General features: G+C 44.6%; 4 protein-coding genes, 1 non-coding gene and 1 pseudogene across 12 annotated transcripts; 3 read left to right on the top strand and 3 right to left on the bottom strand.

Moving 5' to 3' along the window:
* The first annotated feature begins 5,927 nt into the window (after positions 1-5,927).
* Positions 5,928-15,160, top strand: Pias3 (protein inhibitor of activated STAT 3). 2 transcript variants are annotated; one of them, XM_021656143.2, is made up of 14 exons: positions 5,928-6,064; positions 8,450-8,867; positions 9,022-9,106; positions 9,192-9,242; positions 9,645-9,735; positions 10,476-10,610; positions 10,788-10,893; positions 11,392-11,465; positions 11,585-11,745; positions 12,516-12,649; positions 12,728-12,896; positions 13,073-13,206; positions 13,377-13,414; positions 13,953-15,160. In XM_021656143.2, the coding sequence occupies exons 2-14, from the start codon at positions 8,453-8,455 to the stop codon at positions 14,217-14,219; spliced, it is 1,860 nt and encodes a 619-aa protein (XP_021511818.1). In that variant the 5' UTR covers positions 5,928-6,064; positions 8,450-8,452; the 3' UTR covers positions 14,220-15,160. The 2 variants fall into 2 exon arrangements, with proteins under 2 accessions (XP_021511818.1, XP_021511817.1); XM_021656142.2 differs by lacking the exon at positions 5,928-6,064 and adding an exon at positions 6,538-6,699.
* On the bottom strand, positions 14,730-18,418 carry Nudt17 (nudix hydrolase 17). Of its 5 annotated transcripts, XM_060393046.1 has the most exons (8): positions 17,407-18,418; positions 17,077-17,260; positions 16,883-16,908; positions 16,661-16,753; positions 16,331-16,429; positions 16,049-16,188; positions 15,550-15,708; positions 14,730-15,420 (listed from the first exon to the last, which is right to left on the bottom strand). In XM_060393046.1, exons 1-8 carry the CDS (start codon positions 17,596-17,598, stop codon positions 15,417-15,419), a joined length of 897 nt encoding a protein of 298 aa, XP_060249029.1. In that variant the 5' UTR covers positions 17,599-18,418; the 3' UTR covers positions 14,730-15,416. The 5 variants fall into 5 exon arrangements, 3 of the variants coding, with proteins under 3 accessions (XP_060249029.1, XP_060249028.1, XP_060249030.1); XM_060393045.1 differs by having other exon boundaries at positions 17,077-17,857; XR_009594814.1 differs by lacking the exon at positions 14,730-15,420 and having other exon boundaries at positions 15,573-15,708; positions 16,331-16,412; positions 17,077-17,857.
* Positions 18,419-20,764: 2,346 nt separating this feature from the next.
* Positions 20,765-35,392, bottom strand: Polr3c (RNA polymerase III subunit C). 2 transcript variants are annotated; one of them, XM_021656146.2, is made up of 15 exons: positions 35,236-35,392; positions 33,757-33,922; positions 32,520-32,775; positions 32,236-32,421; positions 31,264-31,349; positions 27,754-27,858; positions 27,529-27,621; positions 25,759-25,839; positions 25,486-25,537; positions 24,813-24,873; positions 24,259-24,409; positions 23,399-23,500; positions 23,221-23,270; positions 22,536-22,685; positions 20,765-21,320 (listed from the first exon to the last, which is right to left on the bottom strand). In XM_021656146.2, exons 2-15 carry the CDS (start codon positions 33,901-33,903, stop codon positions 21,239-21,241), a joined length of 1,602 nt encoding a protein of 533 aa, XP_021511821.1. In that variant the 5' UTR covers positions 33,904-33,922; positions 35,236-35,392; the 3' UTR covers positions 20,765-21,238. The 2 variants fall into 2 exon arrangements, with proteins under 2 accessions (XP_021511821.1, XP_060249027.1); XM_060393044.1 differs by lacking the exon at positions 33,757-33,922 and having other exon boundaries at positions 35,236-35,387.
* On the bottom strand, positions 32,999-33,131 carry LOC132646157 (small nucleolar RNA SNORA5). Its single transcript, XR_009584282.1, has one exon. It is a non-coding gene; the product is annotated as a small nucleolar RNA SNORA5 (small nucleolar RNA).
* A 120-nt stretch (positions 35,393-35,512) lies between the features above and the next one.
* On the top strand, positions 35,513-98,150 carry Rnf115 (ring finger protein 115). Of its 2 annotated transcripts, XM_021656144.2 has the most exons (9): positions 35,515-35,806; positions 62,056-62,114; positions 65,957-66,014; positions 82,215-82,414; positions 90,853-90,924; positions 91,998-92,070; positions 92,946-93,039; positions 95,461-95,576; positions 96,904-98,150. In XM_021656144.2, exons 1-9 carry the CDS (start codon positions 35,705-35,707, stop codon positions 97,033-97,035), a joined length of 906 nt encoding a protein of 301 aa, XP_021511819.1. In that variant the 5' UTR covers positions 35,515-35,704; the 3' UTR covers positions 97,036-98,150. The 2 variants fall into 2 exon arrangements, with proteins under 2 accessions (XP_060249031.1, XP_021511819.1); XM_060393048.1 differs by lacking the exons at positions 62,056-62,114; positions 65,957-66,014 and having other exon boundaries at positions 35,513-35,806.
* Positions 98,151-99,248: 1,098 nt separating this feature from the next.
* Positions 99,249-104,859, top strand: LOC132656975 (small ribosomal subunit protein uS2-like; annotated as a pseudogene).
* The last annotated feature ends 19,171 nt before the right edge of the window (positions 104,860-124,030 follow it).

Below are 124,030 nucleotides of genomic sequence, written 5' to 3'. Positions count from 1 at the left end.
GATGACAAGAGGACAGACACATCAATGGCAGCTGGGGGTCAAAAGGGGTAGTATGGAGTCACTAGTACACACTTGAGACCTGTGTTACAAACTCACATACTAATTTTGTATGTATGTATGTATGTATGTATGTATGTATGTATTTGGGTTGGTTGTTTCAGTTTTTGGATACTGGGCTTTTCTGTGTGGCCCTGGCTGTTCTGGAACTCGTTATGTAGACCAGGCTGGCCTCAAACTCAGAGATCCGCCTGCCTCTGCCTTCCAAGTGCTGGGGTTAGAGGTGTGGGCCATCACTGCCTGGCTGCTTTTTATTTTTGTGACAGAGCTCACTCACTGTGTAGCCCAAGCTAGCCTTGAACTCACAGCCATACTACTTCAGGAGCTATAAATGAATATTGAAAAATTGGATTTGTCGTCCATTTTGGCCAAGATGAAATCATAGGGTTCAGTCAGGAATGAATAGAAAGCTGGACAGAAGATGAGGGCCAGTGGAATTCATGACACAGCACCCAAAGACAACGGTCCTTGAGAAAAGCACAAGCCCTGCGTGGCCTCTCAGGAGAGTTCGCAGATCTGGGGGTGAGGATGGAGAACCCCCGAGGGATGCGGCAGACCCCCTAAGTTGAGCAAGTGAATCTGGGGACTCGGAGAAGCCAGGCTTCAGGACAGTTAAGTGGAGACCAGAGGAGTTCAGAGAGAGAAACTTCTAGGTTTTGGAGCTGACCTGGAATTATCAGCTGAACGCTGATCTGCCTCGATCTAGGGACATAACCACATGATAGGAGAAGAGGGAATGATCCATGGAGAGAGCTCAAGGATGGAAGTCCGTGGAGTTTTGGTTTTCGAACAGTGTCTCATGTAGCTCAGGCTAGCCTCAGAACTTCTTTGTAGCTGAGGCTGTCCTTGATCCTCCTCCCTCTGCCTCTTATGAGCCATTATGCCCAGATTTTTGTCTTGTTTACTTTCTTCTGCTGTGGCATCACTCCTCCTTGGCTCTGCTTCAGTTCCTGCCTTGACTTCCCCAGTGCTGGATCATGACCCAGAACTGTAAGCTGAGTAAACCCTTTTGTCCTCAGGCTAGAGCACTCAGAGCACCCTCCTGTCTCTGCCTCCACTCCGCTGTGATTACAGACATATGTCTCTGTGGGCCAGGCATGAGAACTCAGTTTCTCATGCTTTCAGGACAATCTGCTTAAGGGCTGAGCCATCCCTCCAGCCTCTCCATGATCTTTTGAAATGAAGGTTGAGAGATGTGGGTTTGTTTTTTTTTTTTCTTTCAAGGATTTATTTTTATTTTAGGTGTATGAGTGTTGTGTCGGCATGTGTGTCTGTGCATCACGAGTGTGCAGCACTCAGGAGGCCAGAAAAGAGGATCTGATCCTCCGGAACCAGACTCACGTACAACTGTTAGCCACCAGGATGGTGCTGGGAACAGAATCGGGGTTCTCTGGAAGAGCAATAAGTTCTCTCCCCTGCCTCCCTCTCCTGCTCCCTTTCTCTGTGCTCCACTCCCCCCCCAGACATGATGTTACTGTGTAGCTCTGGCTGTCAAGGAACTAACAGAGAAATCCACCTTCCTCTGCCTCCATGTGCTGGCTGGGATCAGAGACCTGTCCCATCACGCCTATAGGCAACATGTCCTCTGAACCGCTGAGCCATCTTTCCAGTCTTTAGATTTTTCTTTAAGGCGGTCAATCTAAGGTATTTCATCGGGGGCTGGAGAGATGCCTCAGCAGTTAGGAATGAACACCGAGCCTGTGGTGATGGTGTACTCAGGAGGCAGAAGCAGGTGGAGATCTGTGCATCTGAGGCAAGCCTGGTCTACACTCACAGACCCTGACTTGCAGGGAACCCAATTTGACTTCCAGTACCCATGCTGGGCAGCTCATCACTGCTTGTAATTCCAACTCCAAGAGGCCCTGACACCTCTGACCTCGGGGGGTCATGTGCTTTCTCACACACAATTTTTAAAAGGGCCACCTGGAGCCTGCAACCATCTCGGGTAGTAAACCTGCCTGTTGCAGGGTTTAATGGCCTGAGTTTAGTCTGCTGAGCCCACGTGGTGGAGGAGAGAGCCAATGAAGTTTTCCTCTCACCGCCACACGTGTGTTGCAGGTGCATTGAGTTCACACACACAGAATAAATGTAAAAAGGAAAACTAAAACTCTGTCTGTTAAAGCCTTGCCTATATTTGACACACAGGGTCTTGTGTGATCACTAGTCTTTGTTTTGGGTGCATATAGAAATAAAGAAATCTGAAGTAAGACACACACACAGAGATGGGTGCGCTGGCACACTCCTGTAATCCCAGCACTCTGGGAGGCAGAGGCAGGTGGATCTCTGTGAGGCCGAGGCCAGTCTGGTCTACAGTGTGATTCCATGACAGCCAAGGCTACATAGAGAAACCCTGTCATGAAAAGAGCCAAAACAAACAAAACAACAACCAGAACAGAACCACAGATATCTTCTAAAGCAGTTTTTAATATATAGGTGACCCTTGGGTCCACAGTAAGAGAAGCCTGATTCTTGAAAGAAGGAAGGACACCCAGGTTCTGTTCTAGGAACCTGGCTACTACATGAGAATGAATTCTCCAAAATCTGGAGCCTAGGCTTGGTGGCCTACCAACAGATCCCTCCCCATCAGCCCGCCTTCTGCTGGGTTAAGCTGGGTCACACAGCAGGGGCTTGGCAGTAGACTCTGGCTCCAGAGAAAGAGTCAAGAGAGACTGCTGTGGAAAACTGGGACTACACACGGGCTGAGGGCTGTGGGAACTAGTCCAGAGTTTGGCTGAGCAGGGATGCAGCTGAGATACAGCAGGTCAGATCGTTGAGAGGGAACAGAGCAGCTCTGAGGTTCATGCGGTCTGGAAATTGCCAAAGGAGGGACCTGGAAGGGTTCAGGAATCTCTTATGAGGAACAGAATCTTTCTGCCCTTCCTCTCGGTTACTAGAGGTTGTCAAGGACTGGCACGCTCCTCGCTATGTGGAGGTATGGTGGGAAAACTAAGAAACCACAGAGAGGAAGGTTCAGAGGAGAGTTCATTTGGCTAAGTTCAAGAGTGTCAGGAAACAGCTTTGGTTATGAAAACCAGGCCTTTGGCTCCCTGGAGCTGATCCCAGGAGTGATGCTAACGACGGAGAGAATGTTCCCTCGCTCCGCTCCTGCCCTTCTGACGCAGTCCACACCTGCACAGTCCCTTAAACTGCCACCTCAAATCCAAATAATGAATTTTCTTCCATTTCATGATTGCTCCCTGCCCACCCTGCCCCTTCCCATCCTCCCCTCAAGTCCCGATGTTCCGCTCTTCCCCCGGACTGTGTAAGGAGACTTTGGTAGGGACCTGGCTCGTTTTCCAGGCTTCAGATTGTAGCAATGTGAATAGGCAAGAGAGGGTGCAGCTTGGTGGTCATGGTATCATTCACACTTTGTTATAAAGAACGTGTGTATCTGTTTTCCACATGTGTGCAGATGCCCAAGGAGGTCAGGAGAGGGTGCTGGGTCCCCTAGAGCTGGAGATACAGGTGGTTGTGAGTGCTGGGAACTGAGCACTGGTCATCCCCGGAGCTACCGTCTAGCCTCTAACACCATGTCTTTGAAAGGTCCTAATGGGCAATAATTAATCAAGTTAAGTTAGTTGTGTTTTTGAGACAGGGTTTCTCTGTGTAGCTCAGGCTGTTCTGAACTCACTCTGTAGACCAGGCTCGAACTCAGAACTCCACCTGCCTCTGCCTCCTGAGTGCTGGGATTAAAGGGTGTGTGCCCCACACCTGATTTTTATTTTTAATTTTGCTTTGACACTGGGTCTTGTCATATAGTCTTGCCTGGAGCAGAACTCATGAAGCAGACCAGGCTAACTTCAAACTTGAGTTGATTTGACTGCCTTCCGCATGCTGGGATTTCAAATGTGAGCCACGTCCAACTTTCTTTTTAAAAAACACTTTATTTTGCATCCCGGCCATAGTGTCTCTTCCATGTCCAACTTTCAAATTAACATTTTAAGGTGATTCTTTTTTATTAACTCACTAAGAAGTAAGATGTGGCTGATCTTCCGCAGCACACTTTTATAGCTTTGTTGAGGTGTGATTGGCACACATCGGTTTTGTATTGGAAGGACTTTGTGCGGTACACGCCATCATGACATTAATTCCAGTGAATACTTTCTGAAATAGCTCAGATTCAAGACTGTTTGTCTGTTTGTTTTTGAGACAGGGTTTCTCTGTGTAACCTTGGCTGTCCTGGACTCAGTTTGTAGACCAGGCTGGCCTTGAACTCACAGACATTGGCCTGCCTGTGACTCCCTAAGTGCTGGGATTACCACTGTGGGTGTCTGGTGGCAATTTTTTTTTTAATGTCCATATACAATTTTGTTCTTATAAAAACAGTGGCTTAATTATGGAAAATTTTAAATATTTTCCCATTGTCACTCCCTAGAATATGTCAAATTAGTATTTCTTTGGATTGTAATGTTAGGTTTTTTTAATTGCTGTTTGAGTTCTTGAGTTTCATTAAAAAAGAATGCAGCACTTTATTAAAGCTCTGTGCCACACACATGGCTGCTTTCATCTTTAATAAATCATGAAGTTGTGGGTTCAACAAAGAATTAGCAATTTTTTGATGGTTTACTGACAATAAATGCTTGATTTATATACTTTTATATACCTAGTTAACTGGGGTCTGGGGTTGCAAATATGCTTTGGACAAAAAAAGAAAGGAACATCAAGGTTAAGAAGAAACAAAAGAACACAGATCAGCAATGAGCTCTGATGGCTTTGCCGGCAGTTCAGTGGCACGGTTCTTGCCTGGCACATTCAAGGTCCAGGGTTCCATCCCCAGAACAGACATGAAGCGCCAGGCCTGATTACCATTCAGAGGAGGAGGCAGCAGATGGGGTTTAGGGCCAAATACTTAGCCTAAATTTAGCTTCAGGGGTCCATCATTCAGGCAGCATGGAACACCCGTGCCCAAGCATCCCCAGTGGTAGGAGAGGGTGATCATTTTCCTAGGAACAAACTCAGGAAGCAGTCAAGTATGGTTTAACAGGAATACTGTTAGCACCTTATGGTTTGGGGCTCATGGAAAGGATTACACTGAAGGCTTAAACTAAACGGGATTACGCCTAGTATTTATTAGAGCCATCTATCTATCATATCATCTATCTATCTATCTATCTATCTATCTATCTATCTATCTATCTATCTATCTATCTACCTACCATGTTTGAACACTTGCCTCTGATGCCAGACTGAGGTTTTGAAAGGTTTTAAGCCCTCAGCATCTAGCAATCCCTGATTAGCACCTTAATGCTTACCACCACCACCACCACCCCCCCTTTTCAGATATTCACTGGACAAATGACTTTATCCCTGAGGCCCCAAACAACTACACCACGTGGAGTAATCACAGTAAACCAGTAGAAGGCACAGCGCCCTAAAGCAGCTACCTTCATAGATACAGCGAGGGGACACCCTCTGGGGGGTCCAAAGCGTTTCAAAGAGGGGCAGGAGGGTCTCCTTTGTGCCTGTACCTCCCTTGTGTTCATTTTCAACGCCACCAAAACTGTGTGATCCCTCCTTGCCGTAAGCATACTTGGATGTAGTGGGGATAGAGGGCCATCTATAGGGTTTGGGTTGCTTATTTTCCATTTGTACCCCAGACGGATGGAGTTCTCACCGTAGAACCTCTGTAAACAACCAGATTCCCAACGCACACAGTCTTGCCTCCCTGTCCAGCCCACTCCGGCCCCTGACCCTCCTGCAAGGGTTCGGAGAGCCACTGAGGCTTGGAAGGTCAAGCGGTCCTCCTCCTCCGCTCTTAAGCGCTCCCAGGAGTTAATAGCTCCGCACCTCCGCCGGGCTCCGGGGCTCCGCCCTCTCCCCTCTCCGAGGTCCTGGCGGGCTTACCCCGGAGGGGGCGGCCCCAGCAGCCAGCCCGGGCCGGGCGGAGCTCTGTCCCGGGCGGAGCTGAGGCTGCAGCGTCCAGCTGCGGGACCCAACTCCAGCCGAGCCGACTTGGGGAGCGGCGCGAGCCCTCTCCGCCCGGGGGCCCGGCCCCGCAACTCCGCCGGTAAGTCTTGCTCCCCGCACCCATCTCGGTGGCTCGTCAACGCCCGGGGCGCGCGGCACTAGCGGGAGCTGCGCCCGAGGTTGCGGTGGGCTCCGGGGAGGAGGTGAACAGCTGTCTCCAACAGCCCGCAACTGCCCAGCGTCCCCCCAAACGGCCCGGAGCGCAGCGCTCCCAGAGCTGGCCGAAGCCCCGCGGGGTCCCCCGAAGGCGCGGGCTCCGACTTGGCCGCCCCTCCCCCATCTCCCGGGGCTCCGGCAGTTCCGGAGACTTTCCTTCCATCGCTCAAGTACCCGCGGCTCCCTAGAAGCCCATCCCTCCGGGCCCGCCTCCTCGTCGTCACCCGCAGGGCCCCGCGGCCCCCGAGCCCCGCACTCCCCGCGGGGCCGCCCCGTCCCCGGCCGGCCGGAGACTCGCCGGGGCGGCCGGGCTGCGGAGGAAGGGGCGAGGCCGGCGGCGGTCCGGGGCCCGGCGGGCGGGGCCGGGAAGGGGAGGTGTAGGGGGCCGGACGGGGCGGAGCAGGCGGCCTTTGCGGCCGGCGCCGGGGCGGAGAGTTTGCGCCGGTCCCTGGGCCTGGGCTCCGGCTCGGGCTGGGGCGCCTGCGATGTCTCAAGATGGCGGAGCTGGGCGAGTTAAAGGTACCGGCCCCCTCCCCCAGCCCCGGGGGACGCGCGGCGCGGCGGGGAGGCCACCGGGGTGGGCGCGGGCGGCGCGGCCGGGGCGGGCTCGCGGGGATGCGCGGCGGGCGGCGGCGAGCGGGGCCCGCGGCGGCGCCCCGGGGGCGGGGCCGCGGGGCAGAGGCAGGGGTGGGGTGGAGGGGGAGATGGTCGCCGCTGGGGGCCGAGGCACAGGGGGCGGGGACGCGGGCGGTCGCCGCTCTGCCGAGTCGCTGGAGTCGGGCGAGGGAGAGCTGCCCCGGAGGCGCAGGGGCGAGTCCGGCAGGCCGAGGGATGCGGCAGTCGGGGGCAGGCGTGGGGATGGGACCCGAGGGCCGAAGGTTGGCAGGCTCCGGGGCACTTGAAGCTTAGTTAGGGGGGAGGCTTTGGGGCTGCTGTTGGCATCTGAGCCTTGAGGAGTAGCAGGAGGCGGTGGAGACGTAGGGGCGGGGCTGCACAGGAGCGCACATTAGGAGATGGGGCCGGAGCCTCCTGGAGGCTTGAGGGGAAGGAACTGTCTTAATGAGGCGTTTTTTCGTTGGAGAGGTGGAGAAGAGTGAATCCTGGGGTAGAAAAATAAGTTACAGAGCCAATAGAGAAATAAAAAGAAGTAGGAGGAGCTAAGGATGGAAAGGTAGAGGGACAGAGTTTTCATCGCATTCCTGAAAAGGGGTCCAAGGGGAAAAGAACTTGGAGAACTAGTGACCTGCCCATGACATTGTAGACATTCACAGAAGGGAGCCCCACAAGGAGAGAGATCTGGCCTCTCCTCCCCCCCTGGCCTCTCCCAAGTCTTCAAGGAACCACCTCTGAGGACGTCCCAGGGAACCTCAGACCTCTTCGTTCCCCTATCTTCTGGCTTTGCTCCATCCTTGTTCTGGACAGCCTGGAGTCCTGGGTCATCTCCCTTTAAAGAGCCTCCTTCTGTGCTGTGGTTCATGGACCTCATTCTCCTGGGGTCTGTGCTGTGGTCCATGGACCCCACTCTCATTCTCCGGGGGTCTTTGTTGAGACGTTTGCCTTGGTTCCCACCCTGGTGGCCATGTGTGCCATGTATAAAGGAGAGAAGCAAGATGTTAGTTCCTGACAGATGGAGTAAGTCAGGCCTGTTGCCTAGACTTGTGGATTCACCCTTCTTCCCTAGAAGGTAGCTTCCTTCCAGTAAAACAAAACTAAAGGAGTGAGTATGTAAGCAATGTAAAAGAAGGTGGATATGATGATGATGATGATGATGATGATGATAATGATGGAGTGTTGAACCCTGACATAAAATCCCTGACCATAAAAAGTTTCAATTCAGAGATATGGGAGAAGAGTGATGGATTGAGGTGATGGAGGGGGTGGCTGTGGGGTACAATCCTTTTGCCACCTGGCCTCTTTCTTCCGTATGGGGCCATCTGCTCTGAGTCCTTCCTTTCCTCCCTCCTTGTATCCTGTCGGTTTCCCAGGAAGCCAGGATCGCCCTGAGAGTCTGAGCCCTGAGCTGGTAATCAGCTTAAGGGAATGTCTGGATTAGGGGTTGGGGTGGGGCCTGGTGGTCTGTGGGCTAGCTAGTTGGGGCTGTGGGCTCGGCTAGTCAGGTCAGCTCCCTGGAGGCAGTGCACTGCTTTTGGACCACCTTCCAACACTGTGGGGGGAGGGGAGAGGCGCTGTCCCCCAGTAGCTCAGCCTCCGTGTCATCAGCGGGCCAGGCCTTTGTGAAGTGGGATCGTTTCTGTGCTCTTCTCTCCAGCACATGGTGATGAGTTTCCGAGTGTCTGAGCTCCAGGTGCTGCTTGGCTTCGCTGGCCGGAATAAGAGTGGACGCAAACACGAGCTCCTGGCCAAAGCCCTGCACCTCCTCAAGTCTAGCTGTGCCCCCAGTGTCCAGATGAAGATCAAAGAGCTTTACCGCCGGCGCTTTCCCCGGAAGACCCTGGGGCCTTCTGATCTCTCCCTGCTGGCTCTGCCCCCTGGCACCTCTCCTGTAGGCTCTCCTGGCCCCCTAGCTCCCCTTCCTCCCGCCCTTCTAACCCCCGGTACCTTGCTGGGCCCTAAGCGCGAGGTGGACATGCACCCTCCTCTGCCCCAGCCTGTGCACCCCGATGTCACCATGAAACCACTGCCCTTCTATGAAGTCTACGGGGAACTCATCCGGCCCACCACCCTCGGTACGGCGGCCTGTGGTCCTTTAGGCTTTATGGATTCAGGTTCAGGGTGGAATCCTTCCCCCTAGATTTTACTCTTGTAGGATCAGCAGTTTGGGATGGGAGCGAGCGGCTTCTCGGTGCGGGCTTGGGAATGACGGTACCTTTGTGTCCTCAGCATCCACCTCCAGCCAGAGGTTTGAGGAAGCACACTTTACCTTTGCACTCACGCCCCAGCAGGTGCAGCAGGTCCTCACGTCCAGGTAGGCCTTCCCTCGCCTGCCTTGGCCCTGGGGACTTTCTTCCGCATGCCCCCTTCTGAACGGACGCTTCTTTTCCTTGTTGCAGGGAGGTTCTGCCAGGAGCCAAGTGCGATTATACCATCCAGGTGCAGCTGAGGTGAGCGGCTGCTTATCAAAGACGGGTGGTAAATAGCGGTATCAAGCGCTCCCCAGCGCCCCCTGGCCCTGTGACTCTTCTGGATGCTGGTGGCTACAAGTATCTTTAGTTTTAAAAATAATTTACTTAATTTTATTTTATGTGCATTGGTGTGAGGGTGTCAGATCCCTTAGAAGTGGAGTTAGAAACAGTTGTGAGTTGCCGTGTAGGTTCTGGGAATTGAACCCCGGGTCCTTTGGAAGAGCAACCAGTGCTCTTAACCACTGAGCCATCTCTCCAGCCCCATGCCACCTACAAACATCTATGACTGTTTTTTTTTTTTCCTGGAGTTCCCTCCAATTCAGTGCTAGACTCACCTAAGAAAACCACCCCTTGCCCACTCATCCTGACTTTTCTCACCAGGTTCTGTCTCTGTGAGACAAGCTGCCCCCAGGAGGACTATTTCCCCCCTAACCTGTTTGTCAAGGTTAATGGGAAACTCTGCCCCCTGCCGGTAGGTAAAGGTTCTTCCTCTTTGTCAATGAATAAACACTAAGTCAAAACTTCTTATGAGAAGGCATGCTTAGGACAGTGCCATTTACAGAGTCAACATCATCTAGAGAGTATTAAAACAGAGCTGACTAGTAGGTCGACAGTATTCTTCCAGAAGGCCACACGTCTAAGAGTATATGGGCCACATAGACTGTACTTGAGAGGTTGATAAAAGGGTTGGGGTTGGGGGGAGGGGCCTCAAAGCCGGGTGGGTAGAGAAATAGGGTGGTCCTGGGAAGAACTGGGAAAGGGGGTAAATGGGATCAAAACACATTGTATGAAATTCTCAAAGAATTAAAAAAAATAAGTAAGATAAAACAGGGCTGAATAATTTTTGTCAGAACCCAGGAGTGGGACACTACTTTAATACAGAAGTTTAGAAAAGATTTGTAAAAGGTTTTGCTATCAGATGAAAGTGTAAGACAGGAAGTGTCCATTGTTCCCTGGGACCCGGTGGCTGGGTTCCTAGTTCCTTGGTCAGTAACTAAGCTCCCCCTTTGACCCCAGAGGCGAACCCCTCACAGCGCTCTCCCTAGGTAGGGCCCTTGTTCTGCAGAGGATCCGTCCTCCTTTGCTCGTGGGTGAGCTGGCCTCGCTCCAGAGAGTAATCTGAGACCGGATTTCTGTTGTGAGAGTTGAGCCCCTTCCCGGCCAGGCCAGGCGGGCGCTCTGTCTCCACTAACAGATCCCTCCCTTCCTCAGGGTTACCTCCCCCCAACCAAAAATGGAGCTGAGCCCAAGAGGCCCAGCCGTCCCATCAACATCACACCCCTGGCTCGACTCTCAGCCACTGCTCCCAACACCATCGTGGTGAACTGGTCGTCTGAGTTTGGACGGGTGAGCCTGGCTGCAGCGGGAGGCATGCACAGACTGCAGGGGGCTGTCTCGTTCTGAGCCGGGCATCCATCTTGCCCTGCGAGGCTGCTCTGTTTAAGGCCACCGTGGGACAAAGTACCTGGGAAAAGGGGAGGTTTGGGAAGCAGAAGCTAATTCTCTCTCCCCTTCCCCAAGTAGAATTACTCCTTGTCTGTGTACCTGGTGAGGCAGCTGACTGCAGGGACCCTTCTACAAAAACTCAGAGCGAAGGGTATCCGGAACCCAGACCATTCCCGGGCACTGAGTGAGTAGCAGCCTTTTCCTCCTCCTGCTTTGGGCTCAGAGCTTCCTGCCACCCCACCCTCCTGGGCTTTATCTGGAGTAGCCCCACACCCCTGCTCCCCCTGAGTCTCTGCGGTTGAGTTAGGGCCTCAGGCAGTGGGAATAGCTTTGCGTTCCCAATCGTACAATGGTCTTGTACCTCAAAGACCCTAATTTCACCCTTACTAATAGAGTTCTCTGCACTGAAAAGCCTGAAGTTCATTCAGTCTAACCCTGGCACGACGCCCCCCTCCCACCGAGATAGGCCCTAATGTAGCCCGCATTTCACCCACCAGTGTTTAAGCATCTTCAGGGATGGAGACATCTCCTCTCCATACCCAGCCTCCTTGATCCAAACCCCCTCGTGTGACATGCCATGGGCCCCCAGAGACTCTACTCAGCTGCCTCAGCTGGGGCCTTGCACTGCCAGGCTGCTTCCAGCCTCGCTGACCCCATGGCCCTGGCCTCATTCTTGTTTCAGTCAAGGAGAAGTTGACCGCCGACCCTGACAGTGAGGTGGCCACCACAAGTCTCCGGGTGTCACTCATGTGCCCGGTGGGTACGAGGGGAGAGGGGGAGAGGGGGAGAGGGAGGGAGGAAGGTTGGGTGAAATTCGGAAGACGGTTCCTAAGGGTACTGGAGCCCGCTTTTCTAGAACGAACTCTTGTCGTCAGCTAGGGAAGATGCGGCTGACCGTCCCGTGCCGCGCCCTCACCTGTGCCCACCTGCAGAGCTTCGACGCTGCCCTTTATCTGCAGATGAATGAAAAGAAGCCAACGTGGACGTGTCCCGTGTGTGACAAGAAGGCGCCCTATGAGTCTCTCATTATTGATGGGTAGGTCTCTTCAGCTGCCCTCTTTTCTAGGACGGCTGCTAAGCCACCCCCCACCCCCATGGCTTACTTCTCTCTTCCAGCTCTCACCTGCATTCCCTTTATCCATCCATCTACTGTGTGTGACATTAAGGACCTCAGCGCTCTGCACGCATTGTTTCATTGAGTCCTCATAACAACCCCATGACATAGATGCCACCATTACAGCTGAGGAAAGAGACCCAGGGCTGAAGGTCACATTTGTAAGTGGCAGAGCAGTGCATTGAATAGTTGCAATATATTGCTGATAAAAAAAAAAAAAAAGTACCTGAACTTCTCACAGAGCACTGTCAGGTTCCTTTTCATTTTCACTATTATGAAGGGCATTTGTTAGATTGTCACAGTAAGTTGGTTTTTTGCTTTTATGTTGTCGTCGTTTTGTTTTTTTGAGGTTCTGGATGTACTTGTATAGGTGGTCTTTCATCACCAACCCCCCAAAAGCAAATGATTTTCTTGGTCCTAAGCAGTCTCCATTAGGGTTCTCGCATTGTCTTCTAAGGTTTAACCCTGCACCTAAAATTTGTGAAACCCTTTTCATACTTCCCCACTGAGCTGGGGATCAGACCTTGGGGTCTGCGTGCTAAGTGCCCTGTCATTGCCTCGGCAACACTCAGAGGTCCAGCCAGGTGCGTGATACAGATGAGGGGACCGAGGCAAGGACGTGAGTCTCGGAACACTGAGCGCTAGTCCAGCCATCTCCCAGCCTCCTGAATTCCCATGTCCTCCTCCCCTAGTCTATTCATGGAAATTCTTAATTCCTGTTCGGACTGTGATGAGATCCAGTTCATGGAAGACGGATCCTGGTGTCCAATGAAACCCAAGAAGGAGGCATCTGAGGTTTGCCCCCCGCCAGGGTATGGGCTGGATGGTGAGTGACCCTCTGCTCCCCAATTGAGCTAAATCATGGATGACCCTTTTTCTGAGACAGCCTGTTAACCGCCCACAGGCCTCCAGTATAGCCCAGTCCAGGAGGGAAATATGTCAGAGCATAAGAAGAAGGTCGAGGTCATTGACTTGACAATAGAAAGCTCCTCAGACGAAGAAGACGGACCTCCCCCCAAGAAGCACTGCCCTGCCGCCTCGGCTGCCATCCCAGCCCTCCCTGGGAGCAAAGGGTATGAGGAAAGGCCGTGTCTGCAGCACAGGGCATACATGTCAGAACCGCCTCTGACCAGAGGGCAAGCCTTGGGGTAGGGAAGAGTGGAAGGAACAGGACCTTGGGCCTGGGCGACGAGCTGCCGAGGGCGTCTCTCCTTGGCTGGTTTCTCCAGCTTCTCCTCTGCATTCACAGGGTCCTGACATCTGGTCACCAGCCATCTTCGGTGCTGCGGAGTCCTGCAATGGGCACGCTGGGCAGTGATTTCCTGTCTAGTCTCCCACTACATGAGTACCCACCGGCTTTCCCACTGGGGGCTGACATTCAAGGTATAACACTGACCCTAAAATAGGGGGGTTCCTGCCCTGTCCTACCCTCTCCAGACCCGTTTCTTTGCAGAGCTCCAGGGACAGGGACAGGGGGATTTTTTTTTTTTTTTTTTTTTTTTGTGGTGAAGGGGTCAGAAGGAGGTTGATTTTGATTTTTCTTTTCCTACCAGGTTTAGATTTATTTTCTTTCCTCCAGACTGAGAGTCAGGTAAGTGATCACTTCTAGGAAGATCCAAGACCTCAGAGGAGTCCTTTCTAGACATGGTGATACTCTCTTCCCCTGCCCAGTCTCCCTTGGGACTTAAAAGTGCTCTTCCGTGAGGGGAAAGGTGGCAGCTTATTTTCCTTATGTCCACCGGCTCTTCATATGCATTAAGTGTAATGGTTGAACACAGACCCTCTTCCCCACAAACAGGGGTTTAGAAAGTGAATGTGCCTTCCTAGCCCCTTCCTGGCTACCACCCCCTCATGTACTAGAACCTTCCCCCGTGGCTGTTCCACACATTTCAGACACCCACAAGGCCAAGCGCTGGATATCTGGAGGAACTGTCTCCAGGCAGTCCCTGGAGGGGCACAGGGGAAGGGCCCGGGGAAGGAGGGCCGAGTCAGAGAGGTCCCTGTTTTTCTTCTTAGGAATGCCTTCTGATCCATAAGGGTTGATACCCCACACAGTAGTTCAGAGATGAGTGCTGGGGGTGGGGGGTGAGTCGAGGTAAAACTGTAAGCCGTGTCCTTCCTTCCTCCAGCACTACGGTCCTTCCGTCATCACCTCGCTAGATGAACAGGACACCCTTGGCCACTTCTTCCAGTTCCGAGGAACCCCTTCCCACTTCCTGGGCCCACTGGCCCCCACCCTGGGGAGCTCTCACCGCAGCTCCACTCCAGCGCCCCCTCCTGGCCGTGTCAGCAGCATTGTGGCTCCCGGGAGTTCCTTGAGGGAAGGGCCTGGAGGACCGCTGCCATCAGCTCCCTCTCTGACTGGCTGTCGGTCAGATGTCATTTCCTTGGACTGAGTTATTTGGACTCTGAAACCTTCATTGGCCCCCCACACTGAGCAGATATGTTATGGGTTCCCAACCCCTGGCTGCTCTGATCACCCTCAGGGGTCTTTGGCCAAAGGCCAGGCTAGACCTCCGTGGAAACCTGCTTTTGGCCTTATCTCTGCTTACCAAGGCCAGTACTCAAAGGGTTAACATTTAACCTTTTTAGAAAGGATGTTGGGGTTCATCTTTGGAAGTATTCTTTGATGGTGGCCCATTCCTTTGGGTATGGTAACCTAGGCAGTGGGAGGCAGACAGAAGGATGGGACCTGCGGGAAGAGGGGGTCCTCAGCCTTTACCAGATCTGCAACCTCTTGGGGAAAGGGTACTTTCCTACCGTCCCCACCCCCAGACACTTTCTCTTCCCAAACCTAAATGTCTGTTCTTTTATGTCCATTCCATTCTCTTTGGCCACACACTCAGGTGGCAGATCTGAGACAAGAAGTTTCAGAGATGGACAGAGAACTCTATTTTGGGTTGCAGTTCTTTGTGTTTTTTTTTTTTTTTTTTTTTTTTTTTGTACATAAATAAGAAAACCCCAAATTATCCAAAGATGACTCCCTTGCCTTTGACTTCCCAGTGTGACTTGAGGAGGAAACAAGGCCTTAGTTGTGATTCCCAGGGGCTTGGGAGCAGGCCGCGGCCTTCTACTGCCTGGGTCTCTCTATTTATGTATTTAAGTTTTCACAATGTTCTTATGCTAACCAGCCAGGGCCTAAGCTTCTCACGTGCTGCGTTCAGGCCTGGATCACTCTGCACCTTTTGTGGGACTGGGGGGCTCCGTGTTCTCCTTCCCAATACTCAGGCCCCTTCAGGGCCAAGGCCCTGTGATGTGACTTTACTTTTTATTCCCAGAGTTGTAGCAGAGTTCTCACCTACAATAAAGGTTGTGAATGTTCTGTGAGCGTCAAGAACTGGACGAGAGTTTGAACCTCACTTTCTAAACCCCTGTTTGTGGGGAAGAGGGTCTGTGTTCGACCATTACACTTAAAAAACATTTTAAAATGTTTATTACTGTGTATGTGGGCATCTGCGCCATGCTTTTGCATGTGGAGACCGGAGGACAGCTTTGCGAGGGAGATCATGGGTATTGCGCTCATGTCTCTGCCACACTTTCTCACAGCCCGCCATCCTTCCTTTGCTGGTCCGGAGTCCACGTGAACTTCACTTTTACCTGGGAAGGAGTGCGGGCATTCACACAAGTGTCTCCAAGAACTGTTCCTCTTCCTTTGTCTCTTTGATGTCCATAGGAACACCAGACCATTCCAACCCAAGGCTGTGGTGCCCTCAAGCCATTTCTTACCTTCCTCTGCCCAGATGCTGCAGCCAGAGCCCGAGGGCAAACTTGGTTCCAGCACTGACCCTTTCTTTGTCCTCTTCTGCGTTGGGAGTTGCCCGCATGAGTGTGGACACGGGCAGGACCAGAGGCCTGGTTCCTCCACTGTCTTTCAGCTCGGTTGCGCTGGATTATGACAGTTTCTGTTCAGGGTGTGCCTTGTAGCTTACAATGAACTTTAGTATACTGGGCCATTTAATCCTCCCAGTTATTGCGGCAGGTGAGTGAGCGTTAACCTCACTTAACAGAGAGGGAACATTCAAGGTTTAAATGGCTTTCTTCTGTGGGAGAGTAGGGGCTTCAATGTTGGAGCATGAACCCTTCACACTGGGATCTTCCATCTCGGGTGTCTTTTGATTGTCAGTAGGACAACTCCCCTAATCCCTCCCACCACCTGCAACTCCAGACTGCACCGCCCGTGCACGCATGAACGCAGTTGTCTGCTGATAGATGAAGTAGAACTAACCTGAGAGAGGGTGGTAGGTCCTGGGAAAGGCGTCTGGGTGGCTCTGTCCCGCCGTCCTCTGTGGCAGCTACAGCCTCGGCTACGTCAGGTCCCAGCCACATAAAGGCACTCACCTCATTTGGGTTTACTTGGATCCGGGCCTGGGGTTAGACATGTGGATTCTCTTCACTTAGGGGAAGAGGAGGGGAGCAGACAGACAAGGGGTGGCTGGTAGCTTGGTTGTCTCCCCTTGTTCTCCCCAGCCAGGTCATTTCTCCCATCTTCCCCTGCTGCCAGGCCTACCTGGAGCTGCTGCTGTGACTCCTGGGACGTGACGAGTACATAGAGAACGAGGTGATGGTATTTGGGGAAACCCCAGCTCAGCCTAGGAGGGTAGGCAGACTATGAAAAACAAAAAACAAAAACTAACACAGCACATTAGGAAACTTTGCATCTTGGAGACCGTAAGTAGAGTTTAGGGAGTACAATGCTGGCCCGGAGCCGAAGGAGTGGGCGGTAGGTAACAGGTAATGAGGGCATGTGTGAGGCCTATGGTTTGGGGCCTCCGCGCCATCCGCTGGTGCCCACGGCAGGCAAGGATTGTTCAGTGGGCCCTGGGTCGTTCTTTCTCACCTCCCATAACCCCAGGAGGACACAAGAGAACTGGTTCTGGGGCAGCTGTAGTCCACACTCTTCCCTCAGCTCTCGGAGCCCGCACTCCAGGATCTGGGAGCCAAAGGGAGCAGGTCAGGGTACCCAGAGTTTAACCTAGCATGCCCCTCTCTGTCCTTCCCTTCGCCCACACCCAGGGGGACTCCACTCTTGGGGCTCTCGGTGGTGTCGGCAGACCGGTACCTCCTCATCAAGCTCCATGTGCCCACCTGCAAGGAGAGTGGGCCCAATAGTGAACGCTGGCTGCCTTCGACCAGGGACCCCGTCCTCCATGGGGCAGAGGAAGCTCGCGGACACAGCCCCTGGGCCCCGCCACAGCAGTGTGGAGGGAAAGGGCGACGGTCTCCTATTGACCCTATTCCTAGGTGCTCACCTACCTGGAGGAACCCAGACGTTGGGCGAAATGCGGAGAGTGCATGTCCTTCGGGTCAACAAGACTGTCTGGTCACTGGACTGGAGAATGACTGCCACACCCAGATCCACACCTCTATTTGTGAGCAGCTCGGTCCTGGAGACCCCAGGCTGCTGGTCCAGGGCCGCGAAAGGGCAGAAAGGAGGTCTCTGACAAGAGGGGGTTGACCCGGCTAAGACTTCCGAAGCAGAGTGGGGCTTCCAGAAGTCAGGGGAGCCCGCGGGGCAGCTGTCCTGCCGCCACTCTCCCAGATCCCAAGCCGCCCTCACTTTCCCTGCTGGTGCCCTGTCCCAACCTGGATCGGAAGCCTCTCGGAGGCGCCGGGGAAGGGATTGCTGGAGAGGACAAGCTGCCCCCGCTCCAAGCTGCAATGCGTGTACCACGGCCCGGGCCCCTGCCCGGCGCCCAGGAGGCCACACACACTCTGTGTGAAGCTCACCGACTGCAGACGCCCGGCCAGGCGCAGCAGCAACCTTGCGGCGGCCATCGCGCTGCTCTGGTCGCCGCTTGCCTGGCGCCCCCTGGTGGCCCAGCACGGTGAGGCGTGAGGCTTCCGGCCTGCCCACGCGAGCCAGGTTTCCCAGACCAGTTGGGAAATTTAGATACAACTTTTGGGGACAATCCCTGAGTGAAATGTTCATAAAATACAAAGAAACCCACCACACGGTCTCACTTCCTCTTGAGTTATTTCTGACTTCTCTGTATGGGACAGTAATCCCCAGGCAGAATGGTTTCTGGATTGGCATTATTCCCCACCAGCCCCCATCCACTTCTTAGCAGGGAGCGCCTCTAATTAATTATGTCTTCATATCAGACACCTAAAAATTTAAAAAAAAAAAAAAAAAAAAGTAAAGCAGGGTCTCATGTAGCCCAGGTTAGTCTCAAACCTGTGTAGCCAAAGCTGATGGCCTTCTGGCTAGCTGGCCTCCAGGTCCCCTGCATCAACCAAGCTCACTTGCAGTTCTGAAGATCAAAGCCGGGCCTTCTAGTAGCTGTGGTGAGTAGCTGGAGCGCCGAGACGATCTTCTATCTTTGAAAATAAATAATCACATTTATTTATGTCATTGTGGGGGTCTGTGGAGGTCAGAGAAGCTGGCTCCCTCCTTCCATGAAGCGAGTCCATGAAAAACCTCAGGTTGGCACTGTCTGATAGGGGTCAAGGCCTCCTCTTCCTGGGATGGTCAAGAACCTGAGACAAGATAAGCCACCGGCCTGGGGGAAAACCAAATACTGTTGTCTGCTAAAGGAACGTAGCAATTGGGTGACTCCTAATGACACTCTGCTGTATTCTTAGGTTCATGTCCTGCTCAGCTGTCATCAGGGAAGATTCCTCCTGAAGCAGATGGGACCAGAGGTCCACAACTGGACAGTGTGCAGAGAGCGAGACCCTTTGGAACACTTAACCCTCAGCGGAATGTCTTCATCAAACCTTAGGGTCAGAGAACTCTGTGGAAGAGGTGGAAAGACTGTAGAGCCAGAGGGGGTGGAGGACACCAGGGAAACGGCCTCCAGAGGCGGTAGGAATGGGACACAGGGACTCACAGGTTAGGCATGGCTCTATGCACAGGGCCTGCACAGGCCTAAGCCAGACGGGAGTCCCAGCACCGAGAGGGGATGTGGGCACATGCCCCATCCTTGACCCGGAAGCTATTACAACTGATAACTGCTTGCAAAGGGGAATCAGTTTTCTCCAGTGGACTCTCACTGGGCATACAAATGCCACTTCTGGGCAGGACACATGCCCAGCAACAGATGGGCAACACAGAACAAACTCAGTGGTTTTTCTTGGAGTGTTTTGATTTCATAGTGCTTTGTCTGCACTTTTTTTCTCCTTAGGGAGTTCTTGCTTGTATGTCACAGTTTCTGCTCTTGGTTTTACGGGCTCTCTCTCTGTGTGTCAGTCACCTGTATTTATTTTGTTCTTTGGCTTTTGTTGTCGTCTGTCTTGCTCTATTCTGGTTTCTGGTCTGTCTTGTTTTATCTTATTTTTAGATGTCTGGTTTCTAATGAGAGAGAAAGAATGTGGATATAGGTGGGTGGAGAGGATCTGGGAGGAGCTGGGGTAGAGAAACTGTAATCAGAATATATTGTATGAAAAAAACTATTTTCAATTAAAAATATTCAGGTTGTCAAACTTGGCAAGCAAGGACCTTTACTTCCAGACTAGGGCCTCCTGTTTATTGTGATACGTTGGGTTTAATGTAAAATTAGCAACATATTGACACCCAAGCGTTATTGGTAAGAGGAAAGGGTCTTATGAGCAACGCTTACCTGTGTTAAATGAACTGAAGCTACTGGGACAGACTATATTCAAGATACTGACACAGTTCAGAGCAGAACCACAGAGAGAAAAGTAATGAGGTAATGATTACGCGCGCGGACATCATAGTAAAGTCTTCCACATAGATAATTTCAGATATTCTAGAAGCCTAGAGTTGGCAAATTTACACACTCAGTATGACTGCTTGGGCCATTTTACCTGTCAGTCCTGAAAACAGGTCTTCTTGCTGGGTGTGCAGTACATGCTTTAACCCTAGTATCTGTGAAATGCAAGCTGGAAGATTGCTGAAAGTTTGAGGCCAGCCTGGTCTACACAGTGAGCTCTAGGTCAGCCTAGCTAGGCAGCAAAACCTTGTCTCAGAACCAAAACAAAAACCAAGACCTACAACAAAAAAACCCAGAAACAGGATACCTACCCCAGTGGCATCCTCCAAGGCCATACTTCTAAACCTCTCGATTAGTGCTATCAGTTGGGGGCCAAGTGTTCAAATCCCCAAGGGGAGCCGTGAGGGACATACTCAAACCATCACAGTCCCTCAAATTTCTTCCTAGGCGTCAATTCCATTTGCAAAGTCTGTGCCTATTTTGCTGAGTTGTAATGTTTAACACATAACACATGCACACAGTGTACAGTATCCTGTTTCTGCCACCATGCCTTCATTCTGCCATCTTGGACTCTGGCCCTCTGGAACTGCAAGGCCAGGTAAGGGTCTTCTGTAAGTTCCTTGGTCACGGTGTTTTATCAACATGAGTTTGGACTTAATTTTTGTTTTCTTAAGACAGGTTCTCACTCTATTGGCCACACCAGCCTGAAACTCATCAAAAGGCCCAGGCTGACCTTGAACTTGCAGTAATTCCCCCATCTTAGCCTCCTTATTGGTGGGATCACAGGCACGCACCTTCATGCCCAGGTTTGGTGGACTTCTTTTTGTATGTGTGGTGTATGTGTTGTGTGTCTATATCAGAAATCGATAGTTGGGGGGGGTCTTCCTTGATTGCTTCCTTAATTTTAAGTGTATGTGTATGTGTGCTATTGTGCCTAAGAAGAGGTTAGAGGATAATTTGTGTTTACTCTCTTCTTCTACCATATGGGTTCTGGGGCTGGGTCATCAGCCTTGGTGGCAAGCTCCCTTATCCACAGAGCCATCCATCAGCTTGCTGCTCTTCACGTTATTTGTTGAACCAGAGGCTCATCAATTTGTTTAGGCTGGCTAGCCAACGAGTTTCAGGGATATGCCCATCTCCCTGGGCTGGGCGGCATCACACCTAGATCTCATGCGGGCGCCGAGCATCTGAACCCAGGTTCTCAGGCTTGAGCTGTTAAGTCACCTTGCCGGCCTCAGATGATTCTTGATAAGAACTGATACAGGTAATTTCTGATTAATCTCATTTATTTAAGGTTCTTCCCACTGTGGGGATTTGATGAGAGGAGAATGTCCTCTTTCAGGTGTGTCATGAGCAGCGCAGAAGGACAGGAATACGGTTCATCAGTACAAGAATCTCCAATTTAGCCAGGCGTGGTGGTGCACGCCTTTAATCCAGCACTCAGAGGCAGAGGCAGAGGCAGGCCTTTGTGAGTTTGGGGCCAGCCTGGTCTACACATTGAGTTTCAGGACAGCCAAGGCTATGCAGAGAAACCCTGTCTTGAAAAATTAAAAAACAAACAAACAAACAAACTGCAAGAACCTGCAACTGATCCCACTGCAAGGAAAGCATCCAAGCACCTTCTTCCCTTCCCGTATCTCCCACATCTTTTGAGAAGGGCGCTGGTTCCTGGTGGGGCTGTAGTGTCCGCTGGCCAGCATGTGAAGGCCCCTGAGTCTGATCCCAGCCTTGGTTCTTCTGGGTCACTGTCTCTTCATGGTGCTCTCAATGTAGGACTCCAGCAAGAAGATGGTTTCATCTACCTGGATCTCACTGGCATCCAGCCTGAGTGGAAAAAATGAAAGCATTTGCCCAGGGTTAGTGCTCATTAACATATTCAAAACTGGAGGCTGGGCTGAATGTGGCCACACAGAAATGCCTGTTTATCCCCGAGCGATGGAAAATGAGTAGATCTCTCCCATGCCAGGCACCATGGTGCTCCTACGGCTACAAAGACAGTGTCTGTCCTGGGAGAAGTTAAGGTTTTACTTGCAAGCCTGAGAAAAACCCAGCACTTATTTGTAAAGCATAGGTGAAATGGTAGCGTGCTTTACAGCCATCAGAGCTGAAGAGTCAGGGCTAATTAGGAGCAGGAAGGGACTTCCCCACTCTGATACAATCCAATGAGGAAAACAAAACTACAGCTAACATTGAACTTAATAAAGGTTACACAGTCCCTGTTAACAAGTAAAAGGAATGAATATGGAAGTTACTGCTGTGGAGCTATGAAAGGCCCCGTGACAGCAATGAATTTGGACTTCATGCTGTAAAAACAAGTCAGCGAATCAGCTGGGTAGTGTGGTGTACATCTGTAATCCCAGCGCTCTGGACGTGGAGGTGGAGGTGGTAGAAGCAATAGGATCAGTCCAACGCCAGTGTGCGCTGTATGAGACCTTTAGTCAAAAACATAACCCCTTCCCAAGCCAAAGGAAGAATGCGCATGCACAAGCTGACAAATCCTTTCACCTAGGACAGTGATGCTATCAACCACTTAAAGACAGCACTTAACTTGGGGCTTGGAGATTTGGACTCCTGGGTAAATTGCCTGTCATCCAAGTGTAAGGGCCTGAGGTTGGAGCCTCAGAATATACAGACACAGCAGCATGCATCTTCCTCTGGCTTCCACATGCATGCCTGGCAGGTGTGGTCTCACACACAGCCCTCCAACACACCTACCTTGAGGGCACTGTGACACATGGGTTGTAAAATGAGGTAACTCAAGTTCTAGGGAAGAGGTAACCAAGTCTGTGCAAGGACGAAGATGGAATGCCAAGACTTGAGACTGAAGTAAAATTCTCAATACTTGGCGAATGACAGAGCACAGAAAAGAAGCGTGATGGCTTCAGAACTGCTGACTTAGAAAATAGGCAGGTTCAATACTTTTTTGGGACAGGGTCTCTCTACAACACCCTGGCTGTCCTGGAACTCCCCGTGTAGACTGGGCCGGGCCTGAACTGGATCCCGGCCTCCTCCGGAGAGCATGGACTGAAGGCTGCTTACTTGTTCACGTTGCGCTTCAGGGTCTCCAGCTGCTGCCGCTCAGGGGCCGTGATCATCTCCTCTATCTCCTGCAGCTGCGCGTCCTCCGCCCCCGTGGCCTGCATTGACGCAAGGATGGCTTCTACCCGCTGAGACTTTTCTAGGAGCCGCCTAGCAGACAGACACAGCCCTGAGGGAGGTTCCTTGACCTTGAGGTTCTCTTGCCCTTTAACCCAGAAGCCCTGCTCCTCCCTTTCAGCGTTTCATCCCTTTCATTTTCCATAAGCTTAATTACAAACACAGCTTTGTTCCTGAAACATTCATTGCCTCTCAGTCAACACCTAAATGCTGGTGTCAGGCACATGCCTCCTAAATCTGCAAAGCTATTTAACTGGCGGTGTAGTCAGTAAGGGTAAACTTAGGCATGGGTGTGCCAACACAAACCTATGACTCAGTGCAACTAGACTGGGGACTGGGTACTGTTTCCATTTCTACAGCAAGTTTCCCCCCAGGCTTTGGACCTTGAAAATGGAAACGAAAAAGTGTGAGGCCCACAGGTACCAGGTAAAGGAGAACTGTCACAACATAGTCTTTTGAAGTGTTTTAGGTACTGGATTAGTGGTAAAAAAAAAAAAAAAAAAATAGTATTAAAACAAGCTGTGTCTGACCAAAAAAAAGAAGACAATTCAGCAGAGAGTCCACTCACTTGTTCTCCTTTGTTTCAAACTGCCGCCTTTCTATCAAGTTGGCTATGCTCTGGGGAAAGAGAAGACAGACTAGAGACACGGACGCTTTGGTGTAAGTGGCGTGGGTGGGTGGGCAAGGGAGGCAGAAGGGCGAGGCTGTACATGTGAGGGAATGGGGAGGAAGCCCACATCCGTTACCTTGTAGCACCTGTGCAGCAACATCCTGGCAGCTGACAGCACATTCACAGTGTAGAGATAGAAGGTCCTGGACGGGGCATGGTCTGGTGTTTTAGGAATTTCCTGTTTATCCACAGAAATAAAGGAGAGAAATGGTACTGTTCACTGGAATTGGCAAAACAAACACCAATCCACTGGGTACTGACAACCAGTAGCTATGTTTATGACATAATCAGACACGTGAAACAGGCTCCGTGGTTTTCCATTTGTCTGTCTGCATCCTGAGTGAAAGAAAGGGAAGGCAACCAAGATTTACTGAGGAAATGCTACACATGCCAGGTGGATTATCCCTGACTTTCCAAATCGACCTTGTTTATTAATAAGCGAGACAGTGTGAGACATTGTGGCCAATGCTGGCCTTAGCTTTTCAACCCTCCGGCCTTGTACTGACTGACAGGCATGTTCTACCATGGTTGCTGTAAACCATGCTCTGGTGTCAACTGCCACCACCATTTTACAGGTACAAGATGATGCTAGCTGATTTGTCTGAATTGACTCCAAAATCCATTCAACCTGTTTCCTCAGAGGATCTCCACACAGCCCTCCATAGGCTCTCAGACATGCTGACTGAGTTATTCTAGTAGACTGAAGGCTTGAGGAAGGTCAGCAAGAACGGGCTGTGGCTGACTTCTTGGTGAGCTCTGTCTCTCTCTCCTACTAGGCCAGTTAAAGCCTACATGGCCCTTCAGGGACTTTCTATGCCCGTGTTCATCTTCTTCTGTTTCAGAAGCTACGGGGTCTGTCTGGGCACCCAGAGGACGTCCTCAGGAGTTTCTCCTGCCGAAGCCTTGCCGCCCTGCCTTCGCTGAAGCTGTGGTTACCTGGAGTGAGATGAAGTTTTCTGAGAGCATCTTATACAGCATATCCTTCGCCTCCTTTGCAGGGATCATTGCAAAATCCTCCACCTGCTTCTGTTCCAGGTGTTTCTTCTGCAATACCAGACGGAATATCCTGGCGCAGCGAGACCCGAATCTGGGGGGGAACAAAGAAGCACATGGTACGCTAGAGCTCCTGGCCTTAGAGTGTGAATCTGTGGACAGAGAGGAAAAGCTCATTTGGAGTTCTTTCACGGCTCCAGGGGCTGGTGATGGCTCTGTTAATCATAGCTTGTCACCAAATGCCTACTCCTTTGTAGTTCTTGTATTACAAAACTTTAGGGAGGCTGGTTAATTTGCCTAACTAGGAATTAACTTTATGGGGAAGAATAGTTCTACTGGAAAGGTGAGACCAAGTGTGGCAGGGTATGCCAGAAAAAAACTCCAAAACCAGCCAACCAACCAGCCAACCAACCAACCAACCAACCAACCCAATTGCCTGTTCATTGGGGTACAGATAGGAGGTGTCTGAGCCCGAGCCCAGCCAGTGAGCCTCTCACCTCTCCTGGATTACCGACTCCAGAGTTGCAGTGGCTAGGGATGCTAACGCCTTATGGAGGTCTTTTTGTAGAGGATTAAGGGTATTCCGTAATATTTTGGCCTGGTCATTGTGAACTTAGTTTCATGACTAAATTCCTAATTTATAACTAAAAATTAAATGATACTTTGCTTTTCCCATTTTCTGTATGATATATAAATATATTAACATCTGTAAGGGTTCTGCTTAAGCAAACCTTTTGCTCCCTTCCCTTTCTTATCTTTCTGCTCTGACTCCACCCTCTTCCTTCTCTCCCTGTGGCAGGGCTGGTGATCTGGCCCAGCACCTTGAACGATACCTGCGGAGCTACTGAGAGACAGTCCAAAGCCTGTTTAATTTTTATTACTGTAGCTCAGTAAAAATTCACAGAAAACTTACTACAATGTTATTTCTATTTTTGAACTTGTTTAGTATATTGAGCATTGACAAAATCCTTTCCTTATGCCTCTAATCCCAGCACTTGGGAGGTGACGGCAAGAAAATCAGAGGTTCAAGGCCAACCTCTTCTTCAGTGAGTTCAAGGCCAGCCTAGGCTACGTTAGACTGTCTCATCATAAAACAAAACAACCTTTCTTAGGTCACCCTTCTGCTTCCCACCCCAGGGCCCTGACAGAATGGACAACAGGGAAGGATACTGATGACATACATCCCTCCGCCGCTGTCGCCAGACTTTCCAATAAACTCCAGCTGTTAAAAGGAGAGAGAGTCAATGGTGTTAACTGAAGGCAAAGCCCAGGTATTCTGTTTCTCATGGAGCAATCTGGTCCAGAGTGGGAGCAGGCAGCTTTCCCGCTGGATGATGGGGCTCTGTTTGGGTCGGCTCAGTAGACAAGAAGGTGAGAGCAGACTCTATTAGGATTCAGAGGCCGAAATAAATTGTGAACAGACCGAGGGGGTGGGAGACTTACTGGGTCATCTGCCAGTAGTGTGAGGTACTGATCAAGAACCTGCTTAGAGATGTTGTAGCCGACGGGCAGGGATCTGAAGATCTGTGGGACAGAAGCAGAAGCTGGAAATGGGGTAGCATTGCTCATGTTAACTGAAATGAGATGTCCCAATTTTAGATTTCAAAACACAAAAACGACTAAAAAATACTCATGGTATCATTGTTTATGAGAGTAAAACAAGGGCCAAGAGGGCTACATGCCTTGAATCCCAGAATTTGGGAGGCAGAGGCAGGTAGATTTCTGAGTCTGGGGCCTGGTCTACCGAGTGAGCTCTAACCAGCCAACACTACATAGCCAGATCCTGACAGAAACAGAAAATAAGAAACCACCCAAATGTCCAGTGATAGGAAATTAATGAAGGCAAACCACAGCAGGCACATCGTGTATGCCTGTGGCTAACACCAGCTGGGGCTCAAGAGACTCCTGGAATTTACAAGGGCCATGGACTCGGAAAGTTAGGTCTTTAATCGCAGCACTAGGGAGGCAGAGGCCTGGTCTACAGTGCAAGTTCCAGGCCAGCAGAGACCCTGTCTCAAAACAAATCAACCAACTACAGAAAGCTTTGAAACTATGTTACATGTAGTAACAACATTTAAGTAAGTGTCATTATAAAAATGACAGAAACGCAGGTTCAAATGCCAAAGCTTTCATCAGAATCCAAACATATGTATACAGCCTTCCTGCTGCTGCCCACCCTGGCTTTGAACTCTTGAGCTCAAGAAATCCTCAGCAGCCTTCTGAATATGTAGGCTTCCACACACATGCCAGCACACCTGGCTACTAGATTCTTAAAACAACTAGAAATAAGTTTTACTTGACAGATAGATATTTGACTGTAATAATGGCTTAACCATTTTTGTTTTTTTGAGATTTATTTATTTATTTATTTATTGAGACAGGTTTCTCTGTGTAACCCTTACTGTCCTTTATAGACCAGACTGGCCTTAAACTCAGAGATCTGCCTGTCTCTGCCTCCTGAGTAGCTTTGATTTTTAATGCATAATATGTTAAAACACCTGGCTTTAATTTGCCTGCATGAATGTAAGCGTACCATTGTGTAGTGCCCATGGAAGCCAGGAGTAAGATCCCTTTGAACTGGAGTTATAGACTGTCGTGAACTGTCTTGTGGCTGCTGAGGATTGATTCTGGGTCCTCTGGAAGAGCAGACAGTGCTCTTAACTGCTAAATCTCTCTAGGGCTCATGGCTTAACCTTTGTAAAAGTCAATCCTAAAGTGGCCAAATATTTCAGTGCTCATCATTTCCAAAAAATCCTTGCCCTACGCCAAACAGAAACCTCCCTTTCCCCCAAGGCACAGACATCAACATAACCCTACAAGCGTTGTCTAATAACTATTATCATACTTATGTCTATCAGAAATCTAGCACAAAAATATGAAGCTAAACCTTCATGGTGGGAGGGAGAGGCAGGAGGATCTGTGATTTCAAGGATAGTGGGGCAGCACAGGACGTTCCAGGACAGCCAGGGCTGTATAGAAAGACTTAAACAAGCCGGGTGTGATGGCACACACCTTTAATCTCAGCATTTCGGAGGCAGAGGCAGTTGGGTGTCTGTGAATTCAAGGTCAGCCTGGTCTACAAATCAAGTTCCACGACAGGTAGGGCAGAAAAATCCTGTCTCCAAAAAACAAAACAACAAAGGAAGAAAGAAAGACCCCCCCAAAGAAAAAAAAAAAAAGAAAAAAAGAAAAAAAAAGAAACCCGAAGCATACCTCATTGGAGGACAGAGGCTGAGTGAACGGGGCATTGGAGGGAGTGGTAATTTCACTCACTCGGAGCATGGTCCTCACAATCTCGCTGCTTGTCTGAAAGATAAACTAGAACTCAGAATTCTGCTGCCTGTGGCTCTGGCTCTGAGCCAGCGGCCACACCTGACGACCATCCGCAAGACCGACATTACTCCTTGCTGGACCCTGGCTCGCCCACTCAGATATTACCTGGTCCATTCGGTTTGCGACCGCGCTCACAATCGCTTGGTCACGGGAGTGCTGGTGGAACCTGTCAAGGTTGACTTGCCAGTAAATTCCATCATCTGGGATGGGCTGAAGGGAGAAGATCAGAGAGAGACAATGAGATATGGTGCCATTTCCTAGTGAGTTTGACTTTAAGTTCCATTTGTTTTGTCATACTGTAGTAATTAAGTAGGGTGGACAGAAAGAATTCAAGAGTGTCGGTTAGTGTGTCCTGACAAACTAACATCAAGTCCCCTGAAGTCACCTTCCTCGTCTGTGTTAGCTCCTCTCCGTTGCCCTCCAATCCCTTACTCTCTGCAGATGACTTTCCTCTTGACTTCATGGGTAACATAGAAGCCAGAACTCCCTCCACTTTGTGCAGGCATCTTCACCATCTCCTTCCCTTCTGCCCTCTTCCAGGAAAATCTTCACCTAAGGGCATGTCCTGTCCCTGGGTCTCAGGATCCAGATCAAGCGTGCTTCCTGTCCACTAAGCCCAACCTCTCCTTTATTACTCTTTTCTCATCAGCTTTTACCCTGCTCAAGTCTTTCTAGAAGAATTCTCCAACGCTACAATCCCCCTTTCTCCTCCACTCCTTTCCCTCCTGCCACAGCTGGCCATTCTAGCTAGACCCTCTCTGGCTTTCCTCAGCCGATCTCCACCTCTGCAGGAAACTTCATTTGTTCCTGGCATTCCAGTTCCACCACTGTCCTCCAGGGTCCTCTGCTAAGCATGGAGGACACTTCTCAGTCCTGACCTTAGTTGACTTTCTTTAACATAATCACTTACTTGGACATTATTGGACATTATCATGATTTACCTCCTAAGTTCAGGGATTAGAGCTTTGTGACACCAGGCTTGGCTAGATATCTACAGTTTTTGTTTTGTTTTAAAGACACAGTCGCTCTACATAACCCTGCCTGTTCTGGAACTTACTCTGTAGACCAGGCTGGCCTCAAGCTCACAGAGATTCACCTGCCTCTGCCTCCTGAGTGCTGGGGTTAAAGGTATATGCCACTACACCTCGCCAAAATGTCTACTTAAAGAAAAAAAAAAAAAAAAGACTTAATTTTTGATCTTACATGTATGTGTGATTGTCTGCATATGTGCGTCTGCACCAGGTACGTTTGGTGCCTGTAGATTCCAGAAGAGGATGTCAAATCCCCTGGGAATGGAGTTACAGACAGTTGTAAGCTGTCATGTGGGTTTTGAAACTGAATTTTTAATAATTTACTTAATTTTTATTTTATGTGCATGAGTGTGAAGGTGTCAGATCCCTTGGAATTGGGGTTACAGACAGCTGTGAGCTGCCAAGTGAGTGCTGGGAATTGAACTGGGTCCTTTGGAAGAGCAGACAGCACTCTTAACCACTGAGCCATCTCTCCAGGCCAAGATTTCTTTTTTTTTAATTCAGGTTACCTATGGGGCCCACGGTGGCCAGGAAGTTACAGACATGGACGCTAGGAGCCAAGCCCTGGTTCTCTGAAGGACTAGGAGGCACCTTAACTGCTAAACCCTCTCTCAGGACCACAGACATCTACTTCTATTTATTTTTTGAGACAGGATCTCTCCCTGGGCTTGAACTTACCAAGTAGGCCAGGGTGGCTGGTGAGCCCCAGGGATCCTCCTGTGATTTTGGCCATAATCATAGCCTGAAGATTGAACACGCCTGACAGATCACGGGTTGTAGATTTTAATGGTCCCTAACTTGGCTTTTTTTTTTTTTTTTTTTTTTTTAGACAGGATCTCATGTAGCTCAGCTAGTATCAAATTTACTACATAATTGGCTTAAGATGTACATTAGTCAAATTAATAGGGTGCTGATAGGGCATCTGCATGCAACAGTTGAGGCCTAAATGCATCTTTCTAGACTTATGTCCCACCACTGGTCCTCATAGGTCTATGTGTTCCAGCCACACTGAACATCTCCAACTTTTTCTATGTTCTCTTTTTTCATTTGTTGTTTTTTGGGGAACAGGGTCTCATATAGCCCAGGAATGTAGAGGAATTTTAATTCAGTACATGACTACTCTGGCTGCAATATAGACACACCTTTAATCCCAGGAGACAGAACAAGTAGATCTTTGAGTTCAAGGCCAGTCTGATATAGAGTTTTAGGTAAAGAAAAGCTTAGGTCCAGGCGTGGTGGTACACGTTTTGAATCCCAGCACCCAGAAGAAAGAGGCATTTAGAACTCTGAGTTCTGTTCAGGCAGTTCTGTTGAGTCAGTGAGCTGAGAGACAGTGTGATGGAGTTGAGTTCATGATAGTTCAGTTCATGGAATTCAGAGGCAGTTTTTACCAGGAAAGTTTTACAGAGAGAGGTTGAAAAGAGAACAAATTAGACACAGGTGAAGACAGAATGAGCCAGAGAATGAGAAGGAGCCAGAAGATTAGAACACATTGCCAAAGTTAGTTTGAGGTCAAGAACAATTTAGTGAGAAACTGAGAGAAGCCAGACTGAATTAGTCAGCTTGAAGAGGAGTATTGAGCCAGACAGCTAAGTTGAACCAGCAAGAACTCAGAAAGAACTAGAAAGGGTGAGCTTATTCAGTAGTCAGAGGCTGAAATCATTCTAGGCCTAGATTAGACTGTACAGAGACTAGAAGCTTCCAGGACTAAGCCTAGCATAGAGATGGAGGCAGAAAGTCTTAGAGATAATAATTAAATCAGTCCAATAAAAGTTACTTTTATACAGGCTGCCACTTAGACTTACTTTGTAGCCAAAGACAACCCTGAATTTCTGATTCTCTTTCCTCTACCTTCTGAGTCCTGGAGTTACTAGCTGCACAGCATCACTTCTGGCTTGTTTAGTTCAAGATAGGGCCTCACTATGTAGCTCTGGCTATCTTGGAACTCACTCTGTAGACCAGGCTAGTCTCCGACTCACAGAGACCGGCTAGACTCTGCCTTCCAAGTGCTTAAGTTAAAAGCATGGATCATCACACTGGCCACCACTTCTGCTTTTATTTGGTCCTGGGGAATCAAACCAAGGGATTCTTGCATGGCGGGTAAGCAATTTACCAACGGGGTTACATCCCCAGCCAAAGGTGCTCTCTCTCTCTCTCTCTTTTTTTTTGGGGGGGGGCAGGGTCTTACTATATAGCCTTGGAACTCATGGAAATCCCCCTGCCTCTGCATCCCTGCTGGAGTTAAAGGGATGAGCCACCACACCCTGCTCTGTTCTCTCTGTTTTAAAGTTAGTACCACTGTTCCGTGAAGTCAGCCCTCAGAAGGGAGCCGGAGCAGCATTCCTTCCACAGTGCTCCTCTCACCATCAGAGCTCTCACTGTTCCTTAGTAAAAAGGGGGCAAGGAGAAGTGGGCAGACAGCAGGAGGATTCTGCTTACATTACTCTATTCCTGACCAACATTTACTGACATTCATAATCCCAGTACTTCTTAACCAGGAACATGCAGGTTCTGTCGACTTGTTGTCTGAGGGCTATTTCTGGACTGCTCTAGGGTGAAGATTGCTAATCACGAAGCCCATTACCTCCTTCTTATCTGTGAATTTTGGTTTCTTGGCCTTGGGCTCTCCAGTAGCATCTTCATCAGATGATCTCCTCCTCTTACCTTTTCCTGATAAATAGAATAATTCAACAATTAGACTATATAGCCCTTGATGACAGGAAAAGAAGCCAGTGCCTCTTCATCCTGAAGATGTTTGTAGCTGTCTCAGGGTAGAACTGTTTAGGAGGCTGAGGAGGTGTAAGAAACTCAAGTCAGTGAGGGCAACATCTAAGAAAATCCATGTCTGCTCCAAACTGCTCCTTCTACGCTTCCTTCTAGTCACTGGCACCATGACACTCCCACCCATGCCAGTCAGACACACAGATGTCACTCTCGATGCTTGCCTTCTCACTGCTTCTACATCCACTTTTCCAACAGTCTGTCTCGAGTGCCTTTACCAGACAATCAACATTGTAAATCAGATCATGTCACTTCCCTGCTTAAGAGCCTAGGAGTACCCTTTGCTCTTAGGTTAGGGAACGGGTAATTCCCAGTGCCTCGTTTACCTGGTCCCTCCACTCTCCACTCTCCCCTCTCCCTGGTCTCTGAACTGCACACCCTGCCGTAACGCTGACCGCTCACTTCCTCTAGTGTCTATTTCTTTTTCTCATTACACACTGGTTTTAAAAGTACCCATCTTCTCTCACTTCCCTGGGTCGGTCCTACTTCTGTGTCAAGACCAGATCAAATTCCACTTTCTCCAAGAAAACATAAGCCTTCAGCCCCTGCACATACACTCCCCCATGATGTATTTTTGTAATAGCTAGCTCCTCCATAGTTCTTATCATAGTATATGAGGTTTCTGTGTGACTGAGTAACGTCTTTCCGGCAGGGATCACGGCTTTTCCATTATTACATACTACAAGGACCAACACACAGCAAGTCACTGCAAACGCTCAGTGAGGAAGAGCCCACAGTTAGGGCGAAGCATAGTTCCAGGACGGAAAGTCCTTACCTATCAAGCTCAGTTTGGGAACCAGGTACATGTCCTTTTCATTAACAACAAGGGTTGGGGCAGGCGGTGGCGGCCCAGGGTCAGAGCCGTCAGCGGCAGGGACCAGGGGACAGCGCTGTACAAAGTGAGTCTCTGCCAGCCGCACAAACACACTCGACACCTCGGCGTAGTCCATGGTCTTGCCGTCTACGGAACAGGAGGAGACAGGCAGGGGAGATGGCCTGAGACGGCGGAGCGGCCAGCCAGGCTACCCTTCCGCTGAGAGCTGCAGCTGCAGTACTGACCCTCCATGGTCTCTGTGAGCCGGTCTGCTACTTTCTTCACGACGGCGGACATTGTCATTTTGCCATTCAGCAGGAGCTCCTCGACAATCAGCTCTCCGGTGTCACTGTACAGCGTTTTGGTCGTGTATATGTACCGGGGGTACCGCAGCATCCGCAGTACCCGGCTGCACTGGGCCTCATACTCCACCACGCCGCGCTTATGAACGTGATAGGTCACCAGGTTATGGTGGATGAGGACACAAAGGGCTTTTTTCACCTAGATAGGACCCAAAGGAAAGAGAGGGAAGGCCTGAAGCCATGCAGCGCCAGCGTGCTGGCACGATGCCCCTCTGCCTACCCCCAGCTCAGTGAGCATCAGATCACTGGCAAAGAGTCTTCTGAACCTTTTTACTTTATTTATTTATTTTTAAGCAACTGGGCCCAAGCTGAAACAGCAGGACCTGCCTTTTGTCTGCTCTGAGAACTGCTATGTCTATGGACAATGTCTCAGTTAAACTTATCCCCAGGTCCCAGGACAGGGGACCCAGGGCCCATGAGAAGCAGAACTTGTTGTGGCAGCCATCTGGGCCAGTTCCCGCCACGACAACAGGGACTGAATCTAACTCGACTGCACACAGAATTTGCTTCCTCTGTGTGTTAGTGTAGCTAATGTCAATGGAAGAAATCAAAAGAATTCCTTGCCGTGAGGTTCATATTATGCCTGACTTTATCTTTCTTCTAGTTTTCTGTTTTGAATCAGGGTCTCACGGAGCCCAGGGTAGCCTTATACTTGTTATGTAGCTGAGGATGACCTTGAACTACTGAGGCCCTCCTCTCAAGTGCTGAGATCATAAACAAAAATCATACGAGGTTTTACGTAGTGTTGGAGATCAAAGCAGGGCATCCCACATGCTCTGTAGTCACCCTCCTAACCCAGCCTCAGCCAGACAGTGACAGAAACCTTTCACATCACAATTCACTTTTTCCTACTGCTTCTCCTTCCTTAAAGGCAGTGCCGGATTAGTAGACTCACTGTGAATGAATGAGCGTGGCAACAGCGAAGGTTCCTTACCCAGCAATGGTGAGCTAGGGATGCTACACTGGGGCCTAAGTGCAATGCCATGCCCCACTCCCACCCCATAGAGGTTCTGACCGTAGGCTTTCTCTATTTCTACTTTCTAGGGAAAGGAGCACCACTGTTCAAAGATGGGTGATGGGGTCGAATTAAAGAGAGCAAGCGGATAGCATCTAAGCATACCTGGTCCACTGATGCTCTTGTGTCGTGGGCAATCACTCTAAGTGGCTGGCTTCCAGTTCTGATTAGGTGGACTCCAATTTTTTCTACAATCTCACCAAAATGCTCTTGCAGCAGCAAAGAACACAGCTTAATTTCTGCTTGAGTCATTGCACCTGGAGCCTCAGAACTAGGAAAGAACAATATAAATTCACATTTTTTTTCCCTAGAGGGCAACTTGATAATACATACCCAAACCTTAAAACCTTGCATATATTTGCCTTAATACTTTAATTTGGAATTCTTTGTTCCAAGGACGTGATAAAAACCATGCCACTAGTTCTCCTCATGATGCTGGACATCCAGGACCTATCAATATAGCGTAACCTTTGAGTAGACACTTCACCAACATTTAAGATGACTTTGTACAATATAACTAGCACATCATTATTTGTAACGTGTTGTACCAGAGTAATTGCAGTGGCTTGGTATGACCGTATACATCCTAGCATTCAGGAAGCCAAAATCAAAGAATCAACGGCTCCAGGCCAACCTGGGACACAAAGTTCAAAGCCAGCCTGTGTTATACAAGACTCTGGTGGGTGATACAACCACCCATTAAACAAAAGACTGGAAAACGAGACATCACACTTGTTTTCTAAAGCCAGGTATGGTGGTACATGCCTGTAGTTCTAGCACTTGGGAGGTGGAGGCAGAGGGTCAGGGGTACAGGGTTATATACTAAGTTCAAAGCCAGTCTGGTTACACGAGAGCCTGTCTCAAAAAAAGAAGTCACCCCTATATGATATTTATTTTTATGGGATGATACATGGTTCCAATATCTTTAAAGAATGTATTCATCTGGATGTAGTGACTCAGATCTGTAATTTCAGCTCTAAAGCTTTTGACAGACATAAATTCAAGGCCAGCCTTGGCTACATAATAAATACCAAGCAAACCCGGTCCAAAGTGTGAGATCTCTAAAGAGAAAGGGGGAGGGGAAGTGCAAGGACTTTGTCACAGATACAAAGGACTAAGGTTCAGGACTCAGTGGGAGTACAAAGTATCATTCCCAAGCCATAAGCCTCAATATAGAAAAAGAAAGGAAAGAAAAGCTTCTCAAGCGGGTGTTTCAATTAGGAGATGAAGTTATGTTCCTTTGAAAACCATATTAAATTTTTACACCTTGACAAATGGAACAAGTAGAAATGGATGTAACTGATGTATAAATTACCTCCCTATAACAAACTGCTACCTGCCATTATTCATATATTTCTCTAACTCTCTAGAACCTAAGTCTTTGTCCCTCCTGCCACGATGTCGTAGGGAAGGCTATTTCACTTATCCAGACGTCTTTGGAGAAACATCCTTAGCCCAGCTGCCATCCCTGGAAAGGATTTCCAAGGCGCCTGACGCCTCTCCCTTCATGCAAGTTCCCGTTCCGGACTTAGTTTCTTGGCCCTGAGCCAGGGCCTCCTCATTCCGGCGGCGTTTTCCACTAACCTCGGGGTCAGTGCTAACTTAGAAGCTCCAAATGTTATCCAGAGACCAGTGGTTAGGCTCAGGAGCAGCGCAACGACCCTTGCCGCAAGCGGAACGCCACCCGGACGGACGCGGAAGCGGGGCCGCGCACTGGCCGCTCTAGCCGGCCGTGTCGCTGGTTTCCGGGGACGCTCTTGCCGTCCTCTCGTTGGCAGGCTGGAGGACCGGCCAGGGGCTGTCTGAGGTGCTGGCGGGCGGGCTCTCTCTCCTCCGCCCTCGGCGCCGGGAGGCGGGCCTCAGGGCGCGCGGCTGCTGGCGGGCCGGCCTCTCGGGGGGCCGGGCGGGCTCACGTGACCCCTGCGGGCCCCGGAGCGGGCGGGCGGGCGGCACCGAGGAGGCGGTGACGGCGGCGGCGGCTGCAGCCCCGGAGGTAGCGGCCTGGGGAGGGACCGCCGGCCGCCCTTTCGGACGTCCGCAGCGGAGGCGAAACATGGCGGAGGCGTCGGCGGCGGGCGCGGACGCGGCCTCTGCGGTCGCCGCGCACCGCTTCTTCTGCCACTTCTGTAAGGGCGAGGTCAGCCCCAAACTACCGGTAAGAGCCCCGCGCGTCCCGCGCCCCGGCGGAGGCTGGGAACTGGGCGTTGAGCTGCCCGCAGCCCGCGGCGGCCTCGGTGCCCGCCGCCCGCTGCCTCCCGGCACTTGCCGCAGACCCGAAGCATCAGGGCCGGGCTCAGGCGCTCCTGCCCAGCCCCGGTTTCCGCGGCGGCTCCGGTCTGGGCGCTTCCGCCCTAATACCGCCTCCCCCCACCCCCCATCCTTTTTGTCTTCCTCGGTGAATTCTCCGCTAAGTCTGCGCCCGGCTTACTTCGCAGTCCCCTTCCTCGTCTCCTTCCCGCGATGACCTGGCCCCCTGCACTCTCTCCGCGGTTGCGTCTCACCTTCTCATTTATTTATTTGTTTATTTATTTATTTCCCCCCTACTTCTCAGCCAGATCCTCCCCCTTCTGCGTCCTCCGTGAGACAAAATAGCGGGCGGCTGAAGGGCTCCTGAAGTAGGTTTTGTAGGTGAAGGAGGAGGTTTGGAAGGTAACAGGGAAGAGGGAGATTTCGCTCTTCAGCGCTTTCTTGGGTTCTTGTGAAAGTGAAAATAGCAGTGTACCGATGACTTGCAGACTGCCTGCGCTCCCTGTTGCTATTGAGGGAAATGGCTTTAGGAAGAAGGCAGGACGTGCTGTTTCAACTTAGTTTATTTTGGATGTCACGCCGTCCAGCTCCGCTTTCCTAGCCCACCCCCTCCATTCTCTCTGTTCAGAAAAAAAAAAAAAAATACAGGACAGAAGGTTGGGCACTGCTTTCTCTGATGTACAATTGTTTCTCGCTGGTTTCTGCCAGTCTGTCAGCCAGTAGAGGTAGGGCTTCTGCGGCATGCCAGCCAGTGCCAGCGCCCCCAAACCAGAAGGTCTTTTCGGTTGGATTGTAGTTAGTGTGGAGAGACTGACAAGGTGAATGTTCTTTGTACCTTTGACTAATTGTCTTTGTAGAATTACAGTTTTTATTTTTCTTTGTCGGGTGTTAAGGTTTCTTAAAATGAGTGTCTGTATCATAATTTTTATATTCATAGCATTTTGAATACACTCATTTCTGCTTGTTTACTGTTTGCGTCAGGGTCTCATCATGCAGTCCTGGATGTTCTAGAACTTGCTCTTCAGACCAGGCTGGCCTGGAACTCACAGAGATTTGTATGTTTCTGCCTCCCGAGTGTTGGGATTAAAAGTGTGCACCCCTATGCTCGGCTTTGAACGCACTCTGAAGAGCAGGCTTACTAAGTTTATGTGTTGGGGGTTGGTTCTGTGCACTGATTTCTCTGCCGGGTGAGATCAGGTTGCAGTCCAGACCTGGGCGTTACGGAAGAATCTCCTGTATCAATGTGTAAACAGTGCTAGTTTACAGCCTAGTTTGTGTAGTCCAGGTCAGCTAGCACTACACAGAGAAACCCTGCCTCGAACTCCACCCCCACACACATGGGGGGGGGGGGGAGGCGAGAGCTCATCAATTATCTCAGATTGATTAATAAAAAGCTGAACAACCTGTTACCTCCTTATGCCCCAGAGAAGAATCTCTAAGTGAATCACTTCAGAATTGCTTTTAGTAGAATAGGTTTTATATTTATGATAAAAATAATTTTAGCAAAAAGTGGTGAGTTGGGATTTGGGGGTTGGTATTTTTGTTTTGAGACAGAGTCCCTCTATGTAGCCCTTGCTGTCCAGGAGCTTAATTTGTAGATCACAGAGATCACAGAGATCCACCTGCCTCAGCCAGAGTGCTGGGATGGCAGGGCTCCTCCAGCATTTATTTATTGTCTTTTTTGTTTGTTTGCTTGTTTGTTTTGAATCAGGGTCTCTCTATGTAGGCTCTGGCTGTCCTGGGACTCATTATGTAGACCAGGCTGGCCTCAAACTCACGGAGACCCAACTGCCTCTGCCTCCCTGATGCTGGGATCAAAGCGGTGTGCCACTATGCTTAGCTCCAGAATTTTAAAATAAGAGCTACTGATCACATTGTCTGAAGAATTCATGTTTATATATAATAGGGTAGAATGGCATTATGTATTTTTGGGTCATCAGATTAGAAGGAATATTTGAGGGAAATTTCCAGAAGCTTTACTTCATCTGACTATTCTATTGAGAGACCATGTGGGGCCAAAACTAATCGAGTTGTTACACTACCCTGGAAGGACGCGTGGACAGAATACCACAGAGGGCTTTTTCAAGGAATGTAAAGGTGTTCTTTATTCCCACAAACTCACCATCCCCCAGTCCTTAGCCTGCTTTGGATATTGATGAGACCAGTGTGGTTCTTAAGTGTTTCGTGGAGATCAGGACATTTCACAGATCCAGATGACAGACAAGTCTAGTCACTGCTGGGATGTTGCTCACCTCTGGCTCCGCCAGAAGGGACTAGTAGTCTCACTTCCTACTTCTCTGTTGTGTCTTCTTTGATCTAGTAAATGTCCTTCTTTTTAGTAAGTAATGTTATCTCATTTGGCTCTCTACCAGCTACTCACACAGCTTTTAATCATTGTGTTGTAGTTCCAATATAGGAAATCATTTTGATCATCTCATAATAAGGGTAGCTAAATGATAGTTTAATTCAAGAATTTATACTGCTGAACTAGAGGAAAAATTATTGATTTGAGGTAAGCTTCAAAGATGCTAATCATGACACTACCTTCAACTCTTATCTGTATTATCTGTAATGTCTACATGATTAGCATCTATCAGTTGCTTATTAAATTTGATTGAATGAGGGATAATGTTGGTGCTTTTAGAGGTTCTTTATATTCATAAATTGTTTCACATTTATTTATTTAGTGTGTGTGTGTATGTTAGTGTGCTTATGTCATGGTGCATGTGTGGAGGTCACAGGACAACTTGTGGGAGTTGGTTTCCTCCTATTATTGTACAGGTCCTGGGGTTTGATCTCAGGTTTTCAGGCTTGGTGGCAAGTGTCTTTATACTTTGAGCAATCTTGCTGGCCCAGTTTTGAGAGAGGGTCTCATGTAGATAGGCTGCTTTTAAACTCGTATTGGAGGGTGGCCTAGAATTCCTACTCTTCTTATCTCAGCAGGAGATCGCTAAAGCTATAATGGGGATGGGGGTCTGGGCCCAATGGCAAAACTCCTTGTTGTTTTTTAAAAATGGAAATCCCAAATTGTTTGATTTTTTACCAGTGAAGACTCGGGAGCCAGATACTGAGGTGAACCTACTAACTCAAAGAGAAAGAGAAAGCACCTAGCCAACCTTCCAACTCAGCTGCCCCAGAGCAAAAAGCTAAAGGCCGCAGGCTTGCTTGCCTGACAGCCCAGGGGAAAGTGCCAATGAGCTAGAGTCTGAAGTACTCTTCTCTCAAAGGCCTTCCTTTTCTGTTAATCTCTGTCAGTTGGTTATTTGCTTTGCCTCCTGACCCAGGGTTAACTATTAAATCCTCTTTACGGAAAGCTCTAGGATTAAAGGTGAGTGTTAGGGCTGAACCACACCATAATCACCTGTTTACAATAAACAGAAGGTTCTTGCATTAAAGGTGTGTGTTAGGGATGAACACACTCCTTGTTAGGATAACGAAACAAAAGACAGATTTTTACAGTTCACAGTCTCGGGTTCACAGTGGGATCAAATAGCCTGCAGTAGTTCCTGCCTGGGATGTGCACTGGTACCTTTAGTTGGGTAGGTGTTGTATGCCTGTAATACCAGCACTTGTGAAGTAGGGGGAGGAGGCCCAAAAATTCAAGGTCATTTTCTACTATGTAGTAAGTTCAAGGCCAGCCTGGGACACATGTGATCCTGTCCAAAAAAAAAAAAAAAAAGGCTCTAGTGATAGAAAATGCATTGCTGAATTTGAACATAAAGTGTCAGCAAGTATGTAACACATAAGATCAAGAAATAACATTGTTTTATTTGTAAAGTTTTTGTCTTGTGTGTGTGTGTGTGCCCACACACATCATGGCACATGTGTAAAGGTCTGAGGACAACTTTTGGGAGCTAGTTCTTTCATTCTACTGTGGGTTTCAGGGCTTGCATTCTGGTCCTCAGGACGGTGTTTCAGTCTATAGTTGGTCTGGAACTCATTATCTCAATATGTAGCCTTGAACTCTTGGCAGTCTTCTTGCCTCAGTGTTAGGATTACAGGTATGAGCCGCCATGCCTATCACATCTGTGTTTTTAAGGGTGCGAGATTAGTTACATAGCCTCAAGATTCCGATTAGCACATATGTGAGTGCTGGGGAATTCTGAAGGATTCTTTCAGTATGAGGAAGAAAAAAACCTTAAGTTTATAGCAGATAAAGTTCCTTTGGGAGCACAAATGCTGTCAGGATGCTAACACTTTCTGTTTCTTTATGTTTAGTTGGCTTTTTAATGACCTTTACTTTTGTTCAGGTTCAGGTAGCCAGCTTGTATGGAGAGCTGGGTTGCTCCTTTTTCTGTATTGTCAAATTAGAAGGGATTTAATAATTAGTGTGTATTTCATTTTTCTACAGCTTAGTTCTAAGAAAGGAAGGAGCAATCTGTCACAGTGGAGTTTGATTGGGGCCGTTTTCTTCCTCAGGAAACATTTAGCCATCTCTGTGGACATTTTTATGTTACAGCTGGGGTCTGGAGGAGAGCTGCAGTTGCCGTCTGGTAAGTAGTGGACAGAGCTGCTGTTAAATGTGCTGTAGGCCCAAAGACTCAAGAGCGCTGAGGGTGTGAGAAGCTGTGATAATGAACCAAAGGATGAACGATGGGCATTGTCTTTGTGTGCTAGAGGCACTGAAGGATTTCTCCCAGGGTAGGTTTGATTTCCGACTTTGGGGTCCTGATGAGAAGTTTTCGTAAGATAACTGAGACAGGATAATTTTAACCCAAGCCCTCATGGGAAAGGACTGTTTAGAACAGAGACTAGAGTTGGGTAGCTGATCTGTTAGAGTCCCTTTCTCTCCTCTCACTGTGGTCAGTGAGACCAGACGGTTTAGATTACTCACCTACAGTTACACTGTAACCTGAAAGTATCCATTTTTGTTGTTGTTGTTGTTGGTAGGAAATTTAGTAACTGTGTAATTTAATAAAACAGTTGGGAATTCAGTTTGAAAACAAAAGGGAAAACATAATTGGTGGTAATTTTTTCTGTAACTCACCTTGGTATTTTCTTTTGTCTCTCACACAACTCTTGAGACATTTCATATGCACAGGAGAGATTGCATTCTTGAGCTTTTAGTTTCTTTAAACTCTTCATTGAAAGGATGAATTGACATTATAATTCTTCCTTCTAACACTATTTTTTCCTGTGATAGCGAATTTATGGATACCTGTTAGAGGCTGGAGTCAGCTGCTCAGGATGGTCTTCTTCCTGGATTAAAATCATGGGAGGCAATTAGTTTTAGCAGCTTTGTATTCCCAAATATCTTTGTCTGATAGATAGCAGCAAGTTGTGGCATTAGTTAGGCAGAAGTATTGGCAATATTACAGGTCCCGTGCTAGCTTGGGTATTGGAATCCTTGGCTCTTAGCAGAAGTCCATTGTTATAGAACTCAGATTGATATCTGAGATTGGCCCTGAAAACTTCACAGCTCTGGAACTTTTCTGATGACTGGCACCTGCAGGTTTTTCTCACAGGTTCCTTAATAGCCATTACTAACTTCCTGCTCTTCTGTGGTCTCTGCTTCCACTTCCCTTTCTTCCACTTTGACTGCTCTTAAACTGTTCAGTTAGTAGTCAGTGGCTATTGCCAGAAGGGCTTCAGGTACCAGCTTTTGTTGAGACAGCGTTAGGCAGCCGGGATGCATGAAGGACAGTCTCCTGAGTACTATGGAGGGCTGCTAGGAACAGGGTACTGTGTGCAGCAAGATTGCCTAGGTGCAGGTATGCCCTCCTACCAGGGCAGGATCCAGGTAGGTGAATGAGATCCCAGGAAGAATCCCAGGGGCAGCACCGTGTCTGTGCAGGTCTGCGGTTGCAGCCAGGCAAAGAAGTGCCTGGGCCGCTCTGCTGTTACTTCAGCTATCAAATGGTTGTGGGTATGTTTGCACTGGGAAGCCAGAATCAGTGTGCTCAGCAGCCAGGTGCTGGTCCTATTGCAAGCAGGTGGATAGGAACCCTGGAGCTGGGCTTTTTGGCTACTTGATTGGGTTCTTATATCTACCACCCTTCTCCACCCCAGTAACTTCCAACCCCCCAACACTAGGTAGTCAAGAAAGAATAGAAGGAAAAGGGCATAGATCTCTTTAGACTACTTCGTACTGATTAGGGGCACTGAGTTCCTTGGGGCAAATTTGATCTTTGCTGACAGGATATCCAATTTCTTCTACTCTTCTTTGCATATGACCACTTGACAAACTGCAACCAACTGCAGCAGCAGAGGAAGCAGGAGCTGCCTCTTCAGAGCGCCGCCAGCGCTGGCATTTATACCCTCTCCAGAGTCCCCAGAATTCCAAATGTAAACTTTTCTACAGCTGCCAAAAATCATGCCCCCTCATAGAGCATGGGACAAATCATAGTTAGCAGCTGTGGACAATCTGAAGCTGCCCCCATATCCCATATCTGGGACTAAAACAAAAACAGTCACATAATTTAACTTTTTTTTTTTTTTTTTTAAACAAAACAACCCAACAAGAACAACAAAACAAAATTCTTACCCCAGAACCTAGCATTGGGGATCAGAAGCTGCATGGAGCTCAGAGGTCAAGGTTAACCTGGGAGTACAGATAGGACCCAGGTGCCAGACTTCAGGCCTGGTGCCATTACTGTGTTGGTGCAGCTGCCATCTATCCTGGAATTAAAAAAGATTTATATATATATTTATTTATGTATTTAAAATGTTTAAATTGTGTGTGTGTTGACCTTCAAGACCAGAGGGGAGGGGCATCTGATGTGCTGGAGGCCGAGCTCTGGTCCTCTCCAGGAGCAGTGAGTGCTCTTCACTCCCGAGTCATCTCTCCAGCCTTGTCAGCTGATGCTCTTGAGAAGGGAAAGAATATAGTCTGTCTGAAGGGAACATGAGAGAAGACTCTACTTGCAAAGCAGAGTCTTTGACCTACAGTTGTCACTTGCCTTGAAATTAAGAACTGCTTAGGAACTGTGATATCTTTAAAACATTTATGATCCTGATTTCTTTTTTCTCTCCCTCCCTCCCCCTCACTTTCCTTTGTTTTTTAATTTCTTAATTTAATTTAATTTAATTTTATTTCTTTTGAGACAGAATTTCTCTTAGACCAGGCTGGCCTTGAACTCACAGATTCACTTGCCTCTGCCTCCCGAGTGCTGGGATTAAAGGCTAGTGCCACCACCACAAGGCTACGATTCTAATTTCTAATTAGGAGTTTCTTAACCGTTCTATCCTGTGATACTCAAAGAGAATGAGTGGCAAGTATTGTGATCTCAGAGCTTGACTCTGTCGGACTGGACAGAAAATGGGCCTTTTGTTTTAGATGTAAGAAAACCAGGTGGGTGTGGAGGCCGAGGCAGTTGGAGCTCTGTGAGTTCAAGGCCAGCCTGCTCTAAGAGTCCAGGACAGCCAAGGGTACAACAGAGAGAAACCCTGTCTCAAAAAACAAAAAATAACCATTTAGAATTGCTAATGTAGACATAACACCACACTGATATACCAAACACGTGATACAAACTTGTATAAAGTTCAAAATAAGTTTTTTACAGTACAGTTTCATAAATAGGTCCTGCCAAATGTTATATATTTTGATAACTGATCCTTGACATGTAGGAGGCAAGGAAGGCAAGGCATTCAAGTCACTCTGCTCCTTCCCTCCCTGGAGTGCAGTGCCTGGTGCCCTCCCATGATGCTCTTATAACTGGGTAGACATTAAGGCTAAGCTGAGTGTAGGGAGCTGTTCCTAATTCAGATCATTAATGGTAAGAAGTATTTCTGCTTCTCTATAGTTTTTAGATTAAATAGCTAATGAACATTTGAAGTAGGTCAGTGTGTGCACTATTATGTATCCGTGATTAACTCTATTTGATATGCAAAACAATAGATTTCATTACATTGTAATAGGTGTGTGTGTACCTATGTGCTGTGGCTTATGTGTGAAGTCAGGGGATAATTTGCCAGGTATGATTCTGTCTGTCTACCATTTTTGTTCCAGGGATCAGACAGGTTTTTAGGCTTAGCAATAAGTGCTCTACCACATGAGCCATCTTGCCTGCCCAAAATAATGGGTTTCAGTGCATTTTCTTTATTTTTTTTTTTTTGAGACAGGATCTCATTGTGTTGCCCTGGTTGGCCTGGAACTCTATGTAGAGCAAACTGGTCAAATTCACAGAGAGATCTGCCTCCTGAGTGTGGGGACTGAAGGCGTGTATCATAATGTATGGATTATTATTAGTGTGTGCATGTGCACACATATGCATACTTATGCCTTATGGTGTAGGTGTGGAGGTCAGAGGACAACCTATGGGGTGGATTCTCATTCCACCATGTGTTCTCAGGATCCAGCTTAGGTTGTCAGCGTGGCAGCAAGCACCTTTACCTACTCAGCCCAAAATTTTCATGTGTATCATTGTACCTCATTCTTACTCCCCTACACTGTCTTTCCTGTCCTGTGTTCTCCCTCCCGCTTTGATAATCCTTTTTGTCTCCCCAAATAATAGTCCCCCTTTTGCTTTTTTTTTTTTTTACATGTTGCCAACATGTAGTTAAATGTAGTTTTGCTTCTGAGAGAAAACAAGATGTTTTGTCTTTCCATTCATTATCTGTCTTGTGTTCCTTCCCTTCGGACCTCTACCGCCCCCATCATAGTCCTCCTTCTACTTTTATGTGTGCATGTGTGTGTCAGTATATACTTAAGTCTGGTATGCATATGAGAGGAAATGTGGTATTTGTCTTTCTGAGTAGTTTATTTTACTTCATCCATTTTCCTGAAGATTACATGATGTCATCTTTTTTATGGCTAAATAAAATTTCATTGAATGTATTCTATATTGTCTGTAGCCAGTCACCTGTTGGTAAACACTTAGTCTGGCTACAGCTCAGCTATTGTGTGTAACTCAGCAATGAACAGAGATGAACAAGTGTGTTGATTCAGGTTCCCTTGAGTATATCTGACAGATTGGTAGAGCTGAGTCACATTGGTTCTTCCAGTGTTTGGAGGAAAGTGCATGCTGATTTCACACCAACACTGTGAAAGGATATCTTTTTTTTTCCCTTTTTCTCCTCCCTCCCCTACAATCTCTTACTAGCATTTGTTCTCTTTCTAAATTAGAGTTGGTTCTCTGCTTTCACCATGTGGGACCTGGGGATCAACCAGGCTTTCGGGTTCAGGACAAGCACCTTACCTACTTTGCAGCCCCTTTTCTTGGTAATCATCTGTGAAGAGGGTGAGAGGGAACCACAGCCTAGTTTTGATATGGGTTTCCCTGAAGTCTAAGGATATTGAACATATTTTTCTAACATTTTTTTTTAAAGATTTCTTTATTATGCCTGCATGTACACCTGCACAGCAGAATAGGAAACCAGATCTCATTATGGATGGTTGTGAGCCACCATGTGGTTGCTGGGAATTGAACTCAGGACCTTTGGAAGAGCAGTCAGTGCTCATAACCTCTGAGCCATCTCTCCAGTACCCTAACATTATTTTTATTTCTTTTTTTGAGAACTGGTATTCAATTCAGTTATTGATTAGATAATTTGGAGAACTTTTTGGTGTTTAATTTTTTTAGGTTTTTATAGAATCTAGATGTTAATTCTGTCAGATATGTTGTTAGCAAAGATTTTTCCCTGTCCCACAGGCTGCCATTTTACTTTGGTGAATGTTTCCTCTGTTGTACAGAAACTTTTAAATTTCATGTATGCCCATCTAATTCTTGGGGTTACTTGCTTTACAGGTGGGGACTTTTCATCAAGTTCTTGCCTGTGGATCTGTGTCTTGGACTATTTTGCCTATGTTCTCCTTATCAGTTTTAGAATTTCAGATTTTGTTTGTTTGTTTGTTTTTAAAGATTTATTACTTATACAGTACTCTGCCTGCATTTATGCATACATACCAGAAGAAGGCACTAAATCTCATTATAGATGGTTGTGGGCCACCATGTAGTTGCTGGGACTTGAACTCAGGACCTTTGGAAGAGCAGACAGTACTCTTAACTGCTGAGCCATCTCTCCAGCCCCCGAATTTCAGGTCTTAAAATAAGATTTTTGCTTCATTTTGACTTGAATTTTATGTAGCTTGAAGAATGGGAATCTAGTTTCCTTCATCTACATGTTATTATGTAGTGTTACCAGCATCATCTGTGGAAAAGGCTGTCTTTTCTTTCTGTTGTTTTTGACACCTTTTCCAAATATTAGGTGGCAGTAACTATGGGGGTTTATTTGTGGACCCCTTATTTTATTCATTTGTCTGTGCATCTGTTTTTGTGCTAGTCCCATGCTGTTTTGTTGATATCATTGGCATTGTTCTTTTTGCCTAGGCTTGCTTGGACAATTTAGGGCCTTTTGTATTTCTATAAAATGGTAGGATTTTTTCCTAGTTTCTTTTTTTTAACTTTTTCTTGATTCTTTGATAGTTTCACATCATGTATCCCAGTTCCACTCATCTCCCTGTCCCCTCACATCTGCCCTTTGCCCTTGCAACCCCCCCACCAAATAAAACACAACAAAAAACCCAAAGAATAGAAATAAAATGGAAGCTTTAGTATGTCACAGTGTGTCCCACAGTATGTCCCGATGTCCACACATCTTCACTTGCAAATGTTCATTGCAGTGAGTCATTGGTCTGGTTTGTGATCTCTGGCTTCTGTAACACCAGCAATATTCTATCCTCATTGGGACTGCTCCCGGTTATTCTAGCGCAGCCCTGTGTCATGGAGATCCTGCAGCTTTAGAATAGCAGGACTGGCCTTTCACACATCCCAACCATTTGCAAATGATATAGATTTTGGGGTGGGATCCAGAGCTCTGGATCTGGGCTTGGGTGGTAGCTGAGCTGGTCAGCCTGCCCATTCTTCCTGTCAGTACTACCAGCACTGCTCCTGCTAGAGCCAGCTCCACAGTGCTGCCCAGTCAAGGACAGGGCCCACTCTCCCAAGCACTGCAGCCTATGAGGGGCTGGGATAGCTCTCCCACACTCTCACCCTTGGGGCTGCCTCACCCATGATCCCTTGACCAGGGCCAGCCCTACTGTGCTGCCCAGATGAGATACAGGGCCTGTTCTCCTGAGAGCTGCAGCTGTTGAGGCGCGGATCATCTCACTCGTGCTCATTACCCCAGGGGCATCTCTCCCTACTGCCCCAGGTATCGAGGCATGAGGGGCCAGAGAGATCCCCTTCTCTCCAGGCCGCCACACAGCAGAGGAGTGGTGGGGCCAGCTGTCCCTTGCTCTGTCCTTGCGGCTGAGTCACCCACAGCCCTTCAGCCAGGGCTGGCACTGCTGTGTTTCCCAGGTAAGGTGCGGGCCTGCTTTCTGGACTCCTGCAGGTGGTGGGAGGGCAAGTGGGGCAAGGCATCACTCCCATACCCATACCACCCCACAGCACGTGAATGGTGGGGGCAACTGTCTTAAGCTCTTGGGGCTGGCTCACCTGTCCCCACTCCCCCACCTCCACCACCAGGGTCAGTTCAGCAAGGTGCAGGGCCCACTCTCCTGAGTGCTGCAGCTGAGTGGTGAGGGACAGGGCTAGCTGAGCTCATGATCCTGTGGGCAGTTTTGCTGAAACTGCTGGAGGGGGCAAGGGGCAGGGCTGTGTGTGCATCACCTCTAAGCCTGTGCCACCCCATGGCAGACGAGTGGCAGGGTCAGCTTTCCTATACTATGCCCTCAGGGCTGGCTCTCCCATACCACTGCTGCCAGGACTAGCTTTGCTATGCTGCATGGGGAAGGCGCAGGGCCTGCTTTCCTGAGTGTTCTCACTGGTGAGAGATGGGGCCAGCTCTCTAGAATACTTCATCCAGTGAGGGCAGGGGCCAGTTATGCATGGTCCCTGAACACCCAACACTGCCCCAGTAGGGATATCCCCATGTTCTCTAGTGGTGATATGAGCCATGGACATCAACACTGACCTCTGCCTTTGCATAGCTACAGACAAAGACATGGCCCTCAGTGGCAGCTCAGGCTGGGACCCAGGTGATGGGGCTGGCCACTTATAACAGGCTACTCCTTTCCTCTCTCATCTCTAGTTCCATCTTCATAATGCTCAAGCTGCTCCACTTCTCTTTTTCTCCCATCTAACCACCACATACTTGTGTACATTGTGGTAGTTTCCACTGTAGGCTGGCCATGCAGCTGGTGGGCTCCTGGGTGACATCCTCCATTTGTGCTGTGTGGCGTGGTGGCAGGTTGTCTACATTCCACCTGTGCCATGCGCTAGAGGGCAGGCTGGGTGGCATTGGTAGTCTACGGGTCTCTGTCTGTCTTCCTCCTCCTGCATTGTGCTGCCTGGATTTGATTTTATTTGATTTGACTTTTATGAGTTCTAGCATAAGACACGTTGGCTATCAAGCTTGAATGAATAGAGAACTGCCAGCAGCTCTGCTCCTGACTGATACAAGAATGTCACCAACAAGGTGTCTCTGAATTCCTTCAGTGATTTAAGGTTTTCGTTTATAGAACGTTCACTTTATCCTTTGCGCTTATTCCCAGTGATTTTTTTTTAAAGTACTTATTTATGTATTGTTTTAAAAAATTATTTTTGACACAAGCTCTTACTATGTGGCCTTGGCTGCCATGGATCTCATTGTGTAGAGCAGGCTGGTCTCAAACTCAAAGAGATCAAAGAGATCTCTCCTCTCTCCTCTCTCCTCTCTCCTCTCTCCTCTCTTCTCTGCCTCTGCCTTGAGCACTGGAGTTAAAGGTGTATGTCACCACGTTGGCCTTGAAGACTATTATGTGTATATGAGTATTTTATCTGTGTGCATGTATGTGCATCATTTGCATGCGGTGCCAATAGAGGCAGGAAGGGGACATTGGTTTCCCTGGAACTGGAGTTAGACTGTGTTGATTGTGAGCTACCATATGGGTGTAGGAACCGAACCTCAGTCCTGCAATAGCAAGATCTTAACAGCTGAGCCGTCTCTTTGCCCTTCCCCCATTTGTTTTTTGAGAATGTTGTAGGTAGCATTTTTTTTTTTTTTTTAGAAAGCAACCTTATTCTTGGCAAATTCAATACTGAAAAATAGAAACATTGTTTTTGTAAGTTTTATATTTGCTATTTGCTAAAATATCAGGTCTATGAATTTTTTGGTGGAATCAGAGGGTCTGTTTGTCCTGCTAGATCATGGCCTCTTGCAAATAGGAATGACTTGAGTTTTTCTTTTTCTGATTTGATCCTTTTACTTCTTTCGCTTGCCTTATTGCTTTAGTTAAAACTTGGAACACTGTTTTGAATAAGAATGAAGAGTGGACAACCTTGTCTACTCCTGATTTCAGAGGAAATGCTTTCACTTTTTATCATCCCTGCTAGTGTAATGTTGGTTAGGGTTTGCCATGTATGGTCTTTGATATGTTCTTTCTGTTCCTAGTTTCATCAGAGGTTTTATTGTGAAGGAATGTTGAACTTTGTTAAAAGACTTATCTGCATCTAATTGAGATGATCATGTGATTTCTATCCGTAAGTCTATTTATGTGCTATCTTAATCTTATTGTATATGTTGAACCAAACTTGCATCTCTAAAAGGAAATCAACTAAGCCAAGGTGTATGGTCTTCATAATGAGGTCTTTAGTTCATTTTGCAAAAATTATTATTGAGAAAATTTGTATTTATGTCCATCAGGAAATTGGTCTGTAGTTTTCTTTTTCTGTTGTGTTTTTATCTGGTTTTAGTATCAAAGTAATATTAGCTTCATAGAATGAGTTTGCTAGTGCTTTTTATCACTCTGTTTTATGGAACAATATTGGAAGCATCGGCCTTAGCTCTTCTTTAAAAGTTTTGTAGAGGGACTAGAGGGATGACTCAGTGGTTCGGAGCACATGTTCTCTTGAACAGGATCAGATTTGGATTCCTAGCACCCATGTCACGTAGATCACAACCTTCTATAGTTGCACTTCCAAGGGATCTGACACCCCTTCTCTTACACTGGGTACTGCAGTCACATGTATATAGACATACAGACATACATGCACATAATAGGTAATATGATAAATCGAAAAAATAAAAGTTTGGTAGAATTTATGCTCATGTCAACAGCACCTATCTAAAATTTAATAATGGAGATACTAGCATGGCCTCTGCAAAGATGATACTCGTTCCATAGTTTCTCTTTGCTGATCATGGTGAAGTCTATCCTTCTGAAACCATAAGCCAAAATGAACTGTTAGTAAAATAAATTAGGCAGAAAGTGGGAGAATTTGTTAGGCCCTGGGCTTTTCTGTGCTGGGAGATGTTACTTCATTGATTTTATTGCTTAGTACAAATCTGTGTAATATTGATTTCATTGTGGCGGTCATGCGGGCCTAAGAACTCAGCCAGTTTATCTAGGCTTTCCAGGGTTGTTTGTTTGTTTATGTTTTAAAAAATATTCATTAATTATCCTTTGGATTTCATTGGGTTAGATTTGTTGTAATTCTCATTTTAATTGTGATAATTCCGATCTTCTCTTTCGGTTAGTTTGACTATTTTGATTTGTTTTTGTCTTCTCCAAACAGCCAATTCTTAGTCTGAGTGTGTTGTTTGTTTGCTCTCCGCCTTGTTAACTTCTGGCCTGGTCTTCATTATGTCATTTACTAGTTTATTCAGGTTCTTCTTTTCTCTTTCTAAGATCTTGAGGTGGATTGTTATTTATGTGGGATCTTTCTGAGTTTTTAAATGTAAGCACCCATAGCTGTACACTTTCTCCCTGAACTGGTTTTACTATATCATAAAGGTTTATGATAAGTTGTGCTTTCATTTTTGTTTTACTCTAGGAATTTTAAAATTAAGTGCTTTCTTCAGTGACTTACTGGTCTTTCAAAAGTATATTGTTCAATCTCCAGTATTTGTGTAGTTTCTATGGTTCTTGATTTCTAGCTTTATTTCACTATGAAATGATAAACTATTTCAAAACAGGCATGGTGTCTCACACTTGAATCTCATCACTTAGAGACAGAAGCAGAAAGATTGCTCTGAGTTCAAGACAAATCCAGGCAATATAGTGTGTTTGAAGCCAGAGTAGGCAACAGTCTAAGACCTGTTCAAATTATTTATTTTCTCTTGTACTCGTGTTAAAAATTGCTTTGTGTCTAAGAATGTGATAGACTTTAGGAAGGTTCATGGGCTACTAAGAAGAGTGTGTACTTTGTATTCATTGGATGGAATACTCTGTAGGTATCTTAGTTCATTTGACCAATGGTCCTACTAAATTTCTCTTCTAGGTTTATGGACTGTATACTTGCAGATCCAGGAGGGAATTACCTTTAGTTTGGTGGAAATAATTGAGTTCCTGTTTCCTCCTTTTCTCAGTTGGTAAATTACGTTTGATAGGCTTTTCTTTTATAGATGCAGTGATAGAAATAACTCATGGAATGTTTTTTTGATAAGATTTTTTAACGAGGGGTGAAGATATAGCTCAGTGATTTAGTGCTTTCCTAGCCTGTATAAAACTATAACCGTCAGTACTTGGAGCAGAAGAGAGAAAAGTACAAAAAGATGACCATGCTGGGCCATATATGGTGAAGCTATTGGGGGTGGCGTGGTGCAGTGGGAATGTTGAGTAGAAGATTTAGTGTATAACATCTGGATAAACACAGGGAAGATTTCTGCAATGCCAGGCAATTATCCTTGTTTTACTGTCTGCTCCTCACCCCACCATACACCTTTATCCCTACAGTTCATAATTCCATATGTGAAAATATCAGAATGGCCTGGGTCTCGGTATGAGGAGGAGTATGTAGGTAGAAGAAGACTGTGTTTGGTTCCTGTCTGACCCACAGTCTCCTCAAGTCATGGAAAGTCTGTAAATGTAATTAAAATTACCCCCAAAACTACCAGAAAAAGGTAGTTAGCCATTTTTAGAAGTGATAGGTAAACACTTAAAGTGCAGTGTAGTTGCAGTCAGTGGAGGGCATGTCTATATTGTGAGCATAGCTGAGAAAACAGCGAGGCAACGCTATACACATATTTATATACGCATATATACATGGAGGAAGTGTGTACAGTTAGACAGGGTGTGAGAATCGGAGCTTAGCAATAAAAGCACAGAAAAGGAAGTCAGACGCTGGCATTCTGTCATCTTCTTGGCATTGCCCAGAAAAGAGGGAGCCTGGGCGCCCAGACACCTGATTTTGAGGATGTAGTATATACTTATCCTTGATTATTATTAATTTCTTGAGACAGTGCTAAAAGAGACAGGCTCTTATTTTGTAGCCCAAAATGTGCAAACCTCCTGCCTTTACCTTTTGAATGCTAGGATTACAGATGTGTGCTTCTATACCTACTTAAAAAAATGTGTGTTTTTCGTGTATGTAATTCTTAGTATAGGTTTGTGCATATGTGTATGTACATGTGTGTGTATAAGCCCAAAGTTGACATTTGGTGTCTTGTGCTATTACTTTCCACTTTTATTTTTTGAGAGGGTTTTTCACTGTACCTGAAGCTTATTGATTTCACTAGGTTGGCCAGCCAATGAGATTCAGGGATCTACCTGCCTCTGTTCCCCCAGGGTCTTGGCTGTTTATGTGAGTTCTGGAGATAGATTCTCAGGCTCTGGTGCTTGCCTAGCAGCCATTTTACCAATGGAACCATCCTACCAGCCCTCCACCACCCCTGCTTATCTGCTTACTTTTGTATTCCAATGGTCTGCTTATTAGACAAATATTTAATATTTTCATGGCACTAGAAAATCAGTAGAAAAGCTTGATTAGTGCTTGAAAATGAAAGGATTATTTGTTACTTCCAAATAACATGAAAAGCTAGGTAGTACTTTTACAGTTTGGTTTTACATATTGAACATCTTGCTCATGTGCAGGAGCTGGTTTTTAGAACAAAACGTCTAAGATCATAAAGAGAAAGTAGATTACTTTTGTATCGCTCAGTTCTTGATAATTGCATCAGCTTTTTCCCTCATCCATGTTGTAAAATCTGAAGTGACTTGAAGTGATCTATTTACCACAACTCTGAGCAATATTTATTATTTTATATAAAAAATTTCAAATAGTTTATTTTGATCATGTTTTTACCCTCCTTCAACTCCTACCACCTTTCTACCCATCCAACTTTGTGTCCTGCCCTATTCAGTCTCCTTGTGTTGCCAAAACAACGACAAAAACCCACCACCACCAACAAAACAAAAACAAACCCAAAACTACAAAAACTAAAAACAATCAAAAGACCAAAAAGAAAAAAAAATGCTGAAGCGAAACAAAACAAAAAGTACACAAAAAAACAACCAAATCAAAACAAAAAGCCACTGAGTTTGTTTTGTATTGGCCATCTATTCCTGGGTATGGAACCTATCCTCAAGTATGATGTACCCACAATCCATTGGAGAAAACTGACTCCCCTGTACCAGCAGTTATCAACTGCAGAGCTAAGCCTTGGCTAGGGGTCAGGCTTTTTGTTTGCTTTCCCCTCTCAGTGCTAGGACTCCACCTGGCTTGAATCTGTGCTGTGCGTGCTGGCACAGTCTCTGTGAGTTCATAGTGCATCAGTTCTGGTATGATACAGTTCTTGGAAGATACTGACTCCTTAGGGTAATCGATCATTCCTGGCTCTTGAGATCTTACTACCTCCTCTTCCACATAGATCCCTGAGCCTTGAGCTGGAGGTTGAGGGTTGGAGGTAGAGTGTGATGAAGATATCATTTAGGATATCATTTTGAGTGCTACAAAGTCTCTTGTTCTCTGCACATTGTTCAGTAGTGGGTCCCTGTGTTAGTTCTATCTACTGCAAGAAGAAGCTTATCCGGTGAGGGTTGAGTGAGAAACATTGATCTGTGGGTATAGCAGTTGTCGTTAGAAGTCATTTTATTGGTGTTTCCTTAACAGAATAATAGTATTAGGTTTTCTCAGAGGCCTGTGACCTATTCAGTCTCAGGTTCTTGGCCACTTTAGTGGTGCCAGGTATGGGTTCCTTCATGTGGAATAGGCCTGAAATCCAATGTTTAAAATGTGGTTGGTTACTCCCATAACATTTGCACTATTGCACCAGTATATTTTTATATATTTATCTTGCAGGTAGGTTGCTATTATAGAGCTCAGGGGTTTCTTCTCCTCCTTCTCCTTTTGTTTTTGTTTTTCAAGACAGGGTTTTTCTGTGTAGCCTTGGCTGTCCTGGACTCTCTTGTAGACCAGGCTGGCCTTGAACTCACAGAGATCTGTCTGCCTCTATCTCCCCAAGTGCTGGGATTACAGGTGTGTGTCACCATACCTGGCAGTAGACCTCAGGATTTATATAGCTGGGTGATTTGATGATTACCTTTCTCTTCTGATATTGTACAGGGTATCTTCCAGTACCATGAATGCTAGTTAGTAGGGGTGAAGCTTCTAGTTAGGCAACCAGCTCTACTTCTCCATGTTTGATGACATAAATAAGTATAGTCTTCAGCAACAGGACCTTACCATCACATTGTAGATAGCAACCAATAGCGTTGGCAATAGTCTGTGTGATATATGGGGAGGTTCCAAGGGACCCCTTTGGCCAATGACTCTGAACATTAGTTTGGAAGTTTAATGTTAATGCAGACAGACGACCCTTTAAGGCCCTTCACCCCTTTCATGTTGGCTATTCCTATAGCCACATCCTAATAGTGTTAGCTTTGAAATGTCAAGCTTTGACTGTCATATGATTATCAGGCCATAACTTCAGTTTTTAGGTTTTTTAGTCCTTTACTTCCACTCTGCCTCTTCTCTAACCATACAAGATTCAGATATTTTGTCTTTTTGTAGTTATATGGTATGTGGTTTGTAATTTCATGTTCATTGCCTCAGCAAATATGTGTTGAACACTCATTTGCCTTGGACAAACAGAACACTGATAAGGACCCTGATATTAGGGAATGGCTTAAGTAAAAAAAGACATTAACAAACTACAAAACAAATACAACTATAAATTGTAATCCATGTCATAAAGGAATGATAAAGCTATCATAGAAGAAATTAGTAAGAAAAGAATCTTTTTAGATTGGGTTGATAAGTTGCATTGGGCTGTTTGCTTCCTGTTACCAAGGAGGGGACTCAAAGCAGTTTTCTGTCATTTTTACATGTGACCTCATGTGTTTCTTAGACCTTTGACATGGCAGTTAAGGCTGAAAGCCTTAGTCTTTATGTTGGTTATTGTTGTATTGCTGTGATGAAACATCACTATCAAGGCAACATATAAAAGGAAACATTTAATTGTGTACTTGCTTACAGTATCAGAGGGTGAGCCCATGGGCATCATGGTCGGTTGGAGTGGGTGGCAGCAGGCAGGGTGTGGGAGCAGTAGTTGAGAGCTTACATCTGATCTACAAGTTGTAGTAGACAGACAGACAGAGGGCAGGAGTTGGGGAGAGAGACTGGGTCTGTCATGTTCTTTTGAAACCTCGCAGTCCATGCCAGTGTCACACCTTTTCCAATAAGGCCACACCTCCTAATCCTAAACAGTCCAACTAGGGACCACACATTCAAAATATGAGCCTATGTGGGCCACTCTCCTTCAAACCACCACAAGCTTTTTTTTTTTTACACTCCAGCTCTTTGATTCTTTCCTCTATCCTGTCTCTAACATGAGGATGGGTCTGACATGTTTTCTGAAAGCCAGCCTTATTCCAAAGTATTATGGAGACTCTTCACCAATGCCTGTGATTGATGGACTGGAGAAAATACCTGTCCTTACAAATGTCATCTGCTGAGGTGTTTCACACAGAGGTGTTTTTTCCTCTCCCCATTTTCCTTCCTGGACTTCCTATTCAGGCTGACTCTGATCCCTCATCAGTCCCAAAGTATAGCTACCTAGTTCTATAAAGATGAGTACAATTGAGTTGGAGAGTTGGCTCAGCGGTTAAGAGCACTGGCTGCTCTTCCCGAGGACCTGGGTTTAATTCCCAGCATCCACATGGCAGCTCACAATATGTCTGTCCAGTTCCAGGGGTTCTAACACCCTCACACAGACAGATACGGATGCAGACAAAACACCAGTGCATGTAAAATAAAGATAAACAGATCATTAAAAGAAAAAAAAAAAGCACAATAAATAAGAAAGATAGTATAAGTCCAGGTAAAGAAACAGAAGATCAGCACTGTGTTTTCCCAAACCTGATTGTGTGTTCTGTGATAGGTGTCAGAGACAGACATACCTGAGCCCTTAGCAGAAGAAAGAACTTTGTATTATTTTGAAGCTTAGCCACAAACAGAAAATGAAATGTGAGGTAATAGAATATCAGTTGCCCAGAGAATGCCAGCAGCATGACACACAAGGGCTTCCTACTGCAGAATACGCAGGCCTCCACTCTAATGGTCACCAGGGATGCCTGGTGAGCATGTGCAGAAATCTTCCAATGTGGAGCAGCTAGATCTGGAAAAGCCAGTCTTGCAACACCATTCTTGCACCAGTTACATTATACCTAAGCCTGGAACAATCAGGCCTTGAAAATCCATCTCATAATTGGAGAGTGAGTCTCTGTAGGCATTGTGTTGAATTCTTTTTAAGGTTGATTCTGAAATCAACCTCATTTATATTCATATTTTTTAATTGGGAGAAAGGAGTGGAATCACTGTCCTTGTAGCTTAAAGGAGCAGAAGATATTCAGGATTTATTTGACTCCTGTTTATTTTGCTTTTACAGTAGTTCACAGAATGCCTGTTACAAAGGTGTCTCAATGTGAAAAATAGAGGAAAAAAGTTAAGAGCTCCTTATCTACAGGATGAAGTCTATCATAACCTAAAGTTTTCCGTGATCTAGTTCCTGTTAAACCCATCCTGAATATCCATCCACCTTCATTCTGCTCCTTCTCCACACCTGCTATTTTCTTTCTTTCTTTTTTCCCTTCCTTCCTTCCTTCCTTCCTTCCTTCCTTCCTTCCTTCCTTCCTTCCTTCTTCCTTTCTTTCTTTCATTCCTCCATGGCCCCGCTTTCTGTCTAGACAGGGTCTCACTATGTAGCGCCAGCACTCACCATCATCCCTGACTCTCAAGTGCTAAGTTTTGACACTACAGTCCTACATACATAATTCCCTTCTTCACTGAACAGATTAATTTCTTAGAACTCTGTTTTAGAAATACCTTTTCTGGGTCCTCTAGGAAAATTCTATAATTTATTCCTTTGTCCAATGTTTATTTGTTAAGGATTTATTTTACAAAATATTACTGTTCCTTGATTTGACTAGTTCCTCATAAAATTAATCTTGATGTGAGGAATTGCTCCATCACTTTTAAGAAAATGTTTGGATATTTGAGTTATTATTTCATTTTTACTTGAGAAAGTTACAACTATATCTATAGGAGATCAACCATGCTTAGTGTTTAGAAAGTAAATGGATATTTAAATTCCTTTATGAAATATTGTAGTTAGCTTGGTGTGGTGTAGCAGGCCTGTAATCCCAGAACTTGGTGAGGCAGAGGCAGTTGGATCTCCTAGGCCAGCCTTGGCTACAAACTAAATCCAGGATAGCCAAGGTTACACAGAGAAACCCTGCCTGGAAGAAGAAAACCAACCAACCAACCAAACAAAAGAAACACTGTACTTACTATCATTGAGCTGGGGCCCACGTGTGGAGGTCAGGGCTCCTTTGTGGAATTGGTTCCCTTCGCTTCCATGTGGGTTTCTGGGATGGAATTGAGAGCTGCCCACTTGGTGCGGTGTGCTGGCTTGAATGCAAATGCCCCCATAGACTCCTGTGGTGAGCGCTTGGTCTCCAGGGGTGGCTGCTTGGGAGGACTAGGCCATGTGGCTTCTCTGGAGGAAGTTAGTCACTGCTGGCAGGCCTTGAAGTTTCAGAATAGTTGGCTATTTTGAGTTAGTTTTTTTCTGCCTCCTGCTTGTGAATAAAGATACAAGCTCTCTGGGAAGTTCCCTGTGTTCAAATTTTCTTGTTCTGTTGCTCTCCTTGTGGAGACCCTGTCCTCTCCAGCTCTTACTATTTCCCAGTTCTTACCTAAAATTCCATTCACTCTGCCCAACAGTTGCCCATCAGGCTCAGCATCTGCTTTGATAGTCTGAAGGGCAGAGGCTTTCAGAGGCCCTCTGTGGTAGGTTCCTAGGTTGTTTCCTGTTTTCTTCTTCTGATGTCCATCCTCTTTGCCTTTCCGGATGGGGATTGGACCTTTTAGTTAGGGTCCTCTCTCTTGCTTAGGTTCTTTTTTTAGTGGGTTTGTCCTATGTTGTATGTCTATATGAGTGAGTATATACCATGTGTGTCTTTTTGCTTCTGGGACAACTCACTCAGGATGATCCTTTCCAGATCCCACCATTTACCTGCAAATTTCATGATTTCCTTATTTTTCATTGCTGAGTAATATTCCATTGTGTAGATGTACCACAATTTCTGCATCCATTCTTCAGTTGAGGGGCATCTGGGTTGTTTCCAGCTTCTGGCTATTACAAATAAAGCTGCTACAAACATGGTTGAGCAAATGTCCTTTTTGTGTACTTGAGCCTCTTTTGGATATATGCCCAGTAGTGGTATGGCTGGATCTTGAGGAAGCGCTACTCATACTCCAACCAAGGACTATTCATGGAGATAACCCAGAACCCCTGCACAGATGTAGTCCAGGGCAGTTCAGAGTCCAATTGGGTTACATAGTAATGTGAAGAGGGACTGCCTCTGACATAATCTGATTGGCCTGCTCTTGGATCACCTCCCTCTGGGGGGGGAGCAGCCTTACCAGGCCATAGTAGAGGACAATGCAGCCACTTTTGATGTGAACTGACAGACTAAGATCAGAAAGGAGAGGAGAACCTCCCCTATTAGTGGACTTGGGGAGTGGCATGCAAGCAGAGGGAGGAGGGAGGGTGGGATTGGGAGGGGAGGAGGGAGGGGTTTATGGGGGGATGCAGAATGAATAAAGTGTAATTGATGAAAAATTTTTTAAAAAAGGGGAAAAAAAGAAATGGGGAATTTGTGCATGTATAATTTCTACACAAAATAAAGAAGGGATCAATAACCATGAAAAAAAAAAGAAAGAAATTTAAAATATGATTAAAATAATTTTCACATAAAAAAAAAGATACAGGCTCTCAGCTTTTCCTGTTGCCATGCCTTTGCTCTGCCATCCTGGATTCTATCCCTCTAAACCACCAGCCCAATTAAACACTGTCTTTTATAAGTCATGGTGACTTATAAAGCCTTGGTCATGGTGTTTTTTCACAGCAATAGAAAACTAAGACATATGGCAAATGCCTTTATTTGCAGAGCTATCTTTCTGTGCTTCGTTATTTGAGTTTTCATTCCTTAAAGATCTGAGAATATTATGTTTTACTTGGAACCATTGCTAGCCAGAAAATAGATTAGAAAATCTGAGAGTTGTGTCTTTAATCTTAGCATCTGAAAGACTGAAGAATGAGGAGCTCTGTGAGTGAGGCCAGCCTTGTCTTCATGGGAAGTTCCAGGCCAGCCATGGCTGCATAGTGATACCCTGTATCAAAAACAAACACACAGACTAACAAAAAGCTTAGAAATGTCTGAAACCTGAGCCAGGAAGTGGTAGCACCCACCTTTAATTCTAGCATGAGATAGGCAGAGGCAGGTGGATCTCTTGAGTTTGAGGCCAGCCTGGTCTGTAGACCGAGTTCCAGGACAGCCAGAACTGCACAGAGAAAATCCTATCTGGGGATGGGGAGAGAAAATTTTAAAGCCTCATTTAATTTCCTAGGTTATAAATTGATTTATGCTGTGATTTAGTTTATCTCTTAGATATACATAGTACAAAATAGTAGTTTCTGTATCCATCAGTATTAGTATTTTTTTACTGCCTTGATATAAGCATTGGAGCTATTATTTTTTTTTTTTTAGCTTTGAAGAGAAAATTAGGTGATTAATTCACTCTAGTTAAAGAAGTAATCAGCTGTCTCAGTTGTCCAAGTTGCTCGGTCATGATGAAACATGAAATGTTAGGGAGGAAAGGGTTTATTGTGATTCTGTTTCCACAGTTCATCATCAAAGGAAGTTTGGATAGAAGCTCAGCAGTGCAGAGACCTGGAGGCAGGAGTTGATAGAGAGGCCATGGAGGGGTGCTGCTTATTGGCTTGCTCCTCTTGGCTTGCTCAGCCTGCCTTCTTTCTTTCATCATCATCATCTTCTTCTTCATTATTTAGATGTTATAATTGCCTTATTTACCTTGGGCCGAGCAGATATTTTTACCTATGTCTCAGTAACCTCACCATTCACCTCCCAGCCCCATCCAATGTCATCCTCCTTAACCATCCTCATCTGAACTATCTTCCATCCCATGGTACTTGCTCATATTCTTCATCTGGGCCTTTTTATGCTGTTATTGGAGTCCTTCCTCCAGGCCCATGTGATTTCTTTTTCACACTAACCCATCATGGTGTCCTCCTTCCTCCTCTCTTCCTGTTTGTCTGTCTTCAATGATTCTCCTGTCTTTTTCAAGCCCAGGAATCTTAGCTACGCCTACCCCATTCTGCCCTGCCCAGGTATAGGCTGTTTAATCAGCCAATCAGGTATGTCTTAGGCAGGTTTACAAAACAAGAATAGGTGTAACCAGATCTTGGGGGCCAGTAACATGCATCAGCCCAACCTCCAACAGTCATTTATCTCAGTCCAACTCATTAGGACAGAAGAAGCTGTTTTATAGATGAACTAAGAAAGACTTTTCCCATTTTGTTGATATGTGTGTGTGTGTTTCCTCCCCATGGCATCCGCTGGCCTGCTCTCCTTGTTTCTTTTCTTTATCAAACCTAAAATTCTTTGTTGGCTGTTGCTCTCTTCATGATCATTTCAGGGGAATTTTAGGGATATTTCAACCTGTGGTTGAATACAGAGACACAGGGCCCTGGGCTGCATTTTATTGACTTAATATAATCATTTGGTCAATGCTGTCCTATAGATTGTAAAATTCTGAAGCCATTTTCATTCTCATTAGTAAACTAGTTGTCTTTGGTTCATAATTAGTTCCACATCAGCACCACATCTCACTCCAATATTAATGTTCACTCTAGCAGCAGCCCTCAGATGCCCCTAAATGAGCCAGTGGGATACCACCTCTTCCTCACACCTACCCATGTCCTATAGCCAGCAACACGGTTTTCAGGGACTTTTGGCAGCCTGTCTCTGCATGTTCTCTAAGTTAAACATGCCTGGGCTTGAGCACAAGAGGTGCTGTTCTTCCTGGGGTGCTGCAACCCAGTGTTATCAGCGTGCTTTTATAGAACTGGGGACCAGCAGCCAGGGATAGCCTGATCCACAGCCCAATCCCATAGGGACATTTTCCTTTAATGAACTCTAGCTTGTGTCAGGCTGAAACTAACTAGGACATTAACCATCCCATTTTTGCCATCATCCCTCTTAAAAATAAAACCAAAGACATTAAAAAACCGTCCCAATTAAAAACAAAGCAAACAAATCTTCAACATTCACCCTTATTCTCTTAATGAGAAACACTTAGGTAGCTATAAAACCATGCTGTAAATATCTCGTGAAATTCATTCTTTCTCTCTCTCTCTCTCTCTCTCTCTCTCTCTCTCCCTCCCTCCCTCCCTCCCTCTCTCCTTCCCTCCTTCCATTCCTTCCTTCCCTCTCTCTCTCTCTTTCTTTCATTCTTTTTTTCAAGACGGTTTCTCTGTGTAGCCCTGGCTGTCCTAGAACTCACTCCAGAGACCAGGTTGTCCTCGAACTCAGAGATCCACCTGCCTTTGCTTCCTGAGTGCTGAGATTAAAGGCATATGCCACCATCGCCTGACAAGTACATGTATTTCAAAGCCAGATTTGGTTTTTTTATAATGGGGCTGGAGAAATGGCTCAATAGTTAATAGCACATGTTGTTCTTGCAGGGGCCTGGGTTCAGTTTCTAGCACCCACATTGTTCACAACCATCAGTAACTCCAGTTCCAGGGGACCCACTGTCTTCTTCTGACCTCCATGGGCATTAGACACACATGTGGTGCACAGACATACATGCAAGCGAAATAACCATAGACATACACAAATACATCTAAAATGTTTAAAGTTTTTATTACCTTTTTGTTTGTTTGTTTATTTATTGTGTGTAGGTATGTGCACGAAATGGCACAAGAATGGAAGTCAGAGGACAATTTGCAGGAAGCCTTTTTGTGTGTGTGCTGTGTTGGACTGTGATCAGACTCTGATCATCAGGTTTGGCAGCAAAGTTCCTCTGCCCTCTGAGTCATCCTGTCAGCCTGATCATCAGCTTTTGTACTTCATGATCTCCTAAAGCCACATGCTTAGGTTCCTAATGAAATGAAAAACTTTTATTTACTTATTCTTTTCTTTTATAGGAATATATATGTCCCAGATGTGAATCAGGCTTTATTGAGGAAGTGACAGATGATTCCAGGTATTGTATAAGCCTATGGATAAACCAAACTTTCTAGTGTTAAAACTGTTTTCTCTTAGTGTTGACTGAGTGGACTGGAAGGAATTTGTTTTGTAGCTTACTTTGTAGCTTCTACTGCTGGGAATAGAGGCTGTGTGAGTGTGCACATGCGTGCGTGCAACGCACGTGCATGCACACACACAAGGACAGGAGAACAGGAGATGGAAAGGAAATAAGATTTGGAAAGCAATGTGATGATAATGATTTTATCCACTGCTCCTGATTTTGTCACACCTAGAAAATCTCTAGAACCATATCAAAATTAACCACTACCTTTTCATTTGCTTCTTTGAGAGTCCTTTTGGATTATTACTAAGTTTTTAGCGGTTACTTTGTCGCCTGAAGTTAAATTACTGTTACCCATATTTGGTGGGCTATGCAGTAACTTCTGATAAGGACTCTAACTAGGCAAACTGTATATTCTAGCCAGGGAAACTGGGTTGTTTCTCTGCCTTGAGGAGCCATAGGTTCCTTGTTCAGATGAAGATTAGTGTTGCCAAATGGACAAACTGCTGCTGTCATATTAATATTTGGGTTTGTTTTCTTGGCTGTGGTAAAGTTATAATATTGACAAAAAGAGGGAATATTTTCTCTAAGTGAGAATATATTAGTTGGCTTTTGTGAATAAAACTGTAATAACTTAATGCTAGCATTTGACCAGTAGACAAAATACAAACTGCTTAAAATGAATTTGTAAAGTCTCTTAATCTTAGAGTGACTTTGGAGGTTATGTCAGTTCATAATTCCTTTACATTGCTGTTGGCAGAATCTAAAGTTGAAGGTCTCTTCCACAACCAGGAAGAATTACACATTTTAAAGTATGTCCTATTTTACTGTACTAATGGTTGATGGTTGTATGTATAAATGAGTTGGAGCTTCTGGGGTACTGTGCGGCATGGGATCTGGTTTGGTACAAACTCTTGAATGTTGGTGCAACAGTTTTGGTTTTAAATAACAACACCAGCGTCATGCCTATAAGATTAGCATGACAGCAAAATTAGCAGTGTGTGGATGGCATGCTAACTTGGGATTTCTTATTTGTGTTATTATAATTGCATCAAATATTTATGTAAGCACTTAATGCTCTGCATGAATAGAGCATTATTCATGTAGGGGAGTAACCAATGGATGTTCCCCTAAGTTTTAGAATAGGAAATCTGATTTCTTTAGACATGGAGAAATTTTCTCCAGGGCAGTTATACCTGAGTATAATGACTAACTACAAGCTGAATGCTTTTGTAGCAGGGAACTAGAAATTCTGTGGATTTTATTTTTACTCAGTTCTTTTATTTCTGCCTATATAGGGTCAAAGATTGTCCTGAATAGATGCTATTGGTGGAAGCTATTGGAATATAAATATTGTGGGTTTTGCATGAAATCAGTGTTTTGTTTGGTTGTTGTTGTTATTTGTTTGAGACAGGATTTCTCTGTGTAGCCCTGGCTGTCCTGAAACTCATTCTGTGTACCAGGCTGGCCTTGAATTCAGAGATCTGCTTGCCTCTGCCTCCCAAGTGCTGGGATAAAGGTGTGAACTTCCACTGCCTGGTGAAGTCAGTGTTTTCAAAGAGGGAAGAAATCCTGTTCTTAGACTCAGAGTCTTAAAAGCAATGAATTATTATTTTCTTTTGTAAAATTTCTAAGTATTTGTTGACCTTAGTACTTGATTAATAGTGGATGGTAAACATTTATTGAAGCTGAGCCTGATACTGCAAGCCAGTAATACCAGTTACTCAGAAGGCTGAGGCAGGGTGATCATAAGGCTTGCCAGGGCTACAGAGTTCCCAGGTCAGCGTGGACAACTTAGACCTGTTCTCGAAAGCAAAACTAGAAACTGAAAATGTAGCTTAGTGGTAGGCGTGTGAGCCTATCCTGTGTGAGGCCCTAAGTTCAACCCTCAGTACCAGAAAAACAAATCAGTATGAGGAAATCTTTGCATGGAAACATAAGATATTATACCCCATCTACGTCCACACATACTAGAGGAATATTGTAAATTTATTAGAATATTGTTGCTTTTATTATTCCTTCTCTATGGTTAGTTTGTTTACTCTTAAGATTGAGAAGAATTTTAAAGAAAGGGAATGTTGGAGGAGTTTCAAGGGAGCAGAATGTTAAAAAAAGGGTAGAGTTGATTATTTGAATTACTAACATTTGAATTTCTGAAATCATGTAGTAAAGGCAGGAAAGAAGCCAGACATGGTGGTACATGCTTGTAATCCTAACACTTGGGGAGCTGAGGCGAGCAGGATTTTAAGTTTGAGACTAGTTTGGGCTACATAGTGAGTTCAGGGTCAGTTTAAACTATGTAGTCAAACCATGTCTCAAAAACAAAAAAAAAGACACACATGTACACACATGCACACACGTACGCATCACCACCAACAATACCAACCACACAACCCAGGAAAGATGATCCTTGGGAGCCTGGTAGGTTTGGGTAATAAAAAATATATATAGCCATGTATTATGGAATCTGGTAGTTCAATTATTTATTTAGTATAGGTGTTACAAGTACCTTTTTGCACAGCTAAAATGATTTTTTAAAAGCATTTTTAATTCCTTCTACAAACACAAGTATCAAGTGGTTTCTCATCAGAGTAAGGCTTGAGAATGAGTACAAAAAGGGTAATATTTGCTTTTGGTTTTAGACTAGCTAGGGTGTGCTTGTTTCCTCAGAGAGCTCAGCGTAATTCCTGGACTAGTATCGTAATCCTGAAAATGAAAGTTTGTAGAAGTTCAAAGGTTTTATGATTAGCATGTTTGCTTGTGTTTGTTACTCAAAGAGATGTTTAACAGGTTTTTAGGATTCAGTCCATCCTCCTTTTTCAAAAGGGTTAGGCGGTTTCTTCTCTGCAAATTTCATATGGGCAGTGGGGTTCAATTTCTTCCTATTCTTCTGGATCCTTGAAAAAAGGTATTTTATCAGTTAGACACATGCTATTAATTCAGCAACATTTATTTTGGAGTTATAGGTATACAATATGCCATCACAAGGTTTTCAAAGGTGAGAAGTGCATTTATTATATAACATCTGACAAATAATAAATATGTGTGAGGTATTAATAATAAAATACAGTTTTTGACCTTTCAGTTTATGCTTATGGGAGGAAAAAAGGGTTGAAATGATTGAGGCAAATCCTCGCCATTTTTTATATAAGGTAGAGCTCAGAAGCAGAGTCAGAGTACAGAGGGATCTGGAGGACTCATGTTTGGTTGGTGAGTTCAGAAGCAGTTAATGGAGGAAGAAGCCCTGGGTGGGCAGGATAATCTAAGAATAGGATGACCTTTCAAAGAAGAAATGCTTATTGAACTCTTTTCTAATCTTCTAAACTATCCCAGGCCCTTTATATTACACATTTAATAATTCCAGAAGATGCTAACCTCCATTGTCATGATCATCTATCTGGTTGAATTGGTTCATCATGAAATATTTTGCTTTCTTAGACTCTTTGGGGATACAGATTTGCTCTTCTTCCTTTGCTAGGCTAACTTTGGACTGTGTTACTGGCTGTGAGTCCCTCTTTCTGTGCAGTGGCCTTTCTCCCTAAATTTGTGTTGATGTAGCTTTAACATTTGAAAACTTGATTTTGTTGTTTGGTGTGCCAGCTCTCCTTGGCCTGTCTGCTACTTACTGTTTTATTGTTAAGACATTCTCACAGGCATAATGTCTTTGGCAGGTGTCCTGTTGGGATGAGTTGCTTTTCCTTATTGAGCTTTGTTCTCATTTTGCCGTTCTATATTTAGCTTCTGGGAAGGGCGCTCATTCCTGGGAATAGAATCACTACCATTGCTTTTCTCTTTAGTTTTTTAGGTGGTGGTGGAAGCCGGATAGACAATAGCACATCAACACATTTTGCCGAGGTAAGTTTTCCTTTGACTTAGAGATTGTTTAGAAAGTGGGTGGGGATTAAAGTCATGACAGATAATTACCCCCTAGTGCAGCATCACATCGAAGATGATTGTGTAAGAAAACTGTGGTCAAGGGCACCCTGGGAAGATCCGTGTCCTCAGTAGCCAGGGGTTTGACATGTTTCTTCCGAGGAGAAGGTTGCAGGCTGTAAGCTGTCCTGCTTCAAACCTGATTGTGTTTTCTTTTTCTGCTGCTGCTTTGTGTATATGAATAAAAGGTTTTGTGGTGTTTGCAAAACAGCGGTGCTGTAGCCTCTGCTGCAGTGGCAGCCCTGATGAATTGTTACCCAAATTGCAATGAAGCAGTTTTCAGCATTGTGTAAAACTAGGTTTTAGAATTTACCTTTTGCTATCATGGTAGTTTGCTGTGAAGTAAGTATATTTATGGCCTTTCAGATCCTAAGATGGGACCTTTAATTAATTAATTTCTATTTCTTTGTATGGTGTGGCATCCATATGTTGGATATGCACTCTCCCTGTCTTTCTCTCCCTCTTACTGTCTCCCTTCTTCCCTCTCTCCCTCTTCCTGAAACAGGTTTCACTATATGGTCCAGAAAGGCCTCATACTCACTATGTAGCAGTGTCTGGTCTTGAACCCATAATCCTCCTGCTTCAGTATCCCAAGCACTAGGCATATGGCACAAGCCCAGTTAGAAAAAACAAAACTGAATTATTATTTGAAAGCAGTAGAGCATTAGTCTATGTCCTTTAACACCATTTATTTTAAATTCAGAGTACTTTGGGTTTTCGTTGATCTTTTTCTTTTCTTTAGGCTTCTGTAACTGTTGAACCTGTTGTTTCTTTGGAGAAAGGGTTTCATAAGGTTTCACTATATTGCCTAGGCTTATTTTGAGCTCCTCCTGCCTTAGCCACAGGAGAAGCTGAGACTATAGACATGTGCCTTTATTCCCAGCTCTTCAACTGTTTGCAAGTTCACAGTTCAGTGGTGTTCATATTCTGCTTACAGTCTTAGAGGCTGTTGGCCAGATGGGAAAACCCAGTTCACTGGAAAACACACACTTTGACTTTCCTCTTTTACTTGTAGACCCCTCTGTTGCCACACAGCATGGTGGGTGCCAAAAGGATCAAAACAGTTTGTTAATGTAAACCCCATAGTCAGGGTTCCTTTTTTGTTTCAGAACCATAGTTAGTAAGCTCACGAATCATTGAACTTTCTTTTTTTGAAAATTATCTTAAGACATGTTTGTGTCACCCTCCACTGTTGATGATACTAGTCAAGAATTGTGATAAGGATGGTCCCTTTGCTCATGGCTTCTGGGGCGTCCTAACATCTAGTTCTAAGATTTTTAAGACGAGTTGAGGTGGGTGTGCCTCAGGACACATCATTCATTTGAGCACTCCTTTCTATTTTCCTGTTAGAAGCATTTCAAGTCTTCTCTGTGCGGCCGGCAGCCCTCTTGATTCTAGCATTTCCCAGGGTTGCTATTCCTGGGAGCACAGTCAGTTTCTGATTGTGCACATGCAGAAGAAACTTCCCTTGATTTTCCTTAAGTGTTTCTTCTCTTCTAGAAATGGAAATAGATGGCTCTGTCAGTTTTGTATGTATGATTCATGAGGAGGAGATGCATTAAGTAAGAAGAAAAATAAATGTATGTGGTCAGCATTCTAACTTTAGTATTGGTATATCTCACACTGTTGCGTGGGCCTTCCTTCAGCTGTTGGTTTTGCAGAAGTCTTGGTTGTGAGTTCATGTTCCTTTGCAGAGACGGATATGCTTTAAAGGTATGATTATGCCCAGTTGTCCCTCTGTAGAATTCTCTCGTCACCATGCCTCAGTTTTTGATCTTCTCATTTTCCTTTCTCAAGACAGTGTTTCACTATGAAGCTCTGGCTGTCCTGGAACTTACTGTGTAGACCAGACTGGCCTCCAACTGCCCGAGATCTACCTACCTCTGTCTCCTGAGTGCTGTGGTTAATTTTTTTCTTTTAAAATGATATTTTGCATTTTATAATTAGAAAAATGTCTTTATAAAATTCCCAGAGAACTTGAGATGGTAACTGTTTTCCGACATGGGGCTTCTGTTAGAGTAGAGGCAGGAAGCCAATGTCTGGCTGCCTTGCTGCACGTCCTACAGGGAAGCTGCAGAGCAAGCGCAAGCGCCTCAAGTGAGTGGGAAGACATGGGCACCGAGAGTGTGCCGAACGTCCTGTGGGCCCGTGGAGAAGCACAGTGGAAGGACTGTGTCTGGTGACGCACAGTACAGATTCTAGAGCCAAGCTGCTTGAGTCCAGACCCTGTGTGTCATTTCAGCAACCTTTCTTAGAGCCCTTCTGTGCCTGTCTGTTTCCTTGGGAAAATATGGGTGGTGGTGGGGAACGGGGACATGTACTGCACAGGGAATGTTGTATATAAGATAACACATACTCGGAATGTAGACCCCAATACGTCTGTCATAACGGAGGGGTGATAGATTACAGCCATGAGTGCACATGGAGAAGGGATTTAGATTAAAAAAGATGTTAAAGAAAACTCCCCCAAAGTAGTATTTTTAAACTATATGTTTTTATACCCATGTTCCTGGAGACAAAAACGACTTAGAAATAAAGTTAAATAAAGTTAAATACTTTCCATGTTCTAATTGGTTTTTTCACCAAAGCCTTATGCTTGATCTCACTGTTTTTCTTAGCAAGTTGTTTAGATAATTAGGTGAATTTATAAATGGGTATGTTTTTTTTTTTTACATTTTTAAATTTTTATTTCATGTGCATTGGTGTTTTGCTTACGTGCATGTTTGTGTGAGGGTGTCAGAGCCCCTGGAACTGGAGTTACTGAGAGTTGTGAGCTGCCATATGGGTGCTGGGACTTGAATCCAGGTCCTGTGGAAAAGCAGCCAGAGCTCTTAACTGCTGAGCCATGTCTAGACATCCCCCTCCCCCATGGATTTATTAGGAAAAGCTTAATCTAAGAAAATTTCCAAAATATTTAATACTTATTTATTTATCCTTCAAGTGAGGCTGGAGTGGGGAGGGCAGTTGGATTGAAAGAAGGCTGTTACTCAGCAACAGTGCTTAAGCAACATGCATAGTGGGGGGTAAATCTAAGATGGTGGTAGGAGTTTGAAGAGAGAGAGAGAGGACATTGCTATTCTGATGTTGCTGATGATAGCTTGAAGAAGTGAGCTCACAGTTACCCGAGGATTCATTGATTACTTGAAAGCCTGACTACCATGTGAGACATCCGATCTGAAGAGTCAGCTTCCAGACAGCTCACTTGGGTACAAGAATGCCTTTGAGGCTAGAAGTGTAGGGCTTAGAGTAAGGCCCTGGGTTTGTTCTGCACACTGACCCCCACAAAGGGGAGGGGAGGGGAGGGAAAGGGGGAGAAAGAGGAAGAAGAAAGGAGGAAGAGAGAGAAGAGAGAAGAGAGAGACAAAGACAGAGTGAATTGATTATGGCTGCTGCCTCAGATTGGCTGAAAGATAAAAGCTTCCAGGTGTGCACAAGAAGACAGGGCGCCCTGAGCACTTTATTTAAATAAAATTTGTTCTGTTACATAAGATGCATGATAGTGTTATAAAATTATAGTGTATAAACAAAGGTGTTAGAGTACTAAGAATGTCTTTGCGTGCTGGCTGGTGGTGCCCCACACCTTTAATCCCAGCACTAGGGAGGCAGAGGCAGGCGAGTCTCTGACAGATCCCAGAAAACCCCAGAAAGAATATCTCCTCCATTTGCATTGTTTTCAGATTTTTTCTTGATATACTGAGATAGAAATACTGAAATAGTTTTCTTCTTCTTCTTCTTCTTCTTCTTCTTCTTCTTCTTCTTCTTCTTCTTCTTCTTCTTCTTCTTCTTCTTCTTCTTCTGCTTCTTCTGCTTCTTCTTCCTTCTTCTTCTTCCTTCTTCTTTCTTCTTTCTTCTTCTTTCTTCTTTCTTCTTTCTTCTCCTTTTTTAAAAACAGGTCTTACTATGTAGCTCTTGCTGGCCTGGAACTATGTAAATAGATCAGATTAGAACTCACAGATCTGGCTACTTCTGCCTCTGCCTCCTAAGTGCTGGGATTAAATCCACGTGCTATCATTCCCAGCCTAAGAAAACGTTCTAAAAATTAAAAATCTCCCATATTCTCATGTTATTCTTGCTTAAAATTTTTTGGCATAATACTTCCCATTTCTCTGATGTATGCTTCATAACTCTGTAGTTATGAAGCAATCATTGAGTTTACACTTTTGTAATTTTGCTTTTTAAAATTCACTTAGATTTTTGCTCTTTGTGTTCCTAGTCATGCTTATGAATTAATATATATTTTATGACTTCATCTTTTTGTGCTCACACTATGTTTATTAAACGATTGCCCTGTGTTAGCTATGTCTAGTTGGTTGGTCCTATGTCTATGATGGTTGGTCCTGGAATTAAGCTTTTCTTGCCCTGAGTCTAGAATACACTAAGAAATCAAACCCAGCAACCAGACAGATGGAAATAATTTTTGAGGGCTCGAGAGACAGCTAAATGGATAAAAGCACTAATTGATTCCCAGGAGACCAGAGTTTAATTCCCAGCGCCTACAGGGTGCATAACTCCAGTTCCAAGGGGATTTGACATCCTCTTCATCCTTGGCAATACAAACATGTAGCACACAGCCATGAATGCAGGCAAAACACCCACATGCTTAAAAGGGATTCTCAAATATTTTTTTAAAAATAATTATTTTTTAAACTGAATTGAACAACACAGTTGAACTGTGATCACACAGATATCCTTAGTTTATACATGATAATCCATCTGAGAATTAGGCTATAGAGTAGGCACGCATGCTCAGAACCTGTTTAGAATTTTTTCCTTTACTTATGCAGCTTCCTAATACAATAGCTCTGTCCACTAGAGAACTATATTTGGTAGCCATTAGGCCCTTGCTACACACCAACCAGTTACAGCATTCTTGTAGTAATGAGAATGAAGAGGCTGAAAGTGGAAGTGAGAGGTCAGAGTCTTCTGGGTTAACCTTTGTGTTTGGTAGTTTATACCTGCAGTCAGCCAGGCCCTGGGAGTAGTATGTGGTAGATTGGGGAGATGAACATCTGTGAGACGGCCCTGCTTTTACTTTGTCACCTTCCACAGGACCAGTTCATACTCTGGATGTACTGGGACTTGTGACAAGTAGGCATCTTAACCTCTTGCCGCAAGAATAATTGGAAGATACATTAGGTTGAGCTAAATAAAATTGATATCCACTTGTTTTGGTCTGAGTCCACTTTAAATGACTAGGCATTTGCTGCTCTTTGTAGAGGACCTAAGTTTGGTATCCAGCACCCACACCAGGTGGCTCACACCTGACTCCTCTGCTCTCCATGTGCAAATACACTTATGTACCCATCCTTAGTCACATCTACATACATAATTAAAAAGAGATCTTTATTATTTTTATTTCTTACAATTTATTTGCTTTGTATCCTGGCTGTAGCCCCCCCCCCCCATCTCTTCCTGGTCCCACCCTCCCTCTTTCTATCCCCCTAGGCCCCTGATAGGAGAGGTCCTCCCATACTATCTAGAAAGAGGAGCCAGACAGTCCTGATGAGACCTGATAGGCTAAAAATAAATCTTTATAAAAAAATAAAATTAGCTGAGTGGTGGTGACACACGCCTTTAATCTAGCACTTGGGAGGTAGAGGAAGGCATTTGTCTTAAGTTTGAGGACAGCCAGGACTATACAGAGCAACCCTATCTTGAAAAAACAAAAAATGAAAATTAAAAAAATTAAGAAGTCTGCCATGAGGTAGCCAATCTTCAGATATTTTTGGAGGGTCCCTTTTATTACCTTGGTATTACAAACATTTACATTTTTATGTTTCTTTTATCTTGTAAGGGGGGCTGATCAAGAGTCTCTTGTAGCACAGGCTGGTTTGGAACTTGCTGTGCTGGTCTTGATCTTGATCATTTCCACGCTGAAATGCTATGTACAGCATACCCTGTGTCCACTTACCTTCTCTGTTTGTTTGTTTTGATTTTTGTTTTTGAGACTTGGGAGTCCCTAGAGCTTATTATGTAATGCAGATTGGCTGCAACCTCACAGTGATTGTCCTGCCTAGTCTGTAGTGCTGAGGGAGGGGACAGGTATGAGCCACCATGCCTGGCTCCATTTGTGTTCCTGGAGCTCCAGGGCTCTATTTTTACTTTCTTTCGCTATCACAGTGTACTTTTTCTGCAAGTGATTTTAATGCTTAGTATAAAAACCATTTTTTTTCCCTAAATCTCCTCCTCCCGTGTGTGTGTGTGTGTGTGTGTGTGTGTGTGTGTCTGTGTGTGTGTGTGTGTGTGTGTGTGTGTGTGTGTGTGTGTGTGTGTGTGTTTGAGACAGGGTCTCACTTTGTAGTTCTGGTTGGCATGAACCTATCTATGTAGACCAGGTTGGCCTGAAAATCAGAGATCTTTCTACTTCTGCCTCCAAAGTGCTTGGATTAAAGGTGTGCCCCACCATGCCTGACTTCTGAAATATTTTGAATGTTATTTTCTAGAGATAGACCTTTTAAAGTATGAATCTCTTAAATTATCCATTTAGCTTTTCACTGATTTAATTCAACCTTCCTCCCATCCTCTGCTAAATAGAAGCTTTATCTCTGTGACAGATGGGCTCTCCTTGCTTCTTTACATTTGCTGATAAGACTCAGACAAAGTTGTGCTTTTGGTTTCAAGGATCTAAAACCTGGCTGAAAAGTTAGTTCTAAATCGCCTCTTTGGGGCTACATGTAGTTCAAAGCAAGATAAAAATAGTTGCTGTGATAAAATACCCTGACAAAGCAACTGAAAGGAGAAAGGGTTCTTTTGATCTCACAGTCCATGTGGGAAAGTCTGGAGGCAACTGGCCGCATAATGTACACACATGGACGTATGGCACTGCTCGGCTTAGTGTCTCTTTCTCATTCAGTCCAGGTCCCGTGAAATGTGCCACCTACTTCTATTAACCTAGTCCATATAACGCCTCATAGGGATGCCCAGAGGCTCATCTCCTAGATAATTCTGGATTCTGTCAAGTTAACAGTCAGCATTACCCATCACAGAGCAGTTACCTAATGCTCTCTAACTTACCTTCCAACATTGTCTAATGCTTCTATAGCCATTATAAAGACATAGGAATTCATAATTTATTTCATGAGCTGGGATACTGTGATTATTTGAATGAGAATGACCCTCATAGACTCATATATTTGAAAGCTTGGTCTGCATTGGTGGAACTGTTGGGGAAGGATTAGGAGGTATGGCCTTTTTGGAGTAGGTGTGTCATTGGGGGTTGGGCTTTGAGATTTAAAAAGTTAACACCATTCCTAGTTAGCTTTCTCTTCTGTGTCTTATGCTTGTGAATCAGATGTAAGCTATCATCTGCTGCTTTAGTGCCATGACTACCTGCGTGTTGCCATGTTTTCCGCCATGATGATCAAAGACTCTAATCCTTCGGAACCATGAGCCTCCAAATTAAATGCTTTCTTTTATAAGTTGCCTTGGTCATGGTACTAAGGTATAACTTGGTACTAGGAAATGTAGTCTCACTGTAACAGGTCTGACCATGCTGTTTTTTCTTTGTTGTTTGTTTTTGGTTTTTGTTTTTTTGAGAAATGTGGAAGACTGCGACTTTGGACTAGGAAAGTGGCAGGCTATAAGCCTGCCAGTGGGGCCATCCTAGTAGGAGTTTGGAGGACACTATTGCTGAGAGCAGTGTGCACTATGGAGGCCCTGCTCACGAGGTTTAAAAAGGAACAATATTAGCTAGAGTCCATGGGCCAGAGGCCATTCTTGGGATATTTTGGCAAAAACATGGCTGCATTTTGCCATTATCTGAGACTAAATGGAAGAGTTTTGTACTAATTTCATTGGCAGATTTCAAGATGGCCTAATATTGACATGTGTGGCCATTAGTGATCATTCTACAATGAAAATGAACAAGCAGGGCAGAAAGAAATACAAAATGTACAATTTGAGGAGAAAGAAAAAAACAGAAAATTTAATATTGGGGCCTTGGTTGTGTTGAAAGAGATAAGGAGGAATGGAAATAAAGGGCATGGTGCCCACAGAGTAAAACTCCCCCCTAGCTAAGCCTGCAATCTGTGAAAGAAAGGCCCAAGGAATTAGCTGTTCCTAAAGAGCAACAACAAAGGAAAGCTTATATGAATGTAATTCAAGGAAGGACCAGGCTTTATCCCAGGCAGACAGCAGAATTTGGCAGCATAGTGGTTCTGGCGTTAGAGTCAAAAAAGATACAGGAATTACAGGGACTGTGGAATTGTCCTCCATAGTTAAGGAAGGCTGCTGAGTTCAGGCATGTGGCATGGGTCCCTGTATGGAGGCCCAGAGAGGCCATTGCATGAAGCTCTGAAAGTGAAGCCTGAATTGTGTTGGAGACTGTAGGATGTTAGAGATGTCAGGGATGTACCTGCCGAGAAGAGCAGCAGACAGGGAGTGAGTGGAACCAGCCCAAGACAGAAGCATGTTGCAGGCAGCAAAGCTGGGAGGATGGAACCATCTAAGCCCTTTGACATCAGACATGGAGTTAATCCCTTCTGGATTTTGCTTTTGCTTTGGTCCACTATTTCCTCACTATGCCTGCTTTCCTCCCTATTGGAATGGTAATGTTCATTGTATTGTATGTTGGAATTGTGTGGTTTAACTTTTGCTTTTACAGGGAGTTACAATTAAGAGATTGCCTTGAGTCTCAGAAGGAACCTTAGACTTTTAAACAGTCTTGAGATTGGAAGACTATGAAGAGTTTTTAAGATGGATTGAATGCATTTTATATTATGATATTATATTATGATATTTTTATGTTATGATAAGTCTATGGGAGCCAGGGAGTGAAATGTGGTGGCTTGAATGAGAATGGCACCGATAGGCTCATATATTTGAATGCTTGTTCCACAGTTGGAAGAATTGTTTGGAAAGGATTAGGAGGGGGGTGGGCTTTGAGATTTTAAAAAACCCATGCCATTCCCAATTAGGCTTTTTCTCTCTCTGCGTTGTGCTTGTGGGTCAGATGTAAGCTTTTAGGTATTGCTCCAGCACCATTTCTGCCAGTTGCTATGTTCCCTGCCATGATCGTCAGGGACTTTAACCCTCTGGAATCATGAACCTCCAGATCAAGTGCTTTCTTTTATAAGTTGCTTTTGTCATGCTATTTTGTCATGACAGTAGAAAAGTAACTAAAACAGAAACTTGAAATGGAAAGGATGCACTGTCGTGTGTGTGTGTGTGTGTGTGTGTGTGTGTGTGTGTATGAAATACACTTGTTGATAAAAACTTAGTTTTACTATATTAAGGGACTTTACAAATAACTGTATTTAAGTACTTTTCAAAAAATAAGAAGTCGGTTCTTGAAATTTGATAAAGACATTGATAGGAAAGAACAGACCAGTATCTCTTTTTAAATATAGATGTAAAAAATAGATAAAATTTAACAAGAAATATACAAAACTAAGCAATATATACAATGGGTAGTAAATCAAGATCAATTAGAATTTCCCCCAAGGATGCAAGGTTAGTTCACTAATCAAAAATAAGTCATCAATATAATTCACCATATTAATACTCTAAAAGGATTATCTTATTTCAAAACTTGCAATAAAGCATTCTACAAAATAAAACATCCATTCTTGATTTTCAAACTCTGTAGCTGAGGAGACTGTTCAATTTGCAAAGTGCTGACTGTGCAAGTATGAAGAACCATATTTGAATCATTAGGGAAAACAAAAAAGCCAGACATACATGGTGGCATATGTCTGTAACCCAAATGTTGGGAAGGCAGAGACAGGAGGCTTCTCCTCTCTCCAGTTGGTAAGCCCTGGGGTCCATTGAGAAACGTCTCAAACAAACTCAAACTCTCATGTATATGTATATACACACACACACACATATATATATATATACATATGTATGTATATACATATGTACATACATATACATATATATAATCACACACACATATATATGTATGTCTGTATGAATGAGGTGGAGATACTTTAATTCATGACAGAATATATATACTATATATATAATAAAGATTATATATAATTCTTTATTACCTGTATCATAAAGAAGTTTGTTTCAGGTTCTGTCCTTATATATGTCCATACATATGCATACAAGCGTATGTGCACACACAGACACACACTGCTCAGTAAGCTAGCTGTCCGTGAGAACTGCCTTACCAGACGAAGTGCTGCAATTCTAAAGCTAATACAGTTACTGGTGAAAGACTAAGGGCTTCTCACCTAAGACAGAACAAAGACTGAGGTACTCCCAACCCCTTTTCAACTCAGTACTCATTCTAGCTAGTGCAGTAGAGAATCAAGCTAGCTGTACAGACAGAGACATAGCCAAGTCTACCCTGGAAAGAAAAGAAGTAAACTGTTCTTTTGGCAAGTAAAATATTCTGGCTTTATTTTGGTTTTGAGACAGGGTCTCAGGCAGCCCACACTGTCCCTGTGTAGCTGAGGGCTGGCCGCCTTTGAACTCCTGATTCTTGTGCCTCCCCCTCCATGTGCTAGGATTAAGCTTTGAAATGTGCTTTTGTATACAAAATGAGATGAACTTTATGAGAAAACAGAACTAGTGAGTGAGCTTAACAAGATTGTATGATGGATAGAAAAATTAGTTTTGCGAGATGACTCAGCAGGTAAAGTGCTTATCATGTGAAACTGATAATCTGAGTCCCTAGTTCTCACAGTGGGAGTGCGAATCAACTCCCAAAAATACACACTGGGGGATACACACATACATACTTATTATTAGTAACATTAATATTATTTATTAATAATAAACATTTTAATACATTTTATTCTATATACTAGCAATGAACAACTGAGAATTGAAGTTTTGAAATCTATTATTTATAGCTATATGTAGTGGCACTTCCCTTTAATCTAAGCACGCGAGAGTCAGAAGCAGGTGAATCTCTATGAGCTTCAGGTCAGCCTGGTCTGTAGAGTGAGTTCCAGGACAGCTAGGGCTACACAGAGAAACCCTGTTTCAGAGGGGGGGAAATCATTTATAATAGTACCAAAGTATAAAATAATAAGAACTCCAAATGGAAAAACTGTAAAATATTGCATGTAGAAATTAAAGAACATTGAAATAAATGGAGAAAAATCCCATTTATAAATCAAGAAGTACTTTTAAGGTAGAATTTGTAAACCCTGGTATTGTGGCATATGCCTTTAGTCCAAGCACTTGAGAAGCAGAGGCAGGTGACCATCTGTGAGTTTGAGACGAATTTGTTCTATGTAGCAAAGTCTTTTACTGGTCTCTCTTCTCTCCCCTAACAGTCTGCTTAATTCATCTACTTTACTATCCTTAAAACTCGTTACATTAATTAATTTATTTGTGTATACTGCATGTGTGAAAGCTTGCACATGCTATTGTGCATGTGTGCAGGCCAGAGAACAACTTGTGATACTCTTCTCTCTTTCCACCATGTGGAGAAGTATTTCTCCCCTTACCCACTCCTTTAATCCTTCAGTCTACTTTTGCTCACAAACAAAAGCTTGTGGAATTTGTCTTTTTGAGACTGACTTACTATGGCAGCGTCCTCTCCCACCCATTTTCCTGTGAGTGGCATTGCATTCTTCTTGATGGCTTAATAAAACCGCTTGTGCACATACACCACGTTGTTATAGCCATTCATTTGCTCACCTGACACCTGGCCATTCTACACTGATGACTCACAATAAACACGAATATATTGGCATATCTTTTATTGTTGTTGTTTTTATTTCTTGAGACAAGGTCTGCTATTATAGAGCCCTGGCTGTTTTGGAACTCTCCCTGTAGACCAGGCTGGGCTGAACTCACAGAGGTCCACCTGCATCTGCTCGGATTGAAGGCATGCGCCACCGTGCCCAGCCAGCTGTCTTGTTTCGTGTACTGATTTAGATTTCCTCAGCTGTGTGCCGAGCAGGGGTTCAGCTGGATCGTGTGGCACGCCTAGTTTGAACTCTGAAGAATCTGTTTACTGACCTCCATAGTGAATATAGTAATTTACATTCCCACTTAATAGTGAGTACAAACACCACCACCCCCAGCCTGGCATTGTAAGTGTGAACCACCATGCGTGGCCTTTTTGCATGATCAGTGAAGATTGCTTGTTAATCTCTGTCTTTTCTATATAGTGTGTAATTTCTTGCTTTTAATTTCTACTTTTATTCCATTGTGATTTGATAAAATATAAAAAACCTGTAGTTTCTTTTGTATTCATTAAGGATTTTTTTAATAGTCTAAAATGTGGTCTACTTTGTAGAAACTTCCTTGGCTACTGAGAAGAACCGTGTTTTTCAGGTGTTGGATAGAATATTCTGCAGAGATTTGATGAGTGCATTTGATTTATGGTACAATTTAATCCTGAAGCTTCTGTGTTGAATCTGTTTAGATGATCTGTTGGTAAGAGTAGGTTCTGACATTACTAGTATTGTATCTGGACCTATGTGTTTCTTTAGTGGTGTTTTCAAACTGAGAGGAATTCACATACAATATAATTCACTCTTTTAAAGTATATAATTCACCAGTTTTAACATGTTCATACTATTGTATAATCATTACCAATAATTTCAGAGCATTCACATACATCACACTCAAATGTACATTCTCTCTCTCTCTCTTCCTCCCTCCCTCTCTTCCTCCTTCTTCCTCCCTTCCTCCTTCCCTCCACCCATCAATGTGTGTGTGTGTGTGTGTGTGTGTGAGACAGGGTCTCCTTCTGGCCTGTTTAACCACATACACTAGGTTGGCTGGCTAACAAGACCCAGGGATCTGCCTGTTTCTACTTCCCCAATGCTAGCATAATTCCACAGTTGGATTTTTTTTTTTTTTTTTAAATGTGGGTTCCTGGAGATTGAATTTAGGTCCTCATGTTTGCAAAATGTTTTACTGATGGACCTCCTTCTCTAGTCCCCAGAACTTTTCCATTAGTCCATTAGTCTTTTAACCATTTATACTTATTTCTCCACAGTTTCCTCACACCCGTCAACCACCAGTCTACTTTCTATAAATGGAGTCATATAGTATGTGACTTTTCTACTTAGCATAAGGTTTTCAAGTGTTGCTATGTTGTAGCACGTGTTACTTCTTCCTTCACTGTGAGACATTCACTGTTTCCTTTTGGTGCTGGGTATCAGTCCCTCAAATTCAGTATGTAGGCAGGCAGTCTGCTGGCTGAGCTCTATCTCCACGTGACTATCCAGTACTGTGTGTCTCTCTGTTAGTTGATGGGCGTTTACGCTGGAGCTCTTAGGAATGGTGCTGCTATTAATATATTTGCACATGTTTTTTATAATGTATTTGTCATTCTCTTAGTTTTTAGCTAACAGTGATATAACAGTGATATAATTAACTATTTAGCTCTGAGGAATAGACCTTAACATTTTATTTTTTTAAGATTTATTTATTATTTATACAACATCCTGCCTGCTCACCAGATCTTACTATAGATGGTTGTGAGCCACCATGTGGTTGCTGGGAATTGAACTCAGGACCCTTGAAAGAACAGCGAGTGTTCTTAACCTCTGAGCCAGCTCTCCAGCCCAGACCTTAACATTTTCATTTTAAATCTATGGAGGTTGTGATTGTAGTTGGCCCAGAGCAAGTTCTGCCAGGTAGAAGACACCACCTATCCTGTTGTTTATTTTTTATTTGTATTTTAAGAGACTTATTGATTTATTTTTGTGTGTTTCTGTGTGGATGCATATGAGTGTGCTGCTGTGTGCATGTCTGGAGGCCAAAAGAGGACGTTAGGTGTCATCCTTTATTACTCTCTGCCTCTTCCATTGAGCCAGTGTTTTCTTGGCTAGGCTAGGTGCTTAGTTATCCTTCTGGCTCCTCCCTCCTCCCTCCTGCTGGAGACTTGCTTGCTGGGATGTCCAGCTTGTTAAACAAGTGCTGGCTAGCCTCTAGTTGCCAGTGCCCTCCCCCCCCCCCGTGGGGAAGTGTGCTTAGCTGCCCCAGCTTTGTCGTGTTTATAACGACACTGGAAGCGTTGTCCTTTTACTTCTATTCACAGTAAGTTATTTTTCAAGACCAAATTTGTCAAACCATGAGGTACTTTTGAATGTTTTATGAAAACTGTAATTGTTCAGTTAGTTTCTACTTATGTAAGTTATGTCCTGAAGACCCAGTTCTGTTAATGAGTTCGTTTCCCTTATGCTTGTGTAAGTCTGTTCTGAGACAGATGACCTGAAGCTATTCTTATCCTTCTTGTTGATTTGGAGTAAAGTCCTGAGATGTACTCTTTTATTCTTTGTTCTTCAGTTAGGGCACACTGTCATCTGGGGATGAAAGTAGGCTAGAAATACACTATTACTACTGGTTTGTACCAATTTGCATTTCCAAGCAAGTGTCAAAGTTTCTCAAGTTCATGGTGAAGGTGCTTTGAAGTTTCCTCTTTATTAGGTGTGATAACAGTTGACAGTAGTCTAACAGTATAGTTAGCTTGTCTAGGAGATGGCTCGGGGCTGCAATACTCACTGAGCAAGTGTGAGGACTAGAGTATGGAAGAAACTCATGGAAGTGGAGAAGGGAAAGCATTTTCTTGAGTGTGTACTACTGGTAAGGTGTCTAAGCTCCTGTAAATCTGTAAATAACCTCACTTATGCCATTATGAGCAACCATGCTGAAACTCAGTGAGTCAACAAAAACACAATATAAAAGAAAACAATAACAAAAGAAACAGAAAGTAAAAGGGGACTGGTTTAGAAGATGAAGACAGCAGAAGTGGAAGGGGAAACAAAAGAATGTAATGGGGAGTGTATGTGATAAAAATACATTATCTACATGTACAATTAATGTATGCTAATAAACATTTTAAAATTTAAAAATTAGAAAAAAGCCAGTGAATTGTAAAGAAAACATTTGGAAAGGAGTTACTTCTGGAGGTTATGAGAAGGGTGCATAAAGACTTTCTATAACTTTAGGGGTTAAACGAAGAGATGGTTTATAGACTTATGATGTATTTTTTCTATATTCTATTCATCTGTTACTTTATATGTGTTAAGTATATGATGTAAATCTTAATATATAAAATATCCATGACATACTGCTACTGAAAAGAATGCTATGGCGGTATCTTGAGGCAATGCAAGCCTTCATCTTTTATGATACTTGCCCTTAGCTAATGTATTATAGTTTCTGTATTAGTTACTTTGGGATCTGTATGACTACAATACCTAGCTGAGACAGCTTAAGGGGAGGATGGTTTGTTCTGGCTCATGGTTCATCATGACAGGGAAGGCTTGAGGGGCAGCTCGGCTCTTGGTAGTAGGAGCATGTGACAGACCTTTCGCTTCATCACAAATAGGAAGCTAGAAACCGCTGGCTCCCCAGCAGCCTGGAGGGGCTGTGTGGAACTTTTGAGCTTCTAGCGCCATACTGTATCTTCCTTCTTGAAAATAAAATTGTTTTGAAGCAAAAGAGTCTCCTTTCGGACTGGAGAGTATTCAGCAGTAGGGAGCACTCAGTGCTCTTGCAGAAAATGGTATCGGCCTCCCAGCACTCATGTTCTGTGGTCCACAGCAGCCTGTACCCTTAGCTCCAGGGGTCCTGTGCTCTCTGCTGACCTCCCAAGGCACTGCACTTCTATTGCAAACCCACTCACAGAGTTTTTAAAACACACATAAAAAAAGGTTAAATTACCTTTTCTTTTCCCCTTTGCTTACTGATTCTCCCAAACCCAGCCTTTCTCCCTCCAGTATTAGCAATTAAAATGTGTACAACAGAGGCTCTTATCAGCATAGCCATGCTGCTTTGGCACACCTGTGACACAGCCTCTCACCGATGCCAGTGCCAAGTCAAGAGAAGTATTTTATAGACATCTGTGTTTACTTTGTGGTGATGCTGTATTCTTTTCAAGTAGAGAAATATATATACACACATATATATGCCATTTGTGAGAGAACACACAAGAATAACATGGATCCGAATTGTTCTGGGGATAGATGTCTGTGCTCACCTTTAGCTCATATATTTCTGAAATGGACACTGGTCAGAGGCAGGTGCTTATGGACATCAGGCAACAGTTAAGGAAAGGGTCCAAGCATTTGTTTTGAAGAAAATTACTTATTTTAAGTTTTTTTTATTTGTTTGTTTACAATCAACCAATGCTAGAGATTGAGCCTTCCACGTTCTACGCTAATGTTTACTTTTTTCTTTACTTGTTTTTACTAGTTCTGGGACACAATGTTTTTACAAGATTATAGACCATTTCTAAGTAGCATTCCACTGGACCAAGATAATAGAGTCAATGAGAGAGGTCACCAAACTCACACTGATTTTTGGGGACCAAGTCGGCCTCCAAGGTTGCCGATGACGAGAAGATACAGGTCTCGAGGAAGCACTCGTCCCGACAGGTCGCCAGCTATTGAAGGGTGAGTTGCTGTTTTCTGTTCTCAAGGGTTGTCTGAGTGAAGGATATACTGGCACAATCTAATCTTCATGTTTCTTGGACTTAATTTTTGTGGACAAGACAGAAATATAGGCAGGTTGAAAATGAAGCTAAATTGAATGTCATACTCAAGTATTATTAATTAAAGATTGGTGATAAAGTAGAGAGTGATACACCTAAAACACTTCTCTAAAGCATTTTTATTAATGTCTCAGATTAACAGAGGGGTTTTATCAAATTTTAGAAAAAGCTGGGTTTGGTAGTTCATGCTTTTAAAAAGCATTTGGCAGGCTGAGAAGGATCATGAGTTCAAGACCAACCTGGGCTAAATTTTGAGACCATGTCTCAAAAAAGAATGGGGAGTCAGAAGCAGACAGATTCTTTTGTGAATATGAGGCCGCTCTGATCTGCTGAATGGGTTCATACAGTAAGACCATGTTTCCAAAATAAATAAGCCAATAAATAGATAAAAGAAAAAAAGTAAAAAGAAAAATAAATTTGAAAGACAACAAAAGGTATAGCAAGTATTACATCACATTGGGATCATTCTTAGTTACTTTTCTATTGCTGTATCAAAACACCATGACCAAGGCAACTTAGGAAAGAATTGAATTGGGCTTAGAGTCCATCATGGCAGGACAGCATGGCAGCAAGCAGCAGATAGGTTGACTGGAGCAGCTCAGAGCTTATGTCTTGATATGTAAGTAGAGGCAGAGAGAGGGTACAATGGGAAAACCTTGGGTTTTGAAACCTCAGAGCTTGCCCCCAGTGACACAAGATCACGCCTCCTAATGCTTCTTAAATAGTTCCACCAATTGGGGGCCATTTTTATTCAAACCACCTCAGAATGCAAAGATCAGGATTTAAAGATTTAAATAGATGAGTGCAGTGGGAGTATGAAATTTTTCTAGCACCTTCCACTCCCAAACTCCTTAAAACCAGTTTTTATAGGCTGTTTAGTTCTCCTAGGTAGCTCAGGCTGGTTTTGAATTCCAGATGCTCCTGCACTAGGCTCCCAGTTGTTGGGATTGTAGGTGTGTGACACCAAGCCTGCTTTATACTACATTTTTGTAAAGGAAGGGATTTTTTTTTTCTCTCTCCTGCCTCATATTCTGTGCTAAGAATATTTTCTTTCCTGGGTACTGTGTCCCATGCTTCCTGCCCACAGACGTAAAGAAAGCTGGATGAGCATAGATTTAACTTTATCCCTTACTGGGTGGTGGCAAGAAGAAAGGTGCTGAGAGTGGATGTATGGTTAGCCAGCTAGAATGTCTGCTAATCATTTACAGTAAAGTAAGTGCCATGTTTGAGCTGCATGTGGGGGCACATGCTGTCACTCAGCACTTGGGGGTGAAGGCAGGAGAATAAAGAGTTCAAATCAGCCTCAGCTATAGAGTGAGTTTGAAGCAAACATAGACTCCATGAGCCTTTAGCTGAAAACAGACAAACAAAATAAAAAACTGAACAACAAAAGCATGTGTCAGGTGAGTTGCACTATACAATCAATATTTTTTAATGTATAGCAATCTTCTGAGAATTTTTGTTTTATTCTTATTGTAGGTGTTATAAGTTAAATTTTTGGCTCTCAAAATGTTTTGTACATTTTGGTCATTTAAATTATTTATTGATAGTTTTTTATAATCACTAATATCTTTCTTTAAGTAGACCCACCTATTTTTACTTTTATTTAAATTTTTTATTGTGAATTGAAGCTGCATGTTTTTCTATGCCCAGACATTATTGCCATTGTAGTCAGTAATTCTTCTTCTTCTCCTTCTTCTCCTTCTTCTCCTTCTTCTTCTTCTTCTTCCTTCTTCTATTTCTTCTTCTTCCTCCTTCTTCTTTCTTCTTTCGTCTTCTGTTTCTTCGTCTTCTTCCTTTTCTTACCAAGTGGAGACCATTTCTTAGAAAATGACCAGAAAATACCAGATTATTTTCTGAGGGTTCTTTACATAGGAGATTGGAATGGAACCCATTTTTCACTTGGGACGCAAAGTCTGCTGTAATTGGAATCTGGGGATGCATCCCCAGCATACACATACATTCTTCTAAGTATCCGAGGAGAATTCTAGTGTTTTCCTTGCAAAGACATTATGCTTGCAGCTATTGCAGCTGCTTTCCAGTTATGGTTGAAGATGTGGCTGATGCTGAGGGCGGCAGAGTGGGAGGATGAAGAGGGACATGCTCTATGGACTTCCTTCCCAGCCTCTAAAATAGGAATTGAATGCATTTTCTCTCACTTATAATTTACCCATGTTGTGGTGTTTGAGCTAAAACACAAGGTTGTTAATATCTTTCATCCTATTAGACTTAAGTTCCAAGAAGAAAGGGACCATTATTTCTGCCATTATACCTGGCATATCACAATATGGTTTTTATGTTTTGCTTGGACATAAATATGTAGCCCATACTTCTTTGAAAACTTTTGACTCCTCGTGCCATAGCCTCCCTGGTACTGGATTATAGGGGTGAACCAGTATACCCTGAAAACTAACCCTCTTTTTAAAAATAATAGTGCAGGCCAGGTGTGGTGGTGCATATCTTTAATCCCAGTACTCACAGAGGCAGAGGCAGAAGTATCGCTGTGAGTTTGAGGCCAGCCTGATCTACAGAGTGATTGTAGGACATCCAGAGAGAAATCCTGTCTCAAAAAACAAAACAAAACAAATAATAATACCTATATTAGGAACTGCATTAGTTATTGTATACATTTCAGGGACATAATACCCGAGAAAAGCATGTTAAGGGAAGAAAGGAGTTTATTTGGCTCACAGTTAGTTCCAGACAGTTTGTCATGGGGAAGTCATGGGGCAGGAGCTGCAGCGACCTGCAACACTGTGTCTGCAGAGAGTACTGCTGCTTGGTTCTCAACCTCCTTTTAATTCAGTTCCTATCATCAGCCCATGGAATGTGCCACCCATGTCAAGGATGGGTCTTCCTGTCTCACTAAATGGATCTAATGTAGACAATCTCTCACCCAGAGGGCTGTTTACATGGTAACTCTAGATCCTGTAAATTGATCATCAAGATCAACCATCTTGAGAGCCCAAAGCAAGCCTGCTTTCAGAAGACACTGGAGCCTCACTCCCACTGAAATCAGAATGGAGGCAGTGCTACCAAGCTCCTTTCAAAACTCAGAGTCAGTGCAAGGCTGCAGAGATGATGGCTCAGCAGTGCAGTGGCTATCTTCTAGTGGATCCAGGTTCAGCAACCTGTGCCCACAAGATAGCTCTGCTGTATCTCCAGGGCCAGGGGATCTGATAGCCTCTTCTGGCTTCTACAGACACTGCATGCACAGACGTAATGCAGGCAAAATATAAAAATAATCAAATTGAGTTTAAAGTAAAAATAGTCAGTGTGACACATAAGAAAAATCATAAGGCATAAGCACAGGAAAGAAAAATATAGTCCATATATGTAGATACGATGGCTACTTACCTGGGTAATTTAAAAGAATAAAATGAAAAAGTATACATGAACAAATTCAACTAAGCAAAATGATAGGTGACAAAAATGTTTTTAGCAATAGTCAGCTTAAAATAGAAAGTCATAGCTGGTTGTGGTGGTGCAAATGGCCCCAGCACCTGGGTAACATACACAAGGTTTACTGTTAGTTGAGGCTAGCCTACTCTACATTTTAAATTCTAGGGCAGTGAAGGCTCTATAATGGAATACTATCTCAGAAAAAAAACAAAAAATAACTAAGAAAGGGCACTCTTGAGGCAGCAGAGTTAATAAAGTACCTTCCTGGCAAACATGAGGACCTGACTTTGGATCTCAAGCACCCGTGTGAAAGTGTAGTCACATGTGTTTGTAACCTTGAGGGGAAGGGATGGAGGCAGGAGGATACCTAGAGCAGTCTAGCCAATTGGTGAACAGTGAGGTCACCAAGAGACCCTGTCTGAAATGATTAGTGTTGAAGCCTAGATAAAAAGAACAATGAAAGTATGTGCATTTGGTGAGGTTCTAAAGTGTTTAAAAATATGCCAGCATGTTAGGAAGTAGAACTTGAGAACTTTTAGTCCAGTTTCTCTTGTCTTCATGGAAGTATAAATGGAAGACAGAACATGGCCAGGACATATTACTCTACCCATTCTGCCTGTGACTACAATGGTTGTCATTACAGTGTTATCTGTTTTGAAAGTACACTACAATTTTATGTTTAATATATTGCATTAAATTTTTTCATTATTTATTTTTACTGTGGCTTCTTCCTCATAACAACTTTGTTCATTTGAGTAGCAGTATAGCTTCTTTAATCTGCTTGTCAGGCGCTCAACTATGCTTTCCATGGGCTGCATCTTAGGATCCCATTCACCTATTTCAATAGGCAGTACTTTTCACTTAAGAAAGTAGCTGTTGAGGATTAGCCTTTGTGAGAATATGAGTGTGTTCTTCCTAGGAGTTCCTCTGAAATATGCATTTTCTGGGGCTGTAGAACACTTGATGTAGAACACTTTTGCTAACCTGAGAGTAAACTCAAGTTATTCATTCATTCTGCAGTTGTTTGTTGGCTGCCTAAAGTGTATCCTTTGCCCTGTAATGTTAGGCTTTCAAATTCTAGCTCATCTGTGAGTAATCAGAGCCTGAACACACTAACTCACTTCACCTTCAAATGAGGCTGACTTGAGCCAGAACCCCTGCTTATCGATTGACATCTGGGGGTACTATGTCCTGGTAGCTACCTGATACCATCTTTGGATTTCTCAGATATCAAGAAATGAAAATGAACACAGGATTGATCGGTTTATGTAGAGTTATTGATGGAACACAAATGGTCTTTAGAAGGAATTTCATTCCGATTATTTATATTTTACTTTAAAGTTTTTAGAATGGTAGAATATTTGTATCTGTTAGTTCTGTTTAACTTTTAGACAAGTAATAGACGTACATAGTTTGCACATAGTACATTAAAACTGTCTTTATTTTAGTGCTCTCCTCTCCCCTTTATAAAGACAAATTTCATAGTCTAAGCTAGCCTGGAATTTGCTAGATACACCAGCATGGCCTTGAATTTTTGATCCTCCTGCATCTACCTCTTTTTTTTTTTTTTTTTAATGATTTATTTATTTTTTCATGTATGCAATGTTCTGTCTGCATGTACACCTGAATGCCAGAAGAGGGCACCAGATCTCATTATAGTGGTTGTGAGCCATCATGTGGTTGCTGGGAATTGAACTCAGGACCTCTGGAAGAACAGCCAGTGCTCTTAACCTCTGAACCGTCTCTCCAGCCCCTGCATCTACCTTTTGATTACTAGGATCACAGGCTTGCACCACCATGCCCAGTTTGTGAAGTGTTGGGGATTAAGCCAGACCAGGGCTTTGTACAAACAAGACAAACATTCCATCAACTAAGGTACATCTGCACCCAGAAAGGCCTTTGATTGTTAGCATTAACCTGCATATAAGAAGGCTTTCTTTTTTTTAATTTTTTTTTTTTTTTTAATATTCATCACAGGTTATTTACTTTGTATCCCAGCCGTAGCCCCCTCCCTCATTCCCTCCCAATCTCACCCACCCTCCCTCATCTCCTCCCTGTCCTTTTCCAAATCCACTGCTAGGGGAGGTCCTCCTCCCCTTCCATCTGACTGACCCTAGCTTATCAGGTAACTATAAGAAGGCTTTCTACCTATACAGTATGTTCTCAAGAAGTCATCTCTAAATTTTGACATCATAGTTTTTTGATACCGATCACAACTTAGATTTTGAGTATTGACTTGGTTGTTAACTTCCCCCCTTATTTTAAAAATGTTAGTTTTTTTAATTTTTCAGATTAAAAGACAGCATAACAAAGAAGCAGCCATAGTTACACTTTGATATGTAATCTTATAAACTTTTTTTTTTTTTTTTTTTTTGAGACAGGGTTTTGGTGTTTTTGTTTTTCTTTTTTTGTTTTTGTGTAGCCTTAGCTGTCCTGGACTTACTTTGTGGACCAGGCTGGCCTCGAACTCACAGATATCCATCGCCTCTGCCTCCCGGAGTGCTGACAGACTTTTAAATATACACACACAATGTGATATCTATGTAGTGAAAATAGGATCAACCATATACATGATTATTCTGTATGAATATACCTTTAATATATGTCCAGTTTGGCCCCATCTAGGGGTTCTCTTAACTCAACAAACATTGCTGTTCTCTCTACCATTGGCTCTTTTAGATGTTGTTCACACGATAATGAATGCAGTAGTAAGAAAGAAACTTCCTTTGTGTATCTTAAATAATAAGGAAAAAAGTAAGCAAAATAAATAATATTCAGCAGTACTAAGTAGAAGGTAGGGAGAGGTGAGAAGGGAATGTGGAAAGCAAAAAGTTTCTAGATGAGTCAGTGAAGGCCTCATTGGGAAAAAAAATATTTGAAAAGACAGAGGGAGTGAAGGAAGGAGCTAGAGTGTGCTGACAAGGAGATACAGCAATGTGGGTTAGAGTTAGTGAGGAGAATATTAGGAGATGACAGCTCAGAAGATTCTGGAGTGTAACTGCGAAGGTAGGGATTCAAACATGTAGAGAATCTAAGGGCTTTTGCTTCAGTGGGGGCCTTGGGTTTAACTTACGTCATTCTAACCATTATGCGGAGAACAGAGCGGAGGACTGCGAGGGCAAGGGTAGAGGCAGAGAGCCATCTGAGAGCTGCTGCCTTAACCTAAGCTTTACATGCCAGTTGTTTAGGTGAGAATAAGAAAGACTTGTTTGACTCTAACGTAGCTTGTGGGATATAGCATGGAACAGAAAAAGAGAAATAAGGGTGACACCAAGGTTGCTGGCCTGAGTGACTAGAAAAGTGGGGCCACCATCATGTGGAGACCACTGTTTGTGGTATTTAATGTTATAAAGTTGGATGTAATTGCCAAAGAAGTCAAGATAGAAAATAGTAGAATACTTTGGTATGGTGACCTATACTAGCACTTATGAAACTAAGTCAGAGGGATTGCTATGAGTTTGAAACCACCTGTATTCCATAGCAAGTATCAGGCCAGCCGGTGCTACACAGTGAGATGTTGACTCAAAGAAAAACAACAAAACAAGAAACGTCAGAAAGAAAAAGGAAAATCAGAACTCCGAGAACAGTGCTGAGAGAACTGAGCCTGGGCACAGCCCTGGGAATTGGGTGAAAATTCTTCCATGGGCTCTGTGTGGGACTCCCTCTACACTTGTGGGTTGATTTTGCTCCTCTGTAAATTATTAAAAGTGCAAATACATTTACCTCACCACTTTTAACATTCACCTTTAATAAGAAATTATGTAACCATAAGGATAATAACAGAAAAATCAGCATAAATATTGGGTATATTAGCAGTGGATAATTTCTGAACGAAACTTACTGAGACCACCCTGAGCAGTCTCTGTTTGGTACTTTTGATGAAACTGAGGCAGCTTATGACTTCAAGAGAGTAACATAGAATGAAGAATGAGCAGGGTAAATGAGTTGACCCTGGTAACTCTAGCATTTGTAACAGGCTGGCTGCAGAACTTCAGGGAACCAGGCTGTTTTCTCAGTCCTCAATCACTGTACTTACTTGTCATTTCTGCAGTGTGGTAACTTACTCTTCATGTTCCTGGTAAGGGGGTGGGGGGGTGTGCTCCTTATTTGACTGACATTTCCTGCCTCACTATTTCTGCCGGGCTGGCATTGAGGAACAGCTTGGTTAGGTGGGTTCTGGCAACAGGTGTCATGAGATAATAGTCATCTCAGTACGTGAACTGAGCATGGAAAGTCTGTTTCCAGGGTGGCTCCTTCACTTGAGAACCAGCAGAAGGCTTTAGTCTCCTCATCATGTGGGTTTCTCCATAGAGCTCTTTCATTATCCTCATGACTTGGCAGCTGGTTCTTTTAGAATAAATTATTCAATATAGACAGAGGGAAAGAAATCACGATCACTTTTGATATCCTAGTCTTATAAGTTACACAGTCACTTCTGCCATATCTTAGTTGTAAGAAGTGAGTCATTAAGTCCAACCAAGTCTGAAGGGAGAGAAGTATTATTGATTTGTAGACATACTTGTCCTGTGGTCTAATATTGGCTACTGTCAAGTTTCATGTTGATTAGCTTAATGCTCATGTTAAAAAGGAAATGGGTCTGAAATTCTACTGAGCCAGCATCCTTTGAACCCTTTCTCACATTAGTGTCAGAGATCCAAGGAAATATTTTGAAAACCACATCGTAACATCAGGTCTTTTTCTAACCCAATTCACACACACACAAAAAATAGGGTTGATCTATAAAATGACAGAACTCATAAAGAGCAATAATGGACACACATTCTATAGGTAGTGGACTGATTTCTGTTGCTGTCTTTTGTATGATGACTAGTAGAAAACTGTTGTGGTTTAGGGTGTTGGGTGTTGATTAGTCAGGCATGATTGTCTATAGAATATTTATGTGTGTTGTTTTATCTCATTTTCACTCTCCTTTAACAGAATAATACAACAGATCTTTGCAGGATTCTTTGCAAATTCTGCAATTCCTGGATCTCCACACCCCTTTTCTTGGTAAGTAACCATTTTTTGTATTATACTGCTTGAGTAGTACTATTTTAGATGCTATCATGTCTGTACCATAGTGAAAGAAAAACCTGCATAGGTGAGTATGTGGATGTGCCTGGGATGTTAGACTTTTTTTTTCTTTTTGCGAGCTCCAGACTCAGTCAGAACTAACTTTTCCTTGTTGATGCTCAGGACAGCTGTCCTGATCCCCTAAGATAATGCTGGACGTGCGTGATTGCCTTTCTGTCTCAGTCTGAGGGTTATGGAAGGGAATGGGATGGTCCCTGCCAGGCCTGGGATCTTCTTTGCAAGTTTTTCTTATGAACCACACAGGAAGATTTTGTGCTTTAAGAATTCCTGAAGTTGATAAGATAACATTTTACTTTCTTCTCTCAAAGTAAGAAAGTTTCTCAGAGCCAACCAAAGACACATGTAGCTCAGTATGAGAGTAACACTTAGGCGTGGTAGGGACTACGGACAGTATCTTCCTAGAACAGCCTTTCCTCCAGTTATAAGCCATTTCTAATGTCGGTACAGAAGAGTTTTCTGTTCAGTCCTTCCCCACACCTACTTTTTACAGGCTCTGGGTACTAAGTGTGGGCTAGCTAGAGCCTGTTCCTATCATCCAAGGTACTGCACCAAGAAAGAAGTCCGGCCAAGTCCCTCTATATGTGCTTAGCTGTAACTCACAGGACTGCTGTGGCTGCTTCTCTACCAGAAAGACCTTATTGTGTAGGTCACATGTGGCCTCTTTGAGCGGGGGAAGTCTGCTGTAGATTTGGGCCAGTCCAAACACACACTTTTCTTAACCCATAGGTAGTGAGCTCTTTTTGCTCTTAGGCGTCCTGTGGCATTTGAGATGGCATCACGTTTTGTTCCAGTTAGGCTAAAATTTGTTGAGAATAAAAGCATATCTCTAGATAATGTTTGACCTTTCAAATACAGAGAATTTCTTTGCCTCTAACTTAGAGGACTAGTGACTTTCAGCTGAGAGAGCAGTGCCCTTTTGCTAGATCCCCTGCGGTGTAAGGCAGAGCCTGGCCTCCCCCCTAATCCTGTCTGTCTCATCTCATGTATAGGAGCGGGATGCTGCACTCCAACCCTGGGGACTATGCCTGGGGTCAGACAGGGCTTGATGCCATTGTAACCCAGGTGAGGAGCTGCCTTTTGAGAGGGCGTCTGTTTGATGTGTCTCATGGTTCCACAGGCTTCCTGCATTCCTTCTGCTACTTTCTGAAATGGCAGTCCCTCTGCTTTCACTGATAGTGTGAGCTTTTGAGTTTCTGTTTTTACTAAGCGATGGATGGGCTGTGGGTGTAGCATAGGTTCCATGCTCCTGTTAGGCATATGGGGTTTCTAGAGGATGACTTTAACTCTGGAGGAAGTAAAAACTTCTCCTGTAACAAGCAGTTCATTGGAATTTGTCCTCTTGTCCAGTCCTGTGAGGAATGGATGCCTCATGGAAAAATAGGGTCTCCCTTGTTGAAGCAGGGATTTCTGCTAGATGGAGCAAAGTAGAGGAAGGAAGCAGAGACGAGATCTTCCATGCTGTGTGTAATTGCTTCAGTTGTTTATGCTCATTTTAACCTGAAAGGTTTTCATTTCCCTGTGGGCCACAGAGAATAGAAAGCATGTTGTTTATTTATAAGTCTTCTTGTAGATAGTAATATACCCAATTTCTTGGCTTTTTGCTGCTTTCATACTCCCACCCCTTCCTTCTGACTGAATGAAATTTTGAACCAGTTTGCTATTGCTTTTTATTAACCTGGAATTTTGTTCAAATCATCACAACTCTTTTAGTATCTTAAATTTACTTTATGCTCAAAGGTGGGCTGTTCCGTTATGAGTCTGTCTCAAGTGTCACTCTGACATTGTAAAGCAGCTGTGAGTGTTCCAGCACCGGAAGGAGTCCTGCAGCAGTTAAGAGCAGCCAACATTCTTAATGCCTACACTGTTTGTTCTCAGCTGGAATGTTTCCCTCTCTAGTCACTGAGATAATGATCGTTGCTGCTGTTTTCTTTCTGTAGCTTCTAGGACAGCTAGAAAACACAGGTCCCCCTCCAGCTGACAAGGAAAAGATCACTTCTCTCCCAACAGTGACAGTAACTCAGGAACAAGTTGGTAAGCTTCTTTTCATTTGTTCTGCCGTCTTATAACATCTAATCTAACGCCCAGTACATTTCTAATCTAAACCTATGGTCCCCTAACATTCCTGTGTGGCTACCAGCTATGGAGGGCCTAGTTGGCCTGCCTGCTTTCTAGGTCCCGTAAGAAATAAAGAGATATAGTTATTTTTATAAAGCTCGATTATATTCGGTAAAAGTACTTACTAACAAAACTCACTAAGTCATTTAAAAAGCTGTTGAAAATAATGTTAGGCAAAAAAAAAAGAAAATAATGTTAGGCACATGATACCATAGGGAGGAAAAGAGGACAAACAAGAGGATAGGGTTTGTTTCACATAAGGTCCAGTCAGGTAAATAGAGAAATTGTTTGAAAACTTTCTACCACCTAAAACCTCTCATAAAATTTCTCCTGCAGTTTGAAGGTTTTCTGAACAAATCCCCTCTCTACCCTATCTGGTCAGACTCTGCTGTACACATCAGACACCATTCCAGAGCTAATAAAAGAGCAGTTTCTATCTGACGCAAATGTCATAGCCATGCTTCACCGTTCTGAAGGAGTGAGGGTGTAAGAGCTTTTAGGGTGGTTCTTCTGAAAATAATGTGCTAGATAAAGTGAAAAGGAGAGAGAACCGAAAAAAAAAGTTAGGGAGACTACTAGAAATACACCAGCATTTCTGGGGGTTCAAGTGATGGTAGCAATGCTGACAGAAAGGAAAAGGTAGATTTAGAAGTGTAATTTTGAATCATCGTGGAGGAATAAACCTTTAATCCTAGCACTAGGGAGGCAGAGACATGCAGATCTCTGAGGTCAAGGCCAGCTTGGTCTACATAGTAAGTTCTAGGCTAGCCAGAACTACATAGTGAGAGACTAAGAAAAAGGGAAGGGAAGGGAAGGGGAGGGGAGGGGAAGGGGAGGGGAAGGGGAAGGGGAAGGGAAGGGGAAGGGAAGGGAAGGGGAAAAGTTCAACTTGAGGGAGGGTGGGATTGGGAGGAGAGGAGGGAAGGAGCTACAACTGGGATACAAAGTAAATTAATTAATATAAAAAATAAAAAATTTAATTTAAAAAAGGAGGCAAAAAATTATTAAAGAGGATTATAAGGTTCCAGAACTTTATAAAGGTGACACTGCCACCATCAGGTGATGGAGAATCATGAATTGGCCCTGGTCCCCATGAGGAGATGCTGTGAGGGTTTTAATTCCAAATTTATTTATTTTGAGGTGCTAGCTGAGAGTCCAGGAAGAGATGATTGGCGCTTGTCTTGAAGTTGGTATTGGGGGAATTGGCTGGTGGTGAAGTTTTGAGTGTTTGGATTAGGTTAAAATTAGGGTGCTGCCTGGAAGGCTTCTGTAGTAGACTTGACATGAGAAGGGAAGCTGGAGTTAGCGGGAAGGTGTGAGATGGAAAGGAAGAAAGGAATCTTCCAACTGGTGGTCTTCCTCCAAATGCCTCCTCCTTGCCCATCGCTAGGGCCTGGAGCACAACTCATTATATTCTCGACCAAACTTCTGCAATTCACAATTTGCTACTTAGAGCTTTCACTGCAGTAGCCATTTCCTCCAAGGGAAAAGGCTTCCTTTGACTGGTTTGGAGTCCTGAGTACACTTGTCCTCTGTGATTCTGTACCATCTCCTGGTACAGCCTTTATAATTAACAGCTTTAAAGGACCCTGGAACAGCCATACTGAAAATGGCACAGTAAGGAAAAGAATAGGATAAAGGTGGTCAAGACACTGAATAGACACCACTAAGGGTGCTGAGAGAGCCCCTGGGTTATGGCGCACAGGTTGCCGCCGTTTTCTAGGCAGAGGCTGTCACACATTTGGGAAGATGTTTTTCTTATTTAACTTAATAGACAAATGCGTTTCTGCTTACCTATTTTTTTTTTTATTTAGAAGATTATGTTTATTTTGTGTCTGTATGCACATGTACCACAATGCCTGTGTGGAGGTCAGAGAGTAACATGTGGGGGCTGGTTTTATTCTTCCACCATGTAGGTCGCAGGGATTGAACTCAGGTCATCAGGTTTGGTGGCAAGCTTTTTCATTCTCTTAGCAACCTCCCTGGGCCAACTCTCTGCTAACTCTTCTAACCTGTTACACTAAAAATTGGGTTTATTATATGATTCTCTTAGGTCTATTGGGGTTGGCCCTATTTGTTTCTATGTCATTATCATTTCTGTCTCCATTTTGAATAGAATTCATACTTGTCTGTCTACCACTTAGATGTAACTTCTCCATCCCCCACCCCTTGATGTTTGTTTGAGAGGTAGACTTTATAGCCCAGGGTGGCCTCTACTTGCCATGCTTCTGCCTCCCTCGCCCTGAGGGTATATATAGGCCTGCACCACAGGCCAAGCTCCTGGCTTTTCTTCTTTCTTTTGCTTGTTGCTTTAAAGCACACATCTTCCTCCCACAGATACGGGTTTAGAATGTCCAGTATGCAAAGAAGATTACACAGTTGAAGAGAAAGTCCGGCAGTTACCCTGCAACCACTTCTTTCACAGCAGCTGCATTGTGCCATGGTTAGAATTGGTGAGTACAGCCAGCTCTGACCTGCGGCAAGCAGCTGGCAAGTTACCTGTTGGTTGGGGTGAGACTGGGCCAGAGGAAGGATGTAGTTGCAGTTCAGAGAGCCAAATAGGTCAGATGTTAGCCTCCCTGGCTGCTTTTATTAACTCTTTGTGGTGCTTCTAACCAAAGGAAAGTGAACTGTAGCACACAGACCACTGTGGCGTGCCAGCCGGTTTGGTAAATACAGCAATTCTGAAGCACATTTAGCAGACTGTGGCTGTTCCTGTGCTCACTGGCCCGAGTTGAAGAGTTGTACCACAGTTGGTATAACCTGCAAAGCCTAGAACACTTACTCACTGTCCCTTTAATGTAGATGAGTGCTCTATATGAATGTACACCTACATGCCAGAAGAGAACATCAGATCCCAATATAGTCAGTTGTGAGCCACCATGTGGTTGCTGGGAATTGAACTCAGGACCTTTGGAAGAGCAGCCAGTGCTCTTGACCGCTGAACCATCTCTTCAGCCCTAATTTTAAATATTTAATCGTGTGTAGTAGGAATGGGTATTTACACATGAGTACAGGTACCCTTGGAGGCAAGAAGAGGTATTGGATTCCCTGGTGGCCTTGGGTTACAGGCACTGTAACACATGGGTGCTGGGAACTGCACTCTGCTGAGCTTTTCTCCAGCCCCTTCTCTGTCCCTTGAAAGAAAATGTTTGTTTAATCTCATCGAGACTACATGAAGAAATGGTTGATAGTTACCTTTGTTCAGGTCACATTGGCAGTTAGTTTTGCTTGCCATTATAAGTTAGCTTTTATTAACTTCTTGGCTTAGAATTCTGTCCACTCTGCTTAAAATGCTATCCAGGAGATATCCTGGTATGGTACCTTTTTAGTTGTCAAGTCATGATTTATTTTATTGTTTTGGTGGTACTAGGGCCTTGTGAATGCTAGGCAGGTTCCCTTAAATCGTAATTTTGGGTTTAGTGGCATGTGGGTACGCAGGCTTCTGTGTGCATGAGGAGGCCAGAGAGCAGCCTTAGATGCTGCTCCGTAGGGGCTACTCACCTTACTTTCTTGAGACAGTGTCTCTGGGTGGCTGACCTGGAACTTGAAGGTCAGATGAGACTGGCTGGTCACAAACGCCAGGGATCTGTGTGTCTGCCTCCCCAGTGACGGGATTACAAACCCCTATCACTGGCACTTTACATGTTTCCATTTGTTTGTAAATTCTTACTGACTGAGCCATCTCCCCAGCTTGATTTGGGGCTTTGGTATGAGTGTTTGGTATTCCTAGCTTCTCAGGTCATAGTGTTTACATGGACTGATCTCATTTTGTTTCAGCACGACACATGCCCAGTATGTAGGAAGAGCTTAAATGGTGAGGACTCTACTCGGCAAACCCAAAGCTCTGAGGCCTCTGCAAGCAACAGATTTAGCAACGACAGCCAGCTACACGACCGATGGACTTTCTAAAACTAACGACCTCACCTGAACCAGGGCTGCCTGTATTAATTAGTCTTGTTATCATAGCTGTAAATTGTATCAAAACTAAACAAAAAAACAAAATAGTAGATGGATTTAGGAATCATGTAAGAAATCCCAACCCATAATATTAATGCAATGAGTGTATTTCTTCTCTAAATTTAAAGTTAAGACCTACAGATGGAATTGTGTCTACAGCCAAATGCCTCCTGTTCCTGAATTGAGTGATACTTTTATAAGTGTGAAACTTAATTATGTCAGTTTGCTCCTGCCTGAGTAGAATCAATTCCTTAAAGTCTAGCTAGGGTTCTGCTGTCCTGTTGTCTTGTAATGGGTGTCTCTACCTCCTTCCATCTCTACCCCACCATTAGTGGATCTTGCAGCAAATAAGAAGATCCAGAGCCCTGTGCTCCTGTTATAGAAAGTCTCTTTGTCTTAACTGTACAAGAGTTCCTACTCTTGACCACATTAGCAAGGTAAGAATAATTCAGGAGTCTGAGACTCTAATACTGTTTTGTCTTGATCTCCAGAGAGCAAATCAAGGAAAATCACAGTGGAAAGGGAAAGTGGCCTGTCATCGGATACTTTGATTTTCTTAATTCAGGAAGTACAGTTCCCCTAAAAACCGACATGGCATATCTTAGTCTTGGGTTGGTAGAAATCTGATTTTGGTTCCTTTTTGGTATTAAGTTGAGTAGTATATAGTCATGGAAAGACAGAGGTTGGAAATCTTTACTACTGAAATGTTTTTTAGTGACTATCAACTCACTGTTTACTGTCTTTCATACTAGGGACCTTACAATAATTTTCTTCAGAAAAATAGGATTATTTTATTACCGCTTCTATTCTAGTTCAGAGTTTTGGTAATTCACTGTTTAGGAATTAAAATTTTATGTTGTCTCATTTTAGTTTGTAAAGCTCATTTTTCATGTCTGAAACTTTTCCTGTTCTGTTCAGTTCTAGCTGTACTTGGAATCAATCTGATTAATGTAATAATCATGCCCAAAACAACTTAGTCTGGGAAAGGTAGACCTCGCTTTAAGTTCTAACAATGCCCATACATATGCTTTGTACGTGTTTAAAGCTGAATAAATGGAGATTGTTGAGATTGTTGTTGAGCATCAGCATCTCAGAAGGACATGACGGAGATATCCGTCAGCTGTTGGTGTACCAGAAAGGGCACTAAAGGTGTGCAGGTAGGTCTATTTGTAGCATGACATCAGCATTTCACAGTTTAGGGCAATCAGGACAAGTTCACTACAACTTGCTGTGTCTCTTTATTGGCTAGAAGTCCTTTCCCGCTTTTTGATAACTCACACTCTGATTTGGGGTGAATGTGTGGGTATTTTATACTTTTTTAGAGGATTAAGAAACTGGGAAGGAAAAGGAAAAATGGCAGAGTGGCCTACTGAACTAATAACCTGCCCCTAAAGGTTGTGGTCAGAGGTATGGTTCAAAAACCAGCCCTGGTGACATGGGTCCTCCAATCCCAGCTATCTGGGAGGCTGAAGCAGGAGGAAAACAATCTAAAGGTTTGCCTGGGCTTCATAGTGAGCTCAGAGCCAGCCTAGACCTTTTAGTGAGACTATTTCAAAATAAGTGAAAGAAAAGAGGCAGCGTATATTGCTTCGTGTGGAGCACTTGCCTGGTTTGTATAATGACCTGTGCTCAACCCCCAGTATTCCCAAAGTGTGTATGTGAGCACACACATAATTAAATTGCTTAGAGGAGATGAAAATGTTTTCTTATTTCCTCTCATGCTATGCCTTTGTAGGGGGTGTTTCTTTGGGGGGGTGTGTGTGATCTGTTTTATTGTGGTTAGTCCATAAAATATAGTCAGAAAATACACAATGACTTTGGATTGGGAGAAGAATGAGGGTAAATGAGAATTATGTTAAGACTGTTTGATTGCTCACCTGTAGGAAGCTGTATTGAAGTTGGAGCATATTGCAGTTTCTGAGTAATACATTATCAGTTGTCTCAGAAAGATTTTGATAGCTCAGAAGTATTCATCTGTTCACTGTGTCCAGAGATGCCAAGGCAGACAGTTGTGTTTCCAGTTACATTTGGGGATCTAGAACTAGAAATAAGGGATCTAGGCTAGGCTGGGATCTGTCTCTCTCTTGCAGTTACTACATAGACTCCATTACTTTCAACTTTCTGTGGTCTCTAAGAGAACATAAAGCCATTTTACTGTTTCCCAGACTTGTCCTACTCAATTTTTAGTGTTCTATAGTGGGAGGCACCTCAGATTTCCAGGTTAGTTTATGCTAAGGAATTAGGGTTCTTCAGACAAACAGAACCAGAAATTGGCGCTTTTCCTCGCTGCCCAGGGATAAATCCATAAGGCATTGTTCTTGATTTTCATCATAACTTAAAGGAAAACACAATGTCGGGAGCCCTTGATGTCCTGCAGATGAAGAAGGAGGATGTCTTCAAATTCCCTTCCCCAGGAACCCACTTAGGTGGCACCAGCCTAGACTTTCAGATGGAGCAATACATCTGCGAAAGGAAGAGTGATGGTAAATACATCATAAACCTGAAGAGGTCGGGGGAAGTTGTTGCTTGCAGCTCGGGCTGTTGCCATTGAGGACCCCGCTGATGTCAGCTTCATCTCCTCCAGGAGCACTGTCCAGCGAGCTGTGCTGAAGTTTGCTGCTGTCCCTGGGGCCACTCCAATTGCTGGCCATTTCACACCTGGGACCTTCACTAACCCTATCCAAGCAGCCTTCAGGGAACCATGGCTTCTGGTGTTGACTGATCCCAGGGCTGACCACCAGCCCCTCACGGAGGTCTCTGCGTCAGCCTGCCCATCCTCACTCTGCGCAACACAGATTCTCCTCTGCGCTGTGTGGACCGTGCCGTCCCATGCAACAACAAGGGCGCTCACTCAGTGGGTCTGTTTTAGATGCTGGCCTGGGGAGTACTCCGCATGCATGTCACCATCTCCCGTGAGCACCCGTGGGAGGTTATGCCTGATCTTTACTTCTACAGAGACCCAGAGGAGATTGAGAGGGAGGAACAGGCTGCTGCTGAGAAAGTGACCAAGGAAGAATTCCAGGGCGAATGGACTGGTCCACCTCCTGAGTTCACCACCGCTCAGCCAGAGGTGGCAGACTGGTCTGAGGGTGTGTAGGTGTAGTCTGTACCCATCCAGCAGCTCCCTCCTGAAGACGGGAGTGCCCAGCCAGCCACTGAGGACTGGTCAGCAGCTCCCACAGCACAGGCCACCGAGTGGGCTGGAGCCACCACTGAGTGGTCCTGAGCTCTTCTGCAGACACCTGAGCAAAGGGAAGAAAGGGGGAAGGAAATAAAGTTCCTAAAAGCTGAGAAAAGAAAGGAAAAAAGAAAAGAAATTGACTTGTGCAGTGATGATGGCTAAGCAGTCCCAGGATCTTCAGTGAGCCGGTGTGAGCTCTAGGGGAGCAGCGAGTGTGGTTGTAGTCCAGGTCTAAAGGCCTGCACACAAGAAAAACAGCAATATATATCTAGTCTGAAAGCCAGCAGACCCAAGGGGAGTTGGTTTAGTTCCAGCCCAACAGGCAGGACAGACAGACCTCCCAGCTTAGACATTTGGGTAGGAGGAATTAAAGCACCCCCTCACTTGAGAGAGAATAGCCTTTTTGTTTGGGCTTGAGAGTAATATGCTGCTTTTCAGCCAACGGAGTCAAATGTTAACTTTATTCAAAACTGCCTTCGCATAAACACTAGGAATGATGTTTGACTGAGTATCTGGGCCTCCTAGTCAGATGGCTACATAGCCATTGCAGGGAGGGAGCATGGAAATGATGGCCTGGAGTGATTTTCATGCTGTGTGAGCAAAACTTAATTTCTGGTAAATAATGTAGGTTGGCCTAGAGACTGCAGTGCAATGACATAGAGTATTTGCTTAACTTCTCTTTAACTTGGCAGTAAGAGGTGTCTTCCATTCTAGGAGCGAACAGAAGAAACATTTTATATTCTTTGTTCTAACACCAGAATGTGAGCTGGGGTTAAAAGCTTATTTTCATAATGCTGTATCCTTAAATATGAAACAGTTTAGATACGGTGCCCACATCAGAAGACTAGTAGTATCTTAGTTTCATTTCAGTTGCTGCAATGGCAAAAAAAGCACTTAGGGGAAGAAAGATTTGTTTGCCTTGTAAATTTCAGGGGGTAGTCATGGCTGTGGGGAAGTCAAGGCAGAACTTGAAGCAGCTAGTTACATGCTTAGTTGAGCAGGGAGAGAATACAAACATGCATGCCTGCTTGCCCAGTTAGCTGCACCCCGCTTTGTTCTTACAGCTCAGTGCCCAGTACATGAAATGTGCCGTTTGCATTTGGGATGGGTCTTCCCACCTCAGTTAACCAATTAAAAGAAATGTTTCAAAAAAAAGAAAGAAAGAAAGAAAAAAAAAGAAATGTTTCTTATAGAACTGTCCCTAGACCGACCTAATCTAGGCAATCCCACACTGAGGCGCTTTCCTCAGATGAGTCCTGCTTGTGAGAAACTGACAGTTGAGAAGAAGTATCATGAGACCTTTGTATTGGTGTTGATGCTCTAACCTTTGAATTCTAGGCAGAGCTCAGCAGGTTTTTCTATTCTGATTTTGCTTGTTATATATGTTAGAAATAAACACTTCTGTATTTGTATAGATAGAGATATCCTTATCCACTACTCTGAAACAGTTAGTTGTTCATTCAGACCATGGTAGACTTGAAAGCTGGGAAACTATGTAGGCTAGAGTCTTGTTGCCCTCCCAGGGACTAATTGCTGTTCTAATTTTTCAGACAGCTTAGTCAAACCCATTTTCCTATTCATTACTATCTTAGGTTTTTTTTATTAAATTTAATTTTATTTATATAATTATTTATTTATTACAGTTTATTGTATCCTTGTATCCTTGCTGCAGCCCCCTCCCTCATCTCCTCCCAGTCCCACCCACTCTCCCTCTTCTCCCCCTGATAGAGGAGGACCTCCTCTCCTTCTATGTGACCATAGATTATCAGGACTCTTCAAAGATGATTGCATCATCTTCCTCTGTGATCAAACAAGGCTGTATTCCCCGGGAGAGTTAATCAAAGAGCCTGCCACTGAGTTCATGTCAGAGACAGCCCCTGTACCCTTTACTAGGGAAACCCACTTGGAAACTGAGCAGCCAGTGGGCTTCCTTTGACCAGGGAGTCTAGGTCCTCTCCATGCATGGTCCTTGGTTGGAGTATCAGTCTCTGCAGGCTCCCCTGGGTCCAGGTACTTTGGCTCTGTTCTCCTTGTGGAGTTCCTATCTCCTCCAGGTCTTTCTATCTCCCTCTTATATCATAAGTGTTTTTTCATGACCAAGGAAACTTATAAGAGAAAGCATTTAATTTGGGGCTCATGATTCCAGAGAGAGTCCATCATTGTGGATGTCATGGCTGCAGGCAGCAGGTATGGAGCTGGAGCAATAGCTGAATGCTTGTATCCTTATTCTCAAGAAGGAGGCAGAGAGAGCTAATGGAGAATGGTAGACTTTTGAAACTGCAAAGCTGGCCATCACTGACACACTTCTTCAACAAGGCCATATTTCCTAATCCTTCCTGGAAGCTCCACCAACTGAGGACCAAGCACTCAAGTCTGTGAGCTTGTGGAGGTCAGTTTCATTTAAACACCACAGTTAGTTTGGCCAGGTGGAATTGGGGAGCTGGATGTGAAGTGCAGAGAAATGTACACTTAGCCTCATCTCCTGGGTCTTTAAAGTGTGAGGGCTGAGTTGCTGCAAGGAAGGAAAATGAATGACATGGTATTTAAAATTAAATTTCCCCAGAGTTCCTATTTTCAAATTATATGAAACGTCGGGAAACTGGAAAACTTCAGGATGACATGCTATGTTTGTATGTATGTTGCTATGTTTAACTCACCCTTTTCTTACAATAATGTTTTAGTTTATCAGAAAAAGCAATTTCTTGCCTGGGGAAGATGGCTTAGGAGTTAAGACCTCATATGCTCTCCCACCTGTGCAAATATGACTTGCAAATTTTAAGAAAAGTGCATGTGTATACACAAACACACCACAACCACCACAGCAACAACAAAATAATAGGAATCAACAATCACTAGTCATTGATATTTCTCAATATCAATAGTCTCAATTAGAATAACAGAATGAATTTGAAAACTCTATCCTGCTACACCTAAGAAACACACCTCAACATCAAGGATAGACATCACCTCAGGGTAAATGGATGGGGAGGAAAAATCAAAAAGCATTCTAAGCAAATGGATCTAAGAAGCAAGCTGATGTAGCCAATTCAATATCTATCAAAATAGAATTCAAAACAAAACTAACCAAAAGAGATGGAGAAGGATACTGCATACTCATCAAAGGGAAAAGCCACCAAGATGACATTTCAATTCTTAACTTCTGTGTCCTAAACATAAGGGAAAGTGTTTGTAAAAGAAATACTACTGCAGCTTAAATCACACATTGACCCTCGTCCACTGATGATGAGAGACTTCAGCACCCACTCATCAATGGATAGGTCATCCAGACAAAAACTGAACAAAGAAATAATGGAACTACAGACATTATTAACCAAATGGACCCAATAGATAGCTACAGAACATTTCACCCAAACAAAAGAATATACCTTCTCTGCACCTCATGGAACTTTCTTCTGAATTGATCACATATTCAGATACAAAGTAAGTCTCAATGGAAACAAGAACATTGAAATAACTCCCTGTGTTCTGTCTGACCACCATGGATTAACAAACAAAACAAAAACAGAAAGCTTATATTCATGGAAACTGAACAACTCTAGTGAATGAAAAATGGGTCAAGACAGAAACGGAGAAATTAAAGACTTTCTAAAATTCAATGAAAATGAATATACAGCATACCCGAATTTATGGGACACAATGAAAGTGGTGCTAAGAGTTCATAGCAGTAAGGAGCAGTTTCAAACTAGCAACTTAACAGCACCCTTGAAAGCTCTAGAACAGAAAGAAGCATACCCAAAAGTAATAGATGGCAAGAAATAAACAGGTTTGAAATCAATAAAATAGAAACAGAGAACAATACAAAGAATCAATGAAACAAAAGGTTGGTTCTTTGAGAAAAATCAGCAAGATAGACAAGCCTCTATGCAAGGTAACTAACAGAATGAGAAAGAATATCCAAGTTAACAAAATAAAAAATAAAAGAGAGATGTAACAAGAGGAAATGCAGAGGATCATAAAGACATACTTTAAAATCCTGTACCTCATCAAACTGGAGAATCTGAAATAAATAATTTTCTTAATAGACACCACCTACCAAAGTTAAACAAAAATCAGATAAACAATTTAAACAGACCTATAACCCCTAAGGAAATAGAAGCAGTCATTAAAAGTCTCCCATCTAAAAAAAAGGCCCAGGTCTAGATGGTTTTAGTGCAGAATTCTACCAGTCTATTAAAGCGGAGTTAAGGCCAGTACTCCTCAAATTATTCCATAAAGTAGAAACAAGGAATATTGCCCAGTTCATTTTATGAGGAAATGGTTACCTTCATACCCAAACCCCATAAAATTTCAGACCAATTTCCATTATGAATATAAGCACAAAATACTCAATAAAATACTTGCAAATCAAATCTAAGAACACATGAAAAAGATAATCCACCATGATCAAGTAAGCTTTATTCCAGAGGTGCAGGATGGTTCACCGTCTGTAATAGAAATAAACTGAAAGAAACACACACATAATCATCTCATTACATGCAGAAAAAGCCTTTGACAAAAGTTCATGCCCTCTCACAATAAAAGTCCTGGATAGATTAGTGATACAATGGACATACTTAAACACAAGGCAATTTACAGCAAGCTTATAACCAACATCAAATTAAATGGAGAAAAACTCAAAGCAATTCCACTAAAGTGAGGGACAAGACAAAGTTATTCATCCTCTCCAAATCTATTCAATGTAATACTTGAAGTTTTAGCTAGAGCAATAAGACAACTGAAGTAGATCAAGAGAATACAAATTGGAAAGAAGTCAAAAGTATTATTTGCAGGTGTAGGTGCTTTTTAAAAAATCTATTTGATTTGGGTTCTTATATGTCTACCTCCCTTCCAACCTTTATCCGTTCTAATCCCTTTCAACCCTGCAACAGTAGGTAGGAGAGAAAAAAAGTTAGAGGGGGAAGGGGCTGCATCTTTCTCTTTAGATTACGTCCTGCTGTTTAGGACTTAGTTCCCTGGGGCAAGTCCAGTCTTCATAAGGATATCCAGCAGTCCAGCAAACCAGCAATAGTGAAAGCACCGCAGGATGAACCGGCAGCAGCGGGCAGCAGCAGCTGCCCCAGAGTCTCTTGGGGTTCTAGCATTTCTACATTCTCACAAGTTCTCAGAATTAAACTATCTGCAGCTGGCACAAATTACACCCCTGCTAGAGCATGAGACAATCATAGTTAATGTGGACAAACTGAAGCAACACCAAATTCCACACCTGGGATTAAAACAAAAACATATCCACATAACAGAAATGGATTTTTAAAGAAACCAAGACTCTTATTACATGCAGATATGATAATACACGTTAGTGGCCCCAAAAATTTCTAAGGAACTCCTACAGGTGATAAACACTTTCAGTGAAGTAGCTGGATACAAGATTAACGCCCCCCCCCAAAAGGTAGCCCTTATATATACAAATGACAAATGGATTGAGAAAGAAATAAAGGAAACAACACCCTTCATAAAGCCTCGGGTAATATAAAATATCTTGGGGTAACTCAAGCCAAGCAAGTGAAAGTCTTGTATAATAAAAACTTCCAAGTCTTTGAAGAAAAGATCTCCCATGTTCATGGATCAGAAGGATTAACAATAAAAATGGCCATCCTGCCAAAAGCAATCTACAGATTCAATGCAATCACCGTCAAAATTCCAACAGTTATTTACAGATCTTGACAATTCTCAGCTTCCTATGGAAATACAAAAATCCAGGATAGCTAAACTAATACTGAACAGTAAAAGAATGCTTGAAATACAATATTTCAACTTGTACTATAGAAGTACAGTAATAAAAAAACAGCAAGGTATTGGCATAAAAACAGACATGTTGGTCAATGGAATTGAAGACCCAGACATAAATCCACACCTATAGATGCCTGGTGTTTTGTAAAGAAGCCAGAAATACACACTGGAAAAAATGCAGCATCTTCAAAAATTGTGCTGGCCAAATGGGATGTCTGCACGTAGAAGGATGTAAATAGATTCCTACCTATTACCCTGTGCTGCACAAAACTCAATTCTACATGGATCAAAGACCTTAACATAAAATCAGATACACTGAACTTGATGGAGGAGAAAGTGCAGAATAGTCTTGAACACATTGGTCCAGAAGACTTCTGAACAGAACGTGGTTAGCACAGTACTAAGATCCACAATTAATGAATGGGAGCTCACAAAACTAAGACACTTCTGTAAGGCAAAGAACACTCAACTGGACAAAGCAGCAGCTTACAGAATGGGAAAAGATTTTTATCAATTCCATATTGGATAGAGTACCGGGCTTATTTCCTGCCATATGGTCAGACCATTTCGTACTAGCCTAATTGGGGGAGGGAGGAGGGTGTCGGGGAAGCATGGCTGGGACAAAGAGGGAGGGCAAACACAGCCAAGCAGGAAGACAGCTCATTTATTAAGAGGGGACAGGGGCTATCTATACTCCAGGTTGGGTCCATGTGGTGGTATGTTATTGGTTGAAGTAAGAACATAGAGGATGCTTCATTTGCATACTCAGAAGTGGGAGGGGGGCAGGAGAAGGAACTTTAAAAGGTCATACAGAGAAGAAAGGAAGTCCAGCCCAGGATATTTCAATGGTCAGATAGACAGCATCCAGCCCTTGTAGCCTTAGAGACACATGAGCTTATCAGTTGCTACAAACACTGGATGATGTCCACTCCTGGGAAAGCCTGTCTGTTGGGGTCCTTGGTGACAGAGCTAGGCAGGAGAGCAGCCAAACCCCTGCTGCTCTCAGGGTGAGAAAATCCAGAGCTTTAGGCATGCTGCCACCCCTTAGCTTCAGGCCAACCCCACAATATAGAACTAATATCCAGAGTTCATAAAGAACTCAAGAAACTGGATATCAGAAAGCCAAATAATCCCATTAAAAATGGAGTACAGACCTAACCAGAATTCTCAATAGAGGAAACTCAAATGGCTGATAAACAAAGAAATGTTTAGCATTCTTAGCCATCAGCAAATCAAAATTAGTTTGAGATTCTTAGACCCGTCAGAATGGCTAGAACCAATAACACAAATGACAGCTCATGATGGTGAGGATGTTGAACAAGGGGAACACTCCTCCTTTGCTGGTGTGAGTGCAAACTTGTACAGCCACTATGTAAATCAATATGGCAGATCCTCAAAGTTGGGAATCGATGTACCTCAAGATCTAGCTATACCACTCTTGAGCATATACCCCAAAGACACTCCATCCTACCACAAGGATACTTGTTCAACCATGTTCACTGCAGCTTTTTTTAAATAACTTTTACACAATGGACTATTACTCAGGTATTTTTTTTTAAATGACATTTTGAAATTTGCAGGCAAATAAATGAAACTAGAAAAAAAAAAACATCCTAAGTGAGAAAACCAGGACCCAGAAAGATAAATATGGTATGTATTTGCTTATAAGTGGATATCAGCTGTTACATAAATGATAATTAAACTTCAGTTTATACATCCAGAGAGGTTACGTAAAGAGGAGGGGTCTAGGTGATCTCCTTGGGAGGGAGAAATAGAATAGATTTTATGGGTGGACTGGGAAAGGAGGGAGCAGGTGGAGGAGGAGATAGGCTGTTGGGAGAGAGTTCTGGCAGAGATGGCTGTAATTGGGGGGTGATGTGGAAACCAGAACTTCCTGGAATGTATGAAGGTGATCCCAATGAGGATTTTTGGGGGGTTACAGAGTCTCAAGTGGCCATTTCTTGTTGTCAGACAAGTCCAGAGGCAGGACTGGGTTACATGTAATTGAGTTGTTGGCCAAGGGGGTCCCATGGAAATCTTCAAACAACCCAGGCTGTTGATAATACAAAGAATTGCTCTTCACAGACTAATAGCAGGGCCCCATTGCCGAGGCCAATGCCCACATAATTCCTTGAACATGGAGTTGAGCTGACGTCTACATGAACTCTTCATTCTTATGTTCTAGTCTCTTTGTTGTAGGAAGGTACTCTGCAGGCTACCAAAAGAGAAATGTGGACACCAACCCGGCCACAAAACCTTTCATCTACGATTTGTCTTGACTGCAAAATATGCTAGGGTGATGATGTCACGCGGCTTGTGGGAGCAGCCAACCAGTGTCTTATTTGACTTAAGCCCCACTACACAAGAGGGAACCAATGCCTGACACTGCTTTGGTAGCCAAGACGTAGAGACTAGATAGCCCAGAGACATAGGGCAAAACCAAATACTGCTGGCCTTTAAAAACGTATGACTTCTAATGATATTCTGCTGTACTTGCAGATCAATGCGTCTATGAGTCATCTATCCAGTCCTCTGAGAGGCATCCTCTAGCAGCAGATGGGAACAGACGCAGAGACCCACGGCCAGACATCCCATGGAGAGGCAGTCTCTATCAGCAGAGCTCACAAACCCTCAGAAGAGGAGGCCGAAAGACTGTAAGAGCTACAGATGGAGGGCACCAGGAGAACATGGCCCTCTGAATCAGCTAAGCAGGGTGCATAAGAGCTCAGAGACTGAAGCAGCAGAAACAGGGCCACAGGGGTCTAGACCAGGTCCTCCGTTTATCTGTTATAGCTATTAGCTTAGTGTTTCTATGGGACTCCTGACTGGGAACACACTGTATCCTCATAGACAATGTCCCTGACTCATGTGCCTGCTCTTGGGAGTCTTCTTCTGTTGGGTTGCCGTGTCCAATTTCAATGCTTCATCTTATATTATTTTGTCATGCTTGATTGTTATCTTTTAGAAGCCTGTTCTTTTCTAGTGACAGACAGAAATGAAGTGGATTGGAGGGCAGAGAGGAGTTGCCAGGAACTGGAAGGATAGAAAGAGGGGAAACTATAAGTAGGATAAATTGCAGGCAAGTGGTGGCCCACACCTTTAATCCCAGCACTCAGGTGGCAGAGGCAGGTGGATCTCTGTGAGGCCAGTGTGGCCTACAGAGCTAGTTACAGAAGAGCCATAAGGCTTTGCAAAGAAACCTGTCTTGGAAAAAACAAAAGAAAAGGAAAAATCTATTTTAAAATATAATTTATTTTTATTTTATATGCATAGGTATTTTGCTTTCATGTTTGTCTGTGTGAGGGTGTCAGGTCCCCTACAACAGATTTACAGAGAGATGTGAGCTGCCATGAGCGTGCTGGAATTGAACTTAGGTCCTCTGGAAGAGCAGCCAATGCTCTTTGCCACTGAACCATTTCTCCAGCTCCGAACTATTTTCAGAGGAAAAGAAGAGAGACCTCATATGCACTTGCAGAGGACTCAAATTCAGTTCCAAGCACCCTTCTCAAGTGGCTCACAGCTGCCTGTTGGTGCAGCCCAACGGGATGCTGTGCCCTCTCTTGGCCTCCCCAGACACCCATATACATATGACATATACTCATAAAGACATACATGCATGCATCATTAAAGAGGACAAACACAGTCTGAAAAAGAAAAGGATGTAGAAATGACTATAGATTAAATACCCTCATCTCAATAGAAATACAGATTTTTTGAACATACTCTGGTAATCCAATAGTTGCACTACCACCCCCTGGCCAGAAGAGCTTATTTTCCAGTTTCACTATCTTGCTTTCATTAAATATTTATTAGGAAAAAAAACCCTGGATTTTACCTTTGCATTGCTTATTCATCTCTCTCTCTCTCACTTGCGTGTACATCTAGATAATATGTACACTCTCAGACACATGTGCATATACAAGATTGCATCATGGAGGAAGAAAAGGCATGGTGGTCACTGGGGGTAACGGCATGGTCTGGTGCTCTGTGTTTGATTGTTAACTATGTCGCCCCCAAGGTCTGCTTGCTGTCTCTAACGAGCAAACCGTCCTGTACCCCAAGTAATGCTGTAGAATTTTGCCTCCCTGTTTGACCAATAAAAGGCCTACTCCTGGGCTGGGCAAAATGGAGATAGGCATGGCTACGGTTCGAGGGCTTCGGGGACAGGAGGGTCTGTGGAAGGAGATTGGTATGGGAAGCGGAAGGAAGCAGAGAGCTGCCTCTGTGGGCCAGCATGGAGAGGCGCTCACGGCCAGATGAGTGTGGTGGAGGCAAGCAGCCCAGATGAAGAACACGAGCAAGTACTTTGAGATTATGCACGGGGAAAAAAAGTAGCCCAGACAGCAATCATTAGAGCAGATGGTGCGGGGTGGGGGCTGGGAGGTAAAGGTGTTTTGGAGGTACCTGCCTTGCCCCAGGTGAAATCAGGCAATTCTAAAATCAACAGGTGTCTGTGTCTTTTATTGATTATAATAGTGGGTTAGATAATACTGCCGTAATAATTATAGGGCTAATAACAGACATTATTAGACCATACTTTAAAATTAGCTACAACAACCAAGTAATCATTCAGAGGAAAAATTGGAGTCTCACATCCTGATTCTCTCATTCACAAATATTTAGGCCCTGTTTTCCCATGACTTCTCTTCTACAGGACACTTGGCTTGGATAGGTAGGTACCTTGTTATGTGGTCGATGGTAGAGGTTCACTTAGAGTAAAAGTAAAACCTTGTCATTTCTAAGGAGTGAGAATAAATGACTTAAGGGTTCATACATTATGATCAGTTGAACCCACATTTATCTTAGTGTGTGTATATTCGCATATGTGTGTGAGAGAGGAAGGAAGGGAGGAGGCCCATGTAGCTCAGACTGACATCCAGTTTGCTTTGTAACTGGGGACAATGTTGAATGTCTGATCCTCCTGCTGTCATCTCTTCAGTGCTGGGATCACAGGAGTGTGCCACCATGCTCAGTTTCTGTGTTGCTGGGTTGGAACCCAGGGCTTCAGGAATGTTGGGAAGCGCTTTACCAACCGAAGCAGACTCCAAGCTTATCTTTGTTTGAGAGACGATGTTTCACTGTACAGTCCAAGCTGGCTTGGACCTTCAGGTCTTACTGCCTTCCTTCCAGTGCTAGGAATGCAGGTGTGTGCTTCCATGCTTAGTTTGATCATTTATTTTCATATTCGTTTTATTTGTTGTTTGTATATTTGCATTGGAGGCACAGTAATCCGGGAAACTCCTTACATGAAAGAAAGCATTACGACTTGGTCTCCATGATATTGCTAAGGCCCAAGAAAATAAGTATGTCTTTGTTTGCTGAATACCGCCTCTTCCGTGATCCTACTAAGTTTTGAGTTGGAGAAAGATGAAGGAAAGGAAAAGCTAGACAAGTTCGCAGCTGTAACCGCAGCTTGGAGGCCTGGGGCAGGGCTCTGAGCTGGAAGCCAGTCTGGGCCACATGGGGATACCACGTCTCAATTTGTCTCTCACACAGCTTCATAGCATAAGTAGTATATGAGTTAGCTTTGTGTTTGTTTTTCCTTTGTGTACCTTTAAAGCTCCTCAATACAGGAGAAAACAAATAATTGCATTTAAAGTTTTGTTCTTGACTAACAAAGGGAACCGGGAGCAGAGAGTTTTGTTGTTCTAGGATGACTTTGGAGTTGAAGGGAGTGGTGATAATGCAAGGCTGGACTCAGTTTCCCCTTTGAGTTTGTACTGTGCCTAAAGAAATAACATTGATGAACAGGAATGTAGCTTAACTGGCTAGGGAAACTTACGTTCACAAACCATGAGGCTGCTCGAGCCCTGCATCTCCCTCGTGAAAGCTGGATGTCCTTTAAAGCAGTTTCTATGTCCTTTAAAGCAGTTTCACCCACATGCTGGTTTTCACGTTTGGGAAAAATAGTGACCAGCATCCCCCAGGCCTTTACTCGCAGGAAGCCTGAACCGAGAGTGCTGTCAACATGGCTGACGTCAGGGTGTTGCCTTTTTCTTATCTCTGTGTGGCTCCCTGTTCCAGGTTCAAAAGAGGAGCTTTGGCATATCAGGGGGTGATGGCTCTTCGAGTCCTCTGACCTCCACACAAGTGCCGGGGGCCGCTCGCATTTTATACACACTAAAATAGGAATAAGTGTCATGAAAAGAGTAATGACATGGAAATTCAAAACTAAAATGATGGGAAAATAGTAGTTAAGTACTAGGCAAAAAGAAATTTAGCACAACTAAATTAATAGAGGGCAAAATACAGTTTTATAAAGAAATACATAAGAATACTGACGCCCTCTGCTGGCCTCCTCAGGCAGAACATGCATGTGGTGCCTAGACACACATGCAGGCAAAACATGCATAAAAATAAATTAAAAAGATGGCCCAAAACCTAGGTAATAACCCTCAACTATAGAAACTAAAATTTGAAGAAACTGCTGGAAGAAGTGGGAACTACAATGATGCCCATATTTCAACATAGCTTTTTCAACTGTTAAGAGATAAAAAGTTATAAAGGTGTAAAGAATTAAGAACCCGATGGAAATACAGAAGTCTTTCCATCAAACCACTGCAGAACAGCCAGTCTTCTGAGCAAAATGAAAGCGTTTAAAACCGGATAGTGTGCTAGTCGAGCGAGCACATCGCAGACACCCAGTATCATAAGGTCAAATTCTGTTTCAGTACGCTTAGCTTAGCTGTCAAAAACAACGCAGGCACATTTTAAATCTAGTTTCCGCGGCATCACCGAGTTTCTTAGGCTTTTGTGCCAGATGCGAGGCTGTTCCCCGGGGGCAGGTGCAATGGGATGTGACGGGCCAAGCAGGGACCTCTTCCAACTCCGGGACAGACCCGCCGTCCTGCTGCGGGGAGCTGGTCCTGGCTTTGCGGTGGTGAGGCCTGGTTGGACCAGAGTGCGTAAGCGCATTTGGGCTCCTCAGCCGAGCGGAGGAAGGGAGTTTGGCGAGCGGGGGTGGGGTGTGGCGACTGGGGTGAGGATACTCTTGGCAGACGTGACGATGATGCGGCAAGCTGGTGGTCGGTGGGTCACGGGCGGATACAGCCTACTAGAGCGCCTGGCGCCGCTAGAGAGCGCTGCCTCCCAGCCCCGGCTGTGATCCTCCGCTCGCTGCCCCAGACCGCCCTCCGCAGCGAGCTGCTCCGACCTCAGGGGCTTCTGGGCTCAGAAATCGTTGGTAGGAGATGGTGGACAGCAGTCTCGTCTCAAAATTAGGAGAAAGCAGCGTTAGGCGGGGAAGCACTTGCTAGATGCGCTCAGCCAGCTGCTCTGGCCTCTGCATTGAGCTGGAGCAGAGCTTCCTAACAGCTCAGAGCGGACCACGGAGGGCGGCGAGATGGCTCAGCTGGTAAGTGCATTTGCCACGCAGCCAGAGGACCTGAGTTCTGCACGCGGTACAAGGAGATAGCCGACCCCTGAAAGTTGTCCTCCGCCCGTCACACGCGCAGCTCGTGTGTATACTCGCGCCAAATAAATGCAACACGAGCTGTATTTTCAAGGTGGCAAGGGGCCCTTTAGAGACCTGGTGCCGCGCTCGGAGCTTGTGTGCACAGGAACGCAGCCAGCTCTTCAGCGGTGGTTTTAGTAGAGCACGTGCTTTGTCTCGTTCTGCTTTAAGCTTGGGTAATTTGTTTCTTTCTGAGAATGTATGGAAACACTGGAGAGCCAGCTATCCTATAGAATACATCTGCCAACCTGTGCAGTTTTATATAGGGCCACAGTGTGCTTTTGCTGCTTTCTAATTTATTTTGCAACACATTTCTGTACGGTTGTAAGTCACTTACAGTTACATGTAGAGGAATAAATTGATTAGAATGCTCTTTGTAAAAAAAAAAAAATTAATTAATTGGGTAGGAGAAATGGCTCAGATGTTAACAGCGCTCACTCTATGCTCTTTAGAGGATAGAGGGTTGAGTCCCAGCGGTCTGTCTGTAACTCCAGCGTGAGAGCATCCACCACCGTCATCTGGCCAGTGTGCACACCAGGCTCATGTGTGTGTGTGCATCTGTGTGTAGGCAAAACATTCATAGCATGTAAAACAAACAAACAAACAAACAAACAAAATGAGCCTAAAACAATAAAACAAGACGTACAGGATAACAAAGGCAACAAATCTTCTAACAAGTTGTTAGAAGATGAGGGATGTACACTAAAGTAACGCACAGCCTTCCTCGGAGCTAGTGTCCATCCGACAGCCATCATAGGCTCTCTCTTGAAATTTTAAATATTTTATTTTATGTGTGTGGCTGTTCTGCTTGCTTGTGCGCCATTTGTGTGCCTGTGCCTATGGAGGCCGGAAGAGGGCACTGGATCCCCTGGACCGGAGTTAGAGATGATTGTGAGGCTCCACGCGGGTGAACCAGGTCCACTGCAAGAGCAGCTACTCATAGCCAGTGAGTGGTGTAGCCTTTGCCTGGCTTAATGAAGTGAAGGAAGCTGTGAAGCTGCCAGAAGATTTGGAGATACCCATGCTTTCGACTTGCGGCAGAGTCTGCTGTGGTTCCTTGCCTGCATTCTTAACGGAAGCAAATGCTGACTCCCTAGTTCAGACTGACAAAGGTGAAGATGCATCCCCCGCCATTCACAAATCCCACTTGTGATGTGACCGTCAGACACCCTGGGTTAACAACCAGCTCTGATTCCCAGGCAGAGGCCTCATCCCACTGAAAGAAGTAGCTAGAGCTGAGCTGAGCTTTTTTTTTTTTTTTTTTAACCTGGGAATTTACAGGTTTGCTTTGACCACCCAAATCATGCCATGGCTAGAGGCTGCCTTTGTTTGTGTCCCCTCCAGTGCCTACCACCTGGGACAGGAACACCCCTCCAGACGCCCTACAGAGGCAACTCACAATCCAGGCCAGGCCCGAGAGCTTTAGCACAAGCTTGACAGCCTCCAGTAACTTCCTTGCAGGAATTCTTTATATCTCCTTTATATCTATAAAAATGTCTTCTCATGAGCACAGAACTAGAGAGAGCAGCCTGGGGGAATTCGGCAGAGCTTATGTGAGTTAAGATGGTCAGGCTTAGCTCTAAAGTAGTCACTGAGACTTCCCTCCCACGAATGTGCTGTGGTTCTTTCCCATTTATGTCATGTCTGGGCCAGCCCAGGACTTAAAGCCCATGAGAAGGACGGTTGTGCATGCTAGTCCATCTGATGGAATGGCATGAGTAGCCTCTTTCTTTTTCTCTCTGTGTCTTTCTCTCTGTGTCTGTCTGTATCTCTCTGTACCTCACTTCCTTTCTTGCTCTTGAATTTTTAGAGACAGAGTTTCTCTGTGTGGCCCTGGCTGTCCTGGAACTCACTCTGTAGACCAGGCTGGCCCTGAACTCAGAGATCTGCCTGCCTCTGCCTCCCCAGTGCTGGGATTAAAGCTGGTGTGCCACCACCAGCTTCTGAGGCAGAGAACATTTCTTTCTCTTTGAGAAGCGAGGTTCTCAGTGGCCTAACGGAAACCTTGACCTCATGTGAGCAGTCCTGTCAAGCATTCCGTCTCTTCTCCCAGAGCCCTGGTTCCCAGCAGGCCTCTTTACCCGAGCACAGAAGCTTTTCCTTGCTCTCAGGCTGGCAGCTCACACTGCTTGTTTTCTTGCTTCCTAAACTTTTTTTTTCCTTTTTGTTCTTGTTAAAAACAAAACAAACAAAAAACCCAACTATCTTTCCACTTCTGCCATAGCTCATACTTTCAATCACTTTCACATTTGATCTTTGAAAAACTGCAGAATGGGTTTTCAGCAGCTAAAGCGTCTTCCTGCCTTTCTTTCCTCCACCCCTATAATTTTTCCTCTCCCTCTCTCCTGTCTCTTTACCACCTCCCTTACCCCCCTTAGAAATACACTAAGGTTCTGAGAGAACTGAGACAAACCAGCCCTTGAAGTAGGTTTCTTTGCCTTAGGAAATGGAGACTTGATAACTTATAAGGATGGCATTAGTAATAGAATGATTGAAAGGTGTAAAGGCAATGCTCTTGGGGATAAAAGTGGTATTTCTTTTTCTGTGAGTACCTTTTCTTTTGTAGCGTAAAAAGTTCCACTCTGAGCCCAGCACAGCAGGAAGCCCTGTGGTTCAGAAGCAAACACCTGCCATGCATGATTGCCAACTAACGCCAGACTATCCAGAAGCTTGAGGTAGTGCCATGAGGACAGGCATTGGTAGAAAGTTTTCATGGCTGAGGTCTGAGCAGTCTGAGCATTGTTATTACTGTTGCTGTGATAGTCTACAGTTCCCAAACAGGAGAGCACTCTACATTTGCAGACCCAAAGGCTGGCCTCAGTGATGCCATCCTCAGATGAGACAGACTTCGGAAATGTATTGATCCATCAGTGTTTAGCTTTCTTCCTATGATGAGCAGAATCCAGAGCTTCATTGATGTGAACCCACATTCAGAAGGAGACTCTCCCACCTCATCTCCACGTTTCTCAACACAGCTGATGGACACGAACTGCTGAAGCAGCCTGGTCTCTGGTGTCCCAGATTCTTATCCTCTGCCCGGTGACAGTGGATAAGGTATTAGAGTCCAGTTAGATGCTTTTGCCAATGTTGCATTGTAGTCAGGAGAAAAGCAGTAAATATTCCATCTGTTTTTTTTTTTAAAGGGAGGGGAAAAAAAAGAAACTGGGTAGATGGTAAATTATATTTTTATTTTTTATAGAATTATTGTTGGTATAATGTTCTTGTGGAATGTATACAATTTACCCTTGTTCATTCAAATGCTGATTTCTCTACCCCACTATCTGTTTTCAATCCAGACATTGCATTGTAATGCTTATTCTAAGTATTATCTATCTCAAGTCTGTGTAAACATGCCACCATTTGTTCTCTATATTGTCAATAAAACAACCAGCCAATGCTGTGCAATGGAGAGAAGAGGGTGGGACATCCTGGTCCGGAGGGGAAGAGAAGGAAGTGAGTGGGAGATGTAGGAGAACAGAGATTGACAGGAGAGGTTTTGGAATCATGAGGAGAGATAAATCGGACCTAAGATATGACTAAAAAGCAAGTATAATGTGGAAGTGTGAATGGGAGGAAGCTATGCTGGCTTGGAGGTTTGGGATGGAATAACTATTGCCCAGCATTGTGCTCTAGGTTAACTAAATACATCCTAGTCTCTGTGTGGTGATTTGGGTGTACAGCTGTTTAGGATGAACCGCTGTTTAATTCCAGATAAATCAATAGTATATATTAACAATCAACAACAAATTATGGAATTTCCAAATTGGACTAATTGGACTAAATTGGACAAATTGGACTACCTGGCACAGGCTTGTCACAGGCTTGGGATCACAGCGTTTGGGAAGCAGAAGCAGGAAGATTTTGAGTTCAAGGCTAGCCAGGGTTCTTAGAGTCTGTCTTAAAAACAAAATAGGTAAGTAATAAGTAAAAGACAGTCACAGTTGTCTTCTAGTCCAGTCTGTAATGATGTGCAGGAACATTTGTGTTAGTGATTCTCAGACTCCCAAATTCCCAGGTTAAAGCAGTTAAGGAGTCAGGATCATATCTCAGTGTTGATGAAGAGACATAGCTCTCACCTCAAAGCAGGTAAGAGAGTTTATTCTGGAGCCAAATATGAGTGATCATGGCCTTGGGATATAGATTTAGGTCACAGTGGTGGATTGAACAGGAATGGCCCCCATAGACTCATGTGTCTGAATGCTTGGCCATAGGGAGGGGCAGTATTAGGAGGTGTGGCCTTGTTGGAGGAAGTGTGTCACTGTGAGGAGGGCTTTGAGGTCTCTGCCCCAGCTGTGCTCAGTGTGATAAACAGCTTCCTTCTGCTGCCTGCGGACCAAGACGCAGAACTGTCAGCTCCTCCAGCACCACGTCTGCCTGCAGGCTGCCATGCTTCCCGCCACGATGATAAGGGGCTGAAACTGTCAGCCGCTCCAATTAAGTGTTTTCCTTTATGAGAGATGCTATGGTCATGGTGTCTCTTCGCAGCAATGAAAACCTAACGAAGACAGTCACCCACCCCAAGTTTCATGTTCCAGTGTGGAAAATGTTTCACGAAATTTCACAGAAAGTCATAAATCAGGGCACTTTTCGAGTACATTGGTGGGAACAGCGGGGAGGCAAGGAGAACTCTGTCCTAGGCCTTTTCGTCTCGAGATGTCAATCTGACAGCATGGTGGTCGAGGAATGGCTGTTTGGGGGACAAAGATAGCTCAAGAAAAGCTACACATTGACTCTTGACCTGCAGCATCCTAAGCTCCAGGCGATCACTGAAGTTTAATCTGTCTTGCAGAGGATTCAGTTTTAAGGTAGGAACGGCTACTTTCTGGGAAGTTCACACCAGCTGCTTGAATGCTTGTCTACCATGCCCAAATCCCTGGGTTTGAGCCAGACTCTGTGCATAAATTAGGTCGGACTAGAGACCCTGCCTCAAAACCACAACCAAACATCTTAGCCAGCCCAAGGGACGTTTATGCCAATGACCAATCATTCTGCTCTTTCCTGCGCGCTCATGGGCACAGAGGAGCACCTCCCTGAGAGCTGGCTGTGATCCTCACGCAGGAGGTATTGCTCAGATTATGGCCCATCGGCAGCCTCTGTTCTTGTGTGGATTCGGGACTCTTGCTGATACAGGGAGAGACTGTCACCCCATGTAAGAGCCTGTCTACGAGTTGGTGAACACCCTCCCTGACATCATGCTGACACACCCACCTTCCTGTGCAATGGGTCCATATCAACCTTGAGTATTCCTCCTCCATAACTGCCCCACACCCTAAGAGTGACACTTTTCTACTCTGGAATCCCCTTCTCCTGTAGCCTGACCTCAGGCTTATGCTATGGAACCTTCCTCCTTTGAGACCCATAGAGAAAGATACTCACTCTGCCTCACAGGCCTTAGCGTTCATTAATGTTCCCACATGCTGTCTATCAGAGACACTGGGGACTGACCTCTCCTCACAACCCAGAGATGCTGGTCTCTGCCTGTCTGTTTGTATGTCTACGGCATTAAGAACTCATCTACTAAACTTATTTGGGGCAGTGGGTGGAGACTGGGTCTCTGTGTAGCCCTGGCTGTCCTGGAACCCACTCTGTAGACTAGAGCAGCCTTGAACTCAGAGATCCGCCTGCTTCTGCCTCCCTCATGCTGGGATTAAAGGCATGTGACACTATGCCCAGCTCTGATAAACTTCTTAACCAAAAGGACAATCCGCCTCATTGTACCCCTTGAAACACGCATGTGAGACCATTTTCACCGAGAAGATCCAATAGCCTTGGCAATAGCCCGTAATGTTTGGGGGTTCCATGGTGTCCCTTTGGCCAACAGCTCAACAACATGTAACCGATTCCTACCGCTGGAGGTTTCACTGCGTCAGATCTGCAGTTGGGGCGTTCTCTGCCCTAGTTCAGGGACTCCGGTAAGATCCCTTCATCTATGTATATATTTCAGGCACACCTGCAGTAGAAGGGTTCCATACGGTCTTTCAAATGGCCTTTGGTGTTGACTGTCTCTCCCCAGATTCCCACCGTTACTCCTTTCCCCCTCCCCTCCTGATTTAATTCTCCTGTTCTGGTTTCCCCTTCATCTCTCTGTAACGCTTTATTCTATTTCCCCCTGCTTGGGAGAGCCTCGCCTTCCCTCTGCTCTCCTGCTAAGCTCTGGTTATTCAGACTGTAGCGCACATATTGAAGGCTTAAAAGCTAACATCAACACTACTTATCATATTTATCCTTTGGGGTCTGGGCTACCTCCACCAGGACAATTTTTCCAGCCCTATCTGGTTATCTGCAAATTTCATTTTTCCTAACAGCTGAATAACAATCCGCGGTAAATGTGCTACGTTTTCACTATGCGTTCATCAGTTGATGGACATTTAGGCCGTTTCCCATTTCTGGGTATTCTGAACTCAGATGAGCAAGTGTCTCTGTAGTTCATCTGAGGTCTTTGTTGAATTCGTCAGTTATTATAGAAAAACCCTTTTCTCAACCTGCCTTCAGATTTCCCTTGGATTTCTGGATGTGGGTCCAAATTCTGCTCGTGGATCATGGATTATGTTTGTGCTTCATGAGGGCCAGACTGCCTGGGTTGATGTCCTGCCTCTTTTACTTGCTGTAGGGTTTTGGGCAGGCCACTCATGCTTTCTGAATTTTCCTCACCTTTAGAACTGGGATAAGAATTGATATTTAGATAACTGAGGCACAGCATATGGAACAATGAGCCTGGCCCTCAACAGAGGAAGTCCTCAGTAAGTATTGGCGATTATGATCACTTCATTGCATTGTTTACTTTGGAAGCTATCAAATCTCTGAAGAAAGCTAATTTCAACCTAGACATAGTAACACAAGCTTGTAATCCTAGCACCAGGGTGCTAAGGTGGATTCCAGAGGATCTTGAGTTTGAGGGCAGCCTGGGATGTAAAGCGAAACAAAACCAGAGCAGCCGAGAACTTAATTACCCTTCTTAACGTTTCTCCTTTGGAGATTAAATATCCTTAGCACTTTAATTATTTCATGTGTCTTTGTTTTGTTTTCTTTTGTTTTCAGTGCTGGGGACTGAAACTCCATCCTCATGCATGCTAGCAGTTTTATTTTATTATTATTATTATTATTATTACTACTATTACTATTATTATTATTATTATTATTTTAACCATTGAGCTGCATGTACAGCCCAATGGCATGACTTTAATGTCTTCTTTCCCCTGTGGACAGAGTCCCGCCTGCCATCCTCCCTTATTAGTTGCAGGAGCTCAGTTCTGCCTCCTGTCTTCTTTGGTCACTACTCACAAGGATCCCAAAGTTAGTGTCTGCCCGGCACTGGCCCACAGCAGACCTGCAGACAGTGAGGGCACTGGGGCCCACCCAGCCTGAATGTGAGGAGTAAACACTGCTTCTCTGCCTTGTTTGCCAGCTGCCTTGGCTGACTCTGTGAGAGGCTCAGTGTTTGGGAGGAGTCAGCCTGATCCGGGCTCCCACCACTTTGGGCTGCTTTGGCAGTGCTGAGCAAGCCCCTGGGCCAGCCTGGACAGAGGGGTGGAAGGTCCATCTCCTGGCTCCGGGGACTGTCAGGAGACCTGGCTTTGTCCCTAGAGAAGAATGACCTGCTACCCTGGCACAGCCAACAGCTTTCTGGAAAGAAACCAATCCTGGGGCCAGAGGGCACTTTCATCAAAGCAGCGTGGGCATTTCATCCTCACTCTGCCCCCTGTCTCTGCTGGCCGTTAGCCCAGAGTTCTGGTAATGTAAGACAAGGAGGGAGCCAGGACTGTGTTATTGTGGAGACAAGAATGGCGACCTTGGGTTTGGGAGGCAGGCCGACAGAACAGGTCTTGAAAAGGCCTCAGCTCTGATTTCTAGTCTGTACTGAATGGTTCACCAAGAATTCTGACCTCCAGTTCTGTCCTCTTAAGCTTGAAGGCAGAGTATTTTCCCAGTACTGTGGAGTCCTGAAAAACCTGTGCTTTTCTCTTGGACCTTTGGGGGTACCCAGTCTTGTTCCAATTAGGCCTCCCACTGAAGAGAGATGGGGCATGAGGAGCTCAGCCACTGTCCCCTGCTCCACACACTGAATTCCTCAAGGTCACTTGTGTTTTTCCATTGAGTCTCAGTCCAGGTGGCAGATATGGCCAGAGCCAAAGCTCTGCCTGACCAGCGGACTCTGCAGCCCTCACTATTACAAAACCATATTCTGCAATGAGCATAAAGATGTGCCTTTCTCCAATACAGGGCCGCACTGTTTCCTTATACCAAGGTAAGAACACCTAAGACCATCCACCCACATCTGCTCATCACCTCCTGAGCCTCATCCAGCCTCCTCTGTGACTCCTGTAGGATCCCCCTCCCAGACGCCTTCTAAACCCTGTCCTCAGAGCAGCTGGGGAAACTGCATCACCCCAGGCCTTCTTGATGCAGAACACCTTGAGTTCAGGATGTATTGTTTTGCTCTCCAGGACATTTCCAGTGTGATCCATGTGAAAGGAAAGTTAGTGTTCAAGCAAGGGTGCACTGTGACGGCGAGAGGCAGAGCCTCCTGCAAGCGGGTGCCGAGGCTGTGTGCACCCTCCTTCCCCGGAGCATCTTCATCCCACCGACAGGCTCAGGAGGAAGTGAACCCTCCCAGGGACTAATGAAAGTAAGAGCTGACTTTCCTGTTATATTGGAATGATTTATTGTTGTACTTTATTTCAGGGTGCTGGAGATTGAACCCAGGGCCTTGTAATGCTCTGCAAGCGCTCTAATGCTGAGCTATACTCCCAGCACTGATTAGAAACAAGGTCTCCCTGTGTTGCCCAGGCTTGCCTTAAACTTGCTTTGTGACCCAGGCTACCCCTGATCTGGAAACTCCGCTCCACCTCCTGAGTAGCTGAGGTTACAGGGGTGGGCCATCACATTCTATTCTGCATGTCAAGATTCTCAGCACAGAAAGAGAATGGGCACAGTTGGTTTGCTCTCTGCAATGCCAGGGGTGCTAGGTCCCTCATGGAGGCCAGACTTTGAGGGAAGGCATCTTTGAAGTCGTGCCACAGGTGGCTACTGGTTCCTGTTCTTTCCCACAGGCCCTTTGCCTCTGGGTGGGGTGCTCCCAGTCTCTGAGCACTTTTCTTGCTGCCCTCTTGATCCCCATCTTGTCCTGTTAGGACAGTGATTCTCAACCTGTGGGTCGTGACCCCTCCAGGTATCAAATTGACCCTTTCACAGTGGTTGCCTGAGACTATCAGAAAACACAGGTCTTTATATTACAGGTCACAACAAACTACAGTTATGCAGTAGCAAGAAAATAATTTGATGCTTGGGGGCCACCACAGCATGAAGAACTGTTAAAGCTCAGCGCAGTAGGGAGAACCACTATTTTAGAGAATCTTGGGGAACTGGCTCTTTAAGATGGAATCCAGGCCACTCACTGTCTCTCTATCCCTCAGAAAAGGAAGCGGAGACCCTTCAAACCCTTTACTCCAAAAGTGTGACATTGCTACTACATTCAGGAGCCTGGAACATGGCTACACTCTTGCTCTGTAGTGGAGTTTACCTTTAGTGGAAGCAGACTGTGCATTCTGGCCTCTCGGTCAGAAAAAGGGAGAGGGAGTGTTTTAGTTAGGGTTTTATTGCTCTGAAGAGACACCATGACCATGACAACCCTTATAGAGGAAAATATTTAACTGGGGCTGGCTCACAGTGTCAGAGACATGCTCCATTATCACCATGGTGCAGACAGACATGGTGCTGGAGGAGGAGTTTAGAGTTCTTCTACCTCTTGATGCACGGACAGCAGGGAGAGACTGTCACACTGGCTGGACCTGAGGTCGTAAGACCTCAAAGTCGACCCCAGGGGACATGCTTCCTTCAACAAAGCCAAACCTCCTCCTTCTTGTGGGCCAAGGGTTCACACACATGCGTCAATGGGGGCCAATCCTCTTCAAACCACCACTGGGAATCACTAGACAAATATTGCTCATGGGGCTGGGGAGATGGCTCAGTGGTTCAGAGCACTGGCTGCTCTTCTAGAAGACCAGAGTTTCATTTCCAGTAGCCACATGGTGGCTTTCAACTGTCTACAATCCAGTCCCGAGGGATCCAACACCATTTTCTGGCCTCTGCAAACACCGCACATATGTGGTGCACAGACATACACGCTGGCAAAATATCCACTGTGTAAAATAAAAATAAAGAAAAAATATTTTGTAGCAAACTCACAAGTTGTACCAACTCACAGCTCTCCATGGGTCCTCAGGCCTCCTCTGGCCTAAAACCCATTTGCTAGAAAAACTACAAAGTTCTGGTCAGCCACCACAAGGGTCCTCAAGGGTGGCGTTGTCCCACATAGCCGCCATCCGCCCGCACAGCTGTAAAACACTTATCTCGGTCCTGCATCTGGACCCTGGTCTAATAAATCCCTTCAAACGTGTGCAGCCTGTGTGGGTGGCTGCTCTAGCTGTTGGAGGAGGCCAGTAACACCAAGAGGCAAAGGGAGACAGTCATAAAGTTGACTCAGGGGCAGAGTCAACAAGAGTAGAAAGAGCAACTTTTTAAAAAAATGGAGGAGGGGTTTGACTAGCTGCTTCTTTATGTAAACA

Source organism: Meriones unguiculatus, chromosome 10 (genome assembly GCF_030254825.1).
Source record: "Meriones unguiculatus strain TT.TT164.6M chromosome 10, Bangor_MerUng_6.1, whole genome shotgun sequence".
NCBI lineage: Eukaryota > Metazoa > Chordata > Mammalia > Rodentia > Muridae > Meriones > Meriones unguiculatus.
This window is presented reverse-complemented; position numbering and strand designations above follow the sequence as displayed.

Coding starts and splice junctions, on each gene's coding strand:
- Rnf115 (XM_021656144.2), top strand. CDS start 35,705: ATGGCGGAGGCGTCGGCGGCGGGCGCGGACGCGGCCTCTGCGGTCGCC. Junction 90,925..91,997: donor TCTCCACACCCCTTTTCTTG/GTAAGTAACCAT, acceptor TCTCATGTATAG/GAGCGGGATGCTGCACTCCA. Junction 95,577..96,903: donor TTGTGCCATGGTTAGAATTG/GTGAGTACAGCC, acceptor ATTTTGTTTCAG/CACGACACATGCCCAGTATG.
- Nudt17 (XM_060393045.1), bottom strand. CDS start 17,857: ATGCCAATCCAGAAACCATTCTGCCTGGGGATTACTGTCCCATACAGA. Junction 16,909..17,076: donor CAACGTCTGGGTTCCTCCAG/GTAGGTGAGCAC, acceptor CTCTCCTTGCAG/GTGGGCACATGGAGCTTGAT. Junction 16,189..16,330: donor AGTCACAGCAGCAGCTCCAG/GTAGGCCTGGCA, acceptor GTCTAACCCCAG/GCCCGGATCCAAGTAAACCC.
- Polr3c (XM_021656146.2), bottom strand. CDS start 33,903: ATGACTCAAGCAGAAATTAAGCTGTGTTCTTTGCTGCTGCAAGAGCAT. Junction 31,350..32,235: donor TCCCAAACTGAGCTTGATAG/GTAAGGACTTTC, acceptor TCTATTTATCAG/GAAAAGGTAAGAGGAGGAGA. Junction 23,501..24,258: donor AAAACTTCATCTCACTCCAG/GTAACCACAGCT, acceptor GTGGATAAACAG/GAAATTCCTAAAACACCAGA.
- Pias3 (XM_021656142.2), top strand. CDS start 6,676: ATGGCGGAGCTGGGCGAGTTAAAG. Junction 8,868..9,021: donor CATCCGGCCCACCACCCTCG/GTACGGCGGCCT, acceptor TTGTGTCCTCAG/CATCCACCTCCAGCCAGAGG. Junction 12,897..13,072: donor GCCCTCCCTGGGAGCAAAGG/GTATGAGGAAAG, acceptor CTGCATTCACAG/GGTCCTGACATCTGGTCACC.